At 42.5% G+C, this 120,110-nt stretch overlaps 3 protein-coding genes across 5 annotated transcripts; 1 reads left to right on the top strand and 2 right to left on the bottom strand.

Annotated features, from left to right (window-relative positions):
• Window positions 1-71,378: 71,378 nt before the first annotated feature.
• fbln1 (fibulin 1) lies at window positions 71,379-100,763 on the bottom strand. 2 transcript variants are annotated; one of them, XM_070972771.1, is made up of 17 exons: window positions 100,509-100,669; window positions 96,870-96,978; window positions 95,034-95,163; window positions 92,466-92,625; window positions 91,948-92,010; window positions 91,760-91,846; window positions 91,459-91,596; window positions 91,230-91,367; window positions 90,286-90,429; window positions 90,051-90,176; window positions 89,819-89,944; window positions 89,347-89,466; window positions 87,792-87,923; window positions 87,555-87,678; window positions 82,403-82,548; window positions 80,954-81,094; window positions 71,379-71,629 (listed from the first exon to the last, which is right to left on the bottom strand). In XM_070972771.1, exons 1-17 carry the CDS (start codon window positions 100,561-100,563, stop codon window positions 71,490-71,492), a joined length of 2,079 nt encoding a protein of 692 aa, XP_070828872.1. In that variant the 5' UTR covers window positions 100,564-100,669; the 3' UTR covers window positions 71,379-71,489. The 2 variants fall into 2 exon arrangements, with proteins under 2 accessions (XP_070828872.1, XP_070828873.1); XM_070972772.1 differs by lacking the exons at window positions 71,379-71,629; window positions 80,954-81,094; window positions 82,403-82,548 and adding an exon at window positions 85,364-86,950 and having other exon boundaries at window positions 100,509-100,763.
• Window positions 100,764-103,362: 2,599 nt separating this feature from the next.
• On the bottom strand, window positions 103,363-115,651 carry LOC139337170 (transcription intermediary factor 1-alpha-like). Its single transcript, XM_070971628.1, has 18 exons — window positions 115,121-115,651; window positions 114,787-114,905; window positions 114,442-114,589; window positions 113,603-113,735; window positions 113,144-113,260; window positions 112,787-112,901; window positions 112,442-112,588; window positions 112,130-112,244; window positions 110,800-111,176; window positions 109,276-109,407; window positions 109,091-109,196; window positions 108,942-108,999; window positions 108,667-108,799; window positions 107,257-107,609; window positions 106,873-107,002; window positions 105,595-105,669; window positions 104,603-104,758; window positions 103,363-104,508 (listed from the first exon to the last, which is right to left on the bottom strand). The coding sequence occupies exons 1-18, from the start codon at window positions 115,395-115,397 to the stop codon at window positions 104,293-104,295; spliced, it is 2,907 nt and encodes a 968-aa protein (XP_070827729.1). The 5' UTR covers window positions 115,398-115,651; the 3' UTR covers window positions 103,363-104,292.
• Window positions 115,652-116,626: 975 nt separating this feature from the next.
• Window positions 116,627-119,862, top strand: LOC139337640 (aldo-keto reductase family 1 member D1-like). Of its 2 annotated transcripts, XM_070972328.1 has the most exons (9): window positions 116,627-116,769; window positions 116,998-117,165; window positions 117,325-117,441; window positions 117,576-117,653; window positions 118,238-118,360; window positions 118,750-118,859; window positions 119,299-119,464; window positions 119,595-119,677; window positions 119,806-119,862. In XM_070972328.1, the coding sequence occupies exons 1-9, from the start codon at window positions 116,677-116,679 to the stop codon at window positions 119,846-119,848; spliced, it is 981 nt and encodes a 326-aa protein (XP_070828429.1). In that variant the 5' UTR covers window positions 116,627-116,676; the 3' UTR covers window positions 119,849-119,862. The 2 variants fall into 2 exon arrangements, with proteins under 2 accessions (XP_070828429.1, XP_070828430.1); XM_070972329.1 differs by lacking the exon at window positions 118,238-118,360.
• The last annotated feature ends 248 nt before the right edge of the window (window positions 119,863-120,110 follow it).

Raw genomic sequence — 120,110 nt, 5'->3', positions numbered from 1 at the left:
TTATACATGTCTGTGTGTGGCTTTGAATCAAACAAGATATGTTGTGTTCACTAGTAAGCTTGTGTTTCTTGGTGTATTTTTGAACTCTGGAGCGAGTCGAGCTAGCTGTTTCACTCTGCTAAGCTAACTGCCTGTTGGCTCGAGCTCCAAACTTGATGCAAAGACATGAGAGCTGTAGCTTCTCATCGAACTGTCGGCAGGAAAGTGAATAAGCAAATTTCCCCAAATGTCAAATTATTCCTTTAATTCATACAATGAGAAAGAAGCTAAATGAACCGTAGACTGACACTTGGCTTTGGACTGAGACTCTACAGTGCTTTGCCACACTTCATGTTATAACCACTTTTTGTTGGCATATTCATGTTGTTGCTGCCTATTCAGCTTTAATCTGTAATAGCCTACCATATTTTTCAAGGTCATGTGAGGTTTACAGACTATACAGGCCAGTTTATCTTTTGGTTTAGGTTTAGAATGTATTATAACTTTTGCACATTAATAATAACCATACATTTTAGAGACTGGTGTAGCTTTGTCTTGCACGTTGCATGGTTAACCATGGAAGTTAGTGCAGTTTAATATGTTGTCTGTGCATCAGTGTTTAACTTATTTTATTTCAGTAGAGGTGCTACTTGTCATGTAAATAGATTTGCATATTTACTCAGTTAAAGTAACTTATTAATATAACATGTCTAGCATATAACATCATTCTGACATTTATATTTTCGTCTGAAACAGATCAAAATAACTCCAACTGGAGGCATTTCAAAAAATCATGTTTCCCTTGACAAGGATGCAAATACATTTCCACGCATAAAACGCTGATGTGTCTTTAATTTGATGATGAATTGTACTATGAAACATACGAGGAAGCCTATCCTTGAACCCTGAGTAAGGAATCCACATTCTTCTTTTTATTGCTCAATGCATGTTGGTACAAGAATGTTCCCGTTCAGTGTTCAGTTGCCCATATTGACTGTTCCAACAAATATCCAAAGCTATTATTTTCATAAATTCTCTCCCTTTGAAGAAAAACACACACATTAAATCTGGTCATTGTGTGTGTCCAGGTTTGAAGCCAAACTTTATGAAGAAGTCTGTTATTCAAACATTCCAACCACGCTTAATATAGTAACTGGCAAATGCATTAGGAAGCATAAATCATTAAAAATCAAAAATAAATAAATCAAGCAGTCTGCTGACTTTGACGTTATTTTGTACACAGCACATTATCGTAATATGCTGTGGTCTTCTGTCTTGATTGTGGCACGCATGGAACAGAAGTCAATTATGTCTCCCAGCATGGAAAGGAACGTCTTCTCCATGTCTGTGTCAAGCAGAAATGTGATCAGAAACACACAAAGAGAAGGAAAAAAAACAAGAAGTTACAAGGATTATGGAAAACAGTTTTTTCCACTAAAAATGAAAAAGCAATGCCCCCCACAAAATAAATCCCTCGTAACCATGCAAAATGTGATTATTCATCAAGTTGGAATTGGTTTTTGTTTGAGAATGAAAAGCACCCACGCTGTTTTTTCAGGGTAATTGGGGCTGTCTTACTTGGGTGGTCACAGCCACCTGTGACACCCGCAGTAACTCTTTAACTCATCACTTCGCAAGTTTATTATCTGTTGTGGTTGGAATGGCAGATGATATCAGCAGTGTATTCTCAAAGTGCGATGTGGTACAATCCATGACACTCAGGATGAACTGAATGAGGATTTAGGAGGCAGGATGACAGAAGAACGGGCTCAACACTCGAGCCTCTGCTCATGCTTTCTGTGTTGGCAGAGCCGTTCGGAGTCACTAAATGGGAAGAGGACCGTCATGCAAATGACCTGATGTGAATAGGAAGTGGCTCAGTGTGCCTCTTGTTTTTAGACACACAAACAAGAGTGTACTTCTTTTGTGAGGGTGTTTTTGAGATGGATGGGATGGCTTGATGAAACAAGGAGATGCATGTGTAGCCGGAAACTGCAAGTGAAAAGAGTGGTTATTTAGGAGAGGAGCTAATTGAGAGCGGTTTGGAGAAAGAGTGGGGACACTATATAAGTAGGAGCAGCTGTCGAACCAAGTTAGGCACTAATTGCAAAGCACAGTAGAAGATAGGGTAAAGCAGATTTCAGTTTAGCCATAATTATATGAAAGTTAATTCTGATTTTTTTACCCTTTCTAGCCTACATAGTGATGTAATCTGTGATGTATTTCCAATTTGTCATTGATTTTTACTGTTAATGTTGGTCATCAGAGAAAATGAAAAGCATAGAAGTTGATAGATGTCTGCATTTTCTGCAGCAGTGAGAGAGCTTAAAATCCCAATACTTAAAAGAATTTATATCATTCATGAGTTGTCATTTTGGACATGATGACTGTCAGTGGGTCCATCGAGCCCTTTCTATGAAGTGACCCTGTGAAAGAGAGCCATGCTATTTCATTCATTTGCTGGACGCTCCCACTCATCCTCCTGTATGTGAAAGCATTGTAGGCAGGCAGCAGAGCAGAAGTAAGATGTGTTTTGTTAGTTGTCTGAAGCCCTGGGGACCGGAACAACATAAGCTCCCCATACTATGCCCTGGATTGAGAAAAATAAATCCATTTGTTTCTGACAAACATTTTGTCATTAAAAATATGAGATAGAAAAACAGAGTCTGCTGTGTGTGCCTTCTTCTAAAGCAGCCATTGTTTGGGTGTCAGGATCATTAGTTCATTGGGATATATTCTGCAAGCTAATGCTTCTGGGCTAATTCATACTGGGAGAGACGCACCCACTTTTCCAATTCAGGGCCCAGTTGGGAGGAAAGATAGTTGCGAGGTAACATGACCACTAACATCACTGGAAAGGATGCAGCTCAAGACTGCCAAGGACATGCATTAACTTTATGCAAATTTAACATATGGTCCTGCTATTCAAAGTTCACTGGCAAGACATATCAGGCTCTGTACAGCTTTGGGAAACCAGGGTAGCTTCATTTGACTCCAAAGGGGATGTGAGAGTCACGCGACTGCCAGTTTTCATCCACACAGATTGAAGAGAACAGGAAAGACAGAAAACTGGAAGAGTTTGTATACACAAATGGTGGTCATTGATTTCCTTGTGTTCTGAAAACTTAAAATGATTTGAACCAATAAAGTAGCTAAGAACAGGTCGATCCCCCAAGGTGATTTACTTACTTGGCTGACAAAAGCTTTTACTATTTGCTGTAAAGATAATTTATAATGGCTGTCAAGGTAATTGAATGGATCTTAGCCAAAGGCATATAAAACATCTTTTAGCTGAGTTTTTTGGTACTCGCAACATTGCTTTGTGCCAAGTCATTTTTTTCTAACTTTCTTCCCTGTTTTGTGAAACGACAAAAGCCCTCCCAAATTCCTTTGAATTAGCTCCAGCATTCTGCCTCCTCTTGTAATTTGTAACTTTGGCAAAGTGAGACTGGAACGTTCAGATCAGAAGCTTGGCCTCCCAGAGATAAGACACATCTGCAGGAGTGGGGGAAGAGAGGCAAGGGTGGCAAAAAAATAAATTACCCAAATGAAGGAATGAAATTAAAAACGGAGGAGTCAGAGGTCTTCAGAGCTGATGCCTGAGATTAGCCAGATACCAAGTGAGAAGAAAAGGATTGTTGTCTTCTAGACATCGCACTTCAATTACGGACTTCTCCTAATTTGGGGAAAGGGATATTTAACAGTTGCAGGGATGATGGATTGTTCTGAGGCAATCCTTGAAGTCTTGTTTGTTATTTTGTTATTCCAGGATGTGAAGGCTTTGGTTAAGGTGACACAAACATGGAAGTACTACAATTCTGACAAGATCTCTCAGCAGTTCTCAGGGACATGGAAAGCAGGCTTTGCGCGACGATAATGCAGGTTTAAAATGTTAAAATTGCAAATAAGGCAGAAGAGCACAATGCAGTTTAAGGCTGCCCGCAACACAGCCTGCAGCAATTAAGAACGTATAGTCTTTTTTTTTCATGCGATTGCTCTGTGTTTTTCTGTGTTCCTCTAACTTTGTTTTGACTGCTTGTCTTAGTGAAAGACCATCATTTGGAGGTTTCTCATCATCTGTTTGATATTAGTGGTGAAGAACACATGGCCATTCAAAGGCAAAGCCCTGTGTGACATCATAAACCACAAGGCAAAGTGGGGATCGTCAAGACCCCAGACTGAGGACTCTGAACGCTACCTGACTGCCTCCATCCATCTGCAACTGTATTGTCCCAATAATGTGCCAGCATGTGTCTCTGTTTCTGGTGCATGCTTGGGGCTTGTGCAGAACTCTGTGTTTGAGAGGCCCTTTTCAGAGTATCTCCAGTGTCAAAATAACACGCAGAGCACATTGAACTGAACTCAAATTAACTGTCAAAGTGAACAGCAAAGACTGCGTGTGATGATTAAATGGTAAAATGAAAAAAAGCAAGAAGCAACAAAGTTTTAATTAAAGAATTTCGATGTGAATCACAAAACTAACAACTGAGCTCGAAAGCAACTTCTCTCCTGCATGCGGCTTTGACTGAACAGGTTCAAAAATGTCTGTTAGAGAGATTGTAAATAACTTTAGATTCACAGATAGCAAAGTGAAAGTTCTGACTAGATATATATAAGCAGACAAGACATTAGCCCAGGGAGCAATGACGCCCAATTTGGCATACACACCTGTTTATGTTGGACTGGGGCAGAAAGCGGTGCTTGTAAAATATGAGCGAGGTTAATACTTATGCGGTGACGCCCTCAGGCCTCACAGCTACAGTAAGGACAGCATCAGCAGTCTGAGACGATGGGATGGGTCTAACCCCAGGCACTGCTGTATTAGCGTCTGTATTCATGTGTGTGCAAAGCTCATTCTGTAGATTTAAAGAGCACTAAGCATTTATTTGCCTGCTCACCTCGCCTCATGTTTCTGTCTGGATGCCGCTTCTCTTTGTGCTTGTGTGTGTGTGCGTATGCCTGTGCGTGTGTGAGACAGACACATCTATGGGAAGTGGGTTTCTACATGGAGACATTTGGTGGAGGGAGTTCGAGGACAGCCCACACGCGCTTTTGTGCTGCTCAGTGTCCAGTGGTTGGCTAGGCCACGGCTTCTCCTTGAGGTTATTTTTCTCCTCACGTTTTGTTTTCATGAAGTGAGGTCGGGGTTCTAAAAGCAGACTCCACCTAGGGAAAAACTACAAGACCTTTAATAAGGGCCCTGTTCTTAACACTTCACCCCTCACCCTCTGTGAGACAAAGCAGAAGACAAACGTCCAGGAAGAAGCAAAGAACAATTTTCATGATCCTATGAAAAATTATTATCTTGGAAATCTATTTTCCATGGCCTGTTGCTTTTAAGATCTACTGAAGTGCAGCATTTCCAAGGACACAGCATGAAGTTTTACTGTTAATTGCTCAGCAATTCATTTTTCTAAACCATGATTCATCTTTTTAGCAAATTGAATTTAGCATTTGATTTTAATGCTGAAAAAATAAACTGAAGTTACTAAAAATGCGAAGAATTAAGTCAGTCCAAACCATGGAAACTCCGAAAGGCTCCAAGTGCTGTACTCTAAATGATCTGTTCTGATAAAACATCAATATGCTACACAGCTGAGACCACAGAACTCGACACTCCACAGCTGCCATTTGGAAAATATTGGCATTTTTTATGTTTTGGTTAACTTACACAGCACGCAAATGTTGACAACAAGTAAAAAAAAAAAAACTGGTCTTGAAATAATTTTCTCACCCCAAGAAACTTCACTTTACTAAGAAGTCTCATTTGAGCAGAGTGAGTTTGCTACTGTAAATCAACAAGTTGTACGTAGCACCAGCAACAAGTCGATTACTCTTTTTCTCCACTTAAGAGCGACACTTTAGAGTCAGGTCCAGAGAATAGTCCAGGAACACAGCCAGTGCCAGTGAGATTCAATGCCAGTGTATCATTCTTCTCTGTCGAGCTTGTGGAAAGAGCAGTGGTGGAGGTGAAGAGGTTCCATGATGTGGGTCACACACATGGAAAGTTCTGCTAAATCCTTTGCTTTTCCATGGGGATGGAAGGTCACCGGAACAACACACAAACAGTTCCAACTCAACATGTAGCTGCAAGAAACACTGGGCCACTTTTAATGGCTTCCATGGCCACGTCAAATTTTAAGAGTTTGTGGCAGGTAATGATGAGCAGCATGGTGACAAGGTTTGCTTAACACAAGTGAACTTGTCCATCTCCTGCTCAGAGAGTTGATGGCTAACTCAGTATGTCAGCAGTGCACACCGCATGGAAAGCAACATCAGAGAAACTGGTTGCCCAGCGCTTGTATATTTCTGTCTCCATCTGTGTCACTGGCTGGAAGTGGGCTAGTGTACATGCCTTTGAATATGTAGGGCATTGGACACCAGCTCCATGTGGTTTGGGAGAAGTTAAAGGCTGGTTGGGGCTTTAATCCGTCAACCCTCCTCCCAGTTTTTCCCCTCTTTTTCTTGTCTCTGTGGGTCCCGTTTCCCCCACCAGCTCCCCATCTACCACACAGGCCCGTCAGTACCCCAGCTCCAACAGACCCTCAGCGTCCCAGCCGCCCCCCTCCACTGCCTCCACACCAACTGGGCCTTGCCTCGCTGCAGTCCTGACGTCCTAATGGCTGATGGATGCACCGAGGTCACACTGATGATCTAGAGAAGTCCTTTGGTCCAACATTGAGCCTTTGATCAACATACTTAACCCTTTCTTCCGAAGAACCCCCCTCAGTGGATGAGAATGTGGGGAGATTGAGTTACGCAGTGCTGGGGAGCGGGCAGGCTGACATCCCTTTGGTAACACATGTCTTTGTTTAAGGCAAAGCTCTGGCACTGACAGTCCTCTTCCAAGCTCTTCTCCTTCCCTTAATACCCTACCAGAGTCACCAGGAAGATCTTGAGAGGAGATCCAGCCTCTAGTACATGACAAAACTTGCAGGTTGTTACTGTTAAACCAATAGAAATCAATAGTTTGACATTTTGGAAAGTACACTTATGCTTTCTTGTTGACAGTTAGGTGAAAAGATGGATACCGCTGACATATCTGTCCATTAAATATATGGCTACAGCCAGATGGCAGTTAGCTTAGCTTAGCATAAAGACTAAAAACAGTAGGTCACTAAGCTCTGTCTGAAGGCAATAAGATGTGCCTACCAGCATTTAGCACTCCACACCTTATATCTCTTTTGTTTAATCTGTAAAATACAAACAAAAATGTTAATTTTTTTAAAATGTTATTTTATACTTGAACTTTATTTGTGCTCAATTTCTTGGCCTTCATATTTTTTACCCATTAAAGAAATCAGCAATAATTAGTGAAGGGTGCTACTAGTCACATATTGTTACCTTTGGATCGACTATTTATCCAAGAAGATACTTGTCTGTCCTGCAAAGGGCTTTAACAGTGCATTTCTTACATTATTTGAATTACTTGCAATCGTTTAGAATTATCTCTCATATTTAAAAAAAAAAAACCTTTTGCAACTGTTAGAAATACCTAGAGACCTAATAGTACTTGAGTTATGCATTGGAAAGATACGTTGTGAAGCATGCCCCATTAGTCAGTTTCTGTCAGCAATGTGAGTAATAATTTTATTTGCAGTGCAAGTGTCAACTTGTTGAGCAGGAACCACACTGGCACCAAAGCAACATGCAGAAAGCTGTGTGCTACCACAAAGTAATTCAATTCAATGTTGTTTCTAAGAAACAGGGTACAGGTTTCGCTTAAAACCAGAACTTGGTATTTAGAATTATCTATAGGTCATCTGAATTATATTTTCAAGCCATTCTGTGAATAACTTGCTCTTTTAACCAATTAACTTCTGTGGGTGGGAAATTATAAGACGACTATGAAGTGCCATATGTGCTGTAAATCTCAAAAGAGCGAAATGGTTCATTATATGGTGTTAATCAGATCGGTCTCTTTGAGTTCTGTGAACACAAATAATCAAATTCAGGTCCTCACATTTGTAAAACAAAGTCTTTGTAGTTTTATGTTTTGAAAGATTTGTAAAATAAATTCTTCGCTTTGAATTTTCTCAGTGATGATTTTCATTAGCTATTCACGACATATGAACCGAAATGTGGTTTGAAAGAATAGTTGCCCAGTATGTTCATTTTAGGATCACCTTACCAGTATTCGGATATGTTCTATCAATTAGCGGGCTTGGGCAGAAAGCAGAGGAAAAATTAATATGTTTCTAATTCTGAGTATCATGGTTTCTACATATGGACGTGTATATCATCCTTCCAAAGAAAACTTCTACCCTTACATTTCTCTGTTTTATTGAGCTGAATTGCAATAAAATGTAATCCACAAATACATAAACGCATTAGACCTCATTGGGAAGTGCTATTAGGTCTGTCTTGGAGCAGCAGTAAAATCCATTTTTAACTCCTGCCAGTTTGTTGGCCTGCGACCTGCAGTTACACCTCTCATCACCCCGGCCATTTAAGAATACTGCCTTCTCCACGTGGAGTCAAAGTGGTGGGGCATGCAGACACTGTCCTGTCATGTCCCAACTGTCTACTTGGCTTTCTGTGGACTTTTCCCATGAGCGCAGGTTGGTGAGGCAACAGCAGCTGTCAGACGGTGGTTGTTGGCAGGGCGTGGTGCCTGACCAGCGGGTCTGACCAGACACTTGTGCTGCTGCGCTGAGCCACGGGCAGAGAGTTGACCCCAAAGCATGCCTCAGACTGCTGGTTGACGTGCTGTGGTTGTCGGGGGCCATGACAGCATGGATGAAACTCAATGGTGTGGATGACCTGGACTTCCTGGGTGTGCTTGGTCGCATCAGCACTGGCCACTATGACAGTAACTTCACAGCTAAACAAACTGTGATTTGTGACCCACAGTAATCCTGTTCTTGGGTCATATCCCTTCTTTTCTCTTTCCTTAAATATACTACTTGAAGTTTCTTCAGAGAGATCTTTAGATCTGGCAGAAGAATAAATAGCTAACACAGCTTGAAGCAGAGTTGGTTTGAGAGGAATATGAGTGATGACTGTCACTATGGCAACCTCCTCATGTTTTCAGTTTGAAGCTGACATCTCAATAGGTCCTGTTGTATGCTGATATGTGGGGATAATAAATGTTATAAATGTATGATGTGAGTTATTAGGAAGTCTGTTAATTACAGGGGTGGGATGGGGTATAAATCTTGCAGATTAGAGGCTGGATGTATAAGTAAAACAATCTGCAAGCTCAACACTTGGTACTTTAGAGGCCCTGTGGTGGAAGTGCTGGATAGCCACAATGTCAAGACATGGCATGGGAGATGTGGGAGATTCATACTATAGGTAGGGGGTGGCCATATGCAGTGAAAGAACCAGCGCAGTTCATTCCATGTTTCTCATGTTATACTGAAATGCTGCCATACATAATTTAAGTTGCTAATAAAATGGTAAGGGAACACAAGATTGACGTTCAGCTCTACTTAACACACGACACGTCAAGCTTGTCGTTAAGCTTATAATAGCCTGTGTGAGAAATGGCTTAGAAAGCTGTGCTGACCACTGCAGTCACACAGTGCACTACCTTAACTTAAAGGAAAACTAAAGTTTCTAACAGCTTGATTCTTATCATGATAGTTTTGGCCATTATTTCTGTCAGCTATGATAACATTGCAGTCTGGAATGTAACTGCTGAGATCTGGGAAAACAGTGACATTGCAAAAACAACAGCGTTCAACATGTCAAGAAACACGAGCAGTGAGATGACCTGACAGGTTATACACAAACATTGTTTTTATAGTGACTTGGTAACATCTACGCTACAGTTGAAAAAATGCCTCATGGCTAAGTCTAGTGCATTACCAGCAATGTTTACTACTACTGTCCCTGTTAAATAAACCAGTAAATTGGAAAAAAGCCATGTTATTTAAACCACCCTATTTGAAAACTGCAAATGAGAACATCGAAAATTTTTGGATCATAATCCCTCATTGCACTGAAAAAATAGGGAAGCACTGACAGGATATGTCTGATCAACACTGGTGTTGATACTGACCCTAAGAAGTGGATCAAGTATTGGCCAAAGTCTTCAATGTCAGAGTAAAAAAATGTGTTTTCCCTATCAGTTACATTACATTACATTCAATCATGACAGGCCACCAACTCATGATCATCTCACCATTTGTGTTTCTTACAACTGAAATCACATTTAGTCATCCCATTTTTAAAATCAAAAACAGTTGTTTTTTAATGCACTGTTGATATCTTTAATTGTTATATGTAGGAAACAAGGCAAAAAGGGAAACAAATGTGAAAGAAAAGTGATAAAAAATGTTCCTTTTTGCCTCAGCCGGCTGTTGGATTGACAGTGGCTGGCAGACCGCCAAAGTGCTGGTGTTACAACGTAGTGAATGAGAGACATCTTACACAAACAGAGATGACAGAGTGTTGTTGGAGGTATTGAAGGGTGAGGACCACACCAGCATCTACCCAAACCAAAGTGACATTTGTAGATATGTTTACATTCTGTTAAATGTGCTGCAGGAAGTATTTCTTTAACTGTCTAGCTAGCATTGATTTAACCACAGAATTAGAATTTAATTCCATTTCTGTGGATTAAACACAAGCCCCTGACCCGACCAGTATAACCATCACCAAAAGGACTGATGGCCAAAACCATGAAAATAAGACCCTAGACGTGATAAACTGCAATCGTCCTTTCAATTTGTGTGTGTTTTAATAAGAGGATGTTTTCCTCCTTTCTTAAAATACAGTCATATGTGGTTAAATGGAAAGGTTTGCAGGTCTGATGTCTGTGAAGTGTCAAATGAGTCACAACAGAGATGAAAGACAGTGAAAGAGATTCACAAACAAACACAAACATTCCTATTGGGTGAGAGCAGGCGAGCCTGGGTAATGAGAACGGGTCAGGAGGGAGGCTGATGGCTGGAGATGGAGAGACAGGTCTAGAGGTTGGAGCATTCATGCACAATGGGCCATGAGGGGCTCCTTTCTACCCTGTGGCAGGCCCTTTCACAGGTTCCTCCTCCCCGGCCCTGAAAAAGACCCCACATGCGTCCCCACTTCCCTGTCAGTCCACTTTCCTTTCCCCCCATTCCCCAACAGCTGTTTCTGGGTGGCGTTGTGTCATTATTTGGCCTCATTTACGGCCCCCTGCCTGTGAAGAGTTTGGTTTTGTTAGGGTTGTTGTGGTAGCTCGCTCACATTTGGTTTCAAATATGTTGCATGTAAGTTATTTGATGGTTTGGCTGTTGACAAGTGCTGGTTAAACTAATTGGGTGCTCAGAAAAAAAACACAAGCTTCCAATGTGACTGAACACTTGAGCACATTTTTCAAAAGTGACGTATTTTCTTCAGCGCTGCCACTTCGACATCGCAGGAATGGTTTCCTGTAACCATAATATAATGTTGCTGGCACAAAATGTTTGAAAGAGATATTTTCTAATTATGACTGGGGAACATAATCTGTGATCAGATATCAAATGAAACCAACAGGGCATGTTTTCGTGTGGAGAGCAAAACTCTGCTCCACAATTTTGGCGAAGCAATGAGATGTCTCCGACACTCACTGACACTCGCTCTGACTCGAAAAGACAAGGCATCGTCTACCACAGTGGCTCTGACATTTTCTGGGCTTTATATAAACAGGTGCACCACCGCGACCCTCATGGAAAGAGTCTTATGTCGAGAACTAACCCACCATCACTCCCAATCCACATAAAGACCTTGTGGATTGCACAGGAGGACAGTGGTGGATATATCACGTGAAAAAGCGATATGGCATACTGTTATGTTTCTGTGCCAGAAGAACTATACAGTAGGGGAGCCACGTGTGGTCAAAGTGGTGAAGGGAGGCCTCACAGTGTTGGCAACCATGTGTGCTATACTCCACCAGATGCTACTTCCATTGTTGTTTGATGCAAAGGTCTGCCTGCTTACATTCTACCCAGACTGCAATATAGTTTCAGCACAAAGTGTAAATCGGGTTGGTTTTTACATTAATTCAGTCTTAGATGTCTAATAATGTCAAAAATCGCAACAATCATGTGCGAGACTTAGACTTGAATTCGTTTGCCAACACAGGCAAACGAACAAGTATTACAAATTTAACAACTTAACTATTCATTTGAAGGTTGTCAAGTTGCCGAGGATTTTTACATTTGGACACTGCTTGTGGGTTATGGAATGCTTTTAGTGGCCGCTATAATTTGTTGCTGCATAAACACATGGAATTTGTTACAAGGATTTTAGTTATCAAAGCAGTTTTTTTTTTTTTTTTTTTTCATATTTTTCATACTTTCATTGCTTTGTTGTTGATTTTGTTTCAAGCTGTGTTTTGTGAATGAGGGTTCTGGTATGGCCTTGAGTGTGATCAGCAATCTTAATATTTTGTGACTTACAAATGTTTTTGATCACAGTGGGAAACGAGCTGTAAAGTTATAGAAGAAAAGGCTCGGGAGTTGTGTATTTAGCTATACTTTTGGTAAAACCATGATTGTTTGGAGCAGATTGAAAAAAATGGTATCCTGTTTATTCCATTAAAATCTATTGAAGCTAACAAACTCAAACTTGCCAGGGTCGGGAAATAAAGAGCAAAAGGACCAAGGACCCAGTGATTTGCAAACAGGCTACACACACGATGCAACAATCCAGTCCCATGAATCTGTATCTGTGCTTAGAAATACAGTTTCAGTTACCAGTATTCGTGCTTTACCTTGTGAGGCAGCTGGATTTGCAAGATCACAAGATTACACAAGATCACGCGAGCCGAGAATTCATCTTGCCAGGCTTTAAGTTATGCGCCCAACCACAGTGGTTTGGACCAATCAGCATCCTATGAGGAACTACTGTCAGCTACAGGCGTTGTTTTCCTTTGAAAACAACAATGGCAGCTCCTACCGAGGTTAGCAAACATGCAGCTCTTGCATTAGTTACATCAAAATCTGAGAGAATTTCTGCATTGAAAAAAGAAGAAAGCACAGCACCAATGGACTTTTCTTCATGGAAAAGATATTTTGGCTCTTCTCCCAACTGGCTTCGGCAAGAGCTACTGCATCATATGGTTCATTGATCTGATTGACTTAAGTTAGCCCATGATAGACGGATGGTTCATCCAATCACCTGCCAAGTATTTATTGCCTGCCCCTTTCCAAATGATTTCCAGTGTAGACTTCGGTCAGGTTAATTTCTGCTATCAGCAATGCTTGGTCTCATGTTACCTACAATGACTGTCCCAATGAGTTCAAAGCAGTGCACTGTGTGACATAATGTGTAATAAATACACGTTTTTGTTTCATGATTACGCCAGATTTACAAATTATAGAACTGTTTCTTCTGTCACAAACACTACTTAATCCTCACACCAAAACCCAAAAGATCATTACCATGGTGATAACGCGTTCATTCAGTTGCAGCTGACAACTCAAACAAAATACCTCCCAAGCCTCCTTTCCATCATTGTAATAGGAAGGTCATGGCTAATGGTGGAATCAGGGCCTTAGGATTTTCCTGCCTGTGTATGTAAGTGGCCATGCCAGTCATGAGGCCTGGGTCACAACAGCCATTCTAGTCACCGGTCACCATGGTCCAGTTGCTAATGATTGAGTGTGTTCCTTGTGCTGACACTAAGTGGTGAGTCAGGTCAAATGGCCATTCAGAGGAATTCCATTTTGGACATTCCAACGCTGCTGTTCCCTCAGGTTCACATCACGGAGGGTGCGAGGGAAAAAAGGTCGAACAATGTGATCTGGAATCTGGGAGGGAGTTTGCCACCGCTTGTGCACAGCTCCAGAGATATGAGTTAAACATGCGGAATGTTAATCTGTCAATGTGTGGTCATGGTGCGTTTTTGTAAGCGGTTGTGATTTGAATCACGAGGCCCTGCGGTTGTGCCCAGGCCCTCTCCGCCTATCAGGCGCGATTAGAGGTAACTAGTTCTGACACCCTGATGGCCATGAGAGACATCCCTCGCCTGCCAACAAAGCCACATGTCACACACGGCCATCTTGTTTTCTCCCAGCAGGCCTCTGGAATGTAGTTCATCCCCTCGGCCTCCTCAATGAGGCCATTCTACAAATTCAGGGTCAGAGGCTATTGAATCTTAACTCTTCAGGAGGATGCAAAATAGCTCTCAGCATGTGAAACTATGTAGAACGAATGCATTTTAGCACCCTTTATTTGTTCCTCAATAGACCGTCTTCATTGACACAGGCATTCTGAAGGCTGTCTTGGTAAACTTGTCTCCAAAATGAAACGGTGAAACAGCAAGGAAGACATATGTGATCATCAGCTCAGGCTCTAGCGATGCAAACCATACTTGTTCACTGAAAAGACAAACCCCAGGATTTTAAAGTGCACAAAAACAGCCAACATTGTTCGAAAAATGTTTGCATGAAGTGCGTCTGAGACCCCAAACCGTGAGTGTACCAGTCATAACCTTCTTTGGTTTCTTGTCTGAAGGAAGTGAAAAATGCATTTTTTAATCTCAGTATGCAGGGATAGATCCATGCCATGTTGGAAAAACATTTGCACCACAGCTCTGGTTTGTGGCTGGCTATTGTACAGGGAGTGGTATTTCACTTATGAAGTGATTCCGTTACAGCTGTCCCCTCAACCATCCCCCCTCTGCACGCACTCACTTACTCCCATTCAACCACACACACACACAGGCAGAACCATTTAAACACAGTTCTCCATAAACACGTACAAATCAGTTCCAACGGGTGCTCCAGCAAAACTCAGACATGGACCCAGACCCACAGCTCTCAAAAACAGGTTATTTTAGAAATGACATGATATGCCAAGTTGCACATCTGCAGTCAGATCCTGCCAAGCTGCCATGTGAAATACGATCTAATGCTGGTCAGCTTGATTCCAATGAATGACATCCTTACGCTCCTATCTGTTGAATAATGCATTTCACTTAAGTCCTCATATAGGGGGGCTCTCTGACTGGATGGGGGGAAACAAATCTTGAAAGGATTATTGTATTTACTTTCTTTGGCGAGGCTCTGAATTGGTTTGGGAGGTAGTTGTGGCTTTTGTGGTCACGTGTTTATTGTTTATGCTTTGTATTTATCCTTAATTAATGCCGTGCTGATGAGTGCTGTCACAGACACCAGCTAACAACGGTCGGGTCTCACGCAATGTGCGGATGATTTCCTCTCCTCAAGGCCTTGGAGAGGAGCAAAACGCTTCCTCCGGCTTGTCTCTTTGAGACGGAGCAGGAAGACAGATGCTCTAGAAAAACACACACCAAACCAAAGACTGTCAATCTGTGTTCCCGCTACTCCTCAAGTGCACGTCTTTTTTGGAAGCCCTCTTCTTGTTTTTAGCATGCATTTCGGAGCAAAAGGGAGTTCAAAGACGTGTTTTTCAGCATTACAATAGTTGCACACGTTTTCCCCAGATGACAGCTCGTGATCCAGATGCAGAGCAGTCAGGGGGGTCAGTTTAAGGTCACTCTGTCCCCACTCTATGTGGCTATCTTTTCAACTAATCTCTGTCATAGGATTATTGTTTTCAAATGATCTGCTCGCTGACAAATGATGTGTGACTAATTTTATAATAAAGCAACTTGTCTTCCCTGATAAATGAAATCTTGAGATTTCCTACAGTTGAAAGTTGACCTCCAGTATTTATCAGCCTACTTTATGGTGCAATCCAACACATAAAAAGGATACTTAAATGTGTGATTACATATTCTAAACTCAAGGTTCAAGACAAGCTTTCTTAACCATATCTCACTGTCTCCTCAGTGGAAGGAACTTGCTTGGGTGTTGAATTGGAATATTTTATCACATATACATGTTTCCAAGGCAGACCTGTCAACCCTCCAATTTTTTCCACAGTTCTCTCGTATTTTACCTTTCTCTCCTGCTGTCCTCCTGTCTCAATATTTTCCTGTAAATGTCCTGATTTATCTAAACAAAGAGAAAATGTTGGCTGTAACAATGACAGGAAGCATAACCACCAGGCCCATGTACAACATTAGCGATAACATCTAGTGACGAAAAATACTCAAATGGCACCCGCCAATAAAACACAAAGAAGAAGAAGAAGAAGAAGAAGAAGAAGAGGAAGAAGAAGAAGAAGAAGAAGATGGATGAACGTGACAGGGATGGAGTAGCTGCCAAAAAGTCTAAAAGTGTCTCAACAAATGGGAGGAGGCATACGTACTTAATGAAGAGCAACTACAGTCAAAGTCCTGCTTTTTGTAAAACATGCCACATAGATTTTAGTACATCACATGGCAGTAAAATCGATGTGAGCCAGCATGACAAATCTGCCAAGAGTACGCCTGCCCAAGACGTGTAGAAACATGCTCTGCCATCAGCTGCAGTTATACTATCTCTCCCATTCATTTGCGTGATCACCCTCTCATACCAACTGTCTCACTGATTCTGACCATCTAATGGTAGTCACTTGCTGTAAGTAACTAACTAATGTTAGTGAGCCCAATCGTTGATGCTCGGATATTTTAAAGCAAGTGGTTGCTCAGTGCTGATTTGAGGAATCACAGTGTGTACCCTTGTCTAAATGTAGGGAGCACAGAGGTAAGAGTGGTGGGATGGTCTCAAAGATGTCCCTTATTTTCGAACCTTTATACTCAAAAATGTCAATGTGTTTTCTTGTATCAGCAAAGAAAGAGCAGCTGATCAAGTAAGTCCAGTAATGACTTATCTTTCAGCTCAGTTTTGGTCTCCACCAACTCCTTAGAGAAAAAAACTGGATATCTAATTGGTAAATGCTCCACTATATTCACCAGTTTACTGCTAAATGTGTCTGTTTGCTGTTCGGTGGTGTGGTCAGATTTCTTCACTGAAAAGAATGGCCTGCTGTGCTTGGAAACAATGCTGATGAGAGTGGTAAGAATGAGCAAAAGGTGTTAAGTTGTGCGTTGTAAAACCAAAAAATGAGTAAAAAGACACAAAAATCTTTGTAGAGCTGAGAGGAACTGCAGTGTCATTTTCTCTGTGGTTCAACATTTCAAGCACTACATTCACAGTGAACTAGGGCTGAACGATACACAAAATAGAATCATGTTGGGGGGTTTATTTTGGCAGATTTGGCACAATTTTGGTGGAAATGGTAAGTTTTGCATTTCATTTTCACAAATAAAATACAAATGATGATGATGTGAATTTGAATAGGTCTGTACCAAACAAAGAAATCTTCCATTACGCAAAATGCTTCATTTATAGTGGTATGTCACATATTTCACTTTTGTCAAAAAATTGTATCTCCTGCAAGTTGGATATTGCACTTGCCTACAGTGTGATTTTGATGATATTTGGATTCATTGTTCAGTCCTACTTTGCACAGTTATTACAGTTATTTGACCCATTTTAAATCTATAAATATTGATTAGTGCAGCATTTAAGACAAGACACAGCAATAAGTCTTCATCATGCATACCTATGTATAATATAATGCACCAGCTAAGAAAATTCAATACAGTGTGACAACAGATGTTAGCATGACTTTGTATAATATAGACTCCCTCTTTTCATGATATTAAAGGGTTTACTGGCTTTTATTAAAGACTATTACTATAGGAAATAACATGTTGTACATCATATATGCTAAATTGTCAGACTTTAAATATCTGCAGGCAGCCATCTATAAAGCAGAGTACTGTGTACAGTACTGAGTAATACACATTTCCCCATCTTTGTTTCCTCTAGGATTTTCCAGAATTAGACCTCTTCTACATAGTTTACAATACAGATGTTAAAGACCCTTGTGGCTTGCTAACTCAAGCATGGGGGACTGTTTTCTGGAGATGTTGACTCACCCTAAATATACTCTTCTCTATTTTGGTTGAAGCGCTTAACATGTCACGGCTGCTCTCCCCTATAGAGGAAAACACCGCTACGCTTCATTTTTGCCTGGGGTCAGGAGCTCCCAGAGGGAATGAGCGGACGGCTTTCTCAACCCGCCGTATCAGCAGGACCATCCCGACACGTATAATCTGTAATGCACAGCTGCCTTTTACTATGTACTACTGTTCTACCACTGAGGCCTGACAGTGCCAAGGCCTGTAGTGGCTTGGGCGGTATAGGGCTCAGAAGTTTGTTTTTGTCTCGTGGGCTCCAAAATCATATCTCACCACCTGAGGACAGGAGCGCCTGGCTCCATGATTCACTAGTGTGCGGTGGGAGAGTTGAGGAAAAAGGGTGAATCACCTCACTTTACACTGCAGTACTTTTGTATTTAGGTTCTTTGTTTAACATGTATTGTGTAACAGGAAGATGTGTTGAGTTTCAAGCATAATCTGAAAATTAAATGTACTGTAATTTATTCTGATCTAATCTAATGTGCTTGTGCAGTTTACTGCAAATACTGTATAGTCAAAGCCTGAACAGGGCAATCATATACATACATACATACACAAAGAGCAACTGTGTCAAACACAGTGAGAACTCGTAAATGGAAATAAAAGCTTCTTCTATTTCTAATCTGTTGAGACGTGTTCCGTTGATCCAGTATTGTATATTTGTGGCCTCATTTGCTCAACTGAAGTCTACTTTCAGTCAGGATTGGACCATGGCTGGGCCATGCTGAAAGACTAATCCTTTATTGACATGTGGTGAGAAACAGAGCCCAGAAACCAATTAGGTCTGGTCAGGTAAGGTTAGACCAAGCCAAGCCAGGCCAGGCCAGGCCAGGCCAGACCAAGCCAGGCCAAACCAAGCCAGTTTCATCTACATGTTTATGCAACATGTTTTAAGAAACTATCATAATCACAGTATCAAACGGTGGCATTTAGCTGCAGCATGTTGACAAGATAATAAACTAGTTTTTATTTGCATGAGGAGGAAAGTGCATCTTTCATCACTTCTTCCACAGTGCCCAAGGCTGCTTCCTTCTCCGTGGTGTGGCCAGCACCCATCCAGCCACACAGGAAGCATCTTCCACTGCTCCCCTCACCCTCCTCGCCCCCCTTTTTCTCTTGGTCTCCTCCTCACTCGCCCATGGTGGAAACTATTAACAGGGCAGGGTTCCATGGAAGTAGTGCAGTGTGGCGAGGTTATCGTTCACACAGCTTTCCCTCTCCCTTTCCTTCGCTCTCTCAGTACAGTAATCCTCAACACGCAGCCCAATATAGCGGGGAGACTCATTGCCCTCTGTTTTTAAACCTCCACAGCCGCAGGGTAACGATTTTTCCTGATACGCGCGTGGTGAAAATGCGTAAGACTTGACCTTTTTTTCATGGGCCTCGCTGTGTCACAGGCAGGGGTGACATGGGAAGGAAAATGTGATGGCTGGCCGACTGCAAAACAGTTTTGGGAAGTGTCAACAGTAACGTAAAGATGTAAAGACGAAATCCTTTGTGAATTGGCACCTCGAGTTTAGAGGGATAGTTCCATCTTTTGGGACATACGATTGTTTCTTTTTATTCCTGAGAGTGAGGTGCACTTCCAACCACAAATTTTTATGTGCATTTTAAATTCATGCATAAAAATGGCACAAAAGAAATATAATAAAAATGGCATATCAAATAATAGGCGATAAACACTGGCTATTTTTTTTTTTTTTTTTTTCTTAATTGACCTTGATGTTATGGTACCTGACTATGCTTTTTCTACTCGAGTCAGAACAGTCATGTCACACTGGCCCTCACTGTGACATGCCTCCACTCACATTGGCCTGGGTAACCACAAACCCCAAATATTAGTAATAAGAGTTGTATAATAAGATCGCATGTCACCTCCATTTCTTTTACCACAAATAAAAACTTAAACCTAAACTGTGTGTATCAATTTCACAAAAACATAACTAATCTCATGTTTACACAATAAACATGGAGCTGGAGGCAGGATGTGCTTAGCCCCTGCATAAAGCTACACAGCAAGCTGTTAAAGTAATACTATAAGAGTTACATTTAACACTATTCCTGAGTGTATTTGGTCCTATTTGGAACTGGTATTAAATTTAAGGCTCATTCAGCTGTGAGTCCATCACATCCAGTGGTTCACCTCCCTACATTAGAGGGTGTAGCATGTACAAACTACAAACAGTAGTTACCTGGATGTTGTTCCAGTGCTATGAGAAAGTGTGTAGCCCACTGAACTACAGGTCCAGCTGGCCCAGTCAGTTCAAAAAGCAGATGAACAGTGGCTTCCCTGGTGCTCTATGGTGCATGGATGGTACACACTAAAAACACTATGAAACTACTCTAATATGCTGATTCTGGTGAAAATGCTATTGATAAATTAATTGGGTATAATTGGTGATTTGTAGATGTTCACATGAACAAAACAGCGCTGTGAAAATACCTCTCAGTTTCAAACAGGAGGGAGGAGGGTGGAGCTTTCCACAGTATTCCTAACACCATGTCTAACACACTTCCACCAACAACAATTGGAATCAATTTGTCATTTTAATATCTCGTACTTTAAAACTGCTTGTGTCACACTGCTAAATTGACTATGTGGTGACCTGGACTTTCAGTCACAATGAGATTTCTAAGTCTACCTAAAACCACAAGTTGATTTTCATTGTTGTTTATTTACAGGAAACTTTGACAATGCCAGGCTAGCTGCTTCCCCCTGTCACCAGTCTTTATGCCAAGGCTAGGCTAAATATGTTGTTACCCCAGCTCTGTACTTATAACCCAAGTGCAAGGCTGATCTCAGCCTTCTCAACTATGCAAAAGAAAGCGGATAAATGTATTCCCCAAAATGTTGCACCATTGCTTCACTGGATTGAGTATGAGCATTATGTGCATGCAAAGAGATGTGTGCACGGGGCTGTACTATCTATATATTTCCTTTCCTCCCATGCAACCTGAAATTCAGTCTCCCCAACTGCAGCGTACCTGCTCATACTGTGTACTGTAGTGCAGTCTGTCCTCTCACTTCTAATCTCTCAGCCAGCCTCATCGTCCTCCTTACCTCCTCCTCCTCCACCTCCTCCTCCTCCTCCCCAGGCTGCTGAAAAGCTGTCATTGATGAGAATACTGTGAGGGGGTGAGAGGTGCTCGGGCCCCATGGGCTCGTGTAGCAGCTCCACTGAAAGACTCCCATTTAAACACACACACCTGTTAACAAACAGCAACAATGGGCTGCATGGCTGCCAGTTCAGTGAGCTCCATACCCTGACCCCACTCCCACCCCTCAGCCCCCTGGCGGATATTAAAGAGCCTCTATTTACCCATACTGGCACACAGCTCACAGGCCCCACAGAGGCTGGCCAGCCCAGGGTGTCCTCAATTCACCATTGTCCGGTGATGGAAAACTAGGCGGATGGATGGCAAGGAATGCTGAGGTAAAATGGAGTACTGGATGGGTCTGAAATGCGGTAGAAGGTGTAAAAAAACAACAACATTAAATCAAGCTGAATATGGGCCACTTTTACTGCTCTGTTGTGGGGGGAGTCTAAACTGTGTCTGTGTTGCTGCCAAGAGTTCATAGCAACATCACTTTTTGATCCTTTTTTGATATCAGCTCTTTCTATCATTGTATAGCAGACAGGTCATTTGTCCTTGCCTTACAATACAATGCATACCTGAGTGCCCCTATTCTCGGGTTCACATCGATTCAAAATGCTGACCATTACAAAATTGGTTCAAATCACTGCTTTCTGACTGCCACCACTAAAACTTCAGCTAGGTTTAGACATACTTGTAAAACAGGGTGATGTGTGTGTAAGAGAGAGGGGATGCATATGATGGCTGGTCCTGATGGAGAGGCTGGGGGTTTTACATTGACCTGGAAAAACACTTGAGTTAAGTATGTTGTGACTGGTGCACTGGGCTCTGCATGGGTGTTTTCCATCTGTCTCCTGACAACTAATTAACAGGTGCAGGGCATGTATGAGGTGTGCTGGCTGGGAGAGAAGCAGAGCTCACGGATGCCGTGAGGGAGCAGTGCAGAAGACCCTTGGTGTGCACAGAACACAACCTAAGAACGAAGGGAAGACGCCAGCCTACTGCCTGGTCACGAATAGAGTGCAAAAGCTGGGAGAACAGTCGACATCTCGCAGGAGCTGATGAGCGAGGCAGAGGGAAGGAGACAGAACTCAGCACACATGACACACTGCACCCACAGGCCACAGGGCCATCAGTAATGATGATGCCATTTGTTATGGTGGGCCCATGGATGCAAAAGTTTAGCAGCTGGGGTTCAGAAGCCAAGTTGGGAGAATGGAAACTTCAGATAGAGATTATGTTGAGCTTCAGCCACTCAGTGACTTCCCAGAAGGCAGATTTTGTGTTAGGCTTGTTAGAGGGGGAAGCCAAAAGGGAGATTTTGATTTTGGTGAGGGAAAGCAGGCATACCCACAGGAAAATACTTGATGCACGGCTCGTATTGTATGGAGATAACACTCATGTCTCCACTGGAGACTCTGGAATCAGTTTTTTAACTGTAGGCAGGAACCACAGCAGTGTCTTGAGTCCTTTTTGCTCGTTTGTTTGAACTGTTTTCCTGGCTGTGAGAGCGATACCCGGCTGTAGGGCCAGCTCATTATGGGACTGAGAGAGGGCCCCATCCATCATGGCCCTTGCCCACCTTCTACCTGCTTGGCAGTAGATAAGCAGAGACCCTGCTCTCAACCCACACTCACGGATTGAAAGGAAGAGGTCAGCAATGAAATGATAAGAAATAAAGGAAGAGATGACTGAAATGTACAACAGAAGAAGACAATTTCATCAGAACTACTGTAAGAGGCAACCCCACATTCAAGAGCACATTCAAACAATTCTAGCAGACACAGGACTGACTGACAAGACTGAGCTAGAGCTGCGGATAGCTTTCCCAAATATAAAAGGGACTCTACCAGTTTGTAAGTCTTGTACTGAAGCTGGACTTTAGCCATAGCTGCCTCTCCAGATTAGCCACTCATGATTTTAGTTTCATTCCCAATTGGAGATGCCATGGGACCACCCGCTTGCAGCAGCCAAAGCTAAAACAGGACTGCTGGATTAGCTGGATTGGACACTGGACTCTTAACACCAAGACATTATTTCCTTCAGCGATATTATATTTCTTCTAAGAGATTTAAAACTGTTCTTGTGTTTTAGTTTATAATGAATGAATTTGTTTTCAACCTCAGTTTCTCTCTGCGTGCTGTTCTGGGTCAGCACAACTCTCCAGCACAAATTACTGGATTTTTCTTGCAAGTTACACTACACACCCGTGACACTTGATTATGGTTAGGGGATAATAATGGTCATAGTTTAAAGAAAACAACACCGGCTGTTGGTAGGAAACAGGAAGCAAACAAGAGTTTCCCACGTCAAAGTCATAGGCTATGGTGACCCAACCATCCACCCTGACCACCTCCGCAAGATGCTTTGCAGTTTTATAAGAATGTCGCATCACACTACATCAGACAAGTCATATTTCACATGACCACAAAGAGCACAGTAAACAGTTCATTTTAGGCATTCAAACATATTATGCCGATGTTGTTGTTTTTCTAGTGTTGTTTTTCTCACTATTTTAATCACAACTTCATGAAAATCTTACTCTTAACATCATTTACAATTCTGCTATGGCTGCAACTTCTATTGCAACTCTACTGCAACTATTCCATTACTTGCATTATGGATTAATATGTTTTATTTTTCATATTGGTTTACAAACTTTTTGGCCTGTGACCCTTAAAAATGAAGCAATACTGTATGTGTGTATGACTCCTTCATTATGGCCTTAGAATGTGGTCATGAACGTAGGTTTTTTTTTCTTCATACATTGTTTAATATTAAGGCTTTCTATGGCTGTGAATGGCTGAAATTATTATGTATTATTTTACAAAAAGTTAAATTTGTGCAAACCTAAATGTTTATTTTCTGCTTTTCTATTCGATTAACCAACTTTTGGCCCCTTAGATTCACCTTGGGTCCAACTGGGGAGTCCAGACCCCCAGGTTAGAATTACTGGTTAAGTCTCTAACAATGAAAAACAAAAAAACAATAAAATATGCCAAAATATAATATGTTTTGTCCCACCAACTGTTCCAGACATGATACAAAACAGATAAAGGCCTGATAATTGACTTAAATGATTGACTGATTATCTGCAGACATTTGCCAGCTTTCCCACATAGTGATAATCAAATCCAGTGATCCCATCTGCAAAAACCCAAATGACCTTTCTAATAAGTCTTTTAATACGTTTTTAAGGATGAAGAGATATGTCATTATTGAGACCAAAAGTTTTTGCAGTGTGAACATCCTTAGACGTGAAGCCAGCGGGGACCAGCCACCGCTGATGGCCACCATTCTTCAGATGGGGCCACTCTCCAGTTCGGCTGTGACCACTCCTTTTGTGTTCGCTGAGGGGGGCCAGCCATTCAACCCTACGGGACGGATAATAGCCTCGCTGGCCCGCTTCCCCTCCACTCCCCACCACTGCTCCATCCTCCCATAAAATTCCCCACTTTAATTGCGTTCCCTGGAAGCCAGTAGGAGAAGAGGAGGAAAAACTCTGAGGGAGGAGGGAAAAGAAAGAACTCTATAGTGGGTAGTCTGTATTCATCCCAGGCCTATGCATTGCAAACAACAAACTGCGAACCACAGTCTATGAAGAAAGAGGCACAACGGTCAAAAGCAGTGGAGGACTGGCCCACCAGTCTCCAATTCAGCAGGCCCTGGCTTCTTTAATAACTGATCGAGCTCACAATTAAACCCCGCTCGCTGGTAATACAAGTCTCCTTAGAAGCTCAATTGCCATTGCTGGGAGACAGGGCTACTGTTGTGTCCCTGGGATTAAAGCAGGCAGGGGGAATCAAAAGCCATTTTACAATACAGTAATCAGCATGTTTTCCCTCTGAAAGGCCCTCTGCTCCCCCATTTAGAAAACACAGAGCATTACCTCCTTTCTGCTCTCTACAAAACCCATTCAGCCACCCGCTTTATTATATGGATTAATCCTATGTGTTGTTGGGAGCCCTGGGGCTCTGTGAAGCAGGGGGGCGGAGGTGAAGAAGTGTCCTCTCCAGACAGGTTGATGAGGGCGGGGACACCCATGACCTGGCCAAGGACTCATTCTCCAGCTTTTACCCAGCCTGCTGTTGGCCTCCTGAGAGTAGAAAACCTCAGCACAGAAACACTCTGCCTCAGTCGGAACAACAATGGGCGTCATGAAAGATGCTCAGAGGCAGAACACCACAGGTTTGTGTGTTCGTATTATGACAGAAAGTAAATAATGATTATCTATAACAGTAGAGTTGGGCGGTGTACAAATTTTGATACCGTCAAACTATCCCCACATTTTCCCGGGGTATATGGTATAACTAATTAAAAATCACTTTGCGGGGCAGCGTGACATGCGCGCAGTTCAGACGGTCAATGCTCACGCGAAGAAGCACCAGTCCTAACTTGTAGCACACCAGAATGACGGGGAGAAACGCAGTTAAAAGCCTCTACCAAGCACTACCACCCAAACGAAACGAAATTCATACCGCACAAAATTATATGCGCATGTAACGAAAACACGAAAATCGCGCATCAAACTTACGGCATCTGCTGACCACTTCACGCAAACCACAAAAGCCCGGTATCATATGAAAGCAGAGTCTGATGATCACGAAATGTCTGCCTCCTCACTGTGCGACGGAAACTCTGCGAGCTAGCAGCCGAGGAGTAGCAGAAAAAAAACTTTGCTAAAAAGTATGTTTTACCTTTGCCCGAAAAAACGCTGCTAATGTCTCCTCCTATGACTCTGTTAGTTTGAGATCAATCACGAAGGTCCTGCTTGTTTACATAAAAGGAGGGGATTTCTAGAGTGGAGGGAGTGCTCTTCATGCAATAACCTATCTCTGGGCTTACTTCCTGCTGGATCGTCATTGGTGTTTCTATGGTGAATGCGGGTGGGTCGCTGAACTATTGATCGGCGTTGCTACGCCGTTAGTTTCACCGCTCCGTCTCATGAAGGAGGAGAGCTCTCACAGAGGACTCTGCTAAGCAGCCCGAAGTGTTATTTTACTGTTTTATTTGCATTTCGTCTTTTTATGAGAGCTAAGAACATTAGCAGGCAGAAAAAAATGCTGAAAAGGTGTTTTCAACAGAGGAGTTTCTCCGTATGCTTGGACGAGATAACGGTACTCTGCCCAGACGCGCCCATATGAGCGCCTGGACATACCTGTGTTAAAACATCTGTAAAATTACTCAGGTTGTTTTTTTAGCATGTACTTTTGCAAAGTCACCTTTTTCTATAATAAAAATTCAACCAGATACATTGAACGGAGTGGACTTAATTTTTGTTATGACGATGCTGCAATTATGTTCGACCCTTATAGACCTATATGCCCAGCATTTTTTTTTAATGACGGTAATGAAACTGATACCGTTGCTATTTTTAGATACCTTATTACCTGATTACCGCCCAACCCTATATGACAGTACAGAAATGGGCAAGTGGGGAAAAAAATCTAGGAGAAGTCACACTGTGGCAAAAAAGTAAGTCTGGACAAAGTCAATATATGGGTGTCAAAATTAACACTGCTGCTGAATGACAAATTGTGATACTTATTCAAATGAGAGGTATTTACTGAACAAGCCTCAATCAGGATAGCTGGCATGGTGTAATACGAAATTCATTATTAGGCATTGCATGATGTGAGACCAAAGACTCAAGATCAAAAAGTAATTTTTATGGTCAAAAATGTTGACTGATGTAGAAACTCCATGCAGTCTGAAACAAGAAACATCTGGAGGAGAAGGGAAGTAGACAGATGTGTTGCAGCAGTGAAACAACAATGCCATTTTTTCTTAATAATGCTATCAAAGGATCTATTATATGGCCTGTTTTTCCATTATGTCTGGGCATAATGTATTGTGAAAGGCGAGATCCATGTATTACAATGGGGAGAGGAAGTATTCGATGTCACTCTCCTTGAGCTTCCTGATCAAAACCACATACATCTGATTCAGTTTATCCTGCGTCATCCACAGCCATTCACTTCATTGATCTCCATGAAAAAAAAAAAAAAAAAAACCCTGCTGCATGTCAAGGACTGCACATTCTCGACTGTAGTCCAAATCATGGAACACAAGCGTTGATTGTTAGGTATCGGGTGTTTGCAAGTGCACACCAAGGATGGAAAAACCTTTAAGTGACAAACAAGCTAACATCTGTCATCTGAAACACTGCTGCTCTCAGTCACGAATGTAGCACTGAACTTTTGCTAGCATTACTTTCACCAATGAGTTACATCTTGTCCAAAGCATCAAACGAGTGACCGTTGCAACTTTAAAAAAAAAAAAAAAAAAAAAAAAAATCAGTGTTGACTGAATTCTTCCTGGCTGTTGCAAACAGGGAAAAGTGAACAGGCATGAAGGAGAGAACTAGATGGAAGAAGAACTGCTGTGATCCTCTCATCGCGCTTTCATGTGCAATATGAATGCAGACCAGGGAAAGTGCAAACACATTTTTTTAATGTAATCAAAGGTGACTGATGGGGTTCAGCCTCTGAGCAAAGTCAGTTTTTTTTTTTTCAAAGGTCCAATCAGTGATCCAAACGTTTTTGGCCATTTTAATTCTTATGTTCAACACCAGTGTTTTATTCTTGCTTTCTACAGCATCTGCTGTTGACAACAATACAATATGGTTAATGTTAGGGAAATATAACGGTTACAGTAAATAATCTAAGCTTAAGGTATGGTTAAGATTAGGTATCTAAAGGCACTTAGGCAAAGATTGCGTTGTGGTTAATAAACATTGCACATACATTGCACACCCACACCCACCCACCAAAAAGGCTGATGCACACAACATTACATTTGACTGCCATTCTGCATAATGGGCCCATTTTGTGTTCCATGATACAGCAATTCACAGATAAAGGACATGAGAATCAAAATAAAATCTTGTGAAACTGCTTCTGGTCTGCATCTATTTTGTTACACACTGATACTCATGCAAAACTGCATATTCTGATGCTTATGCACTCATTTGCACCAATTGGAGGCCATTATGAAACAGCCCATTAAAGGCATCGCGATGACGTCAGTCTCACCGACCCACCACACTCTGTATGTTATCTTCTGAATCTTAAAACATCACTTTGCAGAAAAGAGAATGTAAAGTACAAATCCATCTGACCCGTGGGCAGAATGTCCTAAGACAAACTTCTATCAATTTGAGAATGCTCCCACACATTCCTGACCAGCTCCCCCATTGCTCTCTGTGCAAGCCTGTTGCAATAACCTTAGTCACGACCTCTGTGTTTAAATCATTTTTTTAAGGCATAAATGGAAGTCTTCTTAAAGTGCTTTTAGGCAATGGGGAAAATGATGGTAGTGTGTCTCCAGGCCTGTTCTGTGTGTGGCACACAGTGTATCATGACAGATCGTTACTTCACAGGCATCTCATGTCTCTCTTTCCTCTCCGTTGGGTTCTTTCATAACGAGGGTAGTGGTAAACTGTTGCTGGGGGGAGGGGGTTAAGAGCATATGCTATTCGGAAGAGAGAGAGAGAGAGAGAGAGAGAGAGAGAGAGAGAGAGAGAGAGAGGGATGAACGGAGAGATAGTATGAGAGGGGAAAGAGACTACAAAGTGGGAGGAAAGGAGGGAATCAGGAGGAGGAGAAGAAAAGAAAGATCTTCAGTGAATTTGGCAGCTTTCCACAGAAACCATTAAACACGATGAGCATGATAGTGTTTGAGTCTGTGTGTGTGTGTGTGTGTGTGTGTGTGTGTGTGTGTGTGTGTGTGTGTGTGTGTGTGTGTGTGTGTGTGTGTGCGCGCACACAGGTGTATTTGTATGTGTCTGTGTGCTCTGCTCTTCTCTCTACCAGGTAACCACTCAGTCCGCGTGGCTGGAGGTACAACACTCCAAAAAGTGGTGGCTGACTCTCATGAGTCTTCCTCCCTTGGGGGGAGTTTGTTCAGTACTGTATACCTGAAGACGTCAGCAGTTACATCCATAGCAGCTTTTAACGGTGACGCAAGAGCCTCGTCCACCACAGATGGTTCTTTAGTGTTTTTATGCAACAGCCTTAATGAGAAAGTTGATCAAATCCTATACGATTGGAAAGAGTATGAACAGAAGCTGCAAACAACATGCACAGCGTCATTCCAAAAGCATGAAAAGTCTCTTTAACCGCCGTAGAAAACTGCAGTTTTAGAACAATTACCCAAAACTGGTGTTTCCCTTTAGTACCATGTTAGTCGATGAAAACTACAGCATGCACCACAAGCTACATCGAACCAGCATGTACACATGAATATGATAGATGAATTAGCTGGCAAGTTGGCCAGGAAAGGGATCCACTATGATCCGCAGAGGGATTCCTGGGGGGATTATGCTCCTTGCCACATTTAATGTCATTCTTACCAGAGTCCATGTTTCCCAAAGGAGGTGGAGAGTATGACCAATAGTCATTATGGACAAAAATATGAGAATAACATCCAGGTTAAGAAATACTGGAATTTCCCTTTAAGACAATAAATCCACTGGAATATTTCTGGGATTGTGTTTCTCAGCTCAAAAAAAAAAAACAACAAAACAAACAAACTTACAAACTAATGAAATGGGTTAAAGCAGCTGGTTGTGTGTTGCTGTTCAAGTGCAGACATGTCATGAATGCTGATACACTCCTCAGCCAAAGCACTGGTGAGACTAAGGACTCTGTGATTAATATTCCGTGGCTGCACTTGTTAGCATGCATCATCTGGTCCTTACTCACTCTCATACAAATACACTCACACGCAGACCCACACACACTATCCTCCCACTGTGCTGCTTGGCCTCAAGTGCTGAAGGGAGATTAGATGCTGGGAGAGGCAATGCTCCCCATTACTCCCTTGTTCGGTGGCCCAAAAGTGAAATGAAAAATAGCCCTGTGGTCCTAATCCTGAAGACACTCAACACACTCATTTTGTCCCTCCAGGGTGCACTTCTTTTGGCTTCCAGCGCTGCCATGGCGACTGGCGGCTATAAAACCATTAGTGGATTTGTTGTGAAAGCAGCATGGACGCACGCATCGGAAATACAGAACACACCATTTATAACCACAACTAGACAAACATGTGGTCCCCTCTTGAACTCTTCGTATGTTTTGCTGTGATTACAGTGATCACCCCTCTTCTAACATGTGCTGTCAAGATGAAAACATACAAGTTTAGTGCAAGAAAAGCACTGTGAGCTGAAGTGAAAATCCCCTCGATATGGGGTCCTGACGATGAGTGGTGCTAGAAACCAGGCTCATTGCCAAGAAACCATTACTAATCCCTCAGGGCTGTTAGAGCAAGGAGTGTGTGTGCATGTTATATGAGTGTGAGTATCATCCAGCATGCATGTGACTATGTCAGTGTGTGTGTCTGCGCGTGTGTGTGTATGACCACCCTCGCATCTAAACGAGTCACAACAGCTAGTTAAACATTACATGAGCACTGAAGTAGCTTCAAACACCTGGCAGGAGTGGAGCAAAGCTGTGTGTTCTTAAGCTTGGACATTTCCATAGACATGTCAATGCGTATGTGTGCGGAGCTAAGCTGGAGGTTCCAAAACCATCTTGATTTAAAGCAACAATTAAAGAGTACAAATCCAAATAAAAGCTCATTTAAAGCATGAGTAACTAATCAAAATTGTTTATACATAGTTAATACCATTTATGAGTTCCTTTACAACCACTGGCACATTTATAGTGAGCGCAAAATATGCCGTGACAGCTAATGTGCGAATAAATACATCTCTCCATCTCTTTTTCCTTTCAGCCCCAGTGACAGCCATAAAATGTGTTTTTGAAAACATGATTGTGTTTACCAATTAAATGCTGGCTGCAGGTCCATGAACTCTGTCCTTAGCAAACCCAAATAAAAACAGCCTAACCCTGTGCTGCCAAAATGCACAAGGCCACGACAAACCTTTCCCATGCACGTCTGCATGAAGGCCTCCAATATCCTCACAGAAACCACAGGAAGATGAATGAACACCCACCAGAGTGCACACACACGTACAAACACGCATAACACACACCACACAGAAGAAAAGGGAGTGCCAACATCAAGCCGGTGGGTACAGTCAAGTTCAAAGGTCAACACTGGACCGGCTTGTGGTTCAATTTGGCATTCAGGCACTAATTCACAACATGTTTAGTTGTTACAGTTGAAAGGCTTCTCTGGTCTCTTAAGAAGTGCATAAGTCCATTTAAAGTTCTCCTTTTTAACAAAATACAGATTGCACATTAAGATCATCTGTCCCTGATTAGCAAACCATGTTTTGATCATATTCCAGTAAAATTAAGAGCAGGTGGTTAGGTTGTCTTTTGTCTTCGCATTTCCTGAAATTCAACTTCATCATCTTTTTGTTTTTTTTTTCCCTGAAATAAATCTCCCTTCTCAGAAAGCAAAATATTGCTTTTTAGTTTGCCAAGAGCATAACATTTGCTTATTTGCTAATCATATGTTCAAAACAAAATACAGAGTGCATGTTGAGCTCACAGGCTCGACCGCAGGCATGACAAATACATTAATTCACCCAACATCATAAAATGCGCCTCACAAGAAGCCAAGGCAAAAGCAAACACAAATAAAATGGCGTGCAAGTCTTTTTCCCCCCTGTTTGGAGGGAGGCACAGCCCAATGCTCTGTGAATGAACCCACTATAAAAACATCCTCATAGAGGCTGCCAAATTGAAACATTAAAGAGCAAAATTACAAAGACACCTCTCGCATCTGTCTGGCCCAACTCAGAGTTCAACACATTTAGCTCTAAATGAACGAGCTGGACTGAAACACTCTGTTGGCATCAGTTCACTTTGCAGCCTAATGTCTCCTAATTGATTACCACATATCCATGGAGCCAAACTGATTTCACACACACACACACACACACACACACACACACACACACACACACACACACACACACACACACACACACACACACACACACACACACACACAGTCAACCACCTCCAAACCTACAGCACATATGTCATTAACCATGCCACTAAGTGTACTTAACCATCCAAAACCTTTTAGATGTGCCTATTTGTCACAGTGTCCTAATGTTCCAGAGTTATTAATCAAAGCAGGTAGACTCAGGTCAGAGAGGACTGTGTGGTCCAATGCTTTCATGTCTGAGACCTTAAACTGAGCTCTTTTTCCTGCTGAATGTATGCAGGGCAAAAAAAAGTCCCATAAACATCTCAGCAAGTTAAAAGATGACATAGACTGAGTCGGTTTCACCTCGTTTTTAGTTTTTGTATGCATACATAAACCCTCCTCCCAGTCCTCAGGACATGGTTGCTATAGGGTGACCATACAGCATTACACGTATCCAGGGACCCTGTATTTATGTAAATGACTCTTTAAAGTTTTGCCCTTTTCCACAGTGCATTAGTGTTGCTTGAAATGAAGGAGCGGCACCATTTTTGCTTTAAAAGAAATGTTTTTGCCTGACGTCACAATGTGATCAAACGAGATTTGATAGATAGAGGTTTGATATATCGTTTACAACAGGGGGTGGGGAACCTTTTTTGTATCGCCCGCCTGGCCACCCCTTAGCTACACCGCTGCTCATACTAAATTATTTGACACATACATAACACTAACCTGTGTGATGGCTGGAACCGCTTCTGTTAGCCGAGGGGTCTCATGCCAGATGGTCGTGATGATCATGCTACTTGCAGCTGGTTTTCCAGGTTTGGATGAGTCATTATTTGCCAGAGTTCTGGGAAGAGCTGCTTACAGTTGTTGGTCATTGCTTTGCATTTCAGTGATTTCATGTTGTAGGTTGTCAGGCGCATCAGCTGGTTCCACAGATACCATTGAAGCAAATATTTTCAGTTTCTTTTGTTAACTTTTCATGTCCTGAAACCTCTCACCAAACCCTTTCCAGCTGTACTTTGCACAGCTTTAATTTTACTGTTTCACATTTGAAAGCAGAGAGTTGAGAAGCTGGCTGGAGCTTTGGGTTCAGCTCTGAGAGGAACTTGGTAATGTCCACCATGAAGGTCAAAGCACACAGACGCTTGCTATCACTCACTCTCTACGTTGTGTTTTAACTCTCCATGAATTATTCCAGGCAAACTTTGTCAAGTAGCTAGCAGCTCCAGCAGCAACAAGGCACTCCTTCACAAATCCTCCTTCTGAATGAGGTTTCAGCTTCTTAGCTATTAGCTCGCCCAGCACAAACTTGCCTGCATGTCTTTGTCAGAATGTGGTGTTATGAAAGCTGCTTGTTGGCCACGCAAACTCCACTGAAGAGCAGAGATTATCTTTTTTTCTTCACTGTGAGCGCGTCCCCACAAAGTAACCTAAACACAGTGGCTTGTCTTTCATTTCGACAAAAACAAAGTTGCTTCATCTACCGCACATCTACTTCCGTGTGGCTAACGCGCCAGAATCCGTTGACGTTATATCAACCGTTGTGTTGCGTTCAGGGATCACTCGGAATAAAAAAGTTCATGTTTTTTTCTTTGTCGCTGAAGAAAGTAACTTCTTTTTTGTATTTATGAATTCCCTCGCGAGCCAGATCAAAAGGTCGCACGTGCCATATATGGCCTTGAGGCCGGAAGTTCCCCTCTCTTTATAATTTATGATTTATAATTTGTAGCAAGATGAAATCAACAAAACAAAAAAAATATTTTGAAGCTAACAAGTAATGGTAAATATACTAAGACAGGGACCAAGTCGTCACAACAAAACAAAATATGTGACTGAGAAAGTTTCAGTGGCAAACTCTTTGTAAGACCGGAAAAAAAAAAAAAACCTGCCTCATTTTGGCAAATTATTTCTAACTGTACAGATTTCGCTCATGTGAGACAAACTCACAAGAGCAGAACACCAGAAGAGAATCAGGTTTACACTAAACCTGTGGCTACATGTGCTTACATGAAAATACACACACATCTAGCACACTGAGTGTGTTTGACCCTGAGAATGACACTCAGTGGATGTGATGAGAGAGAAATATGGCGCGACTGCAGGTGTGCCTCCTTCTCAACCAGTGAGAGTGGATGCGCCTGACTGCCATCCATTCCAACAACACTCCTGCATGGGACACACACTGCAGCTCTCATCAGTCATTTCCACAATCTGTTGATGGATCTATATTATTACAGTAGTTTCCTCTTATAGCTCACAAACAAGTGAGTCACAGTTGTAGGTCGGCTTACCAAAGGGTGAATTCTACTCAGTTAGTGAAAGTACGGTATTACTACAATGTAGAATGTCTCTTTGAATGGGTGATGCATATGATGAGAATTTTGTGTTTTTTATGTTGGAAATACAATGAAATGAACCTATTTGTGGCTTTAATTGCAAATCATGGCATAATAAGAAAGTAGTAGCCCATATTCTTTTCTCTCCTGTTGTCTAGACTTCATTTTGCAGTTAAAATAGATATTGCTTCGGGAGTGAAACAAATCTATCTCGCACTATTCACCATTCATGCAACTTGCACAAACGAGCTCATTCTAAGGTAATGACATTATCATTCTTATTTTCCAGATGATTTTACACTTTTTAAAACAAAATTATAGTATAGTATTGAGTATTGTATTGTATCCCCTTGTATCCCCTGCCAGTAGCTCCCTGTAAACCCTTCATGCTGCACCTTTAAAACACCCACAATCTGTCATGACTCAGAATGGGCATTGTGCCAACTCAAACGAAGACATAAAACATTTAAAAATGACTATTACATTAACAGGATATCAAACGGGGAGTATGTCGTCACATATTAATAAATATACTGGGAAGTTGTACTGGACCAGTTGTTGTACTTGACAATGAAAATGATTTTGATTCACACTTCCATTCTACCAACCTTGTCATTCAAAGTGACTGCAGGCTCATTACAGTGGGTTTCTAATCCTTCTTCAGTGGTAACGGGTGGTCTACTATTTGCATAAGCCAACTGGCCTCAGAGGGAATTACAAACTGGAGCCGGCAGCCTTTTATTGCCGGATTCATGTCAATACCTCCATCTTGTCAGCTTAGCTTCAGACTTGCAGACCATTTAAGTGGAAGAGTGAGCCAGCATTAAGGAAGGATTATAGAATCTCAGAGGTTAAACATTGCCTGACCCAGTCCTTTTTCTGCCAGGAGGTGGCCGATATTTGGCGGATATTTTCCACAGCGTTAATTCCAGAAACTTTTAAAAGCCACCAAAAATAATAATGTCAGTGAAATTATGCTGATAAATTAGCACCATTCAAGTGTGGATTCCTATTTTCTTTTGTCTGTTTTTGTGAATAACATCATAAACATTCAGTAAAAAAAAAATATTAAGCATCTTGTGGGTTCACCACAAATTGTCTGCAGTTTTATTTGTATTAATTTACCATTAAAAATTGGGAGAAAAAGTGAAGCCAAAGAAAGAAGAGGGGACAAAAACTATTTGTGTCACACTTTAGTCGACATTGTATGATGTAATCAAAATATTTCAAATATTACAAGCCAGAGTATGCTCTCATCATAGTATTCACATAGAAATTAAGTTAAAACATTCCCAGTGAACATTTAGCTCTGGAAACGTGACGATAATATTAGTGTGTGAAAGTGAAGAAGAAACCTCCAGAAAGATTTAAAACACATTTTGAAGTAACCTTACAGTTTCCTGCTTCCTAAGCCCCTTCACATCTCAATAACAACAATTGCACTTTATCTCACCCTTAATTCCACCTTTTCTCTCAAACCACACACCCTCTTCATCCCTGCCTGTGTCAGTCAGACAGACAGCCAGTCAGACGGGCAGGCAGGCCTGTGCACTGTCTCCCAGCATGCATGGAGCCAAGGATTGGGCCGAACACGGGTGAGTCATGCTGCAGGAGCATGCTACTGGATGTAAAACAGAGCAGTTGTTTCCTGCTGAGTCAAACCCGCAGCTCTCATTAAGTCATTATGCGGTAATTAGCCTGCGTGTTAGTGGATAGGTAGCGTAGCAAGAGAGCAGTAGTAGTGGTCTGCTGTTGGAGATGTGAACTTGGGTCAGTCAACAATTGTCCGTTGGCTGTTGATTGTTATTTGATCAGTTTATTGATCTGATATGTGCTGACTCTGTAATGCTACACACACACTGGCTAATGCATGTGTTATCTTAGACTGGCAGGCTACACAGTTAGTGCAGATGTGCCTGCATTAGTGTTTGGCTCTGAGTCCAGACCTGGCAGCGTATCTCGTCCACTCATCGTGATGAAGAACCACCATGCATGTCTGTGTCCTAGCAACAGACAAGCCCATAAATCAGCACCAAGGGAGGGGAATCACAGGACAGGCTATAGACAGACAGAGAAGGTCTTTTGAAAGTAAGAGCGTTTCTCAAACAAAAAACTCTCCTCTCTTCTCTTGTATCCGTCCTGTCCTCTCCATTCCATCGCGCAAACACTGCAGCCGTTCTGTTTCCACATAGAACAATAGGTTATCAAACAAGGGCCATGGAGCTGGAGGAGGCAGACAGATGACACAAACTGGGACTATTTATAAGTAAAAGTAACATCTGGAAATGCTTGGTTTACATTATATGAATAGCAAGTAAGTGAAGTAGATTAATAATGTGCCTCTGTGGAGGAGCTGTGACAAAATGTTCTACAATAAAAGCAAACAACCATAAAATTACTCCGGGCGGACCATATGTAAACCAAAAAGTAAGAAAAAAAAAAAAGTAAACCAGTGGATCTTGAGTTGCTTTTTAAAGGTGTCCGGAGTGTCTACAGATCAGTGGCCCAAAGAGAGTGAGTCAAAGAACAGATTGGATCATGTGTACAAAGTTGAAATTCACTGTATGAGTGTAACAGGCTGTGCCTTGTGCTCCACTGAGGGTGGGTCCTGCTAGGCTGGTATTCCTTAACTAACACACAATCAGGGTGAAGAAAACTTGATCGCTGTGTAGAACAAATTACCATTAACACCAAACCATCATGGAAGCAAATCGTGCATCGAGGTAAAACTGTTTGCTGACCCTGTGAAAAGCTTTACAGCAGCGTTAGCTTGTTGCTACAGTGAGGCAGCAGAGAAACAAAAATGAATGGAACATCAATTTTACAATGTAGTTTAGGATTAGTGTACAAGGGCAGCATTCAAATTAATGTGAACAAATTACATGCTAGTATTTGAACTTGTTCCAACTTCAATTTTGAAAAAAAAAAGTGACAGCCTCACTGTGTTAACTTTAGGAGCTACAAACCACAAGGTACATTCTCTAGTTTTAATCCTTGAGGAAAGCAACCAATAAGTCGTGAAGATATTCAACTTAATAATAATGTGGGGCTGCAGTAGCTCAGTCATGTAGATGAGTGCCTGATCGTGGAGTAGTCACAACATCACAAGCATGAGATTTTTTGAATTGGCAAGGAGCCAGTGTAAACCTGGTCAAATGACTTGCAACACAAATCTTGACCACTTGTAAGAGTTTTACTGCTTGTCGAGCCTGCGGTGTGCACATCCAGGACCTATTTGGCTGTCTGAATGTTTTCTATTTTTGTGCTCCAGCGCATGGGATTTGAAGTGAAACAGCAAGTGTGGTTTAGGAGTCCAAACTTTAAGGGTGTTTGAAGGTTTTCACATCACGATTTGTTCCAAACAAGTGACAAATCTGAAGGTGTTTCCACGTTTGAATGTTTTACAGTGTCTGATTGTTCAGTTATCATTGAGAATAAAATGAGCTGAAAGCAATCAACGCATGAGCTGACGTTTTTTATGTATCTCATTGTTACTGTGTAAGATTACCTCCCTGTGTTTACACAAAAAGCAATGGGAAATATTTAACCTATGTTCCATTTTTTGTAACCTTAAGTGAACTCCAAAACTTAACAGTAACAGAATGAGAGCTGTTTGATCCTGTGAGCATGCCTTTGAACACAGTGGCGTCTGGAACCTGCTCGTACAGGAGTGTGTTTGGTGTCCACTGCCATGAAGACATCAGTCACTGAGGAGGGTACATGCCAATACATTTCAGAGGGCAGTGGAAAGCACCGAAAGTGAAGCAACAGTGTCTTGACAGGCCAAAGGCGAATATTGATGCAAATTGAAGCTCCACATTAGGAGGAGTTGAAAGTTGGAGTAAATGAGTGTGGTTTCTGTTCAGTTGCTCCTGGAACCTGTTTGGCTTTTTGAAAATTAACAATAAAGTTACCACATCAAATGCTGTTCACTACTGGCACTATTACTAATGCATTTCTGAGGCACGTGAAAGGGGACCTAAACCCATCTGGACAGGCTTGGATATGTTTTCCACAAAGGGTTTCTATTACCTGAAGTACATATGCAGCATCTTCTGACGTGGACAAAGTGATGGTTCAGGTTGCAATTCAAAATTAGACAGGTGTCCTCAAAACCTCAAAACGTATCTCCACTCATCCTCTCTCTGTAATTTCAGAATTGTTTTGACCTAATGACCTCACCTTTCTGCCTGGGAAATCCCTAATTGCACCATCAGCAAATGCACCCAACACTCAGCTGCCATTTGTGGTTAATAAGGCTGGCATGCATCAAAACCCTGCCTGGAACGAGATGTTTAAAGCTACCATGAGCTGTCATGAGCTGCTGCGAGGTGTTCCGATGTGGTGTTATGATGAGCCATGACCTTAGGGGTCATTTGTCACCAACCTTAATGTGGTAGCTCTGAGTGAGTGTTGATGGTAAAGGGCTTCAGGGCCTGGAACTGAACCAGCGATGGGCCAGCCAAGACAGCAGCTGCACGCAGCACATGAGGAGCTGATGGCAGGTAGAGCAGGTGCTCTCCTCCAAACGAGGGCTTTTATCAAGCCTTAATGACACAAAGATTATGATTGGCTGGTAAATATAACTCTATGTTCATTAATGATTTCAGAGAAACTTTCATCCTGATGTGGAAACAAGTGCCAAGAGGAAAGGCGACGAAAGCAAGAAAAAGAAAGAGCCAAGAAAAACTGATGATTAATTAAACATGTGCCAGTGATCTCATGAGATCAAAGGTGAGATTTTAAAAAGGGGGCTTTCATTGTCCTCAGGCTAGTCATGAGCAGCTTGGTTTTATTTTTGGATGAGTTTGTAATTGCCAGTCTGAGTAGTTCAAAAGTTGATGTGCCATTTCCCTTCCATTAGACGATAGATGAAAGTCAAAATGCATGTTATTTCTGATCATTCATGATCAGGTTAACGTTTGCAAACAAACATTATCAGGTGTTATACTCTATCAGCACAGCAGTGTATTTTGCAATCAGCTCCGTTATGAGCATCATGACATCACATCATGCATCCAAACAGTTTTTATCTTAAAGGTGAGGTGTGAGGTGCATATCATGTGCATGGGACTGGCCACAAACTACCTTTATAGAAGAATATAAAAATATGTGCAACAATGCCATCCCGGCCTCCACACAATCACAGTAGTACTCACACACATCACAGAACAACCACAGATTATAGGCCACTTCTTCAGTAATTACTACTGGCCAGGCCTAAGGCATAATCTTGCAATTTCCTCTATGACGCGCAAAGCATGCAACTCCATATAGGCACCCAACTCCACATGGATCCCCATGTTCTTTTTAAACTTGGAACACATGCTTGTGATTCTTCAGATAAGAGATTAGCCATTACCTGAAGTGTGCATATGTTTCAAAAACAAACACTGTTTATGTGGGTCCATTTCCTGGTGGCCATGACTACCGAGCATTCGCCTTCCTCCTCAGCAGACATCACACACCTTTCTGCATCATCACCACAGAACGCCGGCTGAACCGCGTGACCTCATGGTGAGACATAGACCCACCTCTGAGTCTCTGGGTCGCTTTCACACTTAGAAAAGGCACAGAGTGATGCAGAGGCAGAAATATATTTTAGTTCCTTGTATGGTCAAGAGCCAAAAGTGCTGGATGCTCCAAGATAACTCATACTGACATCAACAGCCTCTTCAGAGTCATTATACGACTGTTTTCATAAGCTGAGTGATACTCCTCATGATATAAAATCATTGGAGTGTCCATTTAATTTAAAGACTGTGCCTGTTTCATAGAACTAGAGTTGTAACATAATTTCTTAAGGTGTAAGTAGCATCATCAGACAGGCTTTATGCTTCTGAATACAGATCCGTGATAACATTACTGTGCAAGGTTAAAGAGAAAGCTACTCTAGTTGTGTTGATCACGTTGAAGAAATGTGCCCCCCCAATGCATCCAAACATATTTTAGTCCAGTTGATTGCACCACGGCACAGGGGGTACTGAAGGGGAAGTATTAAGCCTTCCAGCTATATAAGCTAACAAGACACAACATATACTGTGCCACCAGTTGGTGGCACCTAGAAATGCAGGACTTACCTGAACTCTGACAAGTTTGACTCCTCTCCTCCGGAGGCACTTGAGCTGGTTGGCAGGTCCAGGCCCTGCATCCTCCCATGCTGCCACTTTTACGCTGGCGACTCACCTTTCAGTGCCAGTATCAGTTCGTTTAGGTTAAAATATGAACACAGACAGAAACTGAGCCAAAATACTGCAGGGTTTGAGGTTATTATTCATCATCCATCACAGTCTCAACAAAGGAGTTCCATGCTACTCTGCAGCAGCATATGATAACTGTTTTTTGCATTTCTGTTTTCACACTTCTTCCTCCTTTCCCTTTTCCCTTCACGGGCTCATATAAGATAACTTTTGACAAACAATCCACGGGACAAATTACAACCTGTGACAATAACAAAGGTTAATGCATTCATGGAGCAGTGTGTAGCACAGCAGCATTCTTGAAAGAACGCTACACTTTACTTTGAGAAGAGAGAGAGAAGACGTGGACTTCTCGTCTTCACTGACTGCCGGTGTTTCCAGCTATGCAAGAAGACAGACTTTGTCGGCTGACTGCTACACCACCCTCCAACACAAAGGTTCCACTGTACATCCATAGTGGAGCAGTAGGGAAAGAATTGGGTACAACCTTTAGATGTCAAAAAGTTCGGAAGGATGAAAGAGGTGAACACTTCCTTTTAATAGGGGAAGCTCCTGTTTGGCTCAAGTACACACATGCAATTTTAGTGCAAATATGAGCGGCTAAGCCCATGGAGTTACATGCACACACACAACAAACCTCTACCACCAACAACAAAACACCAGCTCAGCACCTCTTTCATATACAAATGAAAGTACTACATTTAATTACTGTTAGGTGGCTGCAATGCCTGGAGGCTGGTTTGGTTTGTTAAACCGGGAACACCAATCCTCTTCCTTGTTCCAGGAATAATACCTTGTCATCTAGTATGAGCTAATCTGCATAATCATCATAAGCTGAGCCACCGGCAGTTACTGAGCCTAAAATAACTGCGCAGTGATTCCATACTAAAGATACCAAAATATTATGAGGACTGAGTAGAGAAGAAAGAGGTGAGCGTAACAAAATATGGAGGTAGAAGAGATCAGATAAGAAAGGAAGTAAAGGTGGTCAGATGTGAAAGGTCAGACTTATTCTCCCTTGCTGTTGCTCCAGAGGTCAACATTATGTTTCTGACATTCTGCAGACCCATCTTCTTCTGCTTTCTGCCCCTCAGTGGAGACTTAATGGACTGTGTTCTCCTCAGTCTTATCAGCACACCGAGGCCTTTACTGAGAGGCCCGAGGAGAGGTTGAGGTGCTAACTTTACCTCTCCAACGAAACAGTGTGTTACATGAGCTATTTAAAAATAGCACGTTCAACAGGTCATGCACTGCCCTGCTTAATGATTTACTTCTTTTAACAGTACAATACCAAATCGGCCATGATGTGTGGTTCTATTTTATGGACTCTGAAAGGAATGTGAACCAGTTGTATTAATCTATAAATGAATTTTAATAGAGGAATTTTGTTTTAAAGATGTGTTTGGCGTTTTTATAGGGTGTTTCATAAAACTTGAGACAGAGAAGAGTACAGGCTTAATTGATGAATTAATCAGCAAACACCAAACTTCAAACGCTTTATTACAAAGCACATATATAACCCTTTATTGCATGTTCTTTGTTATATGAGGGACTTTCAGTATGGTGGAATGAACAGTCATAACACTGCCATGTCATCGGCCTATTTTTCCCCTAACAAGATCTGCAAAAAGTGAAATCTGAAGCTGAGCATCTATAACTGTTATCCTGTCTCTGCCATTTAATGAGTCGTTCAGTGACAGAATTTCAAAGTCAGTAATAAAGTGAGGATGGAAAGTCTGTTACCGGCACCATGAGAGCTAGACACGACACTGACACCTAGTGTTAAAGTGAGCAACTTCGAAATCACTTCCTGGCCTGCTCACATCAAGCTTATTAATGGTGTATTAACAGCGACACAAGACAGTGCCTGTCAGTGATACTTCAGAATACAAGAAGATTCATGTAGGTATGACAAATACAAACAGAGAGGTATAAGTTCACTCTATGTTTGTGTTTCCCACGCTGAACTGTCAAAATAAACAGAGGGAAGGCTTGAACCAAAATATGAATTAGGAAAGAGGTGAGTGATGCTGATACAATTGAATGTGACATTGCTCCTAAAACCACACAAAGACAAGTACACATCATATGACCTGCACACACACACGAATATGCACACACACACAGGCACGTACAGTGAGCCTCTTAAAGCCATAGAGCAGAGAGTGATAATTATGCGTGTAAATTCCAGGACCCCTCTCAGCAGCTCTGCAGGTTGGTGTTGAGAGCTGTGTCCTACCGGCCCTGCTGGTTAATGGTAACCCACATACAGCCAGCTGTCACTGCTTTGAAACCCCCCATCATACACCTTCACTGCTACACTGAAGTGTTGGCATACAGAAACATGAGGACATGTGTGCATTTGGATTGATGTGTGTGCTTGAGCTAAAAAAACACAGTTTACGTACAGTAGACACGGACACACACGCAGACCTGTGTAGTTTTCAGTGTTGACTTTATTTATTTAGTTTAATTTAGATTACATTTTAAATGACAGTAACGAAATAAGAGTAATGATAGAAAGTAATGTGCAGGGAGAGGAAAGAAGCCCCATACGAGCTTCCTCCCCCTGTAAGTCAGTCCCAACTCATGGTCCACTCTATGGCAGAATGAATTCAAAGAGGACAAGGGATTGCAAAGACATCTCAAAGGAAAAAGGAGCCACAACATCTGAAATCCAAATACGTGAAATGAAAAAAGGAAACACATTAGCACAATATAAGAAAATTGAAAAAAGACAAAAAATCAATTTAAACAGCCAATAATCATATGTGCCAACAATGAAATAAACACAAGATACATTCCACACGGTCTTCATCAGTGCAGGGAGACTGCTCAAAACTGCTGATGAGGACTATGTATTACAGTTGAAAGCTCCAGAAAAAAACAACAACTCCTACTGTAATTGCTCCAATAGATCTCTTTGGTCTCTACCATATGCAGTACGTGGGTATGAGCATATGCTCCCCCACTTTTCTGCTCTCTACCACTTTCTTGAGTGGTACATGTTTTTTGAGGAGGCATTTTTGAGTAAGAAATGTTTACATGGAGATAAACGTGTAACTTAATGGAGTTCAACATTTAACTTAACTGTTTTGTTACACAAAGAAGTTGCAAAACTTTTACAGCGCTTCAGTGAACAAATATAAGTGTCAGGTATTAGATGCAGGTTCATGCTTTTCAGAAATTTCCAGAAAAGAAGTTTGCCCATGGTGCAATGGCAGATTTCATGTACTGCACATATCAGGCACGTTTTCTCTGTTTGCTGACTGTGAATCATATTAACAAGACAGCTTATCCGATCACTTTGGCAATCACTTTGTGAAACCTGTCAGTCACACTGAAAACATTCCTAACATTTGCAGTGAGGGACCAAGTTCACCTCTCATGCCTGACCTTTTCAAAGGTTATGTAGCTAAATCTCATATGAAAAATCACAATGGATGAGTAACACTATATAACTGTTGGTAAGCAGGCCATGAACATCCGTCCATGTATTCATTTATATCAATACACACCCACAATAATGAGGTGCCATAAATGACCAAGTTGACCTCTTCCGTCAATGATGATCCTATGAAGTCCTCCATGAGATCAGCACGACCACCACAACCACAGAAAGATGGTTTTCCTCCTCCATTTTCTCCCATGGGAATTACAGCAGTATGTTTTCCCTTTCTGCTGGATGTTTATTCTGGTAGGCATGGTGGTGGCGTGATATCTGAGGAGCAATGAGCCAAGACTGCTGTGAACACATTCCTCCCTATACCTGACTGATGAATGCTGAACATGTAGGTAATGTTAGCGCTGCTGAACCACATCAAGGCCCCACCTTTGGACTGCTGTGCGCTTCACTTAGCTGCTTCCCAAATACAAAGAGAAAATGGTGCGTGACAAACATCAGGCTGAATCCACATCTGCATCTTAAAGAAGGGTGTCTGGGATGCTGAAAAGAAGAACGCAATTTATTGAACACAGCTCATGTCTGGCCGGGCAGATGGCAATCACATAATCCAACTATTTTAGCATCACAGTGGCAAGCAGGAATCAGCTGGTTTAGTCTGGGAGGTGTTTAAAAGGCATGGAGAAGAGGGAATAGAGAGCTCTGTGGCGACTGGCCTGGTCTAACCTGGCCTATACCAAGCTGTCAGCAAAGAGGCAGATGACAAACACAGCAGAGCGGAGGAGAGGAGGGGAAGGGGGTCTGATTCCTGTTACATCATCTGTGGCTGACAGACAGTGTGGCAGACTTATCTGTCTGTGGTCTCGGGTGGCATTTGTCTGGACTAGCAGTGAGTCACACTTTCTGTTTACCTCAACATGAACCCATCCCTGAAGCTCCTCATTCGGCTTCCAACAGCCTCCATTCACCAGCCGCATGATGGCCGGTAGCAGGGTGGCTTCCACCCGCGGGTTGGCATGCCGGGCCAGGAATGTGCTGTGCCCACACCTTGCTGAACCATGACACCTTTCCTGTGGTGCAGGAGCTGGTTCCTTTCAAAAGGCTCTCAGCTGGAACCAGGAGAGTAAATATAGCCTTTCTACTGTAGCTGCTCTTCCTCTGGAGCAGACTTGGGTCAAACAGTGTTGAAAATACTGTTCTGCTGTTTGTTTTTGCCTACTGAGGTCCCAGATTTGTAGGATTTGCCACATAGGACAATAAATGAATCCAAGGCTGTTTAGACAAGCACAGGAAAGTGCTTGGACGAAAGTTTATTACACTTTTCAATGACAACTTAACAGACTATCTGAATTGACCTGATGTGGGAAACCCCAGCCACCTGGCTTTCTATGGCTGTTCAAATAAACACACGTCTTTGCTAATGTCAAGTCTTCTCTGCAGAGGAGATTTACACAAAGAGGTCTAATTCTGGCACTGAGAGCTGCCATGGAAGAGGGAAGCGTCCAAACATTTACTAATTTATTATTACTGGTGCAGGTTGTTGGAGACTCATCACCTGAGTTTTGTGTTGCAACGTCCACCAGTGGCTTTTGAGTAGGTGAAGTCCACACACACACACACACACACACACAATGAATTGTTTTCACTGTTTGCTGTACATCTGATCAGAATTTGATCGTTTTAAATTCAGTGTTGTTCAGCTTTGATGATGCAGATTCAGACCCACAAACTGCAACGTAACCCTGTCTTGACTTACTCTTCATAAAAGAGGTGCCATTGTTCCCAACAGCCCATCATTCTGATTCCCTGCATTATTTCTTCCCCCTGCCCCGACTCTGCTGCTGATTGGCTCTGACCCTGTCACTTTTTTCTAACCCTGACCATATATCCCTAACCCTAACCAAGCAACAAACACCAACCAATCAGAGGAACATTGGGCAGATAATTTCACACATTTTTTGGACCATTGGGGTTTCAGAATAATGGGCAGCCCCAGTGGGATCTGTGACTTCAGATGTTGTAACTTCCTGGAGTCGCTGTTGGGAGCCTGGTAACTGGTCCTGGCCAAGAAACGGTCCAGGACATAACCCCCTGCACAACCACAAATTGTTGGCAGATTTTGTTATCTTTGGACAGTCGGGCTAGCTTTGTGCTAAGAGAAGCTAACCAGCTGCTGGCTCCAGCTACATATTTATCACACAAATGTGATTTTCAAAATGTTAAATGGTTATGTTAATGACACTCAGCACTGAGGAACATTTTAATTGAAATATTCAGAGAAATAAGGTAATTAACTAAAAGTATTTAGGGTGGAAAATGGCAGTGCCAAGGCCATACACCTCATAACATCACCACCACGTTACCAGTCTCCCGTCTCCACTCCTTCCTCCACCCCGCCTACAGTGGCTGCTTGGCAGCGGCTCATGTGACCCCCCATGAGCAAGTTCAACATTAACCAATGATGACAACATCCTCAACTGGTCAGGAAGCCCCATCAGTGGGACACAAACTCAGATTAGCGGCTCATCCCCGGTGAAAAGAGCCCCTGGCACTCTGCCCTGGCTTCCAAATCTAAACCAGCAGCACTCTCGTGAGAATGACAGGGCTTGGACCGCCGCTGTGTTTGACCCCCCCCCCCCCCCCCCCCCCCACTCCCCACCTCTGCCAGGCAACTGCCTCACCCACATCCTCTTTTGTATCTTTCTCCCTCATGTCATGAAAAATAATGTTGGAGAACAATATGATTTATCAGAACTGGTGTTTGGAAAGTTTCCAAGAATACTCAACTCTAGTCTAACTTGACTGGAAGCTCATATTTTGTAACTAAAATCTATGCAATTGTATCCCCTCACCTATCTCCAGCTATCTGCTTCTCCATCTATCTCTCTCAGAAGCAGAGGAGGAATAGCTGCCTCTGCATCTCTGTTTCCAAGTCTATACTGAGGAAACCACAGAGCAGCTAACGAGACAATGATAGAGCCAATCAAGAAAGCTAGGCTTTGCATTTATTATAAGAAGCCCAACAAAAGCCCTGGACTCATGCCGTGGGGATGAGGCCACACTTCCAGTAGAGCAAGACTAATCATGAATGCAAATAAGCACAATGAAAGCAATGAGAGTGAGAGAGGTGCTGCGATGTCCTTTGGTAAACCTCTGGGAAACAGCACTTGGCACGTCTCAGGGGTTCTACTTATCACTCAAAGAGAGACTGAAACACACTAGCTGCTGAGACAATGATGTATTCCCACCAAGCAGACAGAGAGGGAGAGGGTAAATGAAACCGAGAGAACAAGAGATTAGCAGATAAAGTTTGCAAAAAGGCAGTGTAATCATTGCCGCTAATTTGTTTGCTGCAGTTCTGGGGAACCAGATCCACTCTCTAGCAATGGAATAAGCCTATGAGCAGAGCGTGCTGTAAAACTGTACACATCATCAGGAGAGATGTCACCGATCTTTGACAAAATGCTTCGGAGAGATGAGCAGGCTGTGAGGAAGAAATCTTTATGTGCTATGTGACAGCTTTATTGGGATTGATCATGTTTGAGTTGTGTGGTGAAACCTCCAGAGGGGTATCGCTAACTCGAGTCTGGCAGCGCAACTGATATTGCTTCATCTCATGCAAAGCTCCGAGCTCTGACCCTGGCATTCCCCATTATTACTGGAGATTGTTGTATATGCAATCATATGCAATAGGATATATTGATAATAAAAGCCTGTAAATTGCACAAGTCTCTCACAGATACAACAAACACCACATAGACACAATAAGTAGTGTACTGTAAAGACTGTATGCAAACTGCTCAAAAAAAAAACAGAGTTTTCCAGATATAAAACAGAACTCACACACTGACCAAAAATGTATAACTTACATTTAGAAATAAAATCATTTCTGTATCAAGTATACAGCAGTTTGTTACTATGGTTGATTATATGATCTGGAAATATATTTATGTTCGAAGAGATCAGATACAGGTTTAAGTGGCTGTATCGTCCTTAGCTGAAATTGTAAATCAATAGTTGGAGTTTAGAGAAGTACACAATAGCTCTTGGCTTGGAGCTGAACCATTCAGAATCTGGAACGCGGAAGAGTGTGCCAGTTCACACTGAAACATAAGCAAATACTCAATGAACGAGCCAGCTTCCAGGAAAAAGCCAGAGCCCTGTGGAGATAGCTGCTAATCTGAGCATGAAGCAGAAACCCAAACAGAGGGCAACCGCAGGGCAGCACGACGGCCAAATGCATCAGACACCTTTGGGTGATACCAAACCGCAGGACGCGCAAGAAGCCTGGGAGCCACAGCAAAAGCAGAGCAGCTGTAACCCACCGTTGAAATAACTGACCACACAGAGAACGTCAGTGAAGAGCAGTCATCCCATGACCGTAAGGGGCAAGGAGGTCTATACATTACACTTTTAACATACAATACAGGATGAGCAAAGGATTCACCGTCTGCTTCTGCTGAGCATTGAAAAACTGGTTGACTTTCAGGCAGTTTTTCAGTTTAAAAAGAATTTTCAATGGTATTAAAATAGTCGCGCAAAAGCAGGGAAAAACAGACATTATTAGAGGTTCTTCTGCCAAATGAGACGGAGCGTTCAGAGAGGAAACCACATCGTATTGTGTACGAATCTGCGGTACTACAGTTCATCATTAACATTTTGTCACCGGGTAAAACATGTACTGTTGGGGTTAGCTGTTTCATGCAGATTTGAGGCTGAAAATATCAGAGAAAATGTGTGGAGCTGTGTCTGGAGATGGTCAACTCCGCTGCCTCGTGAGCATCGAGTGTTGACCAGGGAGAAACTATCATTACTACAAAAACAACTGTCACTTTATATTAAGAAGCTCTTGATTTTTGGCTGCATCTGAGACATGGGTCATACAAAAGAAGAAGCCCAGAAACAACACTGGTGATCTTCTCTTCCACTGACATTTTTCCACACCTGGTGAAGGAAAAAAAAAACCTTCTGGCCAACCACTGCATCGCTTTGGTTTCTAGTTGGCAAATCACATCTCCCAGGCAAAATTCCCCCTCATTTGCATTAAGTCAAGTTTTTAAAAAAAGCTCTTCTAATGCTCCTGGTCAATCCTGAGCTGCATGCTATCCAACACTGGCTTAAGAACTGAATCTCTTACATGTGAGAGAAAATTAACTGTGGTGGACTTCTCCTTGCTCTGCACTGTGTGTGGGTAATCAAAGCTTTCTCCACATTGTCTCAAAAAAACAATAAGAATGCTAAATGCAAGAGAGAGAGAGAAAGAAAGAGAGCTCATTTTCCTTGTCTTGACCAAAATGATGGAGATATTCAAGATTTAAGTGTCACAGCTCCAAATCTAAGTCTGCCCCTTCAAAGTTTACATAAAAAAATAAAAGGGAAACTCATCGAAATATCATGAACCATCCTCTTAAGTCGTCCTCTCTGAATAAAAATACATATAGCGCTACTGAAGTACTGCAACACCTACAATAGAAGAGTAACACAGGCAAAAGCTGCCTTGATTTAAGTCTTTCTGTAGAAGAATATACGCTTAGCAGATTTTTACAGATACAGATATTTTTACAGATCATAAGGTGGTCTAGAATTAACTTTTATGTGTCTACAACGAGGCACAATGAACAATTTCTCATACATAAAAATATTCATCCCAGAAGAAATTTTCCTGCCTCGTTACAGACAAATTACAAGGCATCTGTGGTATATATTTAAAATTGATACTTACAACTATTTGCACTACCCTAAAGTGCTTTTTATTATAATGTTGTAATGTTGCATACAAAATTGCATTACAAAGAAATGGCTAAAATTGCAAAAACATATTCCTCTTTGGAAACCAAAATGGTTATGGACATTCATAAGTCACTCAATGAACTACTCCCTCAGCAAAGTCCGACAATGTGCGGGGATTCCTTTCACAGAGAAATGGACAATTACAGAGAAGGCCAAAAAGTCCTCTCACACTGCTGTAATTCATATTGACAGGAAAACAATAACAGTGTGGTCATTTCACAAACAAGTGGAAAACACGAATGTGGGCTTTCCCCATATTTTTGTTTGTGGAATAGCCTGTTTGTCCTCAATATGTCACATTCTTCACCATCAGTGGCACAACACACCACATGACCCTGACCTTATGTTGTGGGTTTCCTCCCAGGAGTAGCCGAACATATTTGACAAACACACATTTCACACTAACATGTGTTGCAATGATAAGTTCCTGTGAGAAATTTCCCCTGCGCTAACACAGTTGTTTGAAGAGTATCTATTATTCCTGAAGATGATGCTTTGAAGCACAGTCACACACATGCAGAAATGCATCTACCGCCCACCCATAAGGAAGTAAGCGCCACATAAGAAAATAATACAGTAAACAGGAAACATGGGCGGAAGAACGCCAAATGGATTTTGCAGTTTCAGCTCCAGTCTGTTCTCAGCGCAGCAGCATCTATTTCTGGGACAGGACTGAAAACAGCCAGCTGGCTATCACAACTAAAAAAAACTCCTCGTCTTGGAGTGAAATAAAACTGCATCACATAGTGTAATGAGTGACAGCAGATATGTAAATGTGATGCTCAGTAAAGGAAGCCAGTTTTCCACTTTATTGACAGCAGCAGCCTGGTTGAGTCACTGGCCCTGTAGATTGGTGAGAGGGCAGCGTTTCTAGCAAACCTGGCGCTCTGCCAGCCTTTGGTTCTTGTCATTATCTGCGCTTTGTGTCTCAGTGATGGCCACATGCACGAAATGAATAGGCAACTCTTTTCCATTAAAATAATACCCTCATCAAGTGGGCTCCTGTCAGCGAAGTTGCATCTGTGCCCGACTGAGCTCCATGCTTCAAGACAGCTCACAGAGTGAGGGCCAAAGGCTGGAATTTTAATTGTTTCACGGGAATCAACTAGTTAGTCATTCAAACAGGCTGGCGAAGGACAGCTTTCCATGAAAGATGATGAACAGATAGAAAGAGGGCATTTAGGAAATGTTGCCATAAATTAATCCCGGACAAACCACGTCTTTGGAAAGTTCTGCCTTGTTGAAATGGACTACAAAGGGTGGACCACAAAAAGGAGTGGACTTGAAAGAAAAGGTTAGAAGGAGACTGAGGAGGGGGGTTGGCGGCTACTTGTGAAGTTTTCTAAAGGAAAGATGCATCCTTTTGAGTCTCAGGGAGATTAGACATTTCTTCAAGTGACAAAACACCTTATTAACCTCCGCCTGACCTCTGAGGATTGACCTTTGACTTGTGACCCCAACACTGCAGAGCCTTACTCCTGTTGGGAGTCATCAGCATGAGCCTTTTCATAATGACTAACGGTTGAGCCAAAATGCCAAAAGAAAGAGAGAATGTGAGGATTGTCTGGGTGCATGTGGGACAGAAGACGGAGGGATAGAAGTAAGGGGGGATGCAATGGAGAGAAGAGTTTAATTAGAGACACAGCACCTCTGGTAATCCACTCTCGCCCTATTCACAAAAAGAACAAGGGTGGGAGGGATGGGCAGCGAGAGATGAGAAGTTTTTAACAAGAGGTCAGAGAAACTTTGGCTTAGAACATGGGCCTTTATCAAATCCACTGGCAAATCCACAGATTAGTCCATTCCATTGTTTTCAGGAAGTCCGCTCCCACCGACCCAGAATGCAGGAGGCGGATTTAGGAACTTTGCAAGAGCTCCAAGCCACTGAGCTGGATGGCAGAGCGTGCATGTGTGCGTGTGTTTGTGCATTTTCACGTGTAGCTGTGTGTGAATGTGCATACACGTGTGCATGTGTCTGTGTGTCAGCGTGCGCATGGGGGGATGACACAGTGAGGAAGGGGTTGTCAGGAAGGCTTGGGCTCAAACACGAAGCTCTGACCAAAAAATTCCAATGATCGCTCATGACTTTCTGGCCACCAAAAGCAATGCAGACGGATGGCGGGCCGCTTTCCCACTGCGACCTCTCCATAGATAATATGTACTTTGGAAACTGTCATCCCTCTTGGTTTCATTAAACCTTTTTTGATATTTACATGGCCCGCTGAGCTGTTCTCTATACAGAGTCAATTTGGTCAAAATGTGAAATTCTCCCCCTTGAATAAACACGACTTTCTTCCCTGCAGAGTCACTTTACCACAACCAAAGTCACTGGCATTTGATATAGTGCTATGGTCAAAACACTTGTGGACGGCAACAAAAGTCAGCACAGAACTATGAATCAAATATTCAATTACTACATTTTGACAAAAGCCTATTGTTTTTCCCTCCTCTTCCTCTCTTTTACCTGTTACTTGTCACAGTGTGTCTCCAGCACTCTGCTTCCTGTGCTATTCAGCCTGGGGAAATGGGGCATTGGAGTGATGACAAGGAGTAAGAATCACTTGCAAGCTCAGAATCTGTCTTAGCACACTCCTGCTCCTATTTAAGGTAGGCCTCTTTCAACTCCAAAACCAGGATGGAAGACAGAAAACACATTAGCAAAATAGGCAGAAAGCCGAGACACAAAAGGCAAATGATTTATTATGGCTTTCAGCAGAAATACCTGCAGAGAAGTGCAGGCCCTCAGGTGCTTTTCTGGCAGAGCATAGAGGAGGATAAGAGAGTCAGTGCTGAGAGATGCGCTGGAATGAGGAGCCAGGGAGTCGTTGGCAGAATAGGAGGGCAGGGAAGATGTTGGTACCTCTGCTCGCAGGTGGGGTGGTCGCAGGGAGAGCTGAGGGAAGGCTGCTCCGGCCACTGAGGTGTATCTGCAAACGTTATTGCTGAAGGGATCTTAGTTGTTTTCTTGAACATCACATATTCATAAACCACAGGCTGCTCACTTATTATGATCTTGAAAATACAAAAAACCCATCCTTGAAACCTGCATGGAAGTGTATGATGGGATCGGGATGATTTCCTTTTGGATTTTTACCTGTCTGATAGGAAAATTATCAGAGAGTTTACAGTGAGGAGACACAATACTGAGTAACTGAGGTTTTCTAGAAGAATTGAGGAACTAAATGCTGGTAAATAACAATAAGAAAGACTTCAGTTCAGTCAAGGCAAAGCAATCAGCTGATGAGGGATACACCAACAGTAATTTATCACACCTCATTATTATAACTAATTATAAATAACTATTATTGACTCTCTGCCTCTTCAGGGAAGGTGGGACCATATACTGAGTTATTAGGAATGCATTAAGGCATTACTGTATTTTTCAAATAAAAAGTAAAAGTGTAGCATTACAGAAATGTGCTTTTGAGTTGCTTTAGCTGAGTTTACTGCAGGATAATTTCTAGTTGTGAGCAGCCATAGCCAGAGTTGAAAAATTTGAATATTTTTTATCCAACTGTTAGAAAGAAACTTGGAACTTGGACGAAAAGTTGGAAGAAAGTTGGAACTGTGAGAAATAAAGTTGGTGACAACAAGTTTAGAGTAAACAAGAACATTGTGATTGATGGACCCAGAGCTCACCACAGCAGTGGGTTTATTTGTAGCCCATGTATCTTAATGTAAATATGTCATTGATGAACTGGTGTAGCACTGAGTAATGTCAGCTACAGTATCTGCCAGATGGATAAGAAGATGCTGTTCTCTAGGGGAGTAACGAGGCATACTTCACCTTGGAGACACAAAAAATGTCAGATGTGTTATAAAAAATGGCAAGTTACTGGTTATACGACATTTGGATCAGGTAGGTGCAGTGAGTGTGAGATACCAGGATGTGACCTTCCTTGGCTTTCCATTCTGCACCAAATGGGCATTTATGTTGTAAGAGTGACGCCTCTGTCTCTTTTTAAAAGACAATTCCTTGCAGCGGTCCAATGAGCCACCACTCTCAACCAGTGACACTGGCTTAAAAGAGCTCACACCCCACACAATGTGACAGTGCTAACGCTGTTGTGCAGCTTGAAATGGGAACAAACTGTGGAAACTGTGTAGGCCAACAGCTCTTAAGACATTGTTAAGTTAGACACAAGCATTTCAGATTCTTTTTTTATATTCCAAAACCATGTTTTTGCTCGATTTTCATTTATTTCCGAAATAACGTGAACAACTTGGGGGCCTTTCTGAAGCATTTCTTACACAGGTATAGCTAAGAGTATTCACAGAGTTACACCTTTCTAAACTAAGTCTTGGCTCTGCTTACCCACTGAGGGGTTGATGCATTTTCCAGCTGCAGAGTCAAATAATAAAATCTCCTGACGCCTGTACTGCCCACACTATAAGCAGCTAATGATGATGCTGGGTGTCGTTATCGTTTTGCATTTGAGCATCTAACTTCTGAAAGCTTGCTAGCTGAGACAGGACGACTGAAGTGTCTTTGAACCTCTGTACAAGTGATTGAATCTAAACCTGACAGCTGCAGAGGAGTTAATTCAGGAGCTAACTGCTAAGCTAAGATGAGTCCAACATTAACTTAACATTAAGCTCGTTGTAGGTACCATCAGTTAGCTAGCTTCATATCTAGGGGCAAGTTCCAACATGATAATCAAGTGCAACCCAACTCAGGTTGGGGATTCTGAGCAAACTGGACAACAGCATCAAACAGTTTTTATGAACCTCTGTATGCGTCACAGCTGTAAGCCAACTCAGCAGTCCAGTGATGGCCGTGAAGACAGCTTTACTTTTTTGGAGCTGGCCAAAATCTAGAGGAAACATATTAAATGGTATTACACATTGTTCAGCGTTGCCTATAAATCTGACCACTGATGAGTAAATTTTTCCCAGTTCTTCAGCGCTACAAATCTGCATTTTCCTACTGGTCATGTGACAGAGATCTTATGTGTTACCAGATTGCTTGTGTTAGTGGACTTGGGTGCAGACTAGCGCTGCTGCAATGCAAACAGCTCAGTGTGTAATATTTGAAAAATGTTGACTCAACTATGAATCAGATTACGAGCATTAGGGGGCAAGATTTTCTCTCTTTCTTTTTTGTGTGGAGACCATGATGACTTTCACGCTCATCTTTAGGACTGACTTAAGAGTTCATTTGATCAGCTCTAATTTTTGTGCACAGTGGTTCTTGGAATAAAAAGGAATTGGAAGGCATAAGTGTTTGCTGTATACCTGTTGTGAATGGCTTCACTCAGAGGAGTCTGAAAAGCTGCTCGTCACGGAGAGGAGAGAGATGCATCAATCATTTAAATGCTGGGATAATGGCTTGCACTTTCAGACTGTCCCTCTTGGAAGGCAATCATATGGTGGCACTTGTGCACATAGAAAATACCAGAAATAGCTGGAAAGTACAAAAAACAGAGCTGTAGACAGAGGTTCAAATCTTGCTTGCTTTCTCATCTCCTCACACTCGGCCAATCACTGTCTAAACTAAACATTAAAGTTGGGTTTTTGGTTTTTGGCAAGTTCTTGAGTCTAATTTAGAAGTCAGAAAGATGTGGGAAAGAGGTTTCAGATATTGTTTGACCATCCAACAAGTTCTTCACAGCATACAGATGTTTTAGCTTAAATCTATTAATCTATTTAAGTCTATTTAGTTGTAATCAGTCTCTTAGTAATTTTGATTATAATGATGATTGAGTGTCACCACTGATTGCGCGGAGTTGCTGTTGACTGTCAGACTGTTAAACATGCTTGAGTGAAATTGGAACAGGTGTGAATAGGAGATGATGTTAACTTTGCACCCTTGTCTTGAACACTATACCATTTCATCCAAACGTTTTTTTGTTGTTGTTTTTTTTCCCACATGATATTGCTTATTTCTGTTCAAATTGCTGGTGTTTTGGTTCAGGTACATGCAAGACCTCTTGCTCTGGCTGGTTGTAGGGGGTTAATCATCGGCTACATGGTGCTGTTGTTTACTGTATTTAAAGCAATCCATACATTTTTTTCTTCTAACTATTATGACTGAAAAATGGTCCGTTAGGTGGAAACAAGTTGTACGTGGTTTGTGGAGTATTAGTAGGCTTGATTAATCTTCAGGGCTCGTCGCACTTAAACTAAGCCATAATACATTGAGGAATCACCACGACTACTTTCCTATACGGTTAGCTCTGACAGAACCTTCTTTACAAGGCTGGAAGACTCCAACAACCTTTGTGTTGCAGTGAAACGTAGCCAAACAGACTTGCCCACAATGCAAAGTATTGGTCAAGTTGACTAAACAAACCTGGGTTTTTGTTTGGGTTTTGCCATAGTATCACGCATGCCAAGTTACTCATTTGTGATGTCTGCAGTTGTGTCTGTGTATTTTCTCAATGTAATCTAGATGGGGCAAGGTTCAAACACTCCTGTGATGAAAATAAACATGACTTTAATTGCTTGCAAATTGTTGTCCCTTCGTGTAGTAAATAAGCCTGGGGATTGCTCCTCCTTTTGTGTAATGCTTTTGCCCATTCATAGGATCCCACATTAACATCCACTCTCAGTATTCACACTCTCACCAGTGTCAAGTCCTGCTTTAATTCTAAAAACGTCATTGGCAACTTGAAGGAAAAGCAAATATTTAACTAAAACTTAAAAATAATTTTCCACCTCACTAAGAGGACCACACACACATACACAGAGATACACACTCACACTGACACATATGCATGCATGCGTGTTGAGTGCAAAGCTCTCCCTCGCACTCTGTCTCTCTCTCTCTCTCACACACGCACACACACACACACACACACACACACACACACACACACACACACACACACACACACACACACACACACACACACACACACACACACACACACACACACACACGCTTGTGCTTTCCTTCAAAGCCACATCCTGAATTTCCTTCCTCAGGGGAGAAGATTTACACTGTGGTTGTCCTTCAGGTACACCATAAGAGCTCTGCATTAAAGCCTCTGTGCTTGCAGACCCCTGATTTTTGACTTGGTTTACAGCAAAATGGATACAGTGGAAAGAAAAGAAATGTGGAAGTATGATTAGTAGATTTGAAGAAATTTCAATCTTGCATCCACAGTGCAGTGAGTCTTTCCTTTCAGACACCAAAAACGAGTAAATACATGGAAAAGCAAGAAGAAGCAGTCACATCAGTAGGTTAGTCTACACTGTTCTTACATATTGTATATTCTTTGGCTGGTCTCCAGTGGGGTCTTAGATGGAGTTTAATGGGGGCATGAAGAGGGTAGTCAAGGCCAGGGCACTGAAGGAAGCAGCAGAAGAGGTAATCCAAACGCTGCACATGATCCAGGTTAACTATACTCAATTGGTCTCCATCACTGTGGTTTGAGCCAGCTATGTAAGCCGAATTTATGAAGTGAAAAATGAGGGTGCATAACTGTTTTTGGTACCAGTATTCAAAGAATTTCTGGCAATGTGAACAGTTTACTGAAAATATCTAAACCTTATCAATCTCCCCAACCTCAACTTTTTAAACTTGACGTTTGCAAGAATGTAAAATCACTGCAGTCAGAGTGGACTAGAGGAGATGTTTGCAGCGGACACAGGGAGTAGTCTGCAAGTCAAAGCATTCATTCTCACAAGATTTCCCCCAAATTTGAAAACAATAAGCGATTTATTTCAATGCAAGCAGAGATTCACATTGCAACAATGCAGACACAATTGGGCAAGAGGCATCCAAGTGCAAGGCATGGCAAAGGGGAGTAAATGACGGTTGATGCTTTGACCTGCAGTTTGTTTTGAATCTGCAGATGTCTGCATGGAGGGTCGGATATAGGGCTAAACCGAACAGTCCTGTCAAAAAGCTTCAAATTCTGAAAGCAGATAATGTATGAAATTTTACCATTTTTTATGTGTGATGCATCGTAGTTTATCATGCATCATGGTTTAAAATGAGAAGGACTCTGAAAGTCGTGTAATGTGAACCTGGCCTGTCTCCATAATATCCTTGGTGTTATTATGCAATTTTCGAGAAGGTCGAAAAGTTTTTCTAGAGTAAGAGGTGCACGCTACATTACGTGGTAAATGCAAATGATTGGAGAATGCCTTAATGGAAAAAAATCCTGGATTCAGGAGCCAGCTGTTTGAATGGTACTGTGCATATTTGCAATTCCAGACTGGTCATTATATTCAATTCATGCTGACACTGATACAGTTGGACCAATCATTCTGTGACAGCCTATGCAGATGATTGGCTGGCAATAAACACCACCCACTTATCACAGGGGCCACCAATCTACAAAAAACGATGCTTTAGCTTACTGCAGCCAGCATAGTGTCAGCTAACACATCATCAGCATTCCTGAAGTCTTGCCCAGTGCAAAGGTCTATTTACACTGCCATAATAACACAATTGTTCAAATGGGCTGTACGAAATATGAAATGAAATGGGAGACGAATGGAATCCAGTTTGATATGCTTGGTTTCAGAGAGGAAGGAATCGCCTGTCTCGCCTTGTTTACCATACGCAGGCAAAATAAATCATAATGCCGACAAATATACATTTCTACCAGCACATAATGTCTGTGTGGTTTCTTGTCGCAGGGCACTCTGTCAGAAGCAATTAGGTACAGCAAACCTCCCTCTTAGAAATAAACAATTCACAATAGAGGTAGCAATGCACTCGGGATTAAATTGTTGCCCGAAAGGCTGCATTTAAGGTTGTTTACTTTGCAGTGCAGTAAGTGTGTGTACAGTATGTTACAATATGTCTGAGCTTTGGCAATTTCACTGACCTTGGATTTAACACATGGCCTGACCAGCCAGATGCCATCATGTGTGTGTTTCATGCTCAATATCGGAGGCCATGAGTAGATTGTATACAGTGAGAACTCAGAAAATTCCTCTGCATTGCATTTCAGTTTTGATTACAAAACTTCCCATGGTGGTATCCTGCAGATCTGTCATGGACTCTTCACTGTACAGTAGATTCTTTAATACAGGTCTTAATAAAACATGACAAGATTAGACTCGCCAGTAGTCTCAGAACATAAATAATTACTATGAAAGCAGCACCAAGGCTTCCAGATGTCGTCTTTCTCCAAAACAGATTTCCAAGGAACTCGATCCAGCAGTGCAAGGCTGGACAAGGCAGAGAAAAAAGTAGTTGTAGTCTGTGGCATTTCTGTCAAGCAGGAGATAAAATCAGTGCATTGTTTGATAGAGAGGTATGCACAGCGTTTCATGGAACAGAATAACGGATAGCCCAACAAAACTGTTGCTAAAATAAAAACCTGCTGCCCCTACACAACAGTCGCTCAAGAACAAAAAGAGCAAGAATATTTGGTAACCATGAAAACAGGTAGCTTGTTTCTGAGGGATTTTCTCACTGTGACATAATGTTTTCTTCATGCAGAATGATGCGAGAGGATACTCTAAAGTTTATGTCAAGACATACAAGATTTTACAGTTGCATTATTATAAAATTATGAACTTAAATCTCTTCCAACACTGACAGGTGATGGCAGTAATACAATGCCATCAATCTTTGGGGCAGTCAGAACTAGCTGGGGTTTACATTTAAGTTCCATATATTTTCTTGCAATATTATTCCATTGCATTGCCCTAAATACTTACACTGCCTGCCATTACTCAACATCTCCCCATGAGGTTGAATGATTATGGATAGTTTTACAATAGGTTATGCTAAGCCAAGCAATATGTCACGTAATATACAAAAAACCAATGCGCTCCAAGCAAAAACCATGTTATTGTCCATCTGTGGTCAGAGCGTCGGCTTCCCACGAAACAAGGCTCCAGGGGCCAAATGTTGCTGGATTTGTGGCCAGGGCCACACTACACTTTGGCCATCACATGTGTCATAGATCTGCCCGGTCCCCTGATGTTGGAACAGTGTGTCCAGAGCTGGACTGAGAGGGAAAGCTTCCTGAGGTCAGGGGAGTATAATGCGCTAGCTGGCTCTCAAATAAAACTGGTTTGTTTTTCTTAAAAGGAGGTTGAGGTTTTTGGGTTTCAGTCCATCACCCCCACACCACACCACCTCCACTCCTCTCCATTCGCTACAATGGAAGCCTTATGGTGTGTGCATTCTGACCTTTTTGATTTTAACACAAGGTGGTGATTGGCAGAAAACTTGTTTCATCATGACTGGAGCTCTGGTTTGGCCTGCCTAAATGTCAGCTGTGTATAAATTTGGTGAAGAGGGAGTATATACATAGTGCCATTGTTGGAGTGGCTTTGACATTAAGAATACTACACAGAATAAACTCGATTACGTACGTTAGACTGTTAAAAAATATAATTTCCAAAGACACCCAATTTATGGTGGCCCATTACCAACATTTATTTGCTGGGTCATGGGGGGGCTATTTCATACTTTTGAGACAAAAATAAATCACTCAGCATGCACTGAGACAATATGAGGCAGAAAAGTCATTTTCTGTCTTCATAAACAGCATGGTCAAAAAAAGAAAGAAAACTGAGTCATCTCATTTTATAAGGTCATACATGAGAAGACGTTTGTTTTATTATTCTAAGCTATATTAAAGTCAGTGGCTGGCACAGGAAGGAGTTATGGGGAAGAAGTTGTAAGTTGATCTCATGTCACATCGAGAGATTACACCAAAGTGTGAAAGTACTCTGTAAACCTGGAGATAGCACAGATCCAAAATAGTTAAAGCTCATTGGGTGTAATGGTCAGCAGTGGTCAGTAATGGCCAGTGGTTTGGCGAGATCTGCTCCTCGTTACACAGCTCTTCCTGTCCACACACATACTGTATAATAAAGACTTCCTCAACAGATTGGAAACCACCCTGCTCTCACCAGCGCTCTTGAGTTCCTCTTTCTCTCTCAACCCCCTCTCTCATTCTGACTTTCTTTCATTCTTGCTTTTATTTCGGTCTCTCCCATTCTCTTTCTCTATCTTGCTCTTTTCTTCTACATACTGACCTTCCCAGGCTGGCCTGGGTCTTTATATTTCAGGCTTTGAGGCTACATCTGAAACAAAAGCAAAATTATGGGTCTGGTTTGGCTTGAGGAGAGCACAGTGACCCCGGTATGTGGTTTTCTTAGGCCAGACCAGAGAGAGGTGAGGTGGGGAGAAGAATTTGTGTGAATCTAGCTGTGTATTTGAAGAAAACCCTAACCACAGCTAATTTGAATGTGTCATTAGCAGCAGGGGGGTGATCTAAACTTGGGCTGGCCAGTGATAGAGTAAAATCCACATACTACCAAGACACCACTTGTTCCTTTTTTTTGTTGTTGAGAGATGCTGGGGGGAACATGAGGCCATAGCTTCATGAGCAAGCGCACCATTTATCACCTCATAAATCTTCTCACCTCCTTATCACTTGTCCAAGTCATGAATCTGTTTTGTCTTGAAGCTTCTATGTTTTCTGGCACTTCCTGGTCACCATCCTCAAGTGCTAAAGAGTGTGCTGGTTCACAAATGTTGCTGGGTATGATTAGGAGTGTCATTAAAATAGTGTCCTTATTCAATCAAGGAATAGACCTTGGTTACATGGATCCATACTGTGAAGTGCATGGCCAACGCATTGTTGGTACACAAACGTAAGTGCAGCAATGCAACAGATATAAATGGAAAATGGTGTATTTTGAGATCTTATGCAGATGGATCACCCCAAAGCAAAACAATCAGTGAAGTAAGTTCACAGTTTCCTCCTGCGTCTTTGAGAGTTTCCTACAGTGGGCCTGCATCGTACTGTGTGGTCTTGAACCCTATTTAGACCGAGTGGGTGACCACTGTACAATTAGGTATGCCATGTTTCACAGCAGCAGCAGAAAGTGGAATTCCTGTCAATGGAGCAGACCTTCTCATGTTTACTGCTCACATATTCTTCCTACCATTCATGGCACTGCACCCAAGCTGGCTTATGGTTGATTGTATCATGCAGTATGAATAACAAAATTATAAAACCCCATAAGACACTCCATGTTTATGTAACTGCAGATCCTCCAGGGGAAGGACTTAGTACATGCAAGGATGAAAGTTGATGCCCCAGATGGCAATTTCAGAGCTAGAGAAGATATATGTTTCTTGGCTTGATGTTTGACACAGCTAATTTAAGGATGACATGGTTTCATGTCAGATTTTCCTGATATAATAGTCAGCTGATATGTAATGTAATGTAAGTTGTATACATATAATGTACAGAAACAACAGCATGCAATCTGTAACACATTATTTACTTCAAAATCAATGAAAATGGAAACCTCACGTTATCCTTCATCATCTATCTAAATGTCAAGAAGCTACCACAATGATGGCAGAACTCCTGTTGAAATTGACATCAGTTAACTTTATAACTATTAATTCTTTGTTTTGCTCAAAGACAAAACATTGATATATTAGACTGTGCAGGGAGGATTTCAACAGGCCTTTGAGAAAAAGTTTCAGCACTTGAACACAGTCTTGATGCATTCTGGTTTGCACTTTTGTGGAGGAGTCAATTGCCAAGTATTTGGCACATTTAGAGATGACAGTCAGTGAGTGCTGAGAGATGACAGCTAAGTATATCCCCAAAGACAGTCTAGACAAACTAGACAATAGTTTTCATGGGGTTGGCATGCAAATTTTGAACCAAAAAAAAAAAAAAAAGAACAACAATGGAGAAAAATATAATTATTGTTCTAATCCCTTGGGCCAAATGGTGCCATGCTTCATTCATAATGGTGGAAAGGAGACTTGAAGCATCAAAGTCAAGAGGGAGGTCTTACACCCATGACTGTCTTGAGAAAACCCAGCAGAAAGCCACAGCTCTGGAATCATATGTTAAAATCATTACGGAGTGAGACCCCTCACCACTGCAGCCATGCCCTAACGAGAAATCTGTCCATAACACTGCTTGCTGAGTGGTGTCGGTGGGAGGTTTGGTGACAGACCCTTGCATTAACTAGTATTGCTTCATCCCCCTGCAGCCCAAATGCACATCCTTGAGATTAAGCTATAGAGGCCCCCGTGGCCGCTTAGCAAAGGCCAACCAAATGTTCCTCTGAATCCACAATGCGTTCAAACTGGGCCTTCTCTCTGTCCTCTTCAGTTACCATATACCACACACACAGTCCATTTCAAAACACAGCCGGTGTCCATAAATTGTTGAAACCATTGACTGATTGGCGATGAGCTCGTTCTCAAATAAAGAGCTCTCTTAAATCTATCTACTTTTGCTCAAGTGGTCATTCAAAAGCTGGAACCTTGACAGAATGATGAGATCACAATATGATATTACAGCTGATTTCTCTGCCGAAACATGTACGCTTCAGTCCTTGACCCAACATCGGCAAAAAATTTCAAACTAGTCATACTTGTTTTCATAAATTGAAACCTTATTCTCAGTGTCTCCTCATAACAAATGGATGGCTTCCTGGCATGTCCAACTGTTGGACAGTACTGATCCAGAGGGTGACCGGTGGTCACTGTTGGTACCACCCTCTTCCCACACTTCATGTCTAGGCAAGTGGGCACTGGCCAGAACGTGCTCTGGGCAAATGGCTGTGTGTGGTCCATGAAGCTCCCACGACAGTCCAGTGTTGTCCAAAAGAAAGCCACTGCCAAATCCACAATGTACGTAAAAACGGAATAACATTTCCTTGAATTCGGGAAATCATATTTTGAAGAACACACAAAAGGACACTGACTCTCCTAGAATGTGCTTTCCTGCACATGTGTCAGTGTTCCTCTCAAACCATTGTTTCTCTTGCTCTGTAAAGGACACTTTTTGTGCCACTCAAATACAATAGCAGTTCTAACAATTTGTAAAACAAGTCCTAATAGAATGACATTTTAATGGAACTCACAGAAAAAATACTTCAACGTTTTTATGACTATTAACTCAGTGACTGTGATGATAATGCTGAACAATAGAGCAGACTATTATGGATGACATTTTCTGAACTGACATACTTGTCCCCGTAGTCATGTCTCAGAGGAGATGGCAAAGGCTGATTCTTCATCTTGTGCGTTCCCCAGCACACAGCGGGTCTGCTCTTAATTGTGGCAGGGAGAACATCAGCACGACTCATTCTATTCTTCATTTCATCCCACAGACACACCAGAAAACAGCTAGTAGTTTCTGCAAGCTACATTTTCCACGGGAGACAGCCGCAAGCCCAAAAAAGCAAAGCGCAATGTCATCACCCAGGAATCCAAGAAATACCAGAAAGTCTGAGTTTTATTACAAAAAATCATCTGTGAGCACAAACAAATGTGGAGCACAAACATGCCTTTTAATTGAGAAGGCAGATGGTCCCATCGCGGGCGGGACAGCAGTGAGAAGGACTGTGGAAAACAAAGCATCCGCGGCGACCACGACCCTCCATTTGTGCCGCTTCAACTGGGAGACAGGGTCTGGGGTTGGAACCCACAAGACTCAAACAGAAATCACCATTGTTGCCTCAGCGAGACACACAGACAGAGCAGTTCGCAGGAACAAGTTGTATTGGGTTTCCGGGAGGGAATGTTGTTTATCCACTTCATCATCATTGTTGTGTTTGTCTTCTGCTATTTCTTTGATAGCTTTGGGATCGAAGCCACTTTCACTCTGACCTGAAGTCCAGAATGCAAAGAGATACCGGGGAAACAGTTGGTTAAAACACAACATTTACACTGAAATAAACACAGCAAAGACTGTGGAAGTGATCTACGGAGTAATCATCATATAAAAGCTCATTTCTTGGTAGTCACCGTAATTTGAGGAATTCCACTGGTTGCACTGTTAGTGATTTGAATAACTGTACAAAAATGTTTTCTGTTGACTGGGATTATAGTGAAGCATTCTGTGGAACTAAATCTCCCCTAAAGATGCCTCCCCTCCCAGACTGGTCATAGTAACTGGATCCTCTGTTTAATAGTTTGCTGTAGCAGGGGACTGAGTGGTTTCCATTCTGCTGGGCTGTAACCGATTGTCCCAGTGACCACAACAAAGCATAAAGAAGGAAGGAGGGTGAGGGGATAGAGAATGACCCGGGGCTCAGTACGGATCGGAGAACCCTGAGATCAGTGACTCAGTGGCTTCCAGAGTCTCCTCCGGCTTAACTACATCTTAACCCGAACCTTATCTGCAGCATCTGCTTTATCCTTACCACACAACAAGTCAAAGCTGTGCGATACATAGTTTGTATAACATCATCATAACACAGGATATGGTGTCTAACAACCAGTCTGGTTTCTCTGAACTTTACACTAATAGGTCGGAATAAAGAAGGCTTGATCTATTTAATTCATCCAGACATGAGAGGAAACAGAAAAAGACATCATCACAGTGGTCAACCAACAATGTAGGCCATATGTCCTTTAAGCAGGCATTTTGTGAAGTAGATGTGTGTGTTCACAAGGGTGACTGCTGTGTCAACAGACGTATGGTGTACAGACTCAGGGTTGTTGTGATGAAGTTACCTTCACAGACCGTCCGGTACTGTAGCGGGTAACCATTAACCAAACCTACTTTGTGTGTATGACCTAGTACTAATGCAAGAAAGATTTTGATGGATTTCCCCAACCCTCTGAAGCTACAAAGGCAGAAAACACCCCAGTGAAAAACAAAATGTGACATATTAATTATCATTGGCAATTGTAAGCTACATTTAGTCACACAGAAAAGCTCCATGCCAGTGTGCCAGATTCAAAGGCCTTCCACTCATTAATATCACAGATGACCTTTGTCTCATTGCGGTTCCTGGAAACCAAAATCACTCCGTAGTCATGCAGGGAGCAAAATGGAGCACTGAGCAGGCAGAGATACTGGGATGTTAATGGGAGAGCAGGCAAACACGTTGCGACTGTCACCAAATTAAAAATGTGCCTTTTGACGCCTTAAGTCCTTTTCCCCATGATGATGCCTCTGAACAATTGAGTAATTAATTCTCTGAATCCTTTTTCTTAAAATCTGAGTGTATGCAGAGACAGTGGTTTAGGAACAATGACATACAGATGTGCTCTGGAAGATCAAGCTTTGCCATCACTAGCCCATAAATACTATTTCTATCAAAAAGATCTTTTTTTTCTCATTGAGCTCAGGCAAAAACAATTATAGATTTTGCATTGTCTCATAGCAGCTAATTTATTCTTCACTTCCCTTTTCAGGCTATAATTGGTTAAGACTAAGTATGTTAGCAGGCTCATTTTTGTCTTATTCAAGCTGCTTCACACATTGGTGTTATGATTGTTGCGACTCCAAAGCCGTTTTCTTGCATTTTGTGAGGTTACCTCATGTATCTCTCTGCTAACCCGTCAGTTAAGGCTTTGTGCATTACACATTCTGTTGAGTGATGAATTCCTGGGTGTGAATCTGACCACTGTAATGATGATTTGAGTGACAAACTGAAAGGGCAAGCTCAAAGTAAGTTCCTCATGATTACATACTTGACACCTCATATCAAAGCACACAGTGCGTAATGGTTTCCCGTGTAACTAAAATGCCAAACTCCACTGACAACTCCCTGTGTTTACAGAGCAAATCTCCTTTCTGCTGATTTGATCCCTGTCTGGTCACTGCTCAGAGACCTGAAGGCATCTGGGACAGTGCGAGGTGTCCACTGAGAGGTGACAGTTGGGTGTGTGTATTCAGCCAACAGACAAAACAACACTTTGGCAGACACAGCAGACTCCCAGCTCATTTTCACATACAATGAAAGCTCCGACATTTGAGGTCTGAAGGCCACTTATGTCAGTGAAGCCTCTCACAGGCAGGCTTTAAAATCATGGTCATTGTTAGAGTGTGTATCTTAAGTCCTCAAGGGCCAAGCCTAACCCCTGGACCAGTTTTTCACAGTGCAGACAGCTACTTTATGACGTAGGTCTGATGTGGGACTAGAGTCCCCTTCAAATTCTTGTATTTGTGCTGTGGCAAACTGGAAAATGCCGTTTGAGCCTTATAATGTTAATAAAATGTATTTACTTCTATAAATATTAAGGCTTTAACTTTCAGAAAAACATCTCAGACAAGCTCTTGTCAGATTTTTCTTTTTAAGAAACAGCCCTCCACTTTTTGAAATGTTATTTCCCATTACTGGATACTTAATTCTCAGCGAGCGTGTCACGGAATAGGGATAGTTTCCTCAATAAACAATGTGCTTTTATCTTTATACAGAACACATTTGTTTTAACTGTCGCAATAGGCAATAAAAGATGACTAAATATGTAACAAATACATGCCACGTTAAAATCACCCGTGTCATTTCAGGAAAGATGTGTTTACAGTCGAAGGTCACCGACTATTTTAGGTGGCCGTCACAGCACGCTTGTATGTGGTTGGATTTGTTTCCCTTCCTTCCCTATGATATGTATCCACTTAAGCACTATGGACGTCACAGTGTGTTCTGAGCTGCTTGTAACAACACAGAGACTGCACGTTGAATTTTCATGAGTACAGCCTTGGTCTATATTCCCAAATGTGATTGATCCACTGTGTACTCTGGCAACAGGTCGAGTTCAGTAGTGGTTGTAAACGGTTACGTTTGAAATCTGTAAGTTATGGAAGGGCACACTTGTGTACTTGGTGCTTTTCTTTGGGTCAAGGTGGAGCCCCCCGTGTAATTGGTGGACTGTCTATCACCCTAAACCTCAAAAGAGTTAATTGATTTAAGAGGAGGCAATAATAGAGTCCCATATCATAAAGACTGTATAGAACTTGTCATGAAATATAGCATTGTGGAGCCAATCATATATGATCCTATTTTTGTAGAAGGTCCCAGTAGATTTTTCCGTAACATTCACATTAGACTCCCACATTGTTATTTGTGCAATCCAACACTTTGTAAGGCTTAAATCAGATTCTTATAGGAGTTTAATGTTATACTATTTAGGTCCCAGTGGAATAAATTTTAAAATGATGGGCATAAATTTCGGTAAGTTCACATTTTATTGCACAGTCGTTCCTACTGGATAGAGGCTAGATTCATGAGGGGATTTTTTACTGAAAAGTAAAAAAACATTGGTCTTAGGTTGGCTGTTTCTGCCATTGTAATGTAAGGTGGTGACAGTTGTCTGGGGAAATACATTGTTAAAACTCTCTGGCTGTGCAGTGTTGTGTTGTATGTGTCTGCCATCTATTGGACTTGCATGAAACACCACTTTGCTTTCCTTCAAAAGCACAGCATGTGAACACAGGTGAAATATATTTTAAAAGTGATTATCAGTGGAGACAGTTCATGGTAATTTAGTAGTGCGAGACAACGTTTGAGCCAAGTTTGCAACGAATGGGCATCTGGACAAAACTCATCACCTTCTCAGATTTAAAAGACATAAATGAGGCAATTATCTTTGTGAACATGAAGTTTTCTGCAAAGATGAGAATGTCAGGGAGACGGGGGCAAAACCACAGCAAGCTGGTAGTACCCATCTAAAAGAAAAAAAATTGTGTTTATGGTAATGAGGAACAGTGGTTTGTAAAATAGAGGAAAAAAGTAAATACCCCCAAATTTATTAAAAGAACTCACTTATATCCTATAACATGTGTTGCGGTGGGAGCCGGGGTAGGACGCCAGGAAAAAGAGGGAGTGGGTGAGTGCAGGAGTCGGCTGAGCACGTGCCTCCTGAGGTCCTCTGGTCTCTGTCTGGATCAGTCTGCCTCACCAGCCCTTGGGCCAGACTCCGATCAGCCCCATACCCTGTCTACTCTGGGCCAGACACCACCATGACCACTTGTATTGAGAGGCCTGACCACCATTGTGCCACAATAGAGTACACAAACAAACAGTGCAGACACACACAGGTCTGCTCCCTGCCATTACGTCGACTCATCAAGCCCACTCGGCTTAGTCATACCATAGGCTTCCAGTGCAAGCAGCTCCCTCTTGGCTTTGGATGGAGAATCTGGCAGAAGATATTTGCTCATTTGTCCCCACACATGTATGTGGTTTGGTAATGCTGCTAGGGACTGCTGCCCCAGCCTTTCTTACTGTCCAGATTCAGAGCCAGCCAGGCCTTTCCTGGGTAATGTCCTCCCACACAGTCTGGCTATATGGCTTTTTGTTGCTCATATTCAGCTGTTTATGTCCTCACAATGTGTTTTCCTGTCAATTTTGGTATGCAGTATGGACGAGCCAATTATGTAGGCATTGTTTTATCTTGCTGCTCAGAGACAATTTAAAGTGTCTCTCCAGCTACAGTGTGATTGAAAAGGACACTGTCTTTCATCTGAGTCACTGATGAAATGGACTTGTTTTGTGTTGTGTGGCCTATAGACACTGTACAGCTTTTTTTCCATCTCGTACAAAAATGTACAAAAGTGGCCTTTATTCTGCAGTGCAGCTCTTCACAGAAATTGTACCTCTCCTCACTCAGGACAGAGGAAAATGAATGCTTTTCTTCTTCTGATTAGCATAGAAGTTGACAGATATGAGTATGTACCAGATGCCAGGGCAGGGTTCTGTGTATTTCCTGGATTAATTAATTAATTAATTAATTTTTTCTCCAAACCAGGTCATTTGTAATTATTTTTATTATTATGTAAGTTTGGTTACTCATTCCTGTCTTAGCACAAAGTGAGGTAGCATTAGAAAACATATACTATAGCAAACATCATCACATACACAGATGTGTCTCCATCACTTTTGGGGGCATTACATAAACATACATTCATTTCCTGGAGACTCACCCTAACTAAAACCATCAACACAACCTGCCAAACCCTAATCCTTACCCTAACCTTAACATAAACCCAACCTTATCCTAAACTTTAACCAAGTCTTCAGTCTAAAATGGAATGACTTATGTTATGGGGACTTGCGTTTTGTCCCCACAGGGAAGGAGAGTCCCTGCATTGTTAGTGTGTAAACAGATTTATGTCAACAACACACACACACACACACACACACACACACACACGCACACACACACACACACACACACACACACACACACACACACACACACACACACACACACACACACACACACACACACACACACACACAACATTTCTTCCCTCTTTTCATGTCGACCACAAGGCTGACCTGCTGGCCTCTATTTCCTCTGAAGAGGATATCCCCCTTCAGTAGAGCCTTAAAATCCATCACGGCAGACAACTTGAGATCCTGATGTATGCGCATCCTCCTCCATTGTCTTTGAAGCATTGGGAGGCTTTGGCTGGGCCCGGCCACAGTGATGATTACAGCCTCACAGTTAGGCCGTTACCGACGTGCTCAGCTCGCTTTCTGTCTGATGTCCCCCCATTTTTGATGGAGAGAGTTCTGGTTCACTGATCAATGTAATTAGGATTGTGGTTGCTGGTACCCATGCTCATGGTCTCTAACTACTGCTGCCACTGTGTTCCCCCTCCTTAGTCACTCCACCAAAAGAGGATTTTCTGAACATCTTTCCTCCCCCAGCTCCAGAAATGACACAAAGACCCCGAGTGCAAACCCACAGTCAGCGTGTTTACATGCACAGAGTATATTGAGTCAAAGCTCTTAACTCGACTGAGGGCATTCTGAGGACAAGCTGTCCATATACATCTTTACTGCCCCTCAACAGATATCACTGGGTGCAAAATAAACAGAATGTTCTAAATGTCACCCTGGAAACTGGCTTTCCACAGACCGCTGTGAATAAAAGCACACTGGCTAAGATAGTTATATTTGCACGCCTCTGTTTGTTAGCTAATATTGACATGTCTGAATTATCATCATCAAGTTTCCTGTCATTGGGTTATGACTTCATTGAGTGTTGCACAAGTCATGCTGTTTTCATGACCGGGGTACACCAAGTGATATTATATTGAATTACTCATGTGATGAGAACACGTTTCACATGTGTTTACATTTTAAAGGGCAAGTTTTCAGTTAGCATGTTGGCAAAAAACAACACAAAACTATTCACTCATTCACTGTTCCCTTGTCTCCTCAGTGAGCAGAGAATTGAGATTGAGACACTCATACCGCAAATCAGCATCATTTGGCATCACAGGCAGGTGTAGTAAGGCACTCTATTGTGGGATTGTTAGCAAAAAGTAGTATACATCCCATGGACGCTACTTTTTTTTGCTGTATTGTGCAAATATGGGGTGATTCTGGATGCAGCCCTAGACTCTGGCAACTCCTGAATTGCTCATTTGTTTCTTGGTAACCTCTCATAAATCTGTGCTAACATATCAGAAAGTCAAAGCAGAGGAGATGCTGTTCATGTACACGTATATATGTATACCATACAGGCATGAGGACTTATTTTGTAAAACAGATTCCCATGCCCACATTGAGATGGAAAACTGGAACATGACATCACATGAGGGAGAGTAACCAAGAACAGACAAGTAAAACAATTCTAATGACCGATCCATTCAGCCAGATGAGGTTTATAATATGAAGTAAGTACTTATACACATTTGATCAAGTGCAGCCTTCTAATTCTACGCCAGCCAAGGGAACATCAGCAGTTTCAACAGGGCCCTATTTTCTCTTCATGGTTCTGTTCTCATGGCTTGTAAAACATATACATACCGCCATTTTCTCCCTGAACCCACATGTGTTAATTCAGTAAGAAATTCAAACACTAAACTTTAAACGTTACTGGGAGGAAACTCAAAAAACAAATACTGTAACTAAAATAGTGTTTATTCCATAGAAAAAATACCTCATCCAATGCATACAGTAAGAAAAGGAAAAGTGAATGTTACAAAAACAAAGGTTTATAATGTCATTCAAATAATATTGTTGAATCATCATATCCCTTAATGACCTTTCTAAAAGCATGCACTTTCAATTTAAAAACATTCTGGATGTCTCATTTCTTTGAGATATTTTTCCAACTTAAAGTTTCTCCATATTTAGCTCCATTATGCCCACTGCACAGGAGTGCACTTCAGGCTGAGCTTGTCATCAAAACAAAGTGTAACGCTCTCATTAGAGGCAGCTCGTAGCCTTTCATCTCAGAAACTGTCGAACATAATCAAACGTAACATTTAAACTTTGACACTGAGCTATGCTTTGATATAACAAAACCAATGTGTACAGTGTTGACAGTGGATGTCTTAATACATGTGGTAAAATTTGTCATCCATCTCTCAGAACCAGAACTCGGAGACAAAGACGTTCACGTTGATGATGTTCTGACCGGAGTCACCCTGGTTTGTCAGGTTGCGCATGGACAGTTTCAGTATTGTAGTCAGTGGACCAATCAAAGGCTTCACCTGACGAACAACACCTGAAGGAAACAAAGGGAAACAATACAGGGAAACAGTGAGTACTTTAAATAGTACTTCAGTAGCCTGTCTTTGGTTTGTTTCACTGATAACATAAATTTGTCAATTCTGTCATTCCCTCTGAAGCCTAATGGTTAAGCAGCAATAAGCCAACATTAAAGCTTTCCTCAGAAATAAAATCCTCTTCATGCTTGATCTTTTTGATTTGATTTTGAATGTCTGCATTGCTCCTGGCTTAAAGTGCCACCCAGAATATTTTTTCTCACTTACCCTTTGTGGCATCTAGAAATGCATATACTGTAGTCACAGTTTTAAGTGCTGAGGTTTTGTGTTAAAAACTTTGCTGCCATCCCATCGAGGCCAATGGAATTTTGTTTGTACCACTCAATGCATTGAAAAATCACAGTTGTTATTCAATAGCTCAACAGTATGTTTACAAAAACAGCGTCCTGCTCACAAGCTATCTAAGCCCAGGCGTGTTTCAAATGCATTCTTCAGTTGTCAGTCTCACGCACATCTGACAGCTCTGTGAATGTTATGTATATTTCAGTGTTATTCAATGCAGCTGTTTACATGGGTTGCGTGGCACTTTGCACATATAGACTTTTTTACTTTTGTGCGCAACAAGTACTGTGTCAGAACATCCAGAGTTGAAACACAGAGGACTGAAGCTGCTACAATGGTGGTGTGCGTTTTCATAGAGGCTACTTCTTTGGTAGTTCCAATGAATACTGACCCTATGACTACGTCATCTTGTAAGGCCATCAAGGGTTAGCAAGCAAGTAATTTTTAAGGTATCTTCTTCCATGGAGAGAGGATACAAAGGGTGTCACATCTAACCAGTCTCTCTTTTCTTGCTGGTATCACATACTACAAAAATTACCTGTAACCCAAACCCTACCCATCTTCAGGTGTGCCATGGTCTCTGCTGGTGGCCCTAACCCTAACCTTTGGATGAATATCTAAATGTGTTTACAAGCTAAACAAAGTCCAGTGCTGTCAAGTTTGTCCGTGAGAATCTGAGCTTAGTTCCTCCCTCCCACCTTCCACTCTCTCAATGGACAAGAAACACCCTCTATCATGGTAAAACAGATGGGAGAATAAACACACTGGAACAGAGCATTACTGAATGCCCATGGAATTCATTGGGTGCTCTTTTTAAGTGAACATGCGATTACAGGGGGAAAAAAATGCCAGTGTTTATACAGGCTGTCAGCAGGCCTTTTCTCTGCAGAGGGCTGGTGACATTTCAGCTCCGGCCTGTTTGAACAGCCATCGCCAGAGTGCAGTCAGGCAGCACAATTACCACACTGTCCTCCTATCACACCTTCAACCGTCCTCTTTCTCTTTGTCATTTCCTCCTCTTGTGTTTCTCTTATTCATAACTGAGTCAGTGGTGTGACTAAAGAGTTTAACTTGACGTGGATTAAAAATGACGACAGATCACTGCCTCCATCGGTCTGAATTATGAGGCTCCTTTCTGTGGTACTTATAATAAAGCAGTAAAACCCATTTGGTCGTTGCTCACCACAGGACAAATGATGATCCATTATTCGCCATCCGCTGCACCCTTTGGGACACTGGCATTGTATGATGGCAGATCCCCCACCCACTCATTCTCCTCCTTCTCTTCCTCCCCTCTCTTCCCTTCCTGAGGGGGCCTGGTGTTTGTGGCACCATCACATTGGCCCACAAGGGTAAATGAGTCCCATGTGTTTGATGGAGGGGAGCAGTCACAGTCACGCAATACAGCCATGGAGGCATTCCTCCAGGAATCCATCTTTAACTCTGGGAGGGGCAAGCAATGGGAGCATGAACTGCTGTCTCCCTCTCTGTGTCACTTTCTTTGGCTCTTTCGGCCCTCTCCGATTCGGATCTGTGGCCACACAACAGATTCCAGCAGATTCCGGCGATAAGCACTTGAAGGAGTGTGGAATGGGGCCCACTTCTACCAGGGTTGCCCTTTTGTTTTGGTGTTTTGGGACTCTGTTGCATAGTGACACTAGATGGAAGGGAGCGGGACTGAGATTTTATTGTTTCCAAAGCGTCAGCGCCATCAGAAAGAGCTAACCTTTGCTTAAACCTAACAACAGCCGCAACATTAAGAGAATAACTGACATGGAAAAACAGATTGGATTTTGTTTTGAGTCTGAGAATTATTAAGCCAATCGAGATGGCACGCAACTCTGACTTGACCAGTGCAAACTCACAGTGGGTTCAGAAGGTTCATGATTTGTCCGTATACATAAATCAAACAAAACCAGTTCAAAAGCTTCAGTGCTGGGTTGAGCAAGCGCACAATGAAGATGAGTAAGATATCATTATGAACACAATATGGACCACTGCAAAGACAGATGGGTTTCAGTCCACATTAAGGCTCTTTTAATCACAGTAAGTGTGGCCTCTAACTAATGAGGACTAAACACTCTATAATGAGGGTCAACTAATGGTAAGTTTTCCAATGAAAATCCTAAAGATTGTTTGACCGCATGAATAAACAGAGACACGCATCCCGTTTAAACTCAAAATTTATTAAGGACATCTAAATAGTGCAATATGTGGAATGTGTCTGAGGCCCATTAGTGTTTTGTAAATTTGTTTGTGGTCTAATTAGCACATGCAAAGGGCACTATGCTTGGAGCAGAAATTCTGTTATGTTGCCCAATGGATCCTCCAAATCAGCAAATTTCAGCTCACTGTTTTGTTTTTTTGTTTTTTTTTTCAGTTTCTTTTCTTTTTAGTTTTAGTTTCTTCACTTCACATTTTGGAATCTGGGATGCAATTGGGCGTGATATCAAACCCAAGAATGTGTGAAACGCTTTGTGTAAACACCTTAGAAATGTTTTATTCAACTTCTCACCTTTCTCTAACTTATTTTTTGCACATCCTTGAGGGCGAGAAAAAGGTGATTATGCCATTACATTGTGGGCTGAAGCGCTTGGTACTAAATTCAGCATATGTGATGCCATGATGACTCTGTGTTTCCGTAAGCTTCCCATCAAAAGCACAGTGGTATCCTCAATGAGGGGAAATCATCAGCTAACAGTTGGGCCTCAACACACTCAGAATGAACCTGAGGTGAAACCACAACCACACACTCATCTCTAACATTTCATCCGGGCTGTAAAGCAAAAAGCCAACAGCCACAAAACAGGTTGACTTTGATTGGCTACCATACCACCTGAGATTCATATAAATAAACATGGTGAGGTTTTCAAAATTCTATAGCTGACAATTTGCCCTGTGACTGGGTTGCAAGGTCATGTCATCTGAGGCCTCGGCTGCGGTCCAAGAGTCAAAAAAACTACATCCTATGTCGTTTCCTGAACACTTTTCCTTGGCCTGGATGGAAAACTTCATGAGCTCAAGAAGAATACATAAGGAGTTAGTAAAAGACAACGGTTACATAATTATGCAAAGGAGGAGATGTTGAGTGGTGCATCGCATTAAATGTTGCTACTGCAAGGAATTGTTGGATGGCATTACCTCTTTTCCTTTTGTGAAGGATGGTCTAGTGTACTTTGCTAAAGATTGCTAAAGACGTTTACAAAGGAAGCACTGAAGCACTTCTCTTCAGCATCTAAAGAATTTGACCACCTCTGATCACGGTTGCCACTTAGATACTTCTGGGTCATTTCACTCAGCTCGGAAACTTCCTGAGCAAAAAAAGAGTATTTGTCCGCAACCCTGAGGTACCTCAGCAGCAGATCAAGTTGTAGTTCTGGAAGTGGTGTGTTTCCATCTCACTGAGGTATCTGCCACAGGGTGCAAAGGTGACTGTGCTGGCTTCAACAGCCACCATCAAACAAACAGCTGTACAATCTGTCCGTTCTCCAAAGCCTTCTGCCACACCATAAAGTAGCCCCTTAAGTAGAAAATAGCCTTAAATAAATGCATGCTAGTAACAGAGACACTGCCACAAAACAAAGTGAAGCAAATGCCAGGAGGCATTTGTCATCCTTCATGGCCACGACGGCTGCAATATTGAAGGGTTACATGTAAACAGTACAATTTCGGGGTTTTCTGGTTTCTACAACTCAGCGAGGAAGTGTATGACAAAATCCAAAATGAACGGGTTTAACACCAGAGACAAATGAAAAATATGCATTGGCCTCACCACAGTATTGTATAATGACACACTGGTTGTGGCGCTATGCATGCTCACTACAGTGAAACCACTGGAGACTATCCAGGTGGTGTACAAAGTTCCAGTATGCAAAGAGGGTACTGGAGGGCATCTTTTAGCATTATTATGGATATAACTGTGATATGTTTTGTATCTAACGATAATATCACTGATGTACAGCTGAACACTGTTGGAGTGAACATAAAGACAGCAAAGAGTGGTTTCTCATTCTTTGTTTACTGCCTGAAACTTTTTCTCCAAATAGTCCATAAAAGCTAGGAGACATGCCAAAGAAATTGCTAACTAGCTCCCTTGTTACCCCATTAGCAACGCAACCAATTTCAGTTTTGATAACCCATCAGCATGGCTGAAATATAATCCATTCAAACTGCCAACATAACCAACTGTACGAAAACTGAGTGCACAGGCCCCTGAGAGGACCGGATCTAGTGTTTACACCCTGGTCACTGGTCACTGGTACAAGGATGACCAGTCAGGTCAGGCTGTCCAAACACAACTCCGACCACTCCAAAGAGGGGGTGGGAGCCCTGCCCACCCCTGCTCTGAAAGGCCAGCATATGTGGCTTGATATTTTAAGGTCAATTAACAGCGAGTCATAGTTACAGATCTCTCAAATGGCCCATGGGTCATTGTTGGACAGTGTCACTCACTGGGTAGTGACATCATTGAAAAGCAGCCATAGGGAATTGGTTTGTTCTTTTCTTGGACTTTCTGTTTTAGCAGTTGTGGGCCAGAGCAGCTGAGATGACATAACATGCACCATTATCTTTACCACAACCTTTGCACTATATTACAAGTGACCTTTCAAAGCAAAGACCCATAACTAAGGGGCAGAAAATAGACTTGACAAAGTAGACTAAATGGAAAGGATATGAGATGAAAACCTGCTTTGTTTGCATTTTAAATCTGGATTTTATACTATGTTCTCCATGTACATTATAAATAGAAGAAAGTGTGCCATGTCTTTCTAAGCTGTTTAGGTACCTTGCTATCTATCTTGGCATGTTACTACATGAGCATTAATTTTGTGAGTCATGTGAACTTGAAACAACATTTTCTAAAAATCAGTGCCAGACAGCAAAGTGTAATGACGAGTAGGGATTAAACAGATCACCAAACCAAGGTCGCTAAGTGTAATGGATGAACGATTAAGACAGTTTTATTCCCAGTAATATGTACTATACGTGTACACACCAGTGACTTTTTGACTGTGTACATGGCATGTCTCTGCAAGCATGACATCTGCATCACTGTCTCCTCATCAGTACATTGATGTCGGAGGACCACCCGAGGGGGGCATTGTGTGTTTGACTGTGGGATTGTTGGGTGGAGAAGACCCTGTTTTGATTAGCTGTACTGTACTAATCTCTTGTGGGACAGACAAGGATTCCTTGTGGGCTTGGCGCACTCTGGTGGGGCCTCTGCTGCCAATGTCATGATTCATCCCAATGACAGCCACTCAAACTAGAGGAGCTAGTTGTCTGCTTATCTCCACTGCTGTCTTCAGCTCCCCACCAGCACAGCCACAAGCCAGAGCCACAAGCTCCACTGGCTCTGAAGTAGTCATGTCTCACACAGTAAGCTCACATTCCAACAGCCACTGTGGACGGCCGCACTGACGACCATGACTACCTGCAGAGACAAACTGTCCACTTTCCCTTCAGTTCATCTTGCTGGCTGCCTCACTGGCTGCCAGCCCCGTGCCAGTGGCAATGCAAAAGGTATTTATTCTGAGGACAGGATATAAACCGCAAATGCATATTTCCACCTGCATTTCAAAAATGAATGGAATTCAGCTGCCGCGTCTCAGGCTTACAGTTTCTCCAGAGGATGGATATGACTCATGAGAAGGGGATACTGTAAAATCTGCTGCTCTCCAGAATGATAAACAGAAATACTACATTTAAAAAAGCTTTTTTGTGCTAAAAAGAATCAGACAGCTGCGATTAATCTTACAGTAAACTTCCTTCATGACAAGTAATTACTCATAAAGAGAAGTGATTTGGACACATTCAAGGGATGACTAAACATGTGTTGACTGTTTGATTCCACAGTCGGCTACTGACTGCATTGTGTTCGATGTAGACGCATACATACCGGTCAGTCAATCATAAGTTACATGATTGTTGAATACTTTCAACACATATAATTAGTGATATGCATGTTGCTTCTGTTAATTTTTGCCACAGTGAACAGGAAGGAAAACATTTTTGTCATTAAGTAACGGCTAAACCAAGGCTGAAAGAATGGATGCATGCTCAGCAAGTCGACCATGATGGATGAAGAAAAATTACACTAGCCTATGATAGTCTCACAGGGAGTGGTCAAAGACAATATTGATCCCCATAATGATGTATGTCACTGACAGATTATGAAAGAGGGGAACCACCAGCATTTTGTCAGAGGTGAGAGGCTTAGCCCCACACTCAGCTCATGCTTCCCGCAGAGACCACACTGTTTTCCACTGTTTTCAAAGGGAGGGCTCATCCATCCACCTGCTGACTGCCAAAATCAATCATCCCATTATCAACCCTGTTCAAACAACCTGTCCCTAATCACAAGTGGATGACATGAGTAATGCATTCCTCCTCTGTTTGTGTTTCCAAATATGTGCATGATGTGTCACAAATGTTGTCTTTGTTGTGAGGATTATATATATAACTTTGGTGGATCTGCTGCGCATACCTGCAGGGATTTGTGTGGTCACCACTGTGCTACTGTGGTCGTCATGGGAATCTGTAAGTGTTTGATTGGTTCTGATCATGTTTTCCAAGTGCTGAGGGCCGGTTATGTTTGCACAGATGCGTAAGGCTGTCAGGGTTGTCTTCCAGATGTGACAGTGGTGGGAAAGCCAGTGATGGATGGCCAGGAACTAGGAAAGAGTGGCACAGTTCTTACACTATTTGGTGTACTGTCAGCCTATATATGTGCGTGTGCCTATATGTGTGTGTGCATATATGCGTATGTCTATGCAAACACTGCATGCCTGTGTGTGCAGCTGACTGGATTTAAAATGGTGAGTAAGTGAGCAGAACGGAAAACAGCGTCAGCCAATCAAACCTTTTAAGAAACACTTTTTCAAGTTAGTAACGGATTCTGAGGATTCCTAACTGCCTCTTTTGTCCCTCTCAAAAACACAAAAAGTGGCCAAAAATAATGGCCAAAGTTAGTTTGAGTTCACGCACTTGTTCATTAGTGGAGCCTCAATGTCTGCTACTCTTCACATCCCACCAAGCTGTAATACCACTGTTGGAGACACTGGAGATACTGGAAACTAAGCTTCCTTAAGTGACACGTCAGCGAGACTCATACAATGGTTACGCAACAGCAACATCTGTGGGCCAAAGCACCAGCAGCACAACCCACTAAATAAAACCAAGAGGGCCTTCATCGCACCGTGGACGCCACACTTCACAGTAAGCAGTCAGTGACCAAAGGCTCCAGTGCACAGGGCCTCAATTTGGATATGCGATGGGCAACTGGTGCTAACATGCAAGAGCTGCATCCAATAAGCATCCAATGGGTTTGGGAGAGAAGTGGCTCCTCACAAACAGGCCTTTCATGTGGTCGTCAGTTTAAGTGCTCTAATGCTCGGCGAGACACTGAGGCCTAGCGTGGGGAAATGGAACAATACATTTAACCACATGAAGCAAAGCGCCCAGGATTACTTCTGCACATATTTTCTCTCTCTCCCTTTCCTCTTCCATTGAATCACAGTCTCTCACTTTGTCTTTCTCTCCCTGCAAGTTTATTCTCTCTCCCTCCCTTGTGCACACACATACATACTTGCCCCTGCAAATGAGCACCACCATAAACAGGGAATTTCTCCTAAATCCTCTTTACACACATGCATACAGACACACTCAGTAGACGATATATTACAAAATAAGGCTTATCACTCCTGCGGAATTACAGCGTTGTGCATTCCAACAAAAACATACCATTATGAGACAGTACAATATAATTATAACTGATTTAACAGTGAATTATGTGAATTATTGCTGGTTCTTCTTATTTTTCTCTCATGTCGTGTGAATTTGCGTGCGTTTGATAAGCACACATCTGTTTCTGCGCAAGTGTACAAGAGAGTGCATGCATCCGCAATCCAGCCTGAACCAGTGACAGTCACACACTCTCTCCTCCTCTCTCACTGTCTCCCTTTCATTCTGTAAAGACAGATGTGCATACTGACAGGCCATCCCTTCATTCATCGGAGAGAGGGGAAGAAGGCGCTGTCCTTTCACTGCCACCCTGCCTGCATCTCAGCAAACCAAAACAAAAACACCTAGACGGGCCCAACAATGTGTCATCCGTGGACTCACAACATCCTCATCCATCCAAGGCCGAGGCTCAGTTCAGCTCTCCCACAGGCGTGCAGCAGGCTTGGGTCACCACCAGACTAAAGAATGGGAATGGCTTCCACCCAAACATGTGTTGTTGTTACACACCACTGGAGATGGTATCTGCTGTTCCTACTTGAAGTAGTGCAGGGCTCTTTTTGCATCCTGGCAGTCGCTGAACAGGTAGTTATGATGAACTGCTTGCCAGCTGCAATCACTCATGCGTATGTGCATGTTAATACACAAGTGTGGATTCATGCACTGTTCCTGTACATTCAGACCACCATAAGTTATTGTGGAAAATAATGATCTGCTTGGAATAAGCATAGCCGTAGATAAGTGAATTAAATGGTACTTTGTTTAACCACAAGGCCGTGAAAAGTGATGCCAAATATTTGGTGAGACAGAAACAGGCCTTCGTCTGTCTCAAAGAGCCACTCAGAGGACAACTCTACAAAGACACAGACACCAACAGTCCCAATGAAGATGACAGATACATGATGCCACCACACGGCAAAGACCATAACGGGCCGTGTCAGATGTACTTATGTCAGGGCGTCCAGACATTGCTTATGGGATATTTTTGCGCTTTTTGCCCCTTCTCAGTGTGCACATATGAGTTTGATTTGTAAAAAAAAAAAATACATACGTATTTTCCAAAATGAGAAATTAGGTAAGAAAAACCACCTCCTTTGTCAAAAAGAAAATGCAATTTCCAGTCACGCGGGCTGTTGGGTGGTACAGGCTGCATGTTAAAGCTGTTACTGTCAAATTTTTGCACTAAGTTGGCTCATCCAGACTTCACAACACACAAAGCAAAGTACAATCCCTGTACTCACCCACATACATTCCATTCTCTACGCGTTTGATGATGTCAAAGGCGTTCTCCACATTGCCCTCCAGGATGTCAAACTTGACGTCGTAACTGCCTAAGTGATAGGACCCGTAAGCCGGCACCGTGGTTCTCAGGAAAACAATCTCTGTTGGAAGATAACAATTAGACACAAAAAGCTTTTGGAGCCTAAACCCTCATAATCACACTGGGATTGCACCGCCAAGCACGTGCCAACTCTTGCTTTCCCCTTTTTTTTGTTTCCAAAAGAAAGACAATAAAATGAGAGATGGAAGGGTCTGTGTTTATTGTACACTGAGAGGGTCACAGGAAGGTTGAGGCTTTTCAGTACTGTTGTTCAACTGAGGGGCCTTGAGTCCTTTACACCCCAAACAAGAGCTTATGAGAAATGACAAGAGCTTAACTCCCCGTGACGTTGAGCATGAGTGTGTCTGAAACATGCACTGCATGCTGGCCAATAGATGCTTGTCAGCTGTCACTGTCTGTGTGTGATTACCGTGGTTACTCATATCCAACCAGCATGGCACTTACTCTCTGGTGTGGGCCAGCCAAGCCCGGACTGTATGGAGAACATCATGGAATAGCTTACTTTGGGGTCATAGGTAGTCATATGGATTTTGGCAACAGCAAGGAAATGTATGTGATGGGCACTCAGAGATTACAGGAGATAGAGGAAAAAAGTGCTGAGGACCACATTGACACTAACAAACCACAAGTTATCATGCTGTCTTAAAATTCGTTGTTTCCAGAGATCGTAACAGGATGCTCTGTCAAAAAATGAAGCCTCAAATACGGGCCTTTTTGGGGGTGAGTGGAGGGGAGCACAGGAGAAATTTCAAGGGAGCTTACAAGATCAACAATTCTGTGAACATTCATATTTCCTAGAAAGAAAGTTCCCTGGGGAACAAACAAGTCTTAAAAGAAGAGTTAATCATTTTGGAAAATATCCTTATTCCCCCCCCCCTTTTTTTTTTGCCAAGTTAGGTAAGAAGGTCGATACCACTCTCATATTTGTAGCATAAATAAAAAATCATTGCCACCAGCTGGTTAGCTTAACTTACCATAAGGGCTGGGAACAGGGGAAAAGTAATAAATCTTCCTTCCAACACCTCAAAAACACACTAATTCACACATGCAAATTGTTGTTTTTACAATTCAGGTTTTGTATGAATTAACATGTTTAATTGTGAGCATTAGAGGAGCATATAGGTGGATATTGTACATGGGCAGGATAGCTGTTTCCCCGTTTCCAGGCTTTATGCTAAGATAAGCTAACCAATTGCTAGCTAAAGTTTCAGAATTATCCTGCAAGTGTGAGAGTGGTATCAGTCTGTTAAGACTTGATTATTGTCCAAGCGACATTCTTTTGATGAGCATGTTCGCCCGTCCCAATTGTGCCAAAATTTTTGCCATCAGTACTGACACTTGTACCTACCCTCTGGTCTTGTGAACTCTCTGAAGGTGGGCAAAGAGATGAAGGTGTGGGACACTGAGTGCGTGGGGTCCAGAATACAGGCAACGTCATTGGGCTGGCAGGTCTTTATGCAGCGAATGGTGTCAGAGCGTTCAAGCCTCGCCAGTCTAAAGAGGAGGAACAAACACACACACCCATAAAAAAAAGAAGACACAAACACACACATGGCCTCTGACCTTTAGGTAATGCCTATATGAAGACTTCAGAGTCAACCGCCTTTGGCTTTTAAAGCTCACAATAACAGGGCATCCTTGGGAGCAGCCTACTGCGTAATCAAGAACTCAGCGGGACCACTCCAATGGCCGCTACACAAACAATATCTGCACAAGACAGCAGGGATACTGGATATAGCAGTCAACATCAAAAACAATCAAATTCTATGTGGTTTGGAAGAATAATAAACCAACAATGGCCAAAACTCATTCTGAAGCCAAACTTTGTAGCTTGTGGAGACTAGCGCTGCCATTGATGCTTTTCTGATGGACGATTTCAAGCTGTGTGGGAAATGAATTACTACACTCACAGAGAATGATCCACAACCTGCTCAGGAAAATATTTGGATTTGCTGAGCATCCCCGGCTTCACATCAGATAATCTCTTGAGGAGGATTTATGGGGCAAGGGAGTGTTCTAAAAGACTCCTAAATTGTGAGCAACATGACTAGACAACTCCCCAGCCTCTCCCCAGGGCAGCTCTCATCCTATTATTTAGGGCTTTGTTTATTCCACAGACTAATCAGTGACAGGTCGGAGGAATTGGAGGGCCCCTGCTGGCTCCTAAAGCTAACGCCACCTGAAGTATCGCTATTTACTACCTGTCTGCTGCATAAGACTTTGAGAGAGGTTTTCTGAGGCATTAACAACCTCATAAATCAAGAGTTTGACTATGAAATGATGAGGAACTTGTGACCATGAGAGAGCTGTTGCAACAAAATAAAAGCATTGACTTTGACATCCAAGATGTTAAATTCAAGCCTGGTCTTCACAAAGGAGACAAGTCAGTACACGGCTATATTGGGTTATGAAAACAGCCAAGTTGCCATGTATAAGTCTAGTTAATGTGCATGGCAGCCATATAGCCACATTGTGAGTCATGGGCCGTGGATCTCTGGCGCTCCTCAGGGGACCTATAGGCTGCAGCTCAAAGCCCAGGCATGGCTTGGGTTGCAGGGCTCCTTCCACGGAGAGCGAGGAGAGAAGCCCCTGACAAAAAGTCAAGCCACCACTGGGTAGGGGCTTGTAATTAGCAATTAGCGGGTGGGTCCAAGTTTTGCTTTGGCCCAGGCCAAACCCACAAAATGTTCTTCTAGTTTATAATACCACGGCCTGAGCTGCAGAGAGACCCGAGCGGGGCTCTAGAGGATGAGGTGAAAGCTCTGTTGGGGTAGAGAGCAAATTTACGAGAAGATAATGACCCAGGGTGAACTGCCCCCTTCCACACAGATGGGCACCTCAAAGCAGGGGCAGCAAGTGGAGCTAATTATAGCTCCATGTTTGTTAATGGATGTTTATGGTTGCAACAAATGTGTGTACGTATTAATGTTCATTTGTGCATGTGTGTCTTTGTGCATGCAAACATGCTTGTGTGTGCGCGTGCATGCGCAAACGCATGTCTTCTTCATCTTCCCGTGCCTCACGTGGCCCAGCCCAGGAGAAAAACCCCAATACTTTCAGACCAGAAAGAAAAACAGACTTTTTGGATGAAAGTCCTCTGGTCAAGCGTAGGGCCTTTTATTTTTTTTGGTAATTATTATTTATAGTCGGCACATTGATAACGCCCCAACACAAACACTGTAGGGCATCATTCATTCTGTGCGCGGTGATGTTGCCGTACCACAAATTGTTCAGACCACCGGCCAGAGCCCAGAGCCCCATAACTCAATGTCAAAGGGGAGGAAAAAACCTTCTGTGCGCCACTCTGTTCTTATTTTAAGGATATCCCCACTGGGGACCAAGTGCATCCTTACTGGCCTGACAGCTCAGGACAGGAGGAACCTAGGACATCTGAATTTACAGTTATTATAAGCCACAGCCCTCTGGGCAGCAGCCTCACAGCATGTCAAACTATTTATACTCTCCTGCTGGTGCACATTTCCCTCTCCTTTGCCACTGCATCCCATCGCATGTCACTTACTCAGCCTTCATTTGGATTATCTGTCTGCTTTGGGGTTTACACCCGCAGTATGCAGTGGAAATCTGTGTATTTTACATTAAGCCCAAAATGTAATGGGAGCTAAAGAGATGTGCAAGAAAATAACTGTCAAAGAAAGACGTATTTGCGGTGCAAGGTAACTGATGTTTGGGGAGTGGGAGTGGAAATGCATTAAAAGGCCCAATCTGGTTCATTTTTGACTGGAATTTGGAGGTGTGGAATTACTTTATGGATTTAATAAATCGTGAAATTTGAAGTATATGCACATTTAGACCTAGAATAAGCTTGATTTATGTATGGGAAATTTGGCTTTTATGTGTTTCTTAGTCCATCTAAAATACACCTTGTTTGTTTCTGTGTGGACAAACATCAATGATTCAAGAAAACTTTAAAATTATCAAGAAACATTAATAAACAATATGAATAACGTTAATAAAATCTGTTGTTTTGTAGTATTAGTATGTCTATTAAAATGCTTTGTGCATAGATTTGTCCAATCAGGCAAATGTTTTTTTTTTTGTTTGTTTTTTTTTCCAATCAGATCACAGAATGTACCTTTAACTTTAAATATATGCATTACTAGAGATTTGCATGCATCATTGGATTTCCCCTTCACCGAAGCTGTTGGAATAATAGTAATATGAGACTGTGTGAGGAAGTCTTCATGCCTCCATCTGTGATTTGGCCTCACATTCCAGCTGCTCCCTATGCTGTATTTGATTAAAACCCCACAATGTGCCATTATCAAGAACTGGATTTGACTTGAACATGTGTTATTTCTATTTCAATTTTAATAGAAAACTGTTCATCCAACACATAAACCATAAAATACTGCAAAACGTCAGACTTTATCATGCAACCATCATCAAATTACACTCAGTTGTAGGCAGACTTGGGTCGTTACCATTTTATTTTTTGCCCTGCCCTAGAACGCCACCTAGCGGCTATCACAATGCCTTACCTCCAAGACGATACATTCAATTGGACTAATTTATACTGCTGAATAATGATCCTTAATCCTAGTGGTAAAAAGTTGATTATGTAAAATGCTACAGATCTAACTTTTGATTGTGTGAGTTGAATTGTTTTTCATATCCACTCTTGAAAAATCATGTGTCATCTTTAACACATGTGTAGCGTCAGACAGTCATATTTGTGTTAATTTATTACAAAAATATTAACGTAGTAGAGACAAGGTCCCAGACTCTTTGTGTCTGAAAATGTTAATAATTTGGCATTTTAGGAAATAGATCTGGAAATCCACACACACTCGCCTTCATGTTGAGAGTTAGAGAGAGGATTGATATCACTTTTTTGGAATCTCCTCATGTTACTGTGAGGTAACCAGGAAACCAGGAAAGACTCCAGACTCCAGCTATTATACCGGCCAAGAAATAGTCCCCAAAAACCACAACTTGTTGTTTTTACACTTTGGTTTAGACACAACATGGTCATCAGTGAGCTTTCGAGGTTCTGCTTAGTGGATTTTGTTGGATTTTGACAGAGCAAGGCTATTCTCCAATCTTTATGCTAAGCTAAATTAGCCAGCTGCTGGCAGTAACTTCACACTTAGCGTAGAGATATTAGAGTGAGATCAATCCTCTGATCTAGTTTCCAAACACCTGTCTACATGGGCTTTTTGGGTCAAAGTCCATATTGTTAAATACGTTTGTATATCTGAATGGCCCATGACTAAAAGAAACATAAATGATCTTGGGATATAAAGATGAATACCGATCTTACAATTATCACTAATTTTGAAGCCATAATTTATATTTATATTTGCCTGCATATTGCATCATAGCCGCATCCTTATATGCTACAACATACAGTAGTTGACGTACTGCATGGTCACCTTGCATGCATTTTGTGTTGAGGCTTAACTCTTTCTGTTTTCTCTACGAGACAATGCATTTAAAATGACACATCCTTTTTAAGAGTGTAGTACTTTGTGTAACCCTACACAGCTCTTGCATTTATTCTAGCAGGGGATTGTAAGGTACTCTGGGCTCCTCCTGGGTAACAAACACCAGCACTTTCGCCAGGTATGTGCTGAGTGTGCCATAGCGACGCAGCCTTAGCTCCAGAGACAGCTCAAAGTCCTGCGGCTTGTTGATGAGCTTTGCCACCGACATCACGCCGCCGGTGGGCACTCGATCCGTCTTGAAGAAACCGCCGTCATTGCCGGCGGTGATAGCAATCTGGATGTCATCGCCGGCCACGGAGTGGGAGGGGCCCATGCGGAAGATGTTGGTGAAGACGGGGATGTTGGTGGGGAAGGTGAGGTAGTAGTAGGTTATTCTCAGGGGCATGGCCAGGCACTCGACAGACTCATTGCAAAGCAAGCGTTCACATCGACTGCAAAGAGAGAAGGGTGGGGGGGCAGGGGCAGGGCAAGACGGGATAAGACAGAACAAAACAGGCACAGAGAGAAAGAAAAAGAGAGACCAGGTGTAAATTTCATTTGCCGTGCATGGCATGCAGTGGAAGGAACATCAGTATGCGGCTCCTTGACACTTTACAGGCCAGTCACGGTGCCCTCTGTGGGATCATGCAAGAGGTTCTGTCGCCCGTGCCTCCATAACAGGGTGGTCATACACAGCCTCTACTGTAACTGAGCCAATGAGAAAATCTCCATGTGCATTTCATCATTCTAAAACAACAGAACATGCTACAGCCGAATCTTTCCTGAAGTCATTCCAGCATTGAGCATACTGGACATGCACAGCCTTGAACCACACATATGAATAAGGGTGAGTCTAAACGGCCTGATGTTGCTTGCTGTTGTACTCAGAGCTCTTGGTGGGATGACAATTCAAACACAGACCTTGCTCTGTGAGTGTTTGTGTGTGAGGTTTTCTGTTGATGTTTGTATTATTATGCCTGTCTATTAATTCTCATATTTCTATGAGCACAGATGACACATTAAAAGCTGCCACAGAGACACAATCCAGATACTCACGTCTCTCCAACACGCCGGTAGTTGTTCGGGCAGTCAAAGGACAGGCATCTGAATCCTCCCTGTATATTAAAACAGCTCTGATTCTCTGCGCATGTGTGTGTACCTGTCACACATTCATCAATATCTGGGAGGGAAAGTGGGGAAAAGTGATTTGAGAGCGTTAAAAAAAATAACTTGCATCAAACTTGACATAAGCCTGCAACCGTCACATGTGACATTACAGTGGAGCCAGCTCACCCTGGCAGCTGCGCCCATTGGGTGCTAAGGTGTAGCCACTGACAGGACAGGAACAGTGGAAGCTGCCGGGTGTGTTGTGACAGCGATAGGAGCAGATATGACCTCCAGTGGGCAGGGCACACTCATCTATATCTAAAAATGCCACAGGGACAGGTAAAAGCAAGTCAAACCAGAGAGGACATTTGAGAAACATGCAATCATGTTTCCAAAGGAGTTGGGTGATGATTGGAGAAACTCTGACATGAGAAACTGAGAAATTTCAGTGTTTGATCTTCATTTAGAATTTGAGCAACACGTTTCAAGAAAGCTGGGACAGGGTCATGTTTAGCACTCTGTCGCATCACCTCTTCTACTAGCCACACTCTGTAAGTGGGAACAGAGGAGACTGCTGCCATTTTGAAAGAAAAGTGTTTTCCCATTCTTACTAGACGTAGGATTTCAGCTGCCCAACAGTTTGAGTTCTCCTTTGTTGTATTCTACATTTCATAATGTGCAAATCATTTTCAATGGGAGGTAAGTCGGGACTGCAGACAGGCTGGTTTAGCACACAGGCTCTTTTACTAAGGAGCCGTGCTGTTGTGATACATGCAAAAAGTGGTTTGGCGTTGTCTTACTGAAATGTTGTCTACTTGGCAGAACCTCTAAAACCTGTATATATCGCTTCTGCTTTGCATAGTACATTCGCAACTTGCATTTGTGGCTGCAGTGATGAACTGTGCTCACAGACGATGGGTTTTGGAAGCGTTCCTGAGCTCATGCAGTGATGTCCTCTGCAGAATCGTGTCTGTTTTCAATGCAGTGCTGTCTGAAGGCCCGAACATCAGACCAGTGTTGGTTTTCAGCCTTTTCTCTTGTCTACAGAGATTTCTTCATATTTGAATCTTTGAATCACATTTTCTACTGTACACAATGAAATCCCCAAATTCTTTGAAATTTTACATTTAGGAACATTATTTTTAAGTTGTTATTGTAATCGTATTATTTGCCAGCGCAGTCTGTCACAGTGGTGACCCCCTCCCCACCTTTACTTCCGAAAGTCTCTCTGGGAGGTTTTTTTTATAGCCAATCATATGACTCACCTGCTGCCACTTAACCTGATTAACTGTGAGATGTTCCACCAGCCATTTTCTTTCACAGCTTTTCCAGTCTTTTGTTGCCAATGTCCCAACTTTTTTGAAACATGTTGTGGGCGTCAAATTCTAAATGAGGATATAACTTTGAATGAGAATTCTCAGTTTCAACATTTGATATGTTGTCTTTGAGCTATTTCCAATTAAACATGGGATTTCAGTGTTCTGCAAATCATCACATTCTGTTTCTACATTTTACACAGTGTCCCAACATTTTTGGAAACAGGGTTGTATATTTCAACTGATTCACTGATAACAAAAGTTGCTTCTGTTTCATATAATATCAAGTTTGCTACAATAAATGTATACTCATCAGCAGGCTGTACACATGAACACATAGTAGATTGTATCTCAAAAGCACCACAGCACCTTGAGCTTTCTGAATGCAGGACTCACGTACTCCTGTGAAAACGGGGCCATTTTACCTTCACAAGTCATGCCGTCAATGTCGCTGAGCTGGTAGCCACGGCGACAGTAACACTGGTAGGAGCCGTACACATTGGCACACTCTTGACTGCATGGGTTGCTCTCACACTCATTCAAATCTGCACGGAGACAAGACAATCACGGAGCATTATGAGCTGTTTCCTGCTTCAGTGGAAGAATAAAAGTGATGCACCTACAGAAAGGTGGATCCTCCCTGCTCTATTTGAATATGTGCTACATGCATGCACAGTTACATGCTTGGTTTTCATGTGAACAGGCTATTGAGAGTGGGTGGAAATCTCATTGACTTTGCAGGATTGCACTAAATGCCGAGAGCATGGGTATTTTTTGAAGGTGGTGTGGAACTGAACATGCGTCTCTGTTGTTTCAGGCACTGGGAATATGTGCACAGTATAGCCTACAATAAACAAGAAAAAGTTGCAATTCTCTCGATTTAGATTTTTATCTTACCGTCACAATTCCTGCCATCACCAGCTAGTTTGAAGCCGGTGGTGCAGTTACACTTGTAGGATCCCAGAGTGTTCTCGCACTTATGAGCACACAGACGGCCAGGGTAGTGCCTGCATTCATCAATATCTAAAACACAAAGTCAAAATGTGCCACAGTAGGAAGCTGAAATGACATTTTGACCAGTACTAGTAGTTTGTTTTGTTTACATGCAGAGGAGGATCCAACTGCTTACCCTCACAAGCCCGTTTGATGCTGTTGAAGATGTAGCCAGTCTCACACTCACAGCGGTAGGAGCCCAGCAAGTTGATGCAACCATGACCTTCGCAGACCTTTTCGGGGCCCTTACACTCATCAATATCTGCAGATGGGGATGCAATCAACAGAGGACAACATGGTAATTATGCACCTCTAGAAGGTTAGTAATATATTTTTTAAAGCAGTGCGTATGGTGAGTTTTCCAGTCGTACCAACGCAGCGTGTGCCCTCCTCATTGAGATGGTATCCTCGGCCACAGTTAACAGAGTTCCTCTGACAGACGTAGGAGCCAACTGTGTTGATACACACCTGCCCTCTGTGGCATGAGCCTGTCTGGCTCACACATTCATTGATATCTGAAAACACAGATGACATTATGAAAAGATTGCTATCTACGAGCATCAACATGCACACCAAATTTCATGGTAAGCTACCTGGTAGATTAAGCAAACATACCTATATGTAGTTCAGATGTGTTTTGTGTTTCTGCCACAGACAATACTCTCTAATGACAACAATAACTCAGTGGAGGTAATCAAATTTTTTTGTTGTTGTTTTTTTCTCAGTATGTGGCTGTGCAATTATTGGACTGCAGTGTTTCTCACTCCATGTCTAAGTACTGGATCAGTGTGCTAAGTACTTCAACAGAAAGGTAACAAGCCAGTGGGATAGCATGGAGGGGTCTATTGGTACCATCCATAACTTCTGAAGGGAAATCAAAAATAACCACGCTAATGTGTAATGAAATGAACTGAACCAGACGGCTATATCGTGCTCCAAAAACACATTTCAGGACGATCTGCTGCTTAGATTGCATTACTCCTATATGAGTGAAAATTTGGACCAAATGGTGGTCTTGGAAGAAAAGTCTGGATTTCCCCAAAAGCATTAAGATTTTATACAGCGATGAGCATGTGCTCTTCATCTGGAATTGAACTTTCATTCAGACAAAAGTTCAAGGAGTCACCAAATTCATGAGGAGCCATTCGCTCATGACCACAAATAACCGTTAAGGTTTGGCCGTTAGTTGTCCACATACCGTACTCTGCACCAATGGGTATAACGCCATGCAAAAACTCTGGCCAACCCACTGACAAATCAGCTAAAATACACATGTCAGATCTCTTGCTCTTGTTGTGAGTAGTACAGTGTTTACCAATGCAGCTCCCGAGGGCATCCTGGATAAAGCCGGCACCACACTTGACCTTAGGAAGGCAACGGAAGGACCCCTGGGTGTTTTGGCACTGAAACTCTGGGCCACAGTTATGGATACCAGTCTCACACTCATCAATGTCTGGGTAAAGAAATCACAGGAAAAATGCCAGTGTCAATACCTAAAAAAAAGAAAAAGACTCAAACACACACGGCAGGAGACGAAAACTGACCTTTGCAATTGTTGTTGTCAGTGAGTTCATAGCCTGTCCCACAGCTGACCTCTCTCTGGCAACGGAACGAGCCTTCTGTGTTGATGCAACGCTCTCCTCCCCGACAGTTGCTGGCTCCCAGCAAACACTCGTTGATATCTGTGAAATGCGTGCATATCAGCAACACGCAGTATTATGACAATTGTGTCTAAAAACTTTCACTCATGTAACTTCTCTGTAATTCCTTTGTCACACACATCAAAAACCTGGCAAATAAAACAACTACAATTCAAAACTGAAGTCGGGGAAGACTTTGACTTACCCTCACAGCTCTTTCCATCTGGATGGAGTTTGTAGCCTTTGAAACAGGCACAAGTGTCATTGCCCACGCACTGATGAGCACATTTCCCTACAAACAGGAACACAAACATGGTGATAACTGACCACTGCTTTTGCACGATTAATCATTTAGACATTGAAAAGCTTGTTTATTGGTGAGTTCTACTATACCTTTGCATGGATCACTTAACACTGAATTATCTCCATTTTCCTTGGTGGCATCCTTGCTCTGCACTGTGTGACAGGAAAAAAAAAAACAACATCTTTATATTTTTATTTGCATATGTCTGTTTTCCACAGCTGCAACTAAAGATTACTCACTCATCCATCAGTCCAAACCCCAAAGACGCTCAATTTACTATACAATAGGATCAATAAAGGCCACAGATCCTCTCAACAGAGAAGTACAGTTTGGCTGAACATGGCCTGCAGACACCAAAAGCAATGACCACATCTGTCCAGCAGGAGGCAGCGTGGGCTCATGTTTGCCAACACCAGCTGGGTTTTTGAGTTTTACACTTGATTATTCTTCTAATATATTTTGAGAAATTGAATGGTCACAGGTTTTGCTGTATTGTTTTCAGTTCTTCTTCTACCCTTACTGGGAAGCTAGTTGCCTGCTTTGATGCAAACAAACAAGATAAAAATGAAATATTTGGCCTACTTAACGCCTTTTTTTTCCCACTCACATTCAGTTTGTCCTGCGAGTGTAGTCTGGTTGCCTATGGCTCCATCCACGCAGCAGGCCCGGGACACCAAGCCACACTGGTAGCTAACGGACAGGTTGTGGTCACAGGGTAGGCCCTGCTGCTGGGCCGCCTTCCCCAGAAGACAACAGTCACAGCACATCTACAGAGCACAGAATACAACAGAATAACCTTTGGTGCATAATGCAGACATCTTGCAGAGGAAGGAGAGGAAAGACACTATGTCACAGATAATTATCACCTGACTCGGGTCCCTAATGCACCAGGGGAGGAGAAACCAAAACTCCTGGCTAGGGAAAGGAGACTGTGAGATGATGTCGGTTGGTACTGTAGGTAAATAAGACCGGCTGTTACACTGTCAAATAGGGGGGAGGTGTGATTCAGACAGAAAGCCAAGCTCTCAATCAATCAGAAAGGCAGAAAAAGAGGCTGATAGAGAAGACAAGCCAACTGACAGGCTTCCAACAGACAGACAGACAGACAGACAGACAGACAGACAGACAGACAGACAGACAGACAGACAGACAGACAGACAGACAGACAGACAGTGATGAGATGACATCATCCCCTCTGGCTGAAGCACGCTCAATCAATCATTATGGCAGCATGCAAAAGTCAGTCGGGCAGGGGAATGAAAGGTGCAGAGTGTGGGGGATGGGTGTGTTTGGGTTTGGAAATGAGGGAATATACCTGATATGTAAGCATGTAGCGATGGTGATAGTGTGGCCGAACACAAGTTTTTCAGACACTACAACTCTAACAGCTGCGTACTGGTACTTCACTGCTACTCTGTCTGTCTGTGTTTGTGTTAGTGTGGGTGCTGTGTGGCCTTGATACGGGCCTGGAAAACTTTTAGGTTTTCAAGAAGCTTCAGGAAAGCATAACTCAAACAGTAGAAGCGGAATGAAACCTTGAGCCCGGACTCTGCAGTTCCCCTCCGCTCTGCAGAGTTTTGCAACATCTTTAAGCTCATTGTTTTGGTTCTCCTGCTGACAACTGTTTTGGTTTGCTTCTCTCTTAGTATCACTGTTTTTAGCCAAAAAGCCCTAAAAACCCTCAGTACACTATCTGCCCAGACGTGAGTGGCAGACGGATTAGCGACTAACTGGTTAATGTAGCATTTAACCTGGCATTTCCCACAGGAATAGGTGGAAGCAAAAAAGCCAAACTAGAGTAAATATTGGACTTCCATTTGTCACGGGGCAAGAAATATGACTCCAAATGAATGCTAATGTTGCTCTGTATCAGCTGGATCTGCAAATAGACAAATGTTCGCCAACAAATTTGTCATATCAATTTAAAAGGTTATGTCAGTGTCTCTGCTGTCCCCATGTCGCCAAAAAATAGTCAATAAAACTTGCATTATGACACAGATTGACCCATCCTAAGTGTTAAAAAATTGATCTGACACTTTGGGACAAATGCTCAGTCACTCTCTTGGCAACGCTAAGCTGAGCTGATAGCACACTCATGTATGTGCTTTCAGTATCAAGCTGGAGCCTGGAGACACTGGTGCTGGTGTGCATCCTTTGGACGGAGTCAGGCTAGCTGTTTCTGCTTCCAGTCTTTATGCTAAGCTAAGCTAACCATCAATCTTTGATAACATTTTATGGTACTACGCACGTTAGTAGCATATTGGCTCTTTATTAGTCATAATAAGGCACCTGTTAATGCTTTATTCTGCATGATTGTATTCTGTAACCACAAGGCCCTCATTAACTTCCTAATTATTGAACTTAACCTTAACCTTAATAACCCTACAATAAGCCGTTAATAAGTGCTTTATAATGACTAATAAAGAGCCAGTATGCTACTAATATGCATGCTACTACACAATGGTGAAAATGTGCACCTTCACATAAAGTGCAAAAGAGGTGAACCCATTTCCTGCTCATCCATAGCTTTCCTTTTTCTCAAGTAACAGCCACCATCTGCACATCACAGTTGATCAAGTAAAGACAAGCTCTCACAATGACTATTAGATCATCCTTTCAAGCAAGTGCACCAACTTGTATCTTCTACATTCTGCCAAGCATTTATCTTTATGGTGTGTTGATGTGTAATACTGTGGCACATTGAGGGTTGGGTTAAGGAAAAAAAAACATAACAGAACAGCTGAAAAGTGCTTGGACTTGAGCCTACGGAAGATCCAAGATCCAGAGCTGAATTTATAATGTATCTGACAGCAACAAGCTCTATTCCTCCCTGGAGTGACATGTCTCATCCTGCTCTCAGTGCACAAACACACACACACACACACACACACACACACACACACACACACACACACACACACACACACACACACACACACACACACACACACACACACACACACACACACACACACAAATACACTATTGTTCTCATCAATCATTTGCCTCCAAACCGGCTGTCCAGCAGAGTGATGTTCTGTACACTGATTGAGGAGAGGGGAGATTTTCTTTTGTGCACACAGTGAGTCTTTTTATCCAGTTTTCCGTTGGTAAGGCACACATGCAGTACACGAAGATGTGCATATGCATGTGCACATGACGCATACCAACACACCTTCGTAGCCTTCGTCTCACAGGTGTTGGTGAACAACGAATCGCAGGCTCCTTGGTCTTTAGCCACGTTGATACCGGTGGTGCACATGTTATCTTCAAGCACTGCTACACAGCACTGCTCCTGTACTACCCTGTCAGCAAGAGGAAACACAAAACACAGGTGGTGCATTTATTCTCAGCTCTATCTATATTCTCCCTGGTGCAATACAACTCTGCCTTAAAATGTAGCCCATTAAAATGAGCCTGAGGCAAGCCTGATGGGGATCTCAGAGATGTCACACTAAAAATGCATGGATGAGTGGGTGGAGTAAATCCTGTGTGAATTCAGAGGAGGGCATGGAAGTTTATTACGTTTTGCAACACTGACATCACTGGACTTAAACTGGGTTGAGCAGCACTCCCTAAGGCCTCTTTTTTTCTGTTGTTTTACAGTTAAATCAACATTTCAGTCCCAAGATGAACATTTGTCCACCTCCACATCTCCTTATTCGCAGTTACAATAATATCACTTAAACAAACCACTCCCTTAAGATAAGCACATCGTGTCCTCTGCGCCACTAATTGGGTGACTAACAGTTGCCAGTATATACAGTTTGCTTGGGGTCAATTACATCACTAAAGCAGAATCATCCTAACTTTTCCCTAGAAATTAGCGATGACATGTTACAGATGTGATTTCAAACATTGCTACAGGCAGAAAGTGAGTAACACATTGGTACAGGAAGTATTGCAGCCGACCTTGGCCTCTGAGCTCCCTGTGCATGAGGATCGTAAACTGTATATCTCCACAGGGATCAATAAAATACTGTATATTACTTTGATGGGTGTTTGAGTGCCAAAAGCAACATTTGGATCATCCCCCCACATTGTTATCAAAATATCAGTTACTTAATGTTTTTGTTCGATGGGATTTCATTGTTCTCTTCTGTAATCCAATCAGTTAAGAGTGGGTGACTGTTTCTGTCTGCTCTCGATCTCTGTCTCACTGCACCTTTACAAGACGGAGAGCATAAAACACCACCCCCTCACCTCTCCTCTCTCATTTCCAACAAGCCTCTTTATCAACTCTTACCAGAAATCTCTTTCCACATAAACTACTGAAGATCTCAAATTCACGTCAAGGCGCGCACCTCCTCTGCAGAACCTTTTAAGGGCACAGCCGCACTCCTGTTTTTCTTTTCTCCTCTCCTCTCTTTTTCTCTCATACTCATTTTTTTTTTCCTTTGGTGTCTGAAGTATTCGTTCAGATTTCCTGTTATTGCCTCTCTCCATCGTCCCTCTACGTCGCGTTTCACCTCTGAGGTAATTCCTGGGTTTTGAAAGAGCCCCTCACCCTTTTCCACCCTGCTCCCCCACAAACCTCTGCCCTTTTCCTCTCTTTCCCCTCACACTATAATTTAGACAAATTTGGGATCACTTAGGGTGGCTCTGGTAAATGTGTTTGCCATCCGTGTTCACAGCAGCAGATCGCCCTGGCTTATGGACCCTGAACCTGTGGCAGGACACCTTCTAGGGTTACCAGCAGACCTGTTATTATCCCATCACTATTAGTGCTTCCTGCTCTCACGTGAAGTGAATAATGTGCCCCGAGATTTATGGGCGGAGGTAAAGCAATCTCATATTAAGGGCCTACAGACAATCCCCGATGCATGGTACAGGCTGAATCCCTTGGGGCCAATACTGCACGAGCTTCTGTAGTGCAGATTGAAAATGTAAGATTGTGATAAAAGGTGCAGCAGTTAATGACCTGTAAATCTGAACGAGCCCCAAGCAAATCTCTTAAGCCTGATGGTGTGTAGATTTGCAATCAGTGAAGTGGCAGATAGCACCTGCGTACATGCACGTGGTTGACTCAGAGATGAGAGGGAGGGACGCACAGTCTTCGTTATCATTGCCACGCCTCTGGCCATCTTTACAGCAGTCCTCTATCGAGATCTGTTGGGCTCCTACGGACATTAAAAAGAAACACAAGGTATGTTTGTGTATGTACTGCATGAACAGGTGAAGAGGTGGTGAATCTGCGCACATGCTGTGCACTGTCAGGGGGACATTTTAATATCTGCCATTGCCTTGGTTACTACAGTAATCATTGCAGGAGATGTGTAGACCCCAAATCTGCACTTAACTCACCCGCCACACACACACAAGACAATGCACTCGCCTTGAGACCAGTTTCCCTTTAATCTGTTCACGATGGGCAGAATGGCATAGTCATAAGCACTGAAAAAGACATTTTCTTTTGGCAAAAAACAAAACATGCTGCTAGACACATTGTTTTTGCTGATGAAATGAGTTATGATGGTCAAAACTGGATACCTAACCCAAGTGAAAAAGGATATTGCCATTGTCCTCTGAGGCGAGTTGCCGAGCGTTCTCTAAACGATGGAAAAACAAAATTCAAAATCTGTCTGGCAAATTAAACTGGCTGTAGGCATTTTTTTTTTGCCAAAGACAATGAATGATGGATATGTTGTTGCAGACACAAGAGAGGCTTTTTGACTGGAGCACAACCAACTCTGTGGTGTTCTGGCTGTTTATTCATGTGGATTAGAGAGCGTGGAATGCCTCAACTCTGTAAACAATCAGCCGTCGCAATCACATCAAGTACATTCATTCGCCTGTGGTTTGTGTGATCTGCCAAACGTGAAATAGCTTTGGCAGATCGGGCTCCTCAGACTTTTTTTGCCTTTGGCTCAAACCGGGATCAGCGGGCAAAATTGTTATTAACAATAAGTCCCGCGAGAGAAAAAAAGAGAAAACAAACACACCGTGAAATAAATTTTGTTGATCCATTGTAATAGAATACGGGTTGTTGCTGGTTAGTGACAGAGTGCTCTGAATCATAAGGAGCAGTGATTGTGAAATGCACTGAACAAATCCATCTGTTTGAGACGCAGCGTCCTGCCGTGAGAAGTCTGGCAAGAATCAGCAACTTCAGATAATAAGTTAGATTAGGTTGGGAGGACAAGTGTCTGGAATACTAGTCGCAGCAGATTTGCTGCTTTCTCCCAGAGGAGCAGGAGGAATTTTATTATAAGCAGTAACTCAAAGATGAGGCATGAGCAGGAATAGTCATCATCGCAATCAGATTTCTGCATTGATAAACTTTGTGACAACAACAAAGCATTGCAATAAAACTCTAACCTCTCAGAAGGGTTTGCAGGCTTCTACTGTATGAACCCACTTCTGCAGCCCAGAACTAAGTATGGACAAGATATAACAATGACTAAGAGTTAAATAAGTAAACATTTGTGGTGTTTCTGCAGAAACTGAGTCATTTCTCCAGTGTACAGGAAAACAAAGCACAGAATTAAAACACTGTGACCATTGCTACTACACAAAGGATGATTAACCTGGCAGAAAAAAGTGAATACAGGCAGGGGATTTATTACTAGGCAGCCACATTAGCTGACTCACTACTGACTTCTGGAAGTCTGGCACATCCCAGAATCCTCTGGCCAATAAACCTTGTAGCAGCTGGATGAAATGAGATGGCATTTTAAGAGCTTTTCACATGGGCCTACCAAGTCGGCCGTCTCAGAGTCTCCCTCTCTGTCTCTGGATGTTAAAGACCTCTATCTGTCTGCAAAGTAACGCCAGGATGTCCCAGTGAGACTATAACAAAATATTTTGACAATATGGACATAAAGAGTGCCATTAATGCCTCATATAAAGGTGTTAATGACCTACAGTAAAATACCTTCATAGAGCAGTTCTCCAAAGTTCTCCAAGTTTCCCCGTTTTTGACCATTACCAGTAACTGACGTCCTCTTGCCAAAACACCCAATTTGTACTGAAACTGGAAAGGCATCCAAGGAGCACCAGCATCCAGATTCCACACTAACTAAGTAACAAAAATCTCAAAATATTTCTCTCCGGGGACAGAGCATGTATATTTGAAATGACAGGAAGAGTTGACAGATTTCTTCCCCACAGTAGCTCTCTGCTGATAACTGACTCTAACCCAGTGGGCATCACAGAGTCATTCCAGCGTCGCCGCTGTCTGCTGCTCTGCAAACCTAAATTGAAAGACCAGAAGTGCCATAAAGTTAACTGCATGGTGCTGCTTTATCAAAAGAGGCAAACCAGGCGCAGTCTGCCACGGTCCTCTGTCTCCGTGATGCATTGTCTGTGTGGAGAGGGCTGATTTCCATCTTGGATGGCGGTACTGGTAGTACCATTCTGCCTTGGCAAAGCTGCACATGGCTTGCCTGACTCTAGACACCTCATGTAAACAAGGCTTAATGAGCCCAGTGGTGGAGCTCCGCCCAGGCAGAGTAGCTGGCCTCGGCCAGACTTCACAACAGCAGCGTGCATCTCCTTCACAGGCTGCACTCAAGGCTTTTATTTGGAGGTTTCTGTCAATCTTGGTGATATAAACAGGCTGTTACACAAGAGGTAGATGGTTTTAATGCTGTGTCTGTGTATCTATCTCCACTTATGTTAAGATCAGACAGGTTTTTGCATCACATATCCCAGTATGTGATGCAAAGTTCTGGTCACATAACTGGTCGAGCTGACAGCTGACTGAATTTTACTCCAATCTGACCCGTGACGCAACTCCCTACAAAGAAGGCAGCTTGGAGAAAAGTGGCCCTGCCAGCTGTGAAAATTGCCCTGTGTGAGACCAGGGAACCATGGCCATTTTGATATGGCTCATACCGCGCCTGGGTGACCCTGCTGCGTGTGCTCCAGTATAAATCACACCCCTCACTCTGGATAGTCCAGTCCTGGTGAGACAGTCCTAGCCTCACAGCATACCAGGGCACTTGGCCTTTGACTTGCAGGGCAGAAAGTAAGAAACCAGGCGAGAGTGAACTCTTAACTTGCAGTTTAACTCTCCTCATGTCATGTGACATCTGCTTTTATCACTTTATAAATCAAGCTGAATCGAGGCTCTGGTACAAACAAAATGTAATGAATGAAAGAAGTTATGGGCACATTTTAAAGTTATTTAAATATGTAATATCTGGATTTTGTCCAGATATTACATATAATATTACATACTAAGAGTTTCTACTTACTAGAAGTGACTTTATGTAACACTTTGTGTCAATGAAAGTTGGAAGGGAAAAATAAAAACAGAAAAAAGAATAAATAAATAAAATTGTCATCCTTCTTATGCAGTCATCGTGATATTTTTCTGCATGCATGTCATGAAATGATAATAAATCTTAACCCTACTTCATTTCAAGAGAGACCTGCAACACTTTGAAGCACCCAGCTCTGTAAACTGTGCTTTTATCACATGCCCCAACTAGTCCTATGACAAATCCATCACCTCCCCATGTCTCACGCTTTGTCTGTTACCACTTTGATGCTTACTGTAAATCTCTAGACAAATGCATGTCTAAAGTTATCTTGCTATACAATATTCACGCACCTCAGCATCATAAACGAGTGGCAGGCTTGACTTTATTCATCAAAAGTCGTCACAGAGTTGAGATCGCGAGCTGCTGACAGAAAGGTAACTTACCTTGGCCAAGGAGAACTCCGAACAGAGAGCAGAGCAGCACTACACACGGACCCATTGAATGAGAAGAGATCCAGCTGGAAAAAAAATCCAAGCGTCCTAGAGCTCCGAGCTTTACCCGATGTTGGTTTTTCTGCAGGATGTGAGAATAAACCGCAGTGCTCCTTTAAAAAAGAAAGCCAGAGTCCGAGGATGTGATGGAGCTGAGTGAGTCGCAGTTGCAGCGTGACTGGAGGAACGAGCGTCTAATTATGGCGCTGTGAGGGGCGGGCTGGGGCCACGGACACCGACTTATTGCTAATCAAATCAGTTTTTTCTCCTCTCTGAACTTCAAATGAACGGCATTAATCGTGAGCTCATTTAAAGTTTATTACTATAAAAAATACAATTTGGCTCTTGGGGCTTCCAGACTGGTTATTATACCCAGAAGTGAGTTTATTCTGCAATTTATTGCCACAGTCTGTCAAGAATGTTTATACAAAACGCCTATCCTGCTAAAGTGTGTTATATGAGTGATGCGTTTGTGTGTGCGGGGAAAGTGTAAGACCTGAAATACTACCTTGGGTGATGTGGGCTGCCACATTTTTTATTTGCTGCAGGAGGAATTGCAAGTGTCTTCAGGCTACTGTGCTGTAAGGTTTGCATGCACACATGGAAATTGTCTTCCCATCAATGGCAAAGTAGACTTCTCTGTCTGTGACTAATGACTGTACTGATTACTCAACATCTGGAGTCGGTTTTGGGGTATTTTAAAAATCTGTTGTGGCTCTGTCCAGACTGTAAGCCTTGTAACCTTTTGGAGATCTCAGCCCAAGGAAAATCGGGGGAATCAAAGCATTCTCACTGCCACTGTCTGCAAATACCTGCATTCATTTGCTACCTCTGAGTTTGCTGCAGCTGAGGGAAGATGATCGATCAAATTAGAACCTGGCTCTGTGATGCATTGCCCCTTATATTTTAATCCCCTTTGCATCTGCACAATGGTAGCAAAGGTCCCTGTAGAACTATTATTGAGCACATTTTTTCTCCTCAGTTCTTACATTTCACAGCTGCACCAAAGAAAATGAGGCTTTTCCCCTCAAAGTTAATGAATTAAAGCTTTTGTACCGGTGCCACAGATGTGGGCTCACCGTCAGCCAAAGTGATCATTAACTGAGAGAGGGAGCTGAGTATAAACAAGCCACACGCACATGCATGCACACACACACGTCTACCAGAACTGGCAAGAAGTGGAGAAATAATTGCTAGACTGCATTATAAACATTTTGTACCAACTAAGGCCCTCTGCAAATTCAATCAGTCTACTGACTCTGGGCATGGTGACAAGAGAGAGGTTAAATGATCGTCTAATCAGAGCCATATGTCTCCACCACCAGTCTAGCCAGTCTAGAAACATCACCAGGGGCTTGATATCAGGACACAGGCGTACAGGAAGCCCACAAGTATATGGCAGTTATAAACGGGTAACAGCACTAATAAGTGGTGTGTGACAGGTCTCGTCTCAATCTCTGTGCTCCTCAGTCCACCAGTTTTCTGTTGGTAACTGTGCTGTGTTAACAGTCCTTCTATAAGACCACATTTTAATACACCAAACCAGTGTTATGTCTGTTTTGGCCCATTAAAATGCACAATATGCATTTATTAATTTTAAATTTTCCATCAAATTTTTATTTGTACCTTCCAGACAGCCACTTGTCTCTATTGACTGTGTAATATCACTACTGCAGAGCTGGTTAAGGGTAGTGGGAGTGGAGATTTAAGATTGAATTTTATGCTCTTTATCTTCCTTATTTAGAGAATGCAACTGCCTTTTTCAGCATCCACGATTCCACTTTTTCTTAACACAACCTACCTACATTAGTAGGTATTCCACCACAGCGAACATGTCTTTTATTTTTCTCTTCTGCTTTGCATAGTAAAGCACAAAATCATTTTTTGGATCAATTCTGCCACTCGACACTCCTGCGATTTAACTTTAACAACAGCTGATCTTCTACAAGTTGATATTAATACCTTAGCAGAATGAATGAAGGTAAGTAGGTAGGAACTAAAGTCAGAAACATTTCAGCATACCTTGAAATGTGATGTAGTAAATCAAGCAAAACATGCAAAAATACTTGGATTGTCCTGGAGATGTAGATATTTAAACTGTGCTTTAGGACCTCCATATACAGTATTTGGTTCCTGCAGACATCTATCTGTGGCAACCCCCCTTTGTTAAGTAATGGTTATCACAACAACAAAGAGCACCGCTTTAGTGCTGGCCTGTCCTTAATCTTATCTTAACTTCGTGTAATGTAGAAAACAGATAATAGGTCTTTGGAGGCCATATGGCCAAAGGAATGAAGAAGGCCCAAAATGAGAGCCAGACCAGTGCCAGGCTCCGCGCCTGGCTGCCTGGAGCCCACTGAACATCTGAAGGCAGCTCCTCATGCCTGCTAGCCTTCCAGAAATTACCAGCCCTCCTCCCCGCCTCCAATCAACATTTGGGTTTTAACAAGAAACAGCAGCGTGAGCTGACCTCCAAGCTCATAGGTGGAGGAAATTGGAGGTCACATTCAAACAGTGTTAATCTTGTTGTGGGGGGGTGCAGTACAGTTCCTTTGAAGTTCAACAAAGCTTGTCTTGCCACATCTGTGTCAATCAGCAGAGGGCCACTAACACAGGCAGGCAGTCAGACGGCTGCACTGTGGGGCCCAAAGGCCTTGTTCACCGTTAGTCCACACAACTGCAGAAACTTAAGGCTTTGCTTAACTGCGAAGTGTAACTTGTAATGAGGGTAATAATACTTTAAGTATTATTTGTAAGTAGGGCATTAATAGACTCCATTAACATGCAGTTAGAGGGTGAAGGATTTGTATAATATATCAAGTTTTATTGTACCCTGTAAACACCTGCAAATTGACTTGCATGCAAGCAGGTTTATGGCTACATGAAGTTCTGGCTCTGGGATATTCTAAGAAAAGATATGGAAGATGTATGGCTGAATTAAAATGATCTTAGAAAAAACAGCATCACATAACGTTTGCACTGTGCTTAGCTCTTATAAAATAATAAATAAATAAATACATAGATGAATAAATACAATTACACAGAAGGTTTACCTTTACAACATTAAATCTGCAGCTTTGCACGGTGTTAAAAAACAGCCCGACACATCAGACCAAGCAGAAATATCGCGTAATGATGTGTGACAATGGAACATCTTAAGCAGTCTGTGGTTTCATCAAACAGCTGATTCCTTTGATGTTTTCATTTTACTGGCCCCGAGGGGCCTCATAACACATCTTATTCCACATAAGATAGACCACAAACTTCAAAGCTCATGATCATCATCCTTCCTCTGATCACTGCTATATTTACACATCGAGAGCCAAACAGGAAGAACACAACAGACCTGACCACGCCATCGACTAGCTTCGTGCTGATGAAGCGACGTATCTGCAGACTTATCACTCAGTCTGCTCGCCCTAACAGCCAGTGTTTGTCCAATAAACACCTAAATGTGCTGCATGTGTGCACTTTTGGCATAAATCCAGTCTTAATATTCCAGCTTTAGTCAGAGAAAGAAGCTATTTCTTCAGATTCAGACTAAATATAGTTTAGTCCAGAAAAAAATATAACTAATTCGGTGCCTTGTATCATAGTTGTTTGCCTCCAAAACAATTTACTCCTTTTTGATGACCTGAAGGTAATTGCGTATCATAAATGATTGTGTAACACACCATATAATAGCTGGTGTTGGCAGTGTTGTCAAGAGTCTAAACGATTAAGAGGATTTGAGCTTTCATGCTACCGCCTCCTCTCCACCAGGACAGCTTGGCGCATCCTGGGAATCTGAGCATGTGCGCTGGGGCTTTGCAGGCTGGGATATATTGTCAAGCGATTCAGCAGGGGCGGTAGGTATCATCTCCAGTTTGATTTCTGGAAAGGTCTGGTAAGGGAAGATGATCCTCAGGTGCTCTTCAAACAGCTCCTTAAGCTTCCTGACCTCGGTGTCAGCCTGTAGAAGTAGAAGCAAGGATGGGGGCAAAACACATTATTACAAGGTGTCAAGAACTGAATAATACTGAGTAAAACAGTTCTTTCTACAGTACCTCACTGAGGACTGCACAGTCTCCAAAGATGAGCCTGATGTCTGATACAAACTCTGCAGGGCTTTGGTAGCACGGACTCTGCCTCGCCTCCAGTCGTTCCTTCACACTGGAAAGCTTCATTGGTCCCTTTATAGTCAGCCTGTTACTAGCACATACCTACAGTATTTAGAAAGGGAGAGATAATTAAAAAATAAAACTTTGAGGGAAGATGCTGAAGGAAAGTCATGATTAATATATCACAGTATTACATGTCAACACTTTGCACAAGAGGTTATGGACCCCCTCCAGACAATAAAACACTCAATAATTTGTGTTTGATATGCTCTTTCCACAAAAAAAGACTTAAATTATCTTGCTAAAATCCTTAAAATGACATCTACTCCTTCTCCCTCATTTGAAATTCCAGAAACTATTAATATGATTTCTCTGACTTCACTGAAAAGTCCATTCTCAGTGCTTATGAGCTGTAGTCTTCAAGTTTCCACATCGCACATGTGTAAGTTAAATACTGGACCAGGACTGGCTTCCAAGCTCGTTGTGATGTCACAAATCATGCTCGTAGGCCCGCCCCGTGAAATTAGACTTTGAATGAGCGCAGAGAAATTTTCCACTTTTCCAGTAAGATGAATATAAAAACATCCATCTAGTGTCAAATTCTGCACATGCATCATTCTGCACAGCGGAGCTCAAACATTCAACTGTCAGAACAAGCAGAAAAACACATTTTTGAGTGGAGGGTGTGCAGCTTTTACTCTCTAATTGTTAATGCTCATCCAATCTGTGCAACAAATCCTGCAAGCTCTGTCAGCAAGACAAATTCTCTCATATTTACAGTAACTGATTAAAGCTGCTCTGCCTCCGAGCTGTCATTTCTCTGTCTTTACTGATAAACACTGTATACTGCACATCATTAAAACTGCAGTCACAGTAATTTCATGTGACATTAATCCTGTGGACGTTTTGTCTGCAGTCAGCCAGGCTTCCAGACTCACCGAGGGGGACGCGGGCTCTTGAAAGTCTGAACTCAGGTCACTGCAAAACAAGTGCAGCAGCAGCCTCTCGCACTTCTGCAACGGTAGAGAGAGACATCCCACTTAATACATGTCAGCTGCGAGAGCACATACAGTTCTCCAATCTGTAGTCTATCTGCTTAGATAATCCTCTGATACTGAAACAAGGATCATGCTGGTGAAGCTTTTATCTGACGCTGATCTGCCTTGTGTCAGCCATAACACTGATTCTTAGCCGTTGTTAAATCTCTGCATCAAGCAGCGTCTTCTACTACACAATACAGTTGTTGGACAATAATAAACATGGTAGCTAGGCAAACAGTGATTAAGGCTGATGTATTAAAAGAATGTATCCACCCAGAATCTGCTCATGAGTATCACGCCCGCACCGCCTTTGGACTTGAAAGGTGGCTGCATATGTTTGTAGTTTTGTCCTCAAATGGAGTAGAGTGGAAACTTGTTTTCACAGTGAAGGGAAATCACGCATAGAAACTTCTAAAACCACTTCTGTGCTCTCCATCCTTATGCTACATATGTTCCAAATTGAGTTTTTTTTAGAGTTTTTCAGACGAGCCAATGAGTGAGCTAATCTGAGGGATTCAATTCAATTCAATTCAATTCAATTCAATTCAATTCAATTCAATTCAATTCAATTCAATACTCCTTTATTAGTCCCACGAGGGGAAATTCCAATATACAGCAGCATCAATAAAGTGTATAAAGTATTAAGTATATATAAGTATATAAGTATATGTATATTCATTGGACAGTATATTCATTCTGTCCAATGAAGGAGCAGGAGGGAGGGCGCTGTAACGTACAAACTATCATATGGACCCTCAAAACAAGCTCCGAAAGGCTGTCCATAAGGAGAGAGACAGAATGTGAGCATTCAGCCATATTTTGGGAAAATTTGTTCTTGCCATGGATGCAACTACAAAATGTACAGAGGTGAGATGTTTGTTATCCAAAAGATAGATTTTTGTCATTTTAATAATGATGATACTCCTGCAATCCTAATGATGCGTGTGTCGGTGCCCTGCTGTGCATATCTTTAACTGTCCTGCTGGAGGGAACAAAGTTATGGAGTTAAACTGAAACTGAACTGAATGAAGTTAAATGACATTGTTTACTGATGTTTTGCAAGATAATCAGAAAAAGCAGAACTCTCAACTTCGTGCCAAACTAACAATTTCTTATTATTTACAGTAAATCTACTGTATAATCTTTGCTATTGTTCTAAATGAAAAGAGTTCTGACTCGTTTGTCCTCAGGGGGAAATCCTCCTTCAGATTCTGGCTCCTTCTTCACTGTTCTGGCTCCTGGATGGCTTTCGTACTCCATCTCTGGCACTAACGGGTCACGGCAGAAAGAGCAGAACCATTCCCCGCTGAAACGAGACAGTCCAGAGACTCAGCACAAAAGCCAATAATCAGGAACATACATTAACAAGTGCACGGTGCTGCTGTCAGATGACAACCTTCTTGAACTGAGGGGTCTTTTTTCACTCCACAGAGCACATAACTCCTCAGTTCTACTACAAACATGAAAATCCCCCTGCTCCCTGAAAAAAACAAAAAAACATAAGTTATGGGGTTTCCATCTGAGACCAGCGATAGATAAATTTCCCCTGACAGAGCTTGCCTGGGAGATTTGAGGAGAGTTGGAACGTGGCACGAAAGGTGAAAAACCTTGGGACACTTATCGCAGCACAGCAGCTCTCCCCCAGTCTGACACACAGCACACAGGGCTTGATTAGAGTCCTCCAGCGGGGCTCGGTGCTGCTCCACCTGCTGTTCTCCTGCCGCTGAACGGATGGCATTCGGTGCATTAGTGTCACTCTGGCCCTGTGGACTGCTTGGAGGCTGCGGAGGACGATGGGGTTTGTCGTCTGTGCTTTGAAGAGGAGTTGGGACTTTGTTCCCCTCATCTTGGAGGCTGATTTGGGGTTGGTCACCTGTGCTGTCAGGGAGGTTGGCTCTTTGGTTGGCTTGTGTCTGAAATCCACAAACACACAAAAGCAAAAAGCAATCAATCTTTTTACCCATAGTAATCCAATAAAGGATTATTACTGACATTTCAGGAGCTCTCACTTTGGTTTTACCTCCAGTTAAAGAGGTTTAGAGAATCCCACTGTTTATGATCTTCCTCACCACTTATGTTTCTTTCCCCATCTGACTTCACCGTGTTTCCAGACATCTCCTATTGGTTGGTTATAATAACCAACAGAAACTATGGCTGCAAAAATAAGACCCAAGTGGTACTAAACTGCAATTTCCCTTTAAATTCGTACTCTGTGTCAGTCCAGTGCATCTAAAGCATTGGTTCCCAACCTTTTTCCTGCAGGGACGCCTTATCTATCATTGAGTCGACTGACATATCATATTCGATGCATAAGAATAACAGTACAGCACAGCTGATAAACTGAACTACTAGTCCAAGTAGTGAGTGAGTGATATTTTTGGGAACTTTTTATTCACCTCATTGTCATATAATTATACATACTTAATAGGCAAATGTGACAGATTTAGTGTTTTCTTCTCCCTGACGCTTGGCCATTGTTCCATTAGCTCTTTGGCCCCCAGGCGCCACTGTCGGCTGGCAGCCCACCGCTCCTGGTCTGCCGCGGAGGAAGGACTTACCAGGATGGGTTAAATGAGAACGAAGCATGGCATGTGCATGTTGTGTTGCGTGACTAATAAAGGATGTCTTAACTGCGTCCTTTCCTAATGCAGGATGAGGCTGTTGAGCAGAGAGTGGAGGTTCTGTGAGTGTAGTTTGTGTTGAGGTTTATGTTTTAAAAACTAATCTAAATTTCAAAAGGAACAATTCAATGTAGTTTTCTTCACATGAATGAATAAAATGCTGAGATACAGGCTTACTGTGTTTTTTAAAAAAGGTTCTCTTACACCCCTTAAAATCAAGAATACCTCAACCCCCTGTGAAGTTTTGGCTACCCCTAGTGGACGTCAGGACCCCCAGGTTGGGAAGCAGTGGTCTTTGGTATATATGGAATAGTTATTGGATTGTAATAACAATAACTTGCCCCCTTACATAGCTACCATCATCATCTGGCTCATCTTTGATGACTATGACGGGCCCTGGTGACGACCTCCGTCTTTTTTTGACAGCTGGGCCCACTTCTCCGCTAGCCTGGGGTGTGCCTGGAGGTTTCCAGGAAACAGTCCTTGGGGGCAAAGCAAGAGCCAATTAAAATAAAGCAAAATTCCCAGGAGAGACTAATGGCACAAAGGGCGTTATATGAAGGCAGAACTGTTCAGACACTGATAGAAAGAGAGAGCATGTGAGTGTGGGCGCAGCTGTCTCACCCTGGTTTCTCCTCCTGAGATACAGCAGCGTACCCCGGTGAATCCTGCTGTCCTTGCACTTCAGAGAAATAAAATGTGTGTTTTCCTCCATTAGGAATAGAGCTATAAATGCAGTAAAAGTAACAATGACACTGATGACACAGACGTACCGTTTCTGTGTGGCACAGAAGGTGGAAGACTGTGGGGATAGTTTGGTTTCAGGATATACACCGGACCACCAGCATCACTCCTTGTATTCAGATATGGGGGCTCAATCTAGATAAAGCATTACATGTCAGTGACTACATTGTAATTACAAAGTATATCAATCCAGTTTACAGGTGGAGTCACTTGCCGTGTGTCGTGATTGTGGACTGACGCCACCGTTGATGGGCAGCGGTGTTATATGGGTGTGCAGAGGTGGAGAGGAAAATACGTCCATAGGTTTGGGTTGGTAGCTGGAGCTGCTTCCCATCCCCCTCAGAGGCTGCAAACGACGCAAGGAGAAACAGAGAGATAACTACAAATGCTGCCATCATTTTCAGTGGAAATGAAACGATGCTCATTCAGTTCTCAGTGGCTGGCTGTGTGGGTCGATGCTCAACTGCCATCAACCAGAACACAGAGGACTAAACTGCAAAGTTCGCTGCCTGAGCCGTATTTTTGCTCTACTGTAGCTCACAAGTGCAGCTAATCTTTGCCCTCTGACAGAATGAATGACAACATACTGTATAGTATTTCTATTAAACATTTAAATGCATGTGTCCAATATAGTTTAGTTCAGACACACTTAAAGGACCCACAGTATAATCGTTTTAATGCATAACATTACACTACAATAACACACCACTTCCATTCACACAAGCTTACTTTAAAGACCCCAAAAACTGGTTACTGGTTACTCTGAGCAATGAGGTCATATATTACCATGAAAGTTCCTGCTGATGTTAGAACAGTTTTCCTTATATTACAGGACATTACATGTCAATAATATCTGATAAATCCACATCCACACACTGCATTTTGAGTGTTAAACAGTGCTTAGCTAACCCTAAGTCATGGAACCTTAATGTTATAAAGAAATACTTTAATCCTAACCGCATGTTACAGAATTCAGCAGCCACTGCTTCTGCAAACCTTCCAGGAAGCCATTAGTTTTACTGCGTTTCACAGCAGTGTGAAAACTCTTCTCATCAGCTCAGCTTTTCCAGTCATCAAAATGACATGAATCTTCACTTAGAGACGATGTTAACAATACAAAAACCTTTGACAAAAATAAAGGCAGATATGCTGCACGCTTGAAATTATAGACTTATGAAGAATAAAGAAATACAACAATACCCGGAGCACAATCTGAAAGCCGCCTACAGCAGGACTACAGTGTGACTGCACTGATTCGTAGGTAAACATGCAAAAACGCTGGTTAATTCTTTACTAGTGAGAACATCTGAGAATTCGTTATGCAGCTCTAACAGCTTGTTCACATCAGTATATATGACTTTTGTCTACACTTCACACGCCAGCATTGTCCTGTGAATAAGCCTATACTTCAGAGCTGGAGCCAAAACACCCTGTGAACTAGACTAAACAACTTGGATGACGAGATATTATCAACTCCTTCTTATGGAATCTTGGGTCCGTCCTCTGTCACATGTTGGCTGCAGTTGCACTGCGGATTTTTTATTTCATGATTTAGAGTCATAAGCTTGTCCAAGACTAAAATCACTCTTGACAAGGAAAGACATAAATTGCCCAGGATCTGAAGGCTGTCAGCTCTATTTAGGACAATGCCATCTGCTGTCTGTGCTTGTTAAGAGGGCTTGTCAGTCAAACGAACATGAGCACACATGCTCGCTAACACACAGACACACACACTAACCTGGGGTGTAAACCCAGGGCTCGGTAAGCTGCTAGTTGGGCTGACGTGGCTGGGAGGAGGCACCATAAACCTGCGGCCTGGTTGGGGAGGCATACTGTAGGATGGAGAGCCTCCTTGCAGGGGCCCCGGGACGGTTCGCTGCAGTCGGACGCTCTGGTACCACGTCCAGGGTGGAGGAGGCGGTTGGGGCTGCCAGTGAGCCTGAGGGTTTAGCTTCTCCACCTGCATCTGGAGCTGAGCCAGAGTATTATGGGGCGCTCCCAGGGCAAAGCTGTGGGGCGAGCCTGAGGGGGCCTGCCCAGGGCGGGAGAGCTGATGAGGGATACCCTGAAAACCACCCAGCTGGTGGGATGGTACACTCTCCACCACTAAAGAGCCTGGGGGAACATACACACAGAGACAGGAGGAGCATAACAAGTAAGGGTGAAAAATACACAATACAGAAAAAAATTCTGCAGAGAACAGAAAAAAAAAAACTGAAAGAGGAGGTTTGGGCAGCAATGAGGTAGAAAGTTTGGGAAACTTTGGAATTATTAAGGGAGAAAACACCAAGTAGGGATGCAACTAATGATAATTCTATCAGTTTAGTTACTGATTAAATGATGAATAAATCTGTTAAGGTCTGGACCTGCTGACTCCTTCTGAGGTTCAACATCCTTCATGCAAGTGACTAAGGAGAACCAGCAAATCTTTGGCAAGTCATGGTGTGATTTGCAGACAGAAGACAGTTGCAGCAAGCGATGGAAATACTTCAGATTTATTCCATCCCAGAATCAATCATCCTCTACCCACTGCGTGAATGAGATGACAAGCAGCCAGCCCCGCGTGCAACAATGAAAAGGGATTTTGGGAAAACGGTGAAATACAAAAGGGGCTGGTGTGTGGTGGAAAACCTCTTTTGACACGGTGTCTAGGCACACTGCATGTGTAATGTTTTTTATCCCATTTTATTGTTTTGTTCGGAAAGCATAACTACAGAATCATAGAGAGACTCTCGAGGGGCAAATAAGCGGAGCATGTGACTGATGCAACGAGCGCTAGGTTTTTTAACAGTTTTAACGTGTTTGTTGTCACGCTTGTCAAATAATCCATCCAGGGTAGCCTTAGTTGGAACATTTGTGGAAATGATCAGTGTGGCCTTGTGTGGCAGATCTTGTGGCAGCAGTTCAAAGATATTCTTATCCAATAATAAGCTACAGACCAATATGGTGAGGTATACAAGCATCAAAAGCTGCCCAAGCAGAAAAATGACAAATAAAGACAGTGTCCAGACTCAAAGAAATACACTGTCAGGGTTCAAAGCTGACAGAGATATCTGTTTGTGTCTTACCCAGATCAACATTAGAGGCCCAATAAGAGGATCGACACTGGAAGCGGACAGTGGTCTGCGGCACAAATGAGGTACTACATTTTGTCCGCAGGAGGTTTCCAATCTGAAACAGAATCTGCAACAGAAGGGGCTTTATTAATAATTTTCAGAGGAGGACACTTGTGTGTTACAAAAGGCATATGTTCCCACTTCATCACGTCCAAGACAGACCAGACTCCTAACTGGCGTTCAGAGCTGAGCTGAGTTTCGTGTTGGGAAAACAAGGCTGTGATGAGAAACTGTTGAGCGGAAAAACGATCAGACGAGCCTCACCAAACGTTTACAGTACAGCAGGGCCGTGCCCCCGTTCCTGGCCGTGGCCCATTTGGTGAAGCTGATGACATGATCCAGGTGTCTGGATAGATAGCCAATGTCCTCCTGTTGCTTTCGCAAGACACTCTCGTGATCTTTTGTTACAGCCTGGAAAACATGAATAAGTGAACATCTGCAGTATTCAAACAGCTTGAGGGTATGCGCTCTGGGCCTCGGGGCAAAACAGTCAACTGAGCTTGCAAGTAAGTAACGCTCTAATGGAATCAACACCACAGATACAGGTCTGCAGCATGTGGTAAAACTAATACATAAGCTTTGTTAGACATTCAAAACATGTTGTCATACCTCGAGTTGATTAATGAGCATCTTGCCCTTCTTGTTAATCTCGAGAATCAAACTGCAGATGGATTTCTTTATTTCGCTGTGGACAGACGAGCGGTTCTGATCCACCTGAAGAAGTCTGAAAAACACGCACAAAGGCGACCAGTAAGTCTTCAAATTACACGTGAAAAATCAGAGAGCACACATGACAATTCAGAGACATCTCGCTACTACTGGAGGTAACGAGACTCAGAGGTCAGACAGAAGTTCAAAATGTTCTTTTTTCCTCTAAACAGTTCTGTAAACTATGAGTGCCTTCAACTTTTGTTTGCACTTTGCGGTCTTGACATAAGCGATCTTGTGGTATGTGGAAATACATACCCATTGTTTATGGAGTTTGATACCTCTTCAATCAGTTTCCTCTTCTCCTGCAGCTGATGGGTCATGGTCTCCATATGCTGCTTGTGGTTTTTATACGCATCCTCCAGGAACTGGTAGCTAATCCAAACAGAACATGAAGTCAGTGGATACTGTATAAGAAGTCAGTGTTGTTTACATAGAATTAGTGCTCTGCTACTGTAATTTAATTATTCTATGCTCAGCTGGGTCATATGGAGGATATACAGCAACACTCCTAAAACTAAATAAGGGTGAAGTGACACTTCGGCCCAATAATTACATCAATACATGGCTTTTTAACGTCAGATAGTTATATTTATGTTAATCACAGCTGCACAGAATTGCTAAGTGTAATGTCAAATAAAGGTGGAATTCACACACAGGCGTATGAACCATTTGTAAATTGTAAATTGTATCAACCAGTTGTAAATTGTGTCGTACTTATGGTCCTTGTGCTTGACGAGCTGGCAGTCTCGACAGGTTAGCAGGTCACAGGTCTCGCAAAACAGCTTCAGTGGCTCCTGTTTGTGGATGTCACAGAACATCGGCCTCTGAGCCGACACACCGTGGACCTCTGGAAAACAGCAGAGAGTTCATCATTTAGTCCTTCGATCTGGGCGCGTGACAATAGCTGTTCCATATATTGTCAGGGCAGCGTGTTGTAGACCATTGCACTCAAGCTATCGCTAAAGGTCATGCTAATAGTAACTGATTTCAATGAATGCATGCGTAAGTGCAGCATTGAGTATATTTTTCAATATACAGGCTTAAATATTGTTCTTCTAGAAGGTTCCTACCAACTGGCGACTAATGTCTGGTCTGCCATTTGACACTCTTAGTAATAACCATTTGGCCTCTTTTCAAACTACGCATCTAAATATTTTAACCTAATTTGAATTCTGCTGCACTTAATGAGAGATACTAAACATGTTCCATTATTTAACTGAGTGAAAAGGTTTTTAATTTGCACACACGGCCACAAAATTGCTTTAAAACTGGGTAAGATGAGAGATATTTATGTAAAAATACATATTTATCATTTGGGTGATTAAAACTCCTCTAGGGTGGCGATGTTAAAGCTTAGCGTTTATGTTAAAACAATGGCAGAAGTAGGCAAGAGTGTAAAATATTGCTGTAAAACCAAGTGTTGAATAAAATAAAGGAAATTTACACTAAACCGAGCAAGGTGAGACATCTGCAGCACTGATCCCATTACATCTGTTTCCTCTGTCATGGAAACACCACGAGCATTTCACATAAACAAAAGACATCAGAGGTACCCCGTGACACTTCTGCCTTCTGTCTGATGGTGTGGTCTCTGGTGAATTTGACTCTTTGGTGGGCCTCCACACAGGTGGCACAGAGGTACTCCACACAGTTCACGCAAAAGCCAGCAGCTTCAGTGTTGTCATCACAGGTCATACAGAGCTGCAGGGAGATGAGACAGAGGCTGAAGGTCGTAGGTAGGCAGAGGAGGAGCTGCTGGAGAGATGCCAGGTCTCGTTTGATCAATGCACGTTAAATTAAATCACATCTGGGAAAATGATGTCAGAAATATGGAAGCCATGACAGTCACGAACCAGTAACAAGGCCGCCCCCCTATGGCAAAGCATTCTGTCACTAACCTGGACCGTCCTCTCCACCGTGCTGCTGGGCGCCTCAGCTGAGTCCTTCACAAACACGTTCTCCATCACATCCACCTCCATGCACTCCTGCCTGCACACCGGACAGCGGATCACGTTCACTGGGACGACAGAAGCACACGTGTTGGTTTGCATCAGTAAGGCTGGATTCCCATGTGACACAGCAGATGTTTAAAGTCAAAAGGTAGCCAGTGTGCGCAAAGTGCATGCCTTTACACACAGCAGCCTTGCAGAGCCACCATCAGTTTTCACTTTATTACACGCAAGGGAGACGAAAAGCGACCCGTGGTGGTTGTTTGTAAACAAAGTGACTCACGTGGTTTGGTCGCCCTGTCAACCCGGGAGTTTGGCGGGTCCGCCATGGCCAAATTCCTCGAGGGCGAAGGCAAACATTTCTTGCAAAAAGAGTGCAGGCACGGCAGAAGTTTGGGCTCCCGACTGTGAAAGTTCAGGTGGCAAACGGGGCAAGTGTCTAGGTAATTCCGGCCGCTCACACATGACTTTTCCTCTGGTGCCGGCATGCTCTCCGCTTCGTTCTCCACGACGATGACAGCCGCGTCCCCCGCCTCCTGTTTTTCTGTGCGTCCCTCCATCTCTGCTGCACTTTTCTCCTCCCGTTAGATTTCTCTGCGTGTACAACATGTACAGGTAAGCAGAGCAGGCTCAGTCATTTCACCCGAGAGGAGCATCTTCCTCCTCACACCTGCATTTCCGTCTTCACCCTCATCCCTTTTCAAACACTAATTACGCAAACGCTACCTTTTCGTCAAACGCCTGGCGCACAAACCTGTAGCGCTGAAGCTAAAAACACAATACCGCCGCGCGAGATTGTCGCCCGCTCGCGTGCCCGCAGATGTTGCTCAAATTGCACCGCACGAGCTCGTTGCGGCACGAGAGGGGTGGGGTCAAACGATGCGCGTTCTGATGAGAGGGACACTGAGTGGCGGGATTGAGGACCGACGCCAGCGGTCAGAGGCTGTCTGTCATGTGCTCGTTGCTCCGAAAGTTAGTGCCTTACTCACCGGTTAAGGCTTTTAAAGTACCACCGCTGTGCTCCATTCGGCAGGTAATATCGTGTTACACCTCTGGTAACGTTACAATACATTACATTTTGCATTTCTTCTGACCTAAAAACAGCAGTTAGTGATCATTGGGACCTACATGGCATCACCACCACTAATAAAACAATTATAGTATAACAAAACAAAACAAATAAATAAAATGAAACTTGTGTTCTTTAAGGGCCATTAATCAATTAACAGTTTTCTCAAAAATGAACGCCTGAAGGTGCGTAAAGTCTATCACAGCAAAAATCAAGTTGAATTCCATTAATGACACCTTTGTTGGGATTGTAATGGCATAATGGCAACATTATGATTGATGGGATATGATTTTTTATGTGCAATGCAGTAACTAAGATCCACTGTGATGCTGACTCACTTTATTCTTTTATTTATAAAACATATAAGAGTTAAATTAGTTTGGTACTTCATTCAGTGAGCTATATTTCAACTACCATAATAAGAACAATAACAGCAATAATAACATTAATAACAATAACAGCATGCCTGTTTAGTTGTAGCACAGAATGTTGAAAAGTTGGATAACATTTGCACAAGATCACGAAATGTGGGTAAACTTTTCATCCTACTGGTGGAATTAATCTCTCATGTGAGAAAAACTCTGTCTAAAACCACCTAATGTCCACTGGGTTCATTACCACTGTCCACCTGTTCAGGTTTGACTCCGTCTTAGTAAGAAGCCCCTAACATAAGTGCATGGAAGTTAAAGTTGCAGCGTTCAAGGTTCATGGCCATTCAATAAATAACCCATTAGCCAGCAGAGAGCAGTTGAGTTTATCCACATTTTCACATGAATCTGACTGCAGAGAGCCACAGAATCCCCCTCAGCGATGGGAACCATATTCCACTGCTGGGACTGGGCACCTACGGGGACCCTCGAACGGTGAGAAGAATATAATGTGTGTGTTTGCAGATTTGTGGTTGAGCTGGGCTTGTTAGGACAGCTGGTGTTTATCACTAGCAGTGATTGGATAAACATTAACAGGAGTTTTAAATGCCTCTGTGGTATGTGAATTACCTTTCCAAAGGGAATGCATATTTGCACAAACTGCAGCACAGCTCGCTCAAAACTGGGTCAAATGATATTTACGTGTTTGTGGATTTCCAACAGACACCCAAAGGCACTGCGCTGGAATGTGTCAAGCTGGCCATAGATGTGGGTTACAGGCACTTCGATGGGGCATTGGTGTATTTCAATGAGCACGAAGTGGGTCAAGCCATCAGAGAGAAGATCGCCGATGGAACAGTGAAAAGAGAGGACATCTTTTACTGTGGAAAGGTAATAAGTTATGTCAAGAAATGTCATGCAGTGTCGGAATCTGTATGTTTTTCTGAAGGCTTTTGCGCACTGTGAACAGTTTCGTGGAAGCAGTGCTTTTCCCATTGTCAATTTCATTTTAATACATTTTTTAAAGTACTTCTGTATTATCTTCCTCAGCTGTGGAATACCTTCCATCCACCAGAATTGGTGAGACCTGCCTTGGAGAGGACCCTGAAAACCTTGAAGCTAGACTATGTCGATCTTTACATTGTTGAGCTTCCTATGGCCTTCAAGGTTTGTATATTTGACACATATAGATGCCAGTTTACCAGCCAGCAGCCTAGTGCCTGAACATTGCCCTTATTCACTATCACAAAGGTGATGTGTAGTTTAATCCAAATCATTTAACTTGATTTTTTGAATTTTAGCCTGGGAATGAGTTCTATCCAAAAGACCAGGATGGAAAATACATCTACCACCACACAGACCTCTGTGCAACATGGGAGGCGAGTTCTGTTAAATTCACAGTGAATCTGATATCAGTCCTGCTGTTTGATGACTTTGAACACCTTTGCTCTTCTCCTGTGGTATTTTCAAGACATATAGTTTTCTAACTTAATGTATCTCTGTTAGACTTTTGTTTCACATGTTTACAAGTACTCTTAAACATGGAAGCATTATGAAAACAGGTGTAAATGCATTTATGTCAGTGGGGATTGGCCAAAAAAATTCTCCATAATGGTAATAGTAATTCCATAGTTTCTGCATTGGATTTAGTTTGTGTATTAGTGTATTAGCTATTAGCTGTATATGAATGCCTTCCAAGAAAATATGGAAGTAATAACAATAAAATAAGGACTCAAGATAAACGACGTTGAAATCAGCATGCGATATTCCTTCATACTTGAGAGCTGATGCCAGAGCATTCTCTGCTGTAAGCATCTGTCAAGGACAGTGTCGTAAAGCTGCGTTCAAAGATCTGTTTTTTCCTCCTCACCGTGCTTTACATTTTTTCGCCACTATCTCAGTAGGCCTGTAAAGATAATCACTATCAGTCACTGTGAGGATGTAAATCTTTTCTTCTCAACAGGCTTTAGAGGCGTGCAAAGATGCAGGGCTGGTTAAATCTCTGGGAGTCTCCAATTTCAACCGCAGACAGCTGGAGCTGCTGCTGAATAAACCCGGCCTCAAACACAAACCTGTATCCAACCAGGTGACCCCACCTCGTCTGCTTAGGGCCGCTTTTCATACATTCAGGCTATTGCAAATGTTCTGCTTTCCATTCAGCAGATGCTACAGATAGAGAAGACAGAGAAATAATCGGACTGTTTGACATTTATTCTGTGATCTAATTATGGTTGATGAAAGGAGTTACCATTACTTGGTGACATGACTGGAATCAGTTTCAACTTTATCATTATCCATTTAGTTTTCAATGCAAACATCCCCACATTGAAACACGTCCCACTTACAGTACATAGTATGCTTAATATTCAGCAGACTTAGATGAATAACATTTTTCTTTCCATTCCAACCTGACTTTGTTCCAGCTAGTAAGAGCATAGTGTGCTAATTGTCTATTTTCTTCTTAATTCCCTGTAGGTTGAATGCCATCCATATTTCACACAGCCCAAGCTTCTGGAGTTCTGTCGTCAGCATGACATTGTGATTGTTGGCTACTGCCCAATTGGCTCCTCCAGAGATGCATCCTGGTATGTAAGTTTTAAGAGACATGCAGCTTTCAAGGCCAGTGTGATATTTCTAAAAAGATGTTTTTGACAGCTGGTATTTTGTGATGTTTTGTTCCTCCTGGTATTGTATTCATGGAAGGGAGAAAAAGGATTTTTAGACATCATATAACACAAATCTCTGTGACACTTGAACAAAAACAGGGAAACGCTGGTCAGTCATTACGGTTTGAATGAGGAATTGAGCAATTCAGCTAACTGAATGAGACAATATGGAACGAACTTAACCTCGCTCGTTATCGTTTGGCAATGTCCAAAATTAAATAGAAAACAACATCTGTGCAACATGTCAGCCTGGTATGTGACCATGCAACATTACTGTTACCAAACCCTCAGCGCTTAGGGATGCTCAACTTAATAGCTTTCCTGGCATTATTTGTGTTTTCTTCTGTCTCTGGTTTAGGGTGAATTTGAAATGTCCTCCCCTGCTGGAGGACGAACTGCTTGTGTCCATTGGGAAGAAGTACAGTAAGAGTAGTGCCCAGGTGGCTCTGCGCTTCAATGTCCAGAGAGGAGTCGTCGTGATCCCCAAGAGCTTCAGCCCCGAGAGGATCAAGCACAACTTCCAGGTGGGTTTAGCAAAATGCTATATTGTGGCCACAGTAAATGCATTAGTCAGCAAGACAAGTTATGGTGCCACACTTCATGTATTATATTCTTTTCAGGCATTTTAAAACAAATCATACCTGTTTTTTGCAGATATTTGATTTTTCACTCACTGAGGAAGAAATGAAAGCCGTTGAAGCACTGAACAAAAACATCCGTTTTGTGGAGCTGCTGATGTGAGTATAAGCTTTGAGAGGAGAAATTAGTTGAACCTAATATTGTACCAAATTTTTATGGAAAGTTGTAGTTTGTGCTAGAATGCATTGTAGATATGATGATGAATGTATTTTTTGTTCCAACACAGGTGGAGTGATCATCCAGAGTACCCATTTCATGATGATTATTAATTCTTTTCATATTTTGTGATGTGCATAAAATACTGCCTTAAACCTTTCAGTAAAATGATTCAAACAAACACCGACTGTGACTCTTTTCAACATCTTTACTTCACCACTAAAGTTTGCACTGGTGCATTTTCACAGTGAACACTAGAGGGCTCTATCTCGTAGTAAATGAACAGGGCAAATCTTGTTAATGTATACCTTCACGCTTAGCACCGCTCAGATGTTTGTTGTGCAATTCATGTGGATATTTGCCCCCATGATTTGT

The sequence above is a fragment of the Chaetodon trifascialis genome, chromosome 10, assembly GCF_039877785.1.
Source record: "Chaetodon trifascialis isolate fChaTrf1 chromosome 10, fChaTrf1.hap1, whole genome shotgun sequence".
In the NCBI taxonomy this organism is placed as follows: Eukaryota; Metazoa; Chordata; class Actinopteri; order Chaetodontiformes; family Chaetodontidae; genus Chaetodon; species Chaetodon trifascialis.
This window is presented reverse-complemented; position numbering and strand designations above follow the sequence as displayed.

Coding starts and splice junctions, on each gene's coding strand:
- LOC139337640 (XM_070972328.1), top strand. CDS start 116,677: ATGAATCTGACTGCAGAGAGCCACAGAATCCCCCTCAGCGATGGGAAC. Junction 118,361..118,749: donor ACAAACCTGTATCCAACCAG/GTGACCCCACCT, acceptor AATTCCCTGTAG/GTTGAATGCCATCCATATTT. Junction 119,465..119,594: donor GGATCAAGCACAACTTCCAG/GTGGGTTTAGCA, acceptor TGTTTTTTGCAG/ATATTTGATTTTTCACTCAC.
- LOC139337170 (XM_070971628.1), bottom strand. CDS start 115,397: ATGGAGGGACGCACAGAAAAACAGGAGGCGGGGGACGCGGCTGTCATC. Junction 112,245..112,441: donor TGCTGTACTGTAAACGTTTG/GTGAGGCTCGTC, acceptor CTTCTGTTGCAG/ATTCTGTTTCAGATTGGAAA. Junction 104,509..104,602: donor ACTGTGCAGTCCTCAGTGAG/GTACTGTAGAAA, acceptor CTACTTCTACAG/GCTGACACCGAGGTCAGGAA.
- fbln1 (XM_070972771.1), bottom strand. CDS start 100,563: ATGGGTCCGTGTGTAGTGCTGCTCTGCTCTCTGTTCGGAGTTCTCCTT. Junction 87,679..87,791: donor CAATGGGCGCAGCTGCCAGG/GTGAGCTGGCTC, acceptor TTTCCCTCCCAG/ATATTGATGAATGTGTGACA. Junction 81,095..82,402: donor AGAGTTCACAAGACCAGAGG/GTAGGTACAAGT, acceptor ATCTTCCAACAG/AGATTGTTTTCCTGAGAACC.